General features: G+C 30.1%; 1 protein-coding gene and 1 long non-coding RNA gene across 2 annotated transcripts; one reads left to right on the top strand and one right to left on the bottom strand.

The window, feature by feature from the left end:
- Positions 1-40,860: 40,860 nt before the first annotated feature.
- On the top strand, positions 40,861-121,385 carry LOC113554348. The gene is made up of 3 exons (XR_003405253.1): positions 40,861-41,268; positions 62,273-62,343; positions 121,257-121,385. It is a non-coding gene; the product is annotated as an uncharacterized LOC113554348 (long non-coding RNA).
- On the bottom strand, positions 112,992-115,759 carry LOC113554347. Its single transcript, XM_026958152.1, has 2 exons — positions 113,140-115,759; positions 112,992-113,050 (listed from the first exon to the last, which is right to left on the bottom strand). Exon 1 carries the CDS (start codon positions 115,030-115,032, stop codon positions 113,791-113,793), a length of 1,242 nt encoding a protein of 413 aa, XP_026813953.1. The 5' UTR covers positions 115,033-115,759; the 3' UTR covers positions 112,992-113,050; positions 113,140-113,790.
- Positions 121,386-123,556: the final 2,171 nt, after the last annotated feature.

The raw sequence follows: 123,556 nt of genomic DNA on the forward strand, positions 1-123,556 counted from the left end.
CCTACTGAAACTATTATAAATAATTATATTTACTTAAAACTATAAGCAATTTTCGATGTATCATGAAGACACGGACAGACGGACAATAGTTTGCTCATCGCTCACTTTTCGAGAAATGTCTTAACTTAGACATTAGAAACTTGAGCATGGTCAATTGTATCAAAAGCTTTACTTAAATCCATGTAAATGACATCTGTTTGGCGCCCAAATTCATACGACCTATTACGATGACTAAATCAGTATAATAAACTAACAAGTTAGTATCTACAGTATTTATTAGTTCTAGGAGTTTTAAAATCAAATTGCTAACTATCAACAGACAACATTTGCTAGCATTGATATTTAATGCTTTAGATAAATTAGACTTATGGAGACGAGGCACTTAAAAAACTAAGGAGCGAGTGCTCGAATTCTAACGTCGAATTCTTCACATCTGAATATTTTGCTTTATAATTACGATTGTTTTATTTGGAATAGTATTTTAGTATTCAAATGTATGATGTTTTTCTTTATTAAATTATAAACTAAATTGTAGCGAATAAGTATCATGTTTAATTCAATGGTTTAATTATTCATTGTATGCATATTTATTTATTTATGCATTTCAGTATAACAAAATAAATTTTTAAATCTTTATGTAAATAATATTAATAGACTGTATGAAATATTGAAATAGCATACATACAAACGGATTTGCAGTGTCAATAGCGATACAATTTTACAATATAAACATAGCAATATACATTATTAGGACTAGAATTAATTTTATGTTTTAAGGATAGGTATAGATCTATAAAAACATCAAACATTTAAATATAATATTTAGATAACTATAGAAATTCAATCTGAACTATAAATACCTAACCATATAATGCATATACCTATTAAATTAAGTTATATAGACAGAGAGTAGTGTAAAAGAAATTTGAATAATTAAGGTAACTACTCAATTACTAGTTATATAAAAAATGCTTTAGATTTTTTTTAATCCAAAAAATATGAGAAAATAAGTTAATAATAACTGACTGCTGATAAAAAATTAAAGCTGGATTTCAGTTAAAGCCTTAAAGGTTTATTGTAAATATTTCTGAAAGGAAAATGTGTTTAGATTTCTATTGAAGTGTCTTAAATAAATATGTATTGAATAATATAAAAGGTTAATTTATATAAAGGTCATAAAATGGGGACTGGGAAGCTTATGTGAATATATTATCCACCGGGAAACTATAAATATACCGAATGGTGTTAAATGTTAATATTATATTGTACCCTCACGTTTTGCGTGCTCAGTTTCAGATTTTTGGGTATTATGCAAAGATACAGATGATTATGAAAAAAATACGATGAGTAGAGTTAGAGAAAATCCCATCAAGTATGTTATACTGTTATGGTAATGTAATATAAAGGGTTAAATCATAAATATCAAAGAGTTGAGGGGTAAGGGTGAACTTATTTTATATATGGATAGGTTTACAAAAAAGAAAAGTGACAATGACGTATGTGATTTCATATATTATGTATAGATGTGTGCGGAGTACCCGTGCGTTAATGGGATAAAAACGTAGAAAATGGCTAATAATTCGTCATAATATTGTTAGGATGGGGTTGGACCGGAAATATTTAATTTTGAGGAGCCAATTTATAATTTATTTTATCCCCTTATTGTAATATATTGATAATGCCCGTCATTCAAATTAATTAAACGAATAGTTTCGCGTTGGGCAGCATGCACAACTGTATTATATATTATATTATATAAATAATATATGGCAGAGATTTAATACTTTCGGTCTGACGTAAATTCTAAATCATTATATTACTATATCATTATGTAAATAAATATTTTGTATTAATTATTATTTCTACAATATTAAAACTATATCTTCAACTTGTCTATATATAATGATTTTTAATTTAAATGCGATAAATTGTATGGTTACATATTTTATCGTTCATATAAACTTATTATTGAAATATATTTATTATACAAAATAAAATATTGTATTTTAATCAACGCCATATGTACAGCGTACATAAAAACCAATATAATATTACTAACGTTTCTATTTATGAACAACATAAGGAATATTTTTTTTTTTAATATACAACTTTTTTTTACTAAATTCAATAATAAAATATATAATATTATTTAATTTTAATCCGATTAAGATAACTATAAATTAATAGTATTTTATCTAAGTATTAATAAATATAAAATACATTTCAGCAATGAATAATTTAAAACATAGCTATGGACACATTTATTACTCTTTTTATTGTATTATATTTATATGGTACATACCTATCTTTCGTACAGAAACAAAATTATTTTTACTAAAATGCATATTTAAAAAAAAAAATTAGTATCTATTAAATTATAATATCTACTAATAATATTTAAATCTTTAAAAGCCGTGAAATGTATGATAATTTGTCACAAATTGTCTCATTATTTAAATCTACATTGCCAATTATATTTACACGTTTGATTCTAAAAAAAAATCTACTGATTATATTTATTTTTACTATGATAACTTTTTTTTTAATGAAGGAAAAATGTCTTTGGTCGTAGACAATTCTGACTCATAGCCAGGTAACTAAAAAAAGTTTTTATTCAAAATAGAAACTGTTATTTTAAATATTATATTACATATGAACTTACATTTTGCATGATTTTAATTGATATAAATTATATTTTTTACAATAATTTAATATTATTATAAATATATAATATATATTATTAAAAAAAATATATACTATTTAAAACATACTATTAAAACTAAATTATGAAAAAAACTGATTTAAATTAAGTATAACTTATAGAAACTTTTAATTATTCCCGAAAACATTTCCATTAAAATCAAACATGAAAGTATACCAATACAACGTATAATAATAGATTGCATTAAATAAATGCATTATATCACAAAAAAAAAATTAGTATATCAATTCAAAGTATAAAATAAAATATATTTTTGCATATATTATAAGCTCTGTGCATTTTGTTACGTGTCCGTTTAAAAAGCAATATGAGTTACCCTGAAAATACGCAAGATCAAAATTTTGATTTGAAAATTATTTGGTATTATGTTGATTATAATGTTACAGTTTTTAACCACAATTACAGGGCCTCGGAAAACAATAATTTGAATTGGGAGTGAACCGGAGTTACATTATCTCACCAACCCCCAACATTAAGTTATTAAAATGTTGACATGAATAATTGTTTGTAATTTTATTAACATTATTAGGTTTGTTACCACAATAAAAATCTTTTAACCATAACCACTAGGTCCCAGAAAACTGAGATTTTAGTTTGGGGTGCCAGGTTAATATGATATCAGAATCCCAAAGTTAAGTATTTACAATTTTTACTTGAAAATTATTAGGTGTTATATTAATTATTATTTAACAATAAATAACCAGAAAATAAAATTTGGTACCTGACACCCTGAACTCAAATTTCAGTTTCCTCAGAGCCCTTCAGTGTGGTTACAACATATTTCTATTGATTACATATATTGTTATCTAATAATTGACATACTACCAAACAAATATAATCTTGGGGTGCTAGGGTAATGTAACTACATGTCTTACTGAAGATAAATTCTCACGAAGCAATGGCAATAAAATAACATTATACTTTCTCCGTAGGTCGTTACTCTTAAAATTGTATTATAATAGCATTGATGTTTATTCCTGAATCATTGTCACGATGAAACAAATATTTATAAACTAAACTGTACAGTAAAAGCATTAAATCTTGACAACATATTATAGTTAGACGGTAGCTGCAAAATAATACTTTTGACGACTATCAAAACATATAATACTCTGTATGAATGTAATACATTAAATATATATAAAACACGCAATTTATCATCATTATAATACATTATCATAAAGGAAACTTTATTTTCTGTTTATTTGGATTTGAATTTAAAAATTTAATTTATTTTCATTTAATTTGAATATTATATATATATATATATATAGGTACATTTTTAATAATACATAAATATTTATACGACATGAAATATAACATTGATTTAAAATTATCATTCCTGGAAGCTATAAACTTGTTTTAGAGACAAGAGTTCTTATATTATATATAATGCCTACTTGGCTACTTCCTTTATATACATAGTAAATTAAAGCAATTAAAATTATCATATTTGATTTGGTGTTAATAAAACGTATTATACAATTATTAAACATTTTCAAGTATTTTAATATTACCGTATTAATATAACAATTTTAACTATTTATTTTATATTCGACAATATATTTTTTTAATGTTTATTGTAATCTGCCCACGAAATCTATGACCATTGGAATTAACATTATATTGTTGATATTTTTATATGTATAAATATACATGTATATATATATATATATATGATAAGTAAATACACATTACATAGTTAATAATAGTAACATAAATTAAAAATAATACAGTATAGAACTAAAGAATACAAAGTAAATTTAATATTAAATAACATCATGACATTTATATGTAATAGTTGGTATAGGTACAGAGTTTGGTATTATGTTGATTTATTATGTATTTACATTATATTTGGTCGATAACATGTATTTCTGTCAGTTTCTTATAAGAATTATACGAGTTTAGACTACTTTGGAGATAAAAATTAGTACTGGCTTTAATTAGTTTCAGCTAGGTTGTATGAGATTCTAAATTTGCTCCTGTCCTATTGTCGTATATTCTGCACTCTATTCAGATTTGAGAGGAGTGAGAACACCATAGCATAGGCAGATTGGGAGTGACCTTTATTTTCGTTAAATGCACGTGAGTTAGGCGTGAATGTCCTATTCTGGGTCTGGTTGATAGAAGTTACATACGTTTATACTAAATTATACTACATACATATTATGTACGTATTTAATACTTATTTCAAAGCAACGTGGTAAATGGTAATATAGGGAAAATAATAAGACAAAATTTAAGCATGGAGAATAAAAATAAATCATATACATATTACGTACCAAATAAAATTGATAAAATAAGATTATTATGTTGATAAACGAACAAATGTATTTAATATACCGATCAAATGTATAATAATGTTAATATGAAAGTATGCAATGACAAAATAATTGGTTTTATAATATTTGTAATATTGATGATGCATCTTGTTCTCGAGGTATTTGCCTTTTTCTGTTTTCATACTGAATACTGAAAAAATTGATTAAGTATCTTTATTATTTATCTTTTTAATATGTGTAAATATATATTTGTAAATACAAGTGTTTATATAAACATTATTTGTTATTATTATATCCACACAAACTATACATCATTATTTGTATTGAATTATTAAACCAATGTCATTTTAACACAAAATGGAAAAATACAATCACTTACATTATAATTACACACCAAACAAAACGTGTTCGTCATTTAAAATGATATAATATTATTACGTATTTCACATTAACATAATATAATATTGTATTATGTTCAGCAAAGTAAATGAGGAACGAATTTATTTAAATAACACACAAAGCGCTTTTATTTGATAATTTGTGCTTATTTTTGTATACAATTCAGCGGTACCTTGCAATTGTGTTTAATTACGAATGCAAAGCAAAATAATTAAAAAATTTACTACGAGACGAGCTTAAACGATTTCGTTTAACGCGTTTTCCATTACACCGTGCACTGTGCAGCTGTACTGACTTTCAACATTAATTACCTACCGTATAAAATTTGTGACAATACGATTTAAGCTTTAGCCGTATGACTATTATAATTTATAAGACTGCAAATATTTCAAACCAGTGTCCACAGGCCACATACATAACACACGTTATAATAATATTATATGGGTACATAGGTATAATAAGCTCCGTACAGTCCCCGGCTACCAGATGCAATTTGTGTTATCAGCGTATCTGCTGTGCATGTGAAGGTGTACACTGTACACACATTATTATTGTACACCATTGTACACTGCAGTGTTACTATTATATTCTATTGTAGTGTTTTACTTTGTTTATTCGATATTTCGTATACGGGGGCATTATGTGAACTTAATACCTCGAGCAATGTACCACACAGTCGTTACTTACTACGCGGTACCAGGAGTATGATAATTAATAATGAACAAATTTAGGTTTGTTATTACTTTATGGTTTGTAGAGTCACACAGAGCCGTCAACGTCGGTTTGTACGAATTTTCAAACGTTTACCTAAAACTGATAAGCCGTTGCGCACATAAAAAAATAAATGTATGTAGGTATCTACAAAAAGCTATATAGCTATTCGTGTATTTCATATAATAAAGGTCATCATATATTTCCATTTGTATACATTTTTTGTAATTCGTTTCATTTTAATTTATTAATTTTTGTCGTTTATCAATATATGAATGAAAAATATAATAATCACATAATAATATAGAAAGTAGGTACTCCGGAAAATACTATATTTTTTATATCAATATGATATGATAATTTTTTAACTCATACATAAGAGTATATAACCAATAAAATAATGAATATAATATTACAATATAACGTTCAGATGCAGTAAAAAAATGAACGAATGAAATTATAGTAAATTTAACGAAAAAATTTGCAATACAGATGCAAGGTTATTAAAAACTAATGGATAATGATTATATATTAAAATAGAATAATTGTGTTGATTTAATGTCAGCGATGAGTAGTTTAATAATAATTTGTAAATAACTAACTAATTTTGTTATAAAATAATTATAATATGATTATATGAACCTACGTTCAAATATATTTACCAATAATGACTTATTTTTTACCTCATGTATAAATGTATAGCTGTGCAGAATTCAATAGCCTATTAACAATAGGTACCAATTATTGTAGTTCATGTTTTTAAAAACGAAAAAAAAATTGACGACCTCTTTTATGATAAATAATAATATGTAAAATTGTATAATTTTAAATCGTTATAGTTATAGTATTGTGAACGTTAAAACTATAATATTATCTGTAAACTTGTTTCTTGAAAGCGAATAATAATATATCATTCAACCGACTATGTTATATTACATAATAATATTATAACCCAAGTACACGATACGACTGGATGGCTCTTCCAAAGTATTTAAAACTCACACTATAACGGCCACAGTAGCTATATCCATTTTATATTTATTATTTGTTAAATTAACTGAAAGCCACCGGTAAGATACGGTCATATTATAGTGATTTGTAGTTTTTGTAGAAGGTACATTATACCAATTTGGCTACTTACACTATAGTTCTACGCATGTATATCTTACATATTATTGTATAATTTAATGTACCTAATAGTATTAGTATAATATATATATATATATATATATAATTAAGTAATTATATACATATATATAAATATATTTTATCCATATGGGTACTACTGTACTACTAATATGGCGTCATGGTGTAGCGTAAGCGAGTAACGACGATTTATGTTAACTACTATAGAGAGAAAAAGCAAATCTCTGCGGGCTAGCTCCTTAAAAGCATTGTGAAGTTACAGAGTTGAAAGGACAAAAGCGCAAAACCATAACCACGCGCCGTTATTAAGGGAAATATAACAAATGTGTGGTTTGTCTTTGTATATAATATATATATATACACGCCACGTTGGCGCGACGACACACATTTAAAGTATTTCCAACTGCTAGACTGGAGAACAATATGTGTGTCATAACAAAATATTATAGGACGCGGAATATCAGGCAGCGCGGTACTAAGAGCGTTTCTCGTCGTTGAATACTTTTGGAAATTGTTTCGAGTCCGCCGAAAGATTAATCTCAGACCGGTGTAATACAATTCTATATTGCACGGTATTTTAAGTTTTAACGGGACGCCGTGTTTTCCTATTTCCCAATTTCCCCATAATATAGCTTGCAGTACACCATAACTCGATGTAGTGTACACAATATTGTACGTATGTATATATAGATACACAATTGGGAATTAGGAATTAGGGTACATTTTTGCTATCATACCCAAACCCAGCCAACGTAAATTGTACTCAAATTAAATAATCGACTTTTTAATGTTTTCTAATTTGTGATATAAAAACGTTAATTTCAGATTTCAAATCCATCCTCTCTCTTAAATTTAGATTTTTAATAACAACCTTGTGCAGATTAAGTTTCTCCACTACATAGCTACTACACGCACCGGTTTAGGGTACAATATTATAAAATATTAATACCTATTGATGAGTTGGAAATATAATAATATGCGCGTGCACGTTGAGCGGGTATATAATAATAATAATAATAATAATAATAATAATAATAATAATAATAATATATATTGTATACAAAACAAACAGGAGCGACCATTGCAGTCCCCTTTGGACCTCTCCACCAGGCTATCTTCCCCTAAACCTGCATGCATCAGTGAGTGTGTGTTTGTGTGTGTTAGGGGATAGATGAGTATGCGGAAAGAACAGGATTTTCGAGCACACGGCATCATCCCACGAGTACCGCCTCCGCAGCAACGCGTCTGGCACGCCGGAGGATGCGCTTATATTTTACAATAATATACGGGATCTAATTACGGTTGTTTGCTTTTTGGCCTCGTTCGAGCTTTGGCTCCCGAGTCGGGGGATTCCCGCCGCCCACACGAATCCCACGGGACCAGCTCGCGTTTTCTGCGGGTCCCCTGCCACATCCCTGCAGCTGCAGCGCCTAAAAACCGCCGTCAAAGTCGCCGGGCACCGTTACGCCGTGTTATACAGCGCCAAAGTATTTTTGTTGAACTCGCCGACGCGCAAAGTTTATTGTCCGACTACAACACACTGTCGCGGTATACGCAATATGTTAAGTATATATAGACAAATATTGCGTGCGCTACAATTGGACCAAGTACCCGTATTGCTCAGAATGGAGGGTGTAGGTCTGGGGGTCATCGCTGTAATACTGCAGGTTTAAATGTTGACGTCGCACCGGGCCAGCTGTATGATATTTGTAACGGAAAGTATAGGGACAGCAGAATCCACGACAATGTCAATTGTCACAATAGTTTTAATGAATGATGATATAGTGCAATATTTTGACTATGAAAATAAATTTCTATATTCTGCTTAATAGTTTACCTGGTGGCCAATTAAATGCATATTCATTTTTACAACCAAGAAACTATATGATATTATAGGCCCAGAGAAGTGTTCGAGAGAATGGGTGTGGGCCGTGGGGATAGTGGATAGGTGTGGGCAAAACTTTTCACATCAACATAATATTAGTTTAGCATTTTTAAATATTTATATAATATAATTATTATATTTTAATAATAAATAATTAACTATTAAATTATATGATCCCAGTTTATATTTTTATTATAGTTTAAAAATTATTTTTACTACATATTATAGGTATATCTATTGTATGTCTTGACCGTTGAATGTATAAACATATTTCTATTTTAATTTTACTATTCTTATTAAATTGTATGATATGACAGGGGCGTATTAATGGGTGGCTGAAGGAGCTTCAAACTCCCCCCCCCCCTGAATTCCAGGAAATAATTTTTAAGTCTGCTAATTATGTCCTATAATATATGTAGATTGTAAAAATTCAATATAATTTATTAAAAATACTTAAGCCCCTCACAAAAAAAGATGTTCAAATACGCCCCTGAGATATGATTATGTATACTTATTACTGGTAGTGGTTACAGAAATTATATTTTAGTTTAAAAGACGTATGCTACATCTGAAAGGGTTCAATAGTAATACATTTGTGATTTGTAAATAAATACAAATTAAATGATAGTTTTCAAACTATGTTCACCTTTTTTAAACATTTATTATGTAATGAAATTTTATATTATACACCCTTAATCAAAATTAACATACGGTGGATACCACATCCGACTTTATCATCAAAGTTTAATTTGAATTTAACAAATCTATGTCTATATATTTTAATCATATTATTATCTATAATATAATGTTTCATATTAAATTTGTATGTTTTTATTTTTATTATTATTATTATTATTATTATTACTATTCAATACAGATATATATCATACTCGATTATTTTATTAACGTTTAACTTGGTTAAATTTTGAAAACTATATAAATAACACTAATAACAGTATAAATTCTACGATGATAAACTTTATAGTAAAACATGTGTTACAATATACAACTTACTTAAGCTACCACCCTCGTTTTGGTAAGGAAATAGTCAATGAGCTATGTGTTTTGTCGAATCATTCACCAAATCGGCATTGTAATTAATACATTTCATAAATAATAATATAACTAATTTATTGTAGGTAAGAGTTTAACGCTAGTCACTATATTTGCGAAATTAATATTAATTTTTGAATAAAAATCATTAAATTTGATATTATATGCTATAGGTACAAGGTACCGTATGTTATATATTTGGTTTATTATAGTCAAAGAATTGCAAAATTTTTCTCGGCACAAATAGTTAATTGAACGACAATTGCGTAGGTACCCAATTATGTGATAAATTTAATATCACGCGAGGTTGTGGGTTCAGTGCAATATTTTTTATTTTAGTGTTTCCGACTTGAATATAAAAAGGATGTATCAAACAAATTAAAAAAATGCACTTTAAATACAATTTGCATATAGAAACATATTATTCTAATTACTATCTATGACTATATATCTGACTACCACTATTAACTGAACTTGATATTATTATAACATAATATATTACGTATTATACTATTTACACTTCATAAAACATCTCCCTGTATAATATATTAATATTATAATTCTGACTAGTAGGTATCTAAATATTATACCTAATAGTTGTAAATTAGGTATAATTATTATTATTTCTAAAATAACTTGACTAAACCTAACTTCTTTTATAATAGATATCACTATTTGCACTCGATCGCTTTTCTTTACATCATCGTATGATTAATATTTTCTTGAATAAAATAAACAAATTAATACATAGTTTTATAAATAGTCAAGACACCCGAGTAATTTATATAGTTAATAAATTTCGTTAAAAATGGGTCATTAAAAATAAACTTAGAAATGTGTAAAACAAAGCATATTTCTTTTTACTAATTATATTATTTTTATGTTTTTATATTTTTACCAAGTTAAACGTTAATACAAAAATCGTTTAACCCACTATAAGGCCTATATTTGTATAGAATAATTAAAATAAATATAAGATATTATTATATACTATGATCGTTTTGTTTATTGTATTTATATGTTATGACGTGGAAACACAAATTTTTTAAATCCAAAAAACTGTTAAATTAATTATCATAAAAAAATTACTTAAAATGAAACAAAAAAATCACAATTAAATAGTTATAAGAAAAAAATAAATCAGAATTCATGGCTTTGTTACAAATACCGACAATCAAGACACACTATGAAATAAACATACTATTATTATGATTAATATGCGTTACTATTATAGATAACTATTTTTTTCTAATGTTTTCATCACTTTCCAGCCAATATAATATTATTATACGAACATTTATTTGTTAAATAAATGTCTTACACTTATACTTATTCTAATAATTATCATTATTATATTTATAACAATTTAGTAGTTAGGTTTAAAATATTATTCAAATAGAGTCAAAATATTATAAGCATTTAAATTGAGTATTATTGTTCTTTTACAATATTTTTTTTCTATTAGAACTAATAAACTAAATTAGAATCGAATAATTTTTTATTAAACCAAACTCAACAAAATTATGAACCCATACTCTCGTCTACAATACATTTGACCAAGGGCTATACACGATTGTTCATACTACTCGTACTACTCGACTGTAAAACCCAATAATTAATAAGAAGATGTCAGTATAGGTATACTGTTTGTTTTCTTTCTCTGATCTACAGGCAATATAAACAAAAACGCTTTTAAAAAACTGTTATTTTAAATAATATGTTTTATAGTAAAAATCACATATCATAAAAATTATAGAGAATTATATTTTTTGGGATATTATTTTGTGATTTTGTCTAAATATTGTTTGAAAAAAATGTAATATCCATTTAAATTTACCAAGAATAATATTTTTATATTACATATTTTTCAAATTAAATACAAAACTGACTAAGTATTCATATAGTCATGTATAAAACTCTATCTATAATCTATTTGGTCATTTCCTTCTAATATTATTCAAAGGCCATAACAATTTATGTGAACGCGTATTGTGCCTGTGTTGCGCGTGGATCAGAGTGAGGAGAGACGGATAACAAATAATAGTAACCCGACTATCCTCTTAAAGCTCAAACGAAACGAAATTTGAATTCATCCTCATCTAACGATATTCCACGCAGTAATTAATTAATTTTAGTTTATAAAAAAGAATACTCGTTTTCGTCTTTAGCTCTCGCGGCGCAATGACTTGTAACGAAAAAACGTCCCCCCAGCACGCTAGATTTGCCGAATGTGTCTTGCGAAATACCCGTGCGCTTGACATTTTATTATAATCATCCGCCCAACCACCAATGTGTCCTGCACAGATCGTGTTTAATACATTATATTTTAATATTATAGATATACCATACAGGTGTACGACCGTCGTCGCAGCGATTGACGTTGACCAAGGTGTGACCACAACGTACACTATTATGTTACATGTATTGTGTACGTTACTCGCGCGGAATATAAGGTTAATAACGCGTTGTTAAATACCACACGTAGGTATTATTGTATACGTGCTGCAATCGTTGTGCCCACTACGCGTGTAATAGAAAACCTACGTCGAGTTTTCTCGCCGCATTAAGACGGCGATGGCTTTACGTTCACAACAGCGCCATCGCATTATTAATATAACACAATATAAGCATTCCGGTCGCCAATTTGTGTGTTCTTTATTTGTCGATTTATTTTCATTATTATTGCGTAATACTATACGCGTGTACGCTTAGCACTTATATATTACAATATTAGCGTCCCAACATTGACCGACGTATGCGCGTCATTCTATACATTTTTTTCCGTATACTGCAGGTGGGTTACCACGGCTGCTGCGTCGTTAACAATTATGTATTACAGGACAAATATCGTGCTTTTATTGTTGGTTTATTCTGTTTCGTTTTTTTATCCATCGGTGTACGATGCCAGCCGTATAGCAGAATATCGGCAGTATTACGTTTCTACAACTGAGAATTTTTTTTTCTCAAAGACATAATATATCTGCAATTATTTACTTTATAATATACACTATAAAACTGTGGTAAATAATATGATATAATATTCACTAAAAATAATAAATACATAAACAATTTGAGTCAATAAGCATTTATATAATATATTTAATATTTATACAGGTCCGTAACGTTGCGTAATTGATTTTTTGTTGTTTCTATTTTATTATTTACACTTACAAATAAAATAAATACAATTAATCACTCATTTTTCTTTTATAAATATTATAAACCCATTAAACACGTCATTTTTCGCAGTAAAATAATATTGTTGAATCTGACAGTAACTATAATATTTGTTTTAAAACCGATTTAGAGACTATTGCATATTATTATATTTAAGACACTAATAATTATACAATACAATTAACTAAAATAACCTTACAGTAAATGTAAATATTAAAGCCATTTAAAGTGTTGGAAATACACACAAATGACATTTATTATCATCTTGATTGATTGTCATTTGTTTGTGTTTTAATATGTATGCAATAATAATACGTACTTACATGACGAAATATATTTGAAATATATATATTATATTATATTTAACAACATTTTAGTCGATATAATACAATAAAAGTTTATTTTTAGATTAAATAATCATAAAGCTATTATAACAGCGTATAATCAGAATATATAGCTATATGAATAAAAAGTTAAGAAGATTTTAGTGAAATAATTTTAATAGTTTCGTACATTTAAATGATGTTTAGTCTAACTACTTTTAATATATTAGCTCTCACAGCACCTATATTAATGGCTATATAAATTTAAAAAATATTTTGTCATAATTAAATATAATATAAAAATGTATTATAAATGTCTGATATATGAAAATGAAAGAGAATCAAGTATGCCCTGTCAATGGGCTATACCCAAGCGGTGGACTTGTAGAGTGGACCCTTCTTCTATTGAAATCCAAAAACTCATAATACCTATACTAATTATAGTAATAATTGCTTTTAAACAAATAGGTTGTTACTGTAACTAATGTAAATTACAATATTTGTAAACATTTTTTAAGTTTAAGCATGTAATTCAAAAGCCATTGACAACGTGGACTTTACTTAAACTTGGAAAGCATTATCTAAGATAACCAAAAAAAGATGCATTTTGCATTGAAATCCGGGCCCTACTTATAAGTTATCAGACAGTTATATTCTATACTTCTTAATTTCTTTGGTCGGCTATGTATCATAATTTCACAATATCAGACTCAACATTTTGTTTGGTTGAGTTTGTATTTAAATATCTTTAAAAAAAAATGAAAAAAAGTAGGTAACTACTCTGGTGTACTCCTTCCACCTTTATATATCTCAGGAAGCATACACACAGTACATACATGCAAATTATAATAGCCCCCTCCCAAATTTAAAACTCAAATTGCGCCTATGTCCTTCTGTTTTGAATGTAAGATGTCAAACAATATCTAAATCTCACTGAACAAATAATTTCAGTGAAGGGTGGAATAATTCGTTCAATAAATTAGTAAGCATACAACTAATCCAAGTTTTTTGACAGTTTTTCAAGAAATAAAATTGGACGAATATAGCAATAGAATTTATAAGAGACAAAAACCCAATGCTAGTGGCCATAATAAACTATTAAATATAATATATAAATATATAAATTTATGTAACCAGCATCGAAAAAAGAAATAATAAATTTCATATATAAATATTCCCTATATTATACATGTAGTTTTTAACGATTATTTTATTTATATTTATGTTGTTCACAATTTGAATTTACTTTTTAACATAACTTTTAATAACATAGTAGTCAATTTATAAGAAAATTATTTTAACTTGGTAATTTACTATATTTTATAACATTATTGTGATTTTATTTTTATTTTATTTTCAATATTATAATACAAAAAGACCGTGGTCTGAAATGAACATTATTACCCGATTGTACAAAGTGTCCACGTTATGCAGTTTTAACAATAGACCGTACATAGTGATTGGTTTCCCTTATAACGTAACAACAAGTAATAATATACATAATAGCTGTATTTTATTAGTGCTTTGTTTTGAAAGGTCAAATTTAAATTTTCAATCAAATCAGTAAGTAATGTTTACCTGAATTAAAACAATAATTGAAAACATTTGCGATGGAAGATTAGAATTAAACAAATTGACAATAATTTAATACTCACTAAAAAATGTGCCCAATTAAAAACATAATGTTTGTTATTGATCATTCTACTGCAGGCGTATACGATGTATGAAGTAAATGTATGAGACACCTATTATAATTACAAACATTGTAATTAACTCATCAGTATATCAGGAATATTTTTAAAGAACAAAAAAGATGATTAATTATTCATATGATTTACGAATTCAAAATACTTTCCATTAGGTTCTTGGCCCACGCACAACCTGTCTTCATGTTCTTGACATATGTATTTTACATTTTATCCACCTGTTTGTTCATGTACTACAGACGTGCCATTCATTTATTTTCTATACTATTTTACAAGCTGCTACAAAATATTTACTGACAAAACCGTTGATACAATAATATTATGTATGGAATTCAGATCAATCAGCAAGAATAATTTAGTTATTTCATAATATTATGTAAAAGACATAATCGCGGTATTATCAGTAAACAATTTCTTTTGTTTCGATAAATCATAGTTAGGTAACTTAGGTATAATTAATAAATATACATAATATTATTTAAGTTTAACCATTCAAATTTAGTTAATGTATATTTTGAACTTGAGTGATAAAAATATAAATTATATATTCATTAAAATATTTTTTGATTGTTATTGTTTAGATAGATATTTAACGCTAAAAAAAGTTTAATTTCTCTTTTAATTGCATTAAATTGCAATAAGAGAGTACTGAATTGGTTCCTTTTTAACAAATAACGATGTTCATGCAAAAGTGCAATAAAAAGTGTATTTCAATTTCCATTCTTTCAGTTTCTTATATTTATATATATACAATATATACATACATTTTTTTTCAATCAAAAACAATCAAGATATTTTTATATGCATGCGATATTATTATTATTCCGAATATAGGACTTGATATATCTAGGCCAATACCCTATTTTTATTTTAGTCCTTTACGATACGTCTAATATAAAATACAAACAAAATATGGTCAGCTACTCAGCTAATACAAAGAATTACTTGGAAATATAAAAATGTTCGTTTGCCATTTTGTGCCATTATCTAATTCGAATTTAATGTCGCTTAACTGTGGAAAAATATTGTAGCGTATGCTATTTTTCAAACGTACCCCACAACAGTAGGTATCAAGATGTATATGTGTGAGTGCACTTTTTTTTTTTACATTATTCGCCCCACATTACCAAAAAGGTAATGGAGTAAAAAAAAACTAATATATAAATAAAACTGTTGCGCCTTTCAACATAATATTTCGTTTGGTTTTTTGGTCGAATAAAGCTAAATAACACACAGTAAAACGTATATGAGCTCGTTTTACCAACGCACTTCTTTTTAAAGTCTCGTTGATCAAAAGTTGAACAACCTGCGCACAGTTAAATCGTTTGGAATGAACAAAGATTGCTTTAAGCATAGGTAGTCGGTTGCTTATAGTACATGAGCTGCAAATATGATTTTTCTAAAAAAGTCCACGAATATAATAGTGCGTGTTTAATATTACAATAATCGCGTGCGTATAATATAATAATAATATGTTCGCTTAAAACATGTATAGGTATATATTTCAATGCCTATTCAATTTATATTTCATGCAAATAAGTTTTAAACTTCCTAACAATAATTTTAGATCATTAAAAAAGGCATATTATGTTATTAGGGATTTATATTTTATACGAACATTGCTGTATTATTATATTGTTTCCACATTAATTGAATCCAATTGTTACTCACGTGTGCGCACGAGAGTTATTTTGTCATTTAAATTACTATTATTAAAAGGATAGAGAATATAATATGGGTTATAGTGTGTATGTGTGTGACTTTATATTATACTGTGTGTCTGTTAATATATAAAAGAGAGGACAGGTCGTCGGTAGTGGTCTTATAACGAGACTAACTCCTAAAACACACATGCACATTCGCGTGATTGGTGTTTAAAACAATAAACATTGAATATTATTCTAATAATAACATTTATTTTGATTAGAATAACATCTTTAAACTTTAAATAAAAGTAGAGATATCCAATACAAATACAAGTCAATGACAAATGTATTAAAAATTGATTGAAATTGAAAAATAAACTGTTTATTGTATAATGATAAATTATAATACTCGCCCGTCGTCTATATATAGTATTTAAGCAAATATTAATATTATAAAATATATTTGTGTATTTTTATTTTTTTCATCATGTATAAAATCACTGCTGCACGAGCACTGAGTACAAAACCGCAGTTTAAACAACACCATAAGGCATAAGGTATAATAATATATATGGCACATGCGGTTGTCCAATTAAATTGTGTTGACTAAAAGGACAAAAACTATACGATGACAATAACGCGTTCAAAGGATTCGTGATAGACTGATGATGATAGCAATAATTGCTCAGGAAATCGGACAAAGTATCTATATTTATAGGTATGCCTTTATCGGACTATGTCACATATTATTACCTACCTATTTATTATTATATATTGACTATAATATATACATTATACATAGATATGATTTGTTTCCGGCGCCTACATTATATTATTATTATTATTATTATTATTATATTGCTAACCGTTGTATGTACTTCAATCGCACACTGTTGCTGTAAATGCAGTCGATTGCACGGGTTGCATACTAGCTATGGGTACGACCGACTTACCGCGATGACAGAAAACACAATACAGTAAAAATATGAAACGAAAAAATGCTAACGAGTCAATTATAAAGTCTGCTGATGACGTTGGAATAATGGGAAACGCCTTCACGTCGGACTGTCGATGTGGGTCCAACTATACACTTTTCAATAATAATAATAATGTTGATAATATTAATATATTTTAAGACGACGAGAAAATACACACTGATGACCGCGGTAGGTACCGTATACCAGACCACTTATATATAGTTATGTAATATACTATTCAATTGCATTGAATAATGAATAGTACATTATAAATTACCGAAGTCGAATATCGTTTATGAATTATATTATGCTTAATGATAATGAACGTTACAATATACGTATTGTAATATTCATTATAAATGTTACGTACATAATATATTATATTATTATCACTACAGAAATATACTTTTTTACTAAACATTTTGTTCAGGTCGCGTAAATTAATTTTTTATCGTACTTTATAAAACTACTGAGAAAATTAAAAATTAAAAGTTATATAAATATTCAATCTACTGTAATAGTTCGTTTGGCACGAAATATTAGGGCTTTTATTTATATATCGCATCATATTATACAAATTTCAATTGTTATAACAAGATACGAATTATCTGAAACAAATTAAATGAAAATGTTAAAAGGTAATACACTTTTATTTTACTCATGTTATACTCAATAACGGAAGTCGTGTCAATATCGAACGTTCTTACTGTTGGGGCTACGGTTGTCAACCATCAAGACTCAAGTGACACGACACCGTGTATCATTAATACATATTTTATTACACAAATACACGCGTGCGCCTGGGCCGTCTGACTACCGTGGTGTGTAAAGGAAACGATTTGATAATTCTACACTGAAATTACATTTGAAAATGTCATATATCATCCAGATACACTCTATATATGTATGTTATATTTGATCGTTTTTAATCGACGGTAAATCCTCCTCCAACACGGATTTCTTCGGCTTTTTTTTTTTGTCATACGCGTCCGAGATAATTGCCCATGGATTTGTTCCAAAAAAATACGACGACGGTTGTTGTGAGTGCGTGCGCACGTGTGAGTGTGTATGAGTATGAGAGTAGGTAAAAAACTTCTTTTTCGAGACGAACGTGTCAAACGGCTAGCACGGGACTATTCTTGGAACCCGTTCGATCCCCCGACTATTTCCACCACACGTCTAGCACATAGGTGACAACTGCAGTGGCGGCGACGGTGATTATAAATAATAATAATAATATTTCAGACCCATCATAACACGTAACAGCCGCCGTCTCATAGTATATACACTAAATTAAATATATGTATAGCTCTGGTAGATGGTCATGCCGACTGATTTACGGCGACAAACCATAATTCACGCACCAAATAGACGCGAGTTCTAACTTTGATACACTCGCACTTGGCCTCGCAGCGGCGACGGCTTAACGCCGCGTTCAAAGGTATTATATTATTATTATTATGGTTTTATTTTTTATTTCTTAAACCGCTACTTCTACAGCCCCGTAATACATAAATCAGAAAAATTAAAATATAAACACGCGATATTTATACACACGTGGTACACCTAACCTATATTAATATAATATTATTTTGTGCACCAACGTATACCGGCCGGCGACCGTAAAATGTACGGGTCAATGTGCTTATTATTATTACGTACTACAGCGTATTACCTATATTATGTGGACAAAATGTCGTGTTCTTTATTCGTTTTTGTTTTCAAACTTCGTTTACGTGACTATCGAACGAGACCGCCTGGTACGAAATCTCACAACAAGTGTTTGGACTTGAAATGTCTTATAAAGACTTTAACAAGTGTGTAGCACTCTTCTGGGTCTAAGAATAATCCTATTTATACTATTAGGCCATAAAATAGCGGTAAAAAAGTACCAAAACCCACAATATTGTGACACTTTATATAATTTGTAAGTATGTATAGGTATTATCATTATACAAGTATAAAAGCAGCTGTATAAAAATAACGTCACTAAACTATACACATTAGAAATATGAATAATTAAGACAGCGATTTCATATTTTTAATCGTCGACATTAATTATGCGGGATTTAAATCCCAAATACCATACTTTCAGTTTCTTCTACTTTGAAATAAAACATCGTTTTTTAATACTTAAGTGACACGCCTCTAAAGATTTTTTCAATTTGTACTTATAATTAGTAAAAATACATTAAAACCGATAAAATATACACAACAAAACTGATTATAAAAACAACTAAATGGATGATGTACTATGTAAATTGAACTAACTAAAAGTTAATCTTAAAAAGTGGCAGAGCTTGTAAAATTTTAAAATAAATGTATTATTTATTCAACAAACTTTATTAGAATATATTTTAAAACACTTATTTACTTATATAAATTACTTACATCAAATTTATTTCATATGATGTCAAAACGAGCTTGTAAAATTTAAGAACATTTTTCGATAAGCGTTGTGTCTGAAACTTAAACATAATACATAATCCACATTCCACAATAATATTATTACAATGTTTACATGTATTATTACATTAAAAAAATTAAACGAATGACCCAATTCGTAATAGGATTTATTTATATGGCATTATCAGCTGCAGTATGTAGTTGTGAAGTTCCTAAAATACTGTGGTTACGTAATATTAGTTCCCAGTATATTTTAATATTATATCGTTATACCACGAGTGATAACTCGTAATAAAAACTGTGTCTACAATTTCATCACAGATAATTGCAGCATCCCTCGAATATCGATTAAATAATACAGATCTATAGCTGTATATAGATAGGTGATTTAGTTACAAGAAATTTAGCTAATCAATATTCAAATTAAAAATAAGATTTTAATTGATTTATTTTAATACTGAAATATATAATATTATCTTTTATATTATACGTGAACGTGATATTTTAATTTGTAATAAATACCCAGAAACGGTTTAAACCACGGCCTTTGCTGGTGTAGATCTAACGATATGATATGGTGATAATCATTAATATAATATTATATATTTTATATTAGTTCTATGAGCTTATTTAAATTCTTGAAAAAGTATTGGTTAAAAAAATTTCACCATATACTATGTGTGGATAGATATAGAGGTACTTATAGTTGAATAATCGATGCGGATTATGTGATTTGGAACTTGATTTCGATGTATTTAAATATTTTAAATTATGTAGTTTATAGTTAAGATTCATATCTATATTACAATAATATACAAAACATGTAAATAATATTTTTAAGTAGTCTAGTACTCTAATGTATTGTAATACACTTTAAGTCTGTCAAATAATTAATAATGATTTTTTTTTCGTGACGATTATAAAAGGAAATAAGAATATACTATGAGAGTAACTAGTCACTCAAGTATTCAGCAGTGTATAGATGCGGTAATATTAAAACGGACGTTGTTAGAATGTATAGGAAAAGCAACAGAGTGTTTAACTCGTGACTGTTGGAGTAATCAATTGTGGTAATTTTTAAATTTTAATTATTCCATGAAATTATATCGTCATTAATGTCTTACGAAATCCATTTGTGAGAAAAAAAATAGTGGGCTGGTATACTTAAATGTTTATTTTTTATTGCTCGTACATTTAAACATTCAGTTATAAAGATCACTGGAATATCTCGGATCTAATAAGTTTAATCCGTCCGTACGAAAACTTTCGTGTGTTTTGAATAAACTGAGGCACCCGACCAGAAGATGACCACATGAAGAATGTATAATATATACGGACAAAGAACGGAAACTTTGTTTGGTTATAAAACTTTTAAGATTAAAAGAAACTTTTTAATTAGAAAACTGATTGAAACAAACATTGAAGGATTAAAAAAAAGTAAGTTCAATTACTAAGTATATTTTAAGGGCCACTCATTTTATTTAGTTTTTATTATCATATTTTTATTTTTTTACAATAATCTTAATACGATTTATTTATTGAAGGTAATTTTTATAGCATTGTGTCAACCCTCGTACCACTTCTAACAATAAGAAAACATGACTCAGTGTTGGGGAGTCCCTGTTTAAAAAAAGAGGATTACTATACGTATCGACCCCAAAGCTTCCTAAGGTATTTAGACATTCACGAGGGGTAAAGCGACCAGTTTTTTTTTTTGTACACCCTACATGATTCTATGTTACATATTATACATATATACATATATATACGTGCGTGGGCTGAGCCGGCGGATTTTTAATCATAAAAGCGTCCGCCAGCTGCGACTTGCGTATATCCTATATAATCCTGTGTACTGCATTTCTGACGTCATACTTGGCTGATCGAGTTTTATCCTCTGTTAGACCATAAACAGGCATTTTTTTAAAAATAATAATAATAATATGTTTTTAGGAATTTTTATTATTTAAATGCGAACATAAGGGTCTCACTAGCCCTCTTGGTGAACAAATGGGCGGTAATATCAGTTTGACGTTTCAATAGTAAAAATATTTTTGCGGTAACGTGAGATTGTTATTAAATATATTAATAATAAAAAACGGAAGGGAGAAAGTATACATGTTTATTTATGAAAGGCATCCAATATGTTTATCAAAATAAATGAACGAAACTCGATGATAATTTTTTTTTTTAACAAATTACTGGGTATGGGGTCTCTCTGTATAGGTATAGGTTTTCTGATTTTATTGTAGCTGGCGGTTAAAAATAATATATTATATTATTGTACCGTATAAATACATTAATCTCCATTTAGTCCCTTCGATGAGTTAGATTGAGGTGTCCTTCGTCATTGGTGCACAATAGAGGGTAGAATAAAAATAAAATAAAAACTAAAAAAGAGTTCCTCTCATAAAGTCCCTCTGTATGATGGTTTACAATGACTGAGCAAATTTTTTAAATAATTTTTTCCCCACACCGGAATCGATAATTTGTATTTGACGTCGAGGGACGCCCCACATACCCTGGGAGAGAGATTAGTAACAGTCGCGTAGAAACCAGAAGTCGAAAAATTCTGAATGCGCGAGAGCAGGTGAATAGCGTACGAACGGACTGCAGACCCCTAAGCTATTAGGTAGAAAAAAGATAGGAGTATGAAAGGCACAAAGAAGTGGATACAAAAAATAAAATACGTAAGCATATATATTATGTACATATGAACATGCATGCGCGCGCGCGCACACACACACACACACACACACGTGCGTGCGTGCGTGCGTGCTTGTGCTCGCAGAATCGGTTTATTATTGTTGATAGGACCCTTTTTTCAAAACCTCTATTGTGTATGCCAATATTACAGATGAATCAAAAGAAGGGAAGTGCTAGAGGCAGGGAAAAAGTCAACGAAAAATATCTTGTGACGGTGAAACGAAGGTGAACACTATACACACATAAATTCGGTTAAACGTGCTTATATATATATATATATATATATTATATCAGTAGAGGAATGACGAATAAAAATTAATAATGTATATGCAAGAATTGTTTGTGTGTGTATATATATATATAGAGGGGGGACGTCACTTTTAGAATTGTTTGCAATTGTATATGAGAAAACGTCAAGTGAAATACAATAATATACGTATAGTTTTTTTTTTTTTTATATTTGGCATTCTCATATATACTATATCGGTGTAATATTATATAAAATATCAACATGCAGCTTTATATAGGTATAAATGTATAAATAATATTGTATTGTATTTACCAATATAATAGTATGTGTGTGCATACTGCATACTGACAAATATTATTCGTCACTAAAGCAAAGCATGATTTAAATTCAATTTAAATAATATTATATAATATGACACTATTTCATAATACACTGTCAGATTTCAGTGTACAGTAAGTGAAGAATATAAATATTATATACAGTATAATTGTAAATTAAATAAGTGTATTTAAAAACAATTATTTACATTTAAGTATCTTTCCAATAATTAATATTATATCCACAAAAAGAATTATAATAATTGTATAATAAGCATGACTTAAATGTTTTCTAAAAAGTCTGTGGTAAATTATATTCTGATAAAAGTCACTCTAACACTTTTTAATTTAATATTATTTTTTATGACCAGTGATAGTACACTTCTCTGTGACCAATTATTCAAGTTTGTAATCTGACCCACAGTTGCACTAGCACACACAAGTTAGTAAGTTAAGAATATTTTATCTAAATATTAGATGATAAAATATATTAAAAACTATATAAATAAATAGTATTATAATAAAAAAAAAATATGAATTAATACGTTTTGTCAAATTTCATATACTCATACATTCTTTATATTTCTTCATATATATTTTCGTGTAACGATAACAAGTTGTCAAAAATGTGTCGTAAACAATTGGAAAACCGTTTTAGAGTTACATAAACCATGAACTACGAGTACATTAATAATTTATACAAATAATATAATTAAACAATATTTGCTACATTGAAGTTCAATTATTGAACTAGCATAGTAGCATCATTGATTATATATGTCTAATCAATACTAGTATATTTGAGACAAAATATAATATTTAAGTATATATTATAACTATGAATGTTTTAAAAGTAAGCTAAAAAAACTATTTCAATTTGCAATAAAAATACTGAAACTTCCTACGTAAAGAGATTCACGATATGTGGCTTGGTGTTGGACGCGTATCACGTCTTATGCATTATTTACTGTATAAAAAAAGAATTATCAGCTTGGCAACAATATATAGGTAAGTAGCTAATTATATTATGACAAAGATATAGAACAGTCAACACGATTCCTCGTACCATATACATCAAAAGAGTGAAAAATAGTAATGATGCAGGTATTTTATTAATATTGCACTAATGTTCAATAATTCAATATTCATTTTCAGTAGACTACCAATCATATAATATAATAAATAATATTTTTATTTTGTATTCAAAATTACATATTCTGATCCAATCGAGATTACTTTATACTCTATAATTTATATATATAAATAAATTACTGATAAGTATAATAATATAATATAATATATAATAATAATTATATTTTACCTACTATACCTTATACCTAGAAACAAAAAATATATATATTTTTATTCATAGCCCTTTTACACTGCAGGGTATCATTATTTAGCATATTTTTCCATTATATTATTTCTTATAGAAATGTACAATTAATTCCACGATTTTGCAGGTTGATAATATCGTCTTGTGCGTGATACCCATTTTGGTCATACAAAAATATAATAAAATAAGTTTTTGTAGTCGTCGCCATACGCGAATAATATAATTTAACGATAAAAAGACATCAATAATTCTAAGCAAATATTAAAATACCTAACAATATAGCTAGGTAATATTAGTTATTGTTGATATTTCTGTTTTCACTTTCCAGTAGTTCACCAATAAAAATTGTAAGAATAAGAGTTATTGAAAAATTATACTATCCAACTTTCTGGAGATAATTTTAGACAAAATAATAGCTCTTATATCCTGATATTCTGTATTCTGTAGTACGCGTATAATGTTTTAATGTTTTCATTATATCCATCACATTAGTTGTCAAACTCAAACATAAATAATTTCTGTAATTTGTCATTCATTACATACAATATGATAAGTTCATATTTTTAGCTTTCTACTTCTCGATACATTGATGAAAGTAAGTATAGTTCTACAAAGTATGTCGGTATGTTATTATAGATACCTACGCAATAGGTATTACGTATATACTAATATGACATAACAATGATTGAAATAGTTATCAACTCTCAATCAGAATCAATAAATTCGATGATAAAGTATAAATTAAATAACATAATTTCATATTAAGTTCGACCGAAGACATACACTAGAATCAGCTAGTAAAATCACATAAAATCTAAAAAAACCCTTTAATTTTAACGAAACATATTTTTATTTTATGCAAATACGATTATATATATAGGTAGTATTTTAAAGTAAATATTCATATGGATATTTAATGTTACATAAATATTAATGTATATTTAAATTTGTTTAACGTTGCTCAATAAAATTAGAGTTTGCGTTTTGGAGCAAAAAAAATATTAGATTTAACGTTGAAAGTATGTAGATCTGTATATATAGGTATAGATAACCTACACATTTCGTAAAAATGTCCCCTTTGTGAAATTTTCCTATCTTGAGTATTCATTATTACAATGAAACATATTTTATCAGTCGTAAAATAATTTTAAGATATAATGTATAGAAACGAGTCTATTTGAAAAAAAGTTTCCATACTATATGCACTTAACGAATTCATTAAACACGCGCTTATAGTTTAAGGCATTAAAGAAAATAGAAAATTCTAAGAATACAGCGCAGTTTAATATTGATCGGTTCAATTTTTTTTTTGTTCATATATTTATTATATATATTATTATTATTTAATACAGACTATACTTCATAGTATAATAGTTTAAACAATAAACTTGTTTCACTCTCTGCGGTAGAGTCTGTCTAAATAATTATTATTATGGCCATATCCCGCCATTCAGCCATTGTGTTATAATAAGTATGAGCGAGTATTTATCGGCTGGTGGTCGTATTATATTAAAAAAATAATATATTATATATTATTATTTATATAGTCGCCGGGGACTCGTGGTCTTTAGGAATCATTGCCGCCCCGTCGCCTTGTATGAACGGAAATTTAAAAATAAACAGATGCGCAAACCGTTGTTAAACAATGTTTCAGTCATTAGTTCCATTAATGCGTGTAATACGGGCAAAGTGTGTATGGTGATACAATAATATTATAATATAATACCCATTTAATAATATTGTTGTTTTGATTACATGAGAATAATATTTTATTGTTATTTTGATATACAGTACAATAATAGTAATAATAATATAATGCACAAAAAGGCATCTGTTTATTTTTCAATCATTTTATTGTATGATATACTGATTTTTATTTTTATTTTGAATTTTAACAAGTGCGTTTTGTGAAACTTTAAACGGAAACGGATTCGAACTTCGAAGTCGTTGTAGTCGTTACTACTCCTCCGGTAGGACCCGTAGGCGTAAATAATAGGACAAAAAGGCTCAACAACTCGAGAGCTGAAGGAAACCCAGCTGCGTATAAATTTATAATTGCATATATTTGACATAATATCCGTATGTATTTATGATCAGTGATAAACTGATAACTATAGTTCTATGAAATAATATACAAACGGATACCTAGTTGTAATTAATACATAACTTGAAAATTGCTTATAAATTTATATAACTTAATATCTAGTTCGTTGAGAAACGGTTTTCTATTTCTGTTTGTGTATAATAATAATGATATAATATTTTTATAAAGGGTAAATTCGGTGTGCTTTTTGTACGTCAGAATTCCTAATAAGTTATTCACGGGATACCTGCGCACGGTGCGACGTCGAATGAATTTAGCCCCGCGTGAGGTAGCGAAATATTCGTCTGGTAGTGAAACGAATCGCTCAGAAATTCGATATTCCCGAGTTTGGGTATGAAAAATTAATGTATCCAAGTGCCTCGGAGACCAAAAACACGGTTTGAAATTATTTTATAAATGTTTAATAAGACGTATTTTTGGACGGGCGTTACACAGGCGCGTATAGGTACCTACAATTCTACAGCGGCTGTAGCAGCAGCGACCGGTGAGAAACGATGACAGGGCGCCGCGCCGTGCAGTATTAAATATATATTATGTATATACTATATACACCGTCGGAACCGAAATTGCGTATGTATAATATTATATAATAATAATATATATCATAGAAGGTATATGTGGGACGTGGGTAGTACGTTTTACGGGCGAGTGTACTACTGTAATAGTAATACCATAACCATACATTTTATATTGTATGTATAATAATATATTTACGTCTATACCCGAATATATAGCACGGACAATTGTCTGTTTTCGTCGGAATAGTTTTGACGTAGATATATATATTACTAAATACTGTGTAGATGTACAGTATAAACGAGATAATTCAACCCAAATCTACCTTTGTGCAATAGAAACAATAGTATATAATTATTATATTATTAGCTAATGCCTAATACCCATATTGTATACAACTATAGTCTATACCGCCTATACCTAGTTATACCATTCAACATTGTTCGCAAACGTCTGCGAATAATTAATAAACGCCAGATAGAGTTTTTCCTGTATTTTATACGTTAATTTTTATTTTGTGTATAATATTTAATATTTTGATTATTGCAATGAGCCAGGTTACTACATTAGTGATTTTGATTATAGACATTGTTGATTTAATAATAGTATAGGTATGACGTATGAATATATTTATTTTAAGAAATAATAATAATAATAATATTTATAATATATTATTATTATTTATGACTATTTATACTAAATTTGTATTAGTTTTTGACTAGGCGAAAATCTTTTATTTCGACATTCATAGAAAATAAGATTGAATATGCCAGATGTCTAAGTTGATAAATTATTTTCAGTGATCATAAAAAAACGTGCCAATATAGACATTTTTGAAAATTTCAAATATTCGGTTGTCTACGGTTATTTTTTTTTACACATAAAAAATAATAATCGATTGATGAGAAACCATTAAATTATACACAATTAAAACAAATTCCAATGGAGAAGGATGGTATCTTTGCCGCAGGTGCTCTTGTAGTTCTGATTGCTAAAAAGTTATGCCTTTCCTCGATAACGTACATAATGTTATGCCATTTGTATCCTGGCAATTATTAAAAAATAATAAACAGACATTATGTGAATCGTTCTACGAAAACGGAAAAAAATGAACATGATTTATATTCCAATCGCTCTTCCGTTAAACCGGTGACGTGTTTAATGGTCATATCTTTGCGCGTACACACTACACATTGTAATAATAATATGACTTGATTGTCAGAGCACATGTATTATATTATTTTTATACTTTGTGTTCGTTTGATTCCGGTTGTAATAATATATGGATCCTCGAATGTTGCCGTCATCTTATACGAAAGCATATTATATTAATGCGTATAATAAGTATAAGCACTTTCGTACTAATAATAATAATAATAATAATTAATAATAGGTACTTATATATTTTCACATAATTATATATTATTTTGCTATGTGGCACATCCATTACAAGGAAATTGCAATCATTCGCCGGCCGTCCTGATACAATATATTAATATAATAAATCCATATAATACAATATAATTAATTACATATTGACCGGTATGGTACTAGACTCTCAAAAATTTTATAAGTGGTTCTTATTACGTTTCAACGATCACTTTTTAATTTTTTATTTTATCACATGGTCAGACAATTTTGATAAATAAAATTATCGATCAATGAAAATATTTATTATTTATGAGAATTTTGGACATCTATCTAGTATAGTTTAGAATGTTTAGATGATAAATAAAATACACTATCTGTCTATACTATAATTCGTCATCTGTATTTTGTTGTCAAATACTTTTTATATTCTTATTATTATCATTTATAATTTATATATTAAGTAATCAAATTACAAACATTAAAACGTTATATTTTCAACACTTCATTTTTTTGCGGTTTGCAGTAAAGATATTATTCAATTAATTTTATTCACTCAGTATAATTTTATTTCAAATTATCATGTTTAAAATTTTAACAAATTTTTTCCTGATTTTAGTTAAAAAGCAATTAATTGACAGTACATAATATTGTGTCAATTGAAAAATATCCATATTAACTTGTCTATATAATTATAGAAAAACAATATGTTTCTATATATATGTATGCTTTTGGATAAAAAAAAAACAGTGTTATAATATTAATATATTATTAAATAATATCGTATTCAATGTTACAGCACATAAATAATTTAAAAAGTAAATTGCTTTTACAAATAATTTTGTTCACAAAAGAAAAAATGCATTATTTAAGAAGTATTTAAGTTATCGTAAACCAGTGTATTAACGATAAATTAGTTATCTTCTTAAACTAAATACACAGTATGCACAAACCTTCAAAAATAAAATTCAGTAAAACAACAACTTTAATGCAGTCTTAACATAACTGTGCGTCTGTGCACATACCTATAGTTGTACTTAGATATTTTTTTTTATTTTTTGACAAAATATTGTATCAGCTTTGAATTTGACTTATAGTATTATACTACTATATTATTATAAACTATAAGATTTCTAAACAAAAAAAAAGTTGAATGAAATAAATTTATCTCACGTGGCCAATTTTTTTTTATATGTACCAGTTTCATCAACAGAACAACCACAACAGTCGTTCAAAGACATATTACGAGTATTACTATACGATATATCGACGAAATGTGCGTAGGCCGAGACCGGTCGTGGCACCGTTCCTTGCATCGTTATCGCCGTCGTATGTCACATTGTCACAAGTCACAACATCACGGTCACTGGCGTCGTCGATTTGATCGTTTCGTAGTTCGCTTACTACTAACAACTAGTTAGTTTTTAAGACTTTGAAGTTTAATAAACCATACTGTTCCAATAAAAATCTGACGAAATGATTAAGTACGGTAATAATGTATAGTAATATAGTATAATACAATTGCATGACCATTGACACTAGGCAGAACGTATGTGGTTCCAAGCCTGCAACTCCTGAATGCAAAAATAATTACTATTTAATGTCAAATAATAATTATCAAACCAATAACAAATATGTCCATGACCACCAAAAAGTTTTAAACGCCATTAATGTTTAGGGCTTTTAAATATATAATAAAAGACCACATTTTTAAATTTTTTATATTGTTTGTTGTACTAAAGCCTTAGAGAGTCTTGTAGAGGTACAATCTTTTTTTATGTAATGATGATTCCCTTCTTATTGTCAAGCGGATAAATATACTGAAAATGTTAACGGACCAAAATCAAAATTCCAATGAGTAGTTTTAAGTTTAACTTTGTATATTAAGGATAATTGGTCCGTGATAATGGATTTTAAAGATACGACTATGGTGGTTTATATATTTTAGTAATTAAAATATTAATCTATCAAAATGTATTATTTCTAAAAATGGTCCAAGTACAATAAATACTAAATGTTTTATTACATCTATTATTTATTTTTGTAAATCTACATTTTTAAGCACTATATTATTCTTAATATCAAAATTTCAAATTTTGATAATTATAAATCTATGATGTTCGTACTATAGTTTTGAATGAGGTACATCAACATTTTTAAAAACATTATCCATTAAATAACTTAAGATATAAAATATTGATTTTTATTTGAAATTCACAAGTTTTTATCACCACGGAAAACTTCTGTACAAAAAATATCAAAAATATGCAAATATGGCCTTTAAGTATTATTCGATTAATCAAAAAATTTAAATTAATTTATTACTAAAGGCAAAAAGGTACACGAGTGGGCTCTGCTATACATTAGGTGTCGAGTCATTATGGGTGTGTTAAATTGTAATTCAATGATATATCATTGTATATAAGAAACGATTCTAAGCGGAAACGATTTGTCGGTTAATATTATCGTATATTTTATTATTTCGTGGTGTTTTTTTATTTGATATAGCTATTAAAGTCATTTATTTTACTTTTAGCACTATTTTGGGTTGTTTAATTCTCGGATAATATAGTATTTAATTATTATGATAATAGACATACCATATTATAAAAATGTAAATGACACTGTATAACTCGAAATTTAATTTTATCTTTCTATAAATACCGTAAAAAAGCAAAAATAGATTCATAATATACGTAGATATTATCTTAAAATAAATCAAAAATATCATACTGTTTATTGAAATTCATATTAATTATATGATAAACGTAAAAATTTCAAGTGTCCACGAATAATGTTTTTAAATTACAACAAAATAATAATAATAATAATAATTAACATCGTTTTCATAGTTTAAAATAAGTAATTTCGTCAAAATTCTCTTCAAATAGATGTAAAAAAGAATTGTATCTTTATATTTTTAATTTATTATTATAAACCTCTTAAAATGTACAGTTTCAAAAAGATCATTATTTAATTAAAAATAATAATATCAATAAAAAGCGGCCCCACATAGTATTTTATTGATATATTTATTTTTAAGTTATGATATTTTTGAAACTGTACATTTTAAGATAATCATAAAATATTAAAAATATTTAGATACAATTGTTTTTACTCTAGATAATAATCTTACCTATACATTTTATACAAGGTCACGTCAATTTGCTTTAATATCAAAAGTAACAGCACACTATTGAAACTGATGAACGAAAATTTGCTATGTCGTATGTGTGTAAGACGGAGACAACACATGCGAGTACTGCGTCCTCTTATTTTTAGTTTTTTTTCTGATTATAAAATAAAATACTGGGAATATTTTTTACCTCAAGTATAAATTAGATCCAATTTTCTATCCAAAACCACCCTCAAAGTTGAAAATTAGAGCATTTTATTGACAACTCATCGTATACTTATACAAAAAAAAACATACACACACACACACACACACACATTGTAAAATTAATATATTCATTACTCCGCTCAGAATCTAAAATGGGATTGAGCATGCTTGTTAAATCACTATTATATCAGCAACTGGTTTTGGGGTCTAAGAGAGGCAATTTGAATATTTATTGGTTGTAATATGATATGTTTTTAATAAAAAGTTTAAAATTATGTATAAATATACTTCTCAAATACGAGAAATAGTATAGTATAATATTAACTTTACTATTTTAGAATAATAAATTTAAGATCTACTCATGACTTGTTCAAAATCTTCGTGTCCCTTTGGAGTGTAGGATGTGTTTTTGTTCCTGGTTTTTTGTTAATCCTAGATGTCATATAAACATTATCAATATTTGCAATGTTTTTTTGACATTTTCTTCATAAAAAATAAAGGAGTTTAGTTTTAACGACTTATAAATTATAATGGTGTATAATAATTAATAATATATTATATTTTGATTAATTGAATGTACTATATTCTATACCTTACAACATTGTAAACTTTTTTCTTGTCAACTCAGAGAAAAATATAAATTTATTAAAAATTTAACTTGATTGGTATTAAATTATTGATCATATAACTTAAATATATTATAAAAATACGATTGAGTGTGAATGTAGCGACAGTTTTGTTAAGACTAATAAAAGCTAATTTTATTTTTCACTGAACATAATAGACGGTTGTACTAGTATTTAAGGGAACTTAAGTGGAATATAAAAGGTTGAATTAATCATATATATACTCGAATTGTGTTAATGTTCAATAATTATATGTATCAAAGCATTTCGGAGGGGTTAATATAGTATAGGTCTCCTCTGTCGGGGTTATTCGGTTACCGGATTGTACGCTAAACCATAGCGTGCTAGCACATTCAATTTTCCAGCTAACTCCTTAAAATTTTAACATTGAGCTTGAAATAATAAAACGTGCCTATTGTAAATGTTGGTCCACAGGATATCTCTGTATCTGCACACCACGAACAAGATTACAGGATTATATATTATTTGTTTTCATTTATATAATATATAGGCCATGAAAAAACAATATGATAGTATCATTATTGTATTAGTTTTAGAAAGAAAAAAGCTAATAATATTCTGTATACATAATAGACGCTGTCCAGAGAGAACCACTGGATTAAAGTAAAATTAGATCGGATCAGTGGACCGATTTATAATACGCGAGTTAGAAATACCGGCGGGGTTAGGTCAAATCGGCGACAGTCTGGTAACGCTAAGTCACTATATAGTATACATGCATTTTACATACACAATATACACTACAAAATGTGTATTATATAGTATACATTATATGCGTACATGGGAGCCGGCAAATATGCACGCACGTTTACATTCGCATAAAACATTTTATTTTCTGTCACAACCCTATAGTTAGTTCGGTCGACGAACGAGGTGTGCCGTCGAAATTTTTAAGTGTACGAGCGTGTTTGTGTGTGTAAAATGCGTAAAAACACGTCCACCGTCGCCGTTTTAATGGCGTCGCGGCGTCCTTGTTCGGGCCGATCGTGTGTTTTTTCCGACAAATCTTAAGCGAGCTTTTGTACACTCCAATACTCAAAAATATCGTTAAAACCCATATTATTCTGCACACGCCTTATACTTACTGAGTATATTACTGTTACTTATACTAGAAGGTAAAAATAAATCACTATATAGTCACTATACCACAGATATAATTATATTTAAGATAGCAATCGTGTACGATAATGGTCAATTAAAAAAATGTTTACATTATATAATAATACGATAAAAACGATCGCCAGTTATGAATTGGTTTAAGCGAATGTCTAGAAAAATTATTTGTATCTAATCGCATACAGTGATTAAGGATTCGCATGCTATAACATATGTACACATCATAGCCACATAGGCACACGCGTCATATACATATTATATTGTAAGTTATAGCCCGAGTGTCTGGAATGTAGCAGTGGGAGTAGTTATATAGGTTGATAACATATGTATGACACATTTGTGAATCGTAACTAATATTATATGTTTTCTAAAGAAATCATTTTATTTTGCATAATAATATAATGCATGTGATAGTCGCATACTAAATAAACTACTTGTTGATGTTAATTTTTAAATAGTCAAGTGGTTAGGCAGTGACTTAAAATATGTGAATTCGTGTATTCATATATAAGCATATATAATTTATAACAACAATACGTTTGTATAACTTGTTGATTGCAGATGAAATATTTTGTTCTTTTGTATCAACTTTTTTTTTAGTCACACTCATATTTGTTTATACACTTTTAACTGTAAACACAAGTAGCGTATACGATATAATTTTAGTAATAATATTATATAGAACACAAACCGGTTAGCGGTTGACATTATTTATTTTGTGCATATACTTACCTACCTTTTTTATTGTATATACGTGAACAATATAAATTTGTTTTTAAGCAGTCATAAAGAATTGGTATTATTGCAAAATTTTATTTTCTAGTGTAATTGTCCATTGTACATATATTATGTAATATGCATTTATACCATATTATTATATATTATACTATTTATAATATACCTATAATTTCATAAAAATATTACTATTGCATAAATATACCTATAGTGTTTTAAAATATTAATTATGTTTATAAAACACTAGCTCGGTCTCGAAAGATGTATAATAAAGTCACATTCATTTACTGTTCAAATATGTTTCCTTCACGTTGTCTCTACATATACGTACACAATATAATACATACGTGGTACATACGAATATGTTTGTATAAGCGGAAACATAATATTTATTTCTATTTGTAGAAAAGATCAACTTTTTCACGTACATACGTATGATATATACTGGTCCATAACCATATAATACCATGTGTATACATAAAGTAATATTTTTGCATTCACCCGATTCGCCAATTATTAATTCATGTACGGCGTTGTTCACGACGGTCTCATTTCTTGTAGTCATTGCCACCGGTAATACTACATTATAGCTGTATACATATTTTTTTTGTGATTTCATATTTTATTTATTCGCGCGCGTTTCTTGCTAATATAATACTGTAGAGTGTAGGGTGTCCTTTACGCCAGTATAATATATGATATAATCATAATATTATATTATATATAACAATACTGTATACGTTGTTATTAATAATAACGACAAAAAAACCCGTAATTTAGAGTAATTATAACTTATATAAATACGCCGAAGAATGCGATATTGTTCACATATATTATTACTATTTATTACATAAACATCTAATGTCTTCGCGATCGGTTCACGGAATATAAAATTCACATGATATTTATTTTTTGTGCCATTCAAAAATACCCAGAACTGCAGTCGTCTTCTTTTTGATGATGACGGGGTGTGATAGAGATTTCGTTACGTTTGCGAAACCGGTAGATATTATATTGTTATATAGGTAGGTAAGTCGGGGACAACACACACGCATAAATACACTGACACATAATATTCCGTAATATTTCGACTCAAGAGGGCACAAATAGGGGACCGAGTCCGGCGTGTCTGTATGTATAGGTTCGTTAAATATAGTTGCGAAATGTTTCCATTTCAATGGGAATTATGCGGTCCACCGGGCAGCCGTATCGTGCGTCGATAACAATATTGTACTTTGCAGGCTATAACGACAGCAGCACATACAGTTTTATTTTTTCTGTATATTATAATATAACGCATGTGCAGTTTGTATGGGCGAGACGGTTTTTACAGTTTTGATGTGTTGTATCTTATATACTATGTACGATTTAGTCATAATAGGACCCGGAATTTGATTATTATCCATGAAAACGGGCGTTCTAAAAAATTAGGTTATGTACCTTTGCAATGTTTGTGATTTTAATATAAAAAATAATATAAGTATGTATAAATATATATGTGCGTTTAATTTTCTTTCAACAGGAAGCAGTTCTTAAAGGGTGGGGTTGACTTGTAAATATATACGTATATTTTACTATTTTGGATGCAACGATATTTCTTTCAAGCATTTTGGGATCCCTTGTACACTTCTAAGTAGGCTTACACCCTAGAGACACATAAAACTAATAAGTAATGTAATAAGTAAATCGAATTTTGTTCTATAATTCCAGACAAAGATTTTATTGAGATTACAATGCAGCTGCCTAATATGTAGTATATGAAAGTGGTCGTATAATAACACATGTATACACATATAATATGTGTTCGTAATGACTAATAAGATTATTATTCGATTGTCAAAACCATCACACAACACCAATAACGATAATAAAATCAAACGACCGTCGTGTCATCGTGCAGAATGAATGTAGAGAATATAAAATAATATTAAATTACGAATTAGGTGCCTGCGAACCGAGTCACGCGGAGGGACGATGACCGTCGGATTTATGAGCAAACCTATATTATATATTATTATTATGATCGTTGGTGCGTTGTGCTACGTATGCATTTCCGTGGCATTGGACTTAGAGTGTAACCTTACCATATAATATATAATGCTGTGGTTTCGGTTTTTTTCTTTACACGCAGACCAATAACGTCCAACTTTACTCGTTATCATTATTATATTATTATTGCGCGTAGTTATTTTTGTACACACACAAAGTTTAATCACAATAAAACTTGTGTTCGAACTGCGGCCCTGCAATTCATTTCTGCATGTCGCATTCGGCTAATCGACCGTTAAGAACCGAGTAACGGACTGCACCGTGCTTATATATATAATTTACAGTATACACCGATCGTGAGTGTGCGTGTGAGCGCAACTGCCAGTGCCAGGAACCGCTGTCAAATGCCGGTTTTAAAGGCAGCCTTTGATACATTTTTATCGCAAAAACCTCTCTTACACCCTCTTTCTCACTCACTCTCTCTCTCTTTCCAACCGCACGTTCTGGTCCACCACCATCACTGTGCGTAATCCCATTGCAGCTACTTTTGGGCTGTTTTATTACGACACCCCCGCTGTCTCAGAAACCGCCTCCTCGCAATATCAAAATATATAAATATAGGTAGACACACGCATATAAACCTAGTGAGCTTTTTACGGGTGTACACTTTTTAGCGCACAAATCGCTCTGCCCTTAGAAACATGGCAAAATGGTTGGATTTCCACTACACAGAACCATTGCGACTACATTTTTTTCAACGTTTACACGGTTTTGTGTATAATATATATTACTTCAAAGCCGGAGTTATTCATTTTTTTTTATATTCCTACACCAAAATGCGTTCATATGTATCATATGCGTGTATTTTATTTATGTATAGGTATATACTATATACCTGTATATTGTATAATATGTGATGAGATGTAATATTAAATATATATAGATACTATACCTTCAAAGGATCTTATGCATTTGTCTACTTGTAAAATATTTATGTGAATTGTGCACAATACTGCTTCGTTTCGTTTTTATGTTTCTATTTAATATATAAATATTTCAAGTAAATTACTACTAGATGATGAGATACTATAATTATGTGTCTTTTTATACTTACTATAATAAGTTAGATTGATGATTCATTTAATTTATAAAGTTTTAATTTTGCAAACTTTCAAAATCATTTAATAGTATGAACTTTTAATTATGTATTTATATATTAATATTGATTTTTTTTATCTAATTTACATAAATTCAGATTAATAAATCATCTAAATGTCTATTATATCAGATGCATTATAGATAATAATTGTTATTTCTAATGTTAGATTTCTTTGATGTACGTACCGACTACAGCTTAATAATAACATCTTTGTATGTGGTCAGTATTTAAATTTTAATTATATGTTTATTTTTATCACAGTTTATGACTTTATTGATCCGTTAATATGTTTATTACAAATTACAATAATTTACCTACATTTAATATTGGATATCTCTCAGTAAATTTTTTTAACACCATGAATAGTGTATACCACTATAGTGTAAACTATTAAATAAGCACAATAAATAATATTTGAACTTGTTGATTATCGAATACTAAAATCTATAAATATAAATAAAATAAAAATAGGCGTATATGAAAAACACATTTTTTCTTAAATTATAGATACTTTAGTCTTTGGTGTATTATTGTCACTTCAAAAATGGAAAATTCAGGCCAAAATATATACAAATCTAAAATAATTAAAAAGTAATAAAATAAAATTTTAGCCTCTCTAAATACATGTAAAACGATTAAAAATGGTACTCATGTATAGAAGTAATATAATATATATTATAAGTACAAAATATTTTAATCAATGAATTGTTTATATAAAATAATGATAATAAAAATAATAAATGGGTGTAATTAATAAAATAGCTATTCATATAAAATATAATAGTTAATTTAAACGCATTTAAATAATTACTTCTTCTCATAAGATTTTTCTAGAATATTACCATCAACTTAATTTCTTTTATTGGCGGGTCAACAGGTCAACAATGATGATGTTAGTATTTTTGTGTTTATTATCAGTGAAATTAATTTTGCTCGTTATTCAAAAACTAATAAAAATGCTATAGCTCAATAGCTGACGCAGATAGGTCATATTTGTGGAAGATTGAATTCTACTATTTTAACGTAGATTAATACATTATTTACTAATATACTGGTTTTAGGTAGACACTAAACCTTACATTTTAATGTGACACTCATCTTCTTAGTAATAGTATCTATGAAATCCAATCGATCTATTGTGATCTAATTTACTATGTTAATAAATGTATACTTAAATAATATATATATATATAGTATATAACCAATGTGTGATTTAAGGAGTGGTCAAGTGAAATATTGACCGTAAATCCATAAGTACGAAGTACCGATGACCAATATTACTGGTTCAAACCGGTCACAGGTCTTTCCATCATTTAAAAATGTCAAAATATAAAATAAATAATAATATATAATTTTTATAAACATAATTTGTACATAAATTCTGTACAGTTGTACCTAGTGTACTTGCAATAATTTGATTTCAAAATTTGAAGTGTTATCACTTATCAGTGATTCAAATTATTATATTAATCAAACAAAATTGTTCTATACAATTTTATATAAATTATAGTACAATTAACCGTAACAAATAGATTTGTGAAAAGTCAACATGCTGGTATCATAATGTATGATATATGAATATACGATATACCACAAATTTTTAGTTGTAATTATATATTTATACTTCATAATGGTAATTTAAAAAAAAATTGTTCCGAAATAAATGTATGTATAATGTATATTGTGTATACTGTATAGTTTGAAATGTTTGAATGATTTCAGCATAGCAACGATTAGACAATGATTAGAGAATGCTTATGCTTGTAGCATATTACTATAATACCTAAATGTTATAAATACAAAAGTAATTACGATAATTTTTTAACCGATCATTATATTTTTCATTGAGGATTAGGGGTAATTATAAAAAATGTTGATAATAAACTAATTATTTTATATCATTGTTGGCTTTTACTGTATAACATACAGTGTAAATACCTATGTCCTATTATACTATATATAGTATATACGTATAATAATAAATTATAATAATATAGTAGGTAGCATGCTTTTTCCACCAATTCAGTTTAGGAAAATATAATATTAAAATAACATTTCACAAATATTTGTATTGGTTGATAAAGAGTAGTTTGATAATTCAATAATTGTATAATATCATTGTGTTATAATTGTGTAACATGGTTGATAGTTAATTAACATAATCGTGTATTAGTTTATTGGTTCTTAGGACCAATTTTTTGTTTCTTATGTTTTATTTTAGAATCAACAAGTTCCATTTGGAGAGAGTGAAAAAAAACATTTATATAATTTCGGTAGATTTAAGAACCTTTTATAGTTCTCTGTATTTTTTTTTTTTTAATAGTGCACAGACAGTTTTTTTAGTGACTTACATAATATCATAATTATAGATCATATAAAATTAAACTTGAATGTATAAAGTTCTATTTTCAAAAAAATGACAAAACCTATGACTGTATTAGATTTGAGCCTGCGAGTTGATTAGTATAGATAATAATATTATAATATATAGCATGCAGAACTGCAGAAGTATATTTATTATCAATAATTATTATTATCGTATCGATCTACCTATATATTTTTTTTATTATTTACATTCTATAATATGAAAAATATATAATAGTTAGTGTCACAATATTTTGAGTGTAGTTTTTCTCGTCCATCGAGTAGATTATTGCATTGCATATTAAAATAATATAATATACATTTGATTATTTAACGTGATATTCGCCGCCGTAATCCACTGAGGCCGACCGGCAACGCCCCCAAGTGTCGACCGTACAAGCGGCGCGCCGTCGGAGCATATGGTACCGGTGTACGGTCGGGGCGCGCGCGTACAGACCATTAGTCCGTGTTCGACGTCGTTTGAGCGATCGTGTCTGAATGCGTGTTTTCGGTTTGATTATAATTATTTTCGTTTTCGTTTCGCGTAAATAATCGTAACATAATATTTTAATCGACTCGTCGCGTAACTGCGTATTTTTTTTTTTAAATTATTTAATTGTTTTTAGAACGATTGATTGAAATTTGTAATAATATACTCTTACTTCTTAGTTTTGTTTTTATTAATTTTCCGACGTTTTTATTTTTTCACTCGACGTGTGTTCATTATTTTAATTATTTTAATTGATTTTTGTTCGTACCTAAACACACTGCAAAACTATTTTACTTATATGAGTGCAAACACGAGCATAATGAAAGGTCGTCGACAATAATAGTTATTCTCGAGAAGACTTCTATTTTAGCCGAAAAAGTTGCAGCGAAACGTAGGTAAGTGAATGAACTCAAAATTAATACACCCCTTGCGGTACATCTTAATTTATATTTATATAATATGCATTTGATAGTATATTACTATATTAGTGTACCTATGGTTTTAAGTCTTCCGGCGATACCGAGATGTCATTATTAACATTGTTATTATTATTACCGCTGTTGTAGTACCTCGTTAGGAACGTCTTTGGCGAAAAAAATTGTTAACGATACCCACGTACCTACACAATAAGGATCATCGCAACTGGAAGTAATAAATTAATATTTAATGCTGCCGCCGGTGTTCCTATCCGCAGGCTTCATGAATTTTTATAGTTATCAAAAAGACGTTTCGTACAGTTTTAACGATTCTATTATTAATGTCCGGCCGCGTGCGTTTCAATCCATTATTTTTTTTTAGCTTCCCCGACCGTCCGTCATTACTTCATTCGGCAATCGTTGCGTGCGCGCAATTCCAAATGAATTCGTCCAGTTCGGACGGACAGCGGCGGAACACACATTAATATTATTACTATTAGACGCCAGTATTACACGTACCTATACATGGACTAACCGACTACCTGACTGCTTGTTGTGGCGCGTGTGTGTAATGGCACAACCACACGTTGGGTAGTAACTAGTTAATATATGTGGTACAATGAGAGAAAAAGAAACGTGAGTAAAAAAAATAAAAATTGATTAACCCGGTAATAGAATATCAGCCGAAGCCGTACAATTTTTTATTATTTTACTGATATGTGCATCCTGTGCTGCAATTTATTCCGATAATGGAAGACAGACAAAAAATCAATACCTATGCCTATCTCGAAGCACCTCAACTCTATGTTTACGGTGGTTTTTTTTTTTAATTTTACTTATCGGCGCGTCATAAACGGCCGTGTAAACTTCCGTCACTCTAATCCCCTCACGTTGATATCGGCTAGTAATCGATTATTTGAAAACATCCACGTGCGAGATCGCGACGATACATTACCCATTTAATAATTAATAAAAATAACAGTATTTCATGTTTCCACGACTAGCTCAACATAATATCACAATATTATTATTTCGGTAAGTATGGAGTAAACGGTTTTCGCGTACCCGCTCCCACGACATAGGTGTAATGAATTATAATTAATAATATTCTGTTCTTCGAAAAATGCGGTATCGCTATTAATTTTACTACTCCTATTACTTATTATTGCTCATTTTCCAAAAATTAATTTCTCTCATGGTTATCCATCACGAATGCTTCCTGTAAAGCTGTTATAAATTTAAACAAAAAAAGTAACCCTTGATAGTCCGGTACAAAATCGTACATAGATAATAATGATAGGTACTAGGTATTACCTAGGAATATGTTTAGGTAACATAATGTTATTTAAGAACATAAGTGATAGAATATACCTATAATTTAATATTATTATTTTAGTAGTGTCTTTATTTTAGTATTTTTGTTACTTATCGAATTTATAATACTGTATAAAATAACATTGGAAACCCACCCAATATCTGTCTCGGTGTATAAATGTTTATTTAAGCAACAAATTGGGTACCTACATAAACACATATTGTGTCACGACGTTCGTATTTGGATCGTGTTAGTAATTTATTGGGTTTTCTATCATTTGTTTCATCTTGGTTCTGTTCATAATTCTCTAATTTACATATTTACATAGGTACAAATAATGCTATTATACTTATCTAAGTACCTATATATTTTGTTTATAGTTAATCGTTGATATAGTTAGAACAATATTATATTCATTATATTATTTTTAATTTTATTAATTTTATTTTTTATAAGCCTGTTGTTATTTTTAGTGGTTTAAAAAAAATATTTAAGATTTGTGTATGCGTACTATACATATACAACCGAAATTTTTGTAACTGAACATTAATATTTCGTACATATTAATCCTTGACATTTTAATTTATAATAAAATAATTATCATATAATGGATATTTATTATATTTATATATTATTTACAATTTAATATGTATAGATATGTATAACTATAAATTGTTAAACAGCAGTTATTAAAATGTTTATCTGAGGCTAGTTAAAAATATAAAGTAATAACCAGTACAAAAAAAATCGTTAAACATTATGTAGACTAACTATGATATACATTAGTTTTTTTTTTATAAAACATTGATGATGCTCAATATTTTTAAATAATAATGCTTTAGACCCAAAATTATTAATAGATATTGTTACTTAATATATAATTACTAAATAATCTGCTTAGTATTATTCTAATTATAATAATAATAATAATATAATTAAAAATAATATCATACATTAATTTAATGATAAATATATTTGTAACCAATGAAACCATTGTTGCTTCTACGCGTTATGTTGGTGATGAATTTGAAATCCACGTGATCGATTGTTTATTATATTTTCAAAAACTTATAGATAAAAATTAAACAGGCAATTTAAAAACTGACAATGGACTAAAATCTTGCGGATATACGAATGAATGATAATATCTGGACGTGACAATATACCTAGTGCCACGTGACGTATAAATTATGATGCTATAAATTAATGTAACTAGTAACTACTGTCTACTATAAATGGTATCCTATTTCTTGAAACATTCAAATAATAATATTTGTTTTTCAACTGATTTGAATTTGCAATAATATAAACCGCTAGGTACCCTTTCTCGTTCACAGCGAGTACATTATTACTCTATAGTCAAAGGATTTAACTTTTTTTTCAACTAAAGCATAAAAAAAACTCACCAAAAGCTTCCGATATTGCAAAGCTTTCTTTCTAGATATTAAAATCTGAGCAGACGAAGCTTTGAATATGAATAGAGGTAGAAGAGTTTTGTTAGATGGGAGACGTAATCAAGAGATAGGTATATAATATAGTCATAATTATAATGGCCGATAAAAAAAGTCAAATTGAAAAATGTGATTCTTTTGAAGCATAAAAATTAATATATCATGTTATACAACATATTTTACATATTACTATGCAAAAACCAAACAATAAGATGATAAAGAAATACATTATTTAATATTATGTTATTATATTTATGTATGCCGTCATAATTCCCATGAGTTTATCGTTGTCTAATTTTTGGTGATTAACGATTGTATAATACTATATTATAGTATGATATTAGTATGTATACAATTATACAATACGATATGTATAATTGATATTATATTATCTATCCAGTAAAGGAAAATTTAAATAACATAACAATTAATTTATAATTAATATTTCTTTATTAAAATATATACATATATACGCTTATTTATGTTTACAATATGTTGTACACATATAAGTAAGTATATATTATGTATTATTTATAATATATAGTATTTACCCAAGTATTATTAATTATGTATTCAATATCGTTTTATACTAAATAATAAATACAATTATAATGAACATATTTCAGAAGCAATAGATATATTTTTTTTACAGCAATCAATACACTTGGTTTAGATTACACTTATTTAGATTGTAACCCTTAGCAAATAATGTTTCGGCTAGCTAACGTTTGGGAAACTGAGATAAGTGACCGAAGTGTCAACGAGATGGCCGTTATCAAACTTCACACCCCATGTAAATTTATTATTATTCTCATAGCTCAACAAAGACAAACAAAATTTGTATATGTTGCTTATGATAGGCGTGGTCAGTCAAAATATGAATACACAAAATAATATGCATGCAATACTTCTAAATTACAATACAAATAGTAGCTAAAAAATTATTCTCATTTCTTTCCCAAGAATAATTATTTAACATTTCTAATAACTAAAATAAAACTATCGAAACATGTTAATCGAGGTTTGTATTAATTTTTAATTCAAAATTGTTTTTCGAATGTAATGGTTGATCATTGCAATAAGCATGATTTAAAATGTTACATTACAATCAGTCTATACAACTCTATGAAAAGTTATTATACCTGATTTTGTATAAATATAAAAAACCGTGTTCCTATTATATTGAATAATATTATTACAAGTTATACAACATGTTATGTTTAAAATTAAAACGTTTTTTCAACAATTTAGTATATTATTACATATTTTATGTATTATTTAATTTCAACTGAATAGCTCATTATCATTTATGAATGAAAGCTGTTCCAAACATATTTCTATTATTTTAAAATTAAACTTAGAATTTAATACTGGTAATGTCCTGTTAACTAGTATAAAATTAAGTATTTTTGAAATATCTGTTTTACAGTAAACAAATAATATCCATCGTTATTTCTAGGTGTAGTTCGAGTTCAACAAATATATTATGTTGTTTAAGTTATATTTATATTAATTAGGTAGTATTTTTTTGTTTGTTATTCTGGGTTTAAAAAAAAAGTACCTTTAATTTTATAAATATTTTAAAATTTTTATTAAGCGGGTATCGGGTATCGGTATATACCTATTATAAATTATAATAGTATGTGTCAATTGATAATTTATTATAAAAATCTACACAATGAAACATTTAATAAACTAATATTCACAAATAACTAATAAGTTTATAATTTTATTATTATTATATCAATGATAGTTGTTACATGTTAGTAGTTATTATTTAATATGAAACAAATGAAACCGATTTATTCACAATGTTTATCTTAAATTATAATTATTTTACATTCTATTAAGTAATATACATTTTTTTTCTATAATTTATTATTTTTTTTATTAAATAATATTAAAGATTATGAGAATTAACAGAATACAAATAAAAATTTGATTCTTTAATGTCGAAATTACTTTTTAAAATTATAATTTTGAATCATTGTACATGGTAAAAATAAACCTGTTCATATTCCTTTTTGAGTAACATGATTGACTATAGTCTATAAGCAAATAACTTAAGTGATTAGAAACATTAAAGTCTACTTGTAGATAAACCCACAATAAATCTACCTGTATTTATTTTCTAAAAAATTGTTTTATTTTAATTTCTCAATTGTGATAATAACTGTTCTTAAGTATAGTGTTCATTTAATTCTTTTTCCGTCCACTTTATTGTTTTGTTTTTTTAGATGTCTCTATAGAACTATTTAAAAGTATTATTTGTAATGTTTAATTATAGTTTATACTATTGTTTAAATTCGAAGATCCGGTGGATATTTTTCATTGACGTACATAAATTATGTATGTCGCGTACGCTTCTCTTTTAAAATTAGACCATCTCAATTGAACAATTACATAAGTACCATACTGTAATGTTTATAATATTATATGTTTTTGTGTGGGTCGCTGTATGTGTATTATAGTGTTCATAATATTACACCTTATCTGCGTACAAGTATGCGTATGTGAAGAAAAACTTAATGTTTACCGTCTGACGCCTTTGTCGAGGGGGACTCGAACCTTGGGCCAATATTTGAGTTCTTAAGATGACACGTCCAAGCTTATATGAACTCCAATACGATAATAAAAGTTGGTACACATAGAAAAATTTATTGGAATAGAAATGTTAGTTGATTTTATTAGTATTTTATTAGTTTCTCGCCGAGGTCTGGTTTTACAACTTTATAGTACATATAATAATAATAATAATATAAACTAAATTCCAAACGCAATAAATAATGTTGACAGCATTGCATAATGCAAGAAAGCAGAAAATTTTTTTTTTCTTAATATATTTACTATTATTATTATCCTACTCGGTCAGGGATTTAACAAACAATAATATTCACGGATTATCAACTAGTTCAGATGTCGATAAAACAATAGACGATTTTTCTTTTTTTTTTCATATCATAGTAAGCATATTTTTTTTCCACTCTGAATTATTTATGTAATCATTTGTTTTACATTGCGAGTATACATTTGTATAATGTTATGTAGGTTCTACTTCTACATATTGTCATATGCAATATGCATTATACGCGCTCATATTGTTGTGAGATTTTAGCGTGTGTTCGTCTGACCCAAGATCGCGACTATATATGAATTTCGATACTGCTAAGTCAAGAGGCCACACGGAAGCCAACGGAGCGGCAAATCCGTGATTGCAGTACCGAGTTGCCGCGAGACGCTTAATTCTAGTAAACCCAATCGTTCCCTAAAATCAGCGCGTTTCTTTTATTTACTGTACGCTGCGGTTTTCTGCCACTAGTTCTGGTTCACTGATGTCTCCCTGCGTGTTTAATATTACGATCGCCTATCGTGTGTCGGCGAACAATTTGTCCGCTGGATATTTTGTCTCGCCAAAGCGGATGGCATATAGTATGACGTGCTATTTCGGGCGGTCTGGCGCGCATGTCTGAAACAAATCACTACGTGCTGGGCGTGACTTGCCGTTGCGTGGTAGTATGGTACACTCTTAATTAGCCCGAATGATTGATGAGTTCCTTAGCAATCGTACAGAGAAAACACTGGAAACGTACCAAAAATATGGGAAAACATAAAACATGCGCTTCGAATGACGTTTGTATGTGTTGTATGTTCATATATATATTTATATTAAGTATTTGTTGCACCGCTATTGTTTTATACCTTTTATTATATACCTTGCCCCGTGCAGTGCATCTCGCGTTGTTGTTTTACGATCATCGTAAAACTGTTTACTGGCTGGCGTATACATAATATTTTGTCGGAAGTATACACCGGGCGTTACTAAAAAATCCTATGTAAAAAAGTATATGAGCCTATATATTATAATATATTGTTTCACAATAAATATATTTTTAACGCAGTTATTTACAAAACTTATTATTTATTTTGACCATATTTGGGTTTGGGTTTTCGTAAACGTATGACAAACAATAAACTATATAACGTTTATTTTATTTTTAACTTTTACGAATTACCTTATTGCTATAGGTAACTATAACCTACCTATTACAATTCCGTTAAATATACCTATTTCTTATTGTATTATACTAACTGTAATATACAAAATAGAATTATCGGCTAACCGTTGTTTTAATTATTGGGAAATAGTCAAAATTAAATAATAATTGTTAAGATAAAAATAATTTGTTTCATTTGTTTGTTTTAATTTTCCGTTTACATTCTTATTGTGTGATTGTAAATTGTAATTGTTGATATGACTTTGATTCTGGTTAAATAAATAATATATTACATAGTAAAATATTAATGAAAACCCGCATACAGAATATCACATAGTGAAATAACTTGCAGATTAAGTATTTGCTGTCGAACTATATGACTTTCTTTGAAGTAACACTGTTTGACTAAACTTAATCTATGATTAGTAGTTAGTAATTACTAACTATGTATAAATGAGGCGTTGTATACTTATACAGAAATAATCCTTATATTGCCAATCAAGTTCCATAATATTTCTAACGTAATTCTTCAGTGATTGATAGCGTTGAATTTGAATATCGTATATTATGTTTATATAATGGGCAAACTCCCGACATAAGTCAGCTAACTTCGCACAAGTAAAAACTGTTTGTTAGATGTAGGTACCTGGGTAAATACACACGTCGTTATTATTATTATTAAATTAAATATGATATGTCGCTAGGGACACGCCTACACAATTAGTGAATGCGAATTATAAAACGTAAAAAAAATCTGTACAATAATATACTGCTTATACTAGCCTATAGATATTTGAACAAAAACTTAAGAGGAAAAAATCGACAAGGTTTTGCCGAAACGTGTAGTCTCATCAATTTGATCAAATGTAAAATGCAAACCAGGAATAAATCAATATTTATCTGATTATACTTTGTCTGTGTCGGACCATTTGTGGAACACTGGAAGCCATGTATGCAATATTTCGAAAACGATTATTATGACTTGAAGGCATAAGCAATAAAATTATAATCTACACATACGTAGGAATACAAAAACAAGTAAATATTGGACATTATAATCGGTTGTATAAAAAAAAGCTATTAAACGTTCGTACACCTTATTTTATGTTACCGCAACTATTATCCCAATTTTTTTTACACTTTTACGATCACCGCGTTTCTGAGCACCATACTTTGAGCGATTCCCAATATAAATTTACGACTGAAATCCGTTCGTAATGTGCACAGGTTGCAAGTCTCGTAAATTCATCAGCGGTAAACAAAGGATTGGTTGTGTAATTCATGTTCAGGAGGCGATGGTATCAATATTATTTATGTATACACACACACACACACACACATATATATATATATATATATATATATATATATGTATATATATATACTTTTACTTAAATGAACGAAAAAAATATTTAAAATATTAACCGAGAAATTTACTAGATTACGACTGAACCCCTCATTAAACATTTATCAGTTATCGTTCAGAACTATCCTCCTATAGCAGATAACGTGTAGTGTTACTAGCACGTATGTATAATCTATATTGAATAGAAACAGAATATACTCCATGTCCCAAAGGGGGCTGATGTTTACATTTCACTAAAAAATGTTATTTCCACTTTAAACTGTAAGATAACTGTTGTAGTCTGTTACAATTTTTCCTCCCTACATATATTACATATTATATATCATTATTATGTTTATGCTCGTTTGGGTATATGTTGAACGCATATCATCGCCGGTGTTTGTTGTGTAACGAGAGGAACCGGCCGAGGATTGACGAGATGCACACGCCCAGACACCACCACCATTCTAATAATAATATAGCGTATGTAAAACACGGAGACAAAAAAAACACGTTATAGTTTTATATAATATTAATTATTATTTTATTGACATGTATTGTAGTTAGTTGTAATTATCCCTTATCTGTGCCGTTTGTAATTTCTAATCAAATTATGAAAATTATAATAAGCATTAGAAACAATTGACCGGTCATAAAGTCTGCGCAGCGTAGGCCACGTATAGTTTAGTGATAGTTCTTAACGATGGTATTACATCATTGTGACACAATATCGTTTCATTGAAATTACTTCATATTATAACGCCTTTTATTCTATATATTATATATAATTCATGAATTTGAAGTGTACACAAAATTAATATAAAAATATTGAAGCTTATTATATATATATATTTAAATCATAGCAGATAATGAGATATAACTAACGTGATGATGCGTGGATAAAAGGGGTAAAGTCAAAATCACCAGTTTTCAGGAAAAAAAAACTTTTCATTCTGTATTGAGTATTGACTGCGATGAATTTTTATTGTTCACAAATATTTTGATGAGGAAAACTACGTAGAACGTATTTTCTACTAAATAATGTATTATATAATTATAAATTGGGTGAAAATTGACTTATTTTCTTTAATAAATACCAACATAATAAATTAATAATACCTATATTGTTATTGGTACCATTTTAGGTATAGTCTTATCCTAAAATATTCAATAGCGAGCTTATATTTTATACCCGTTAAGACTATGTAAATATAAATATTATATTTCATTTTTTTACCGCATTTTACTATGTGAAAAAAATTAATACATTATCATTAATTTGCCGATTAATAACGTCCATTCAGCCACACTAACCATCATGTAATGAGTAACGGACCGAGTAAAACTAAATAATTTAACGCACTGCTACCTCTGTACACGGAAATTGGTATAATTTCCCACAATGTTTTAAGCGCTGCGCAGTTGGTATCGATAATAGTAATTAGCAAGTATTGTGCACCACGGCCAGATTCGGCAAGTCATCTAGACAGTGTGGGAATTATATGCAGGGCAGATGAAATTAAAGTTCACTGAAGTTGGGGTGTAGGTAATGTTTTATTCTACTTATACGGTTATGCATATATATATACATATACATTTCGGGCACATATTATTTCTATCGACCGGATATAAGCTTATCGTCCGAAACCTATTGTAGACGCGGGGGAGCAGAAATCATACAATCATTGTACCCAGCTGCGATATTAATTTATTTGTGAGTGGTATATATTATAGACGATATATCGTATTATAAATTATTGCATGAGGGTTGAGAATTTTTTGTTGTCGATAGAGGGTTCATGACGTATTAAGTTTTATTTGAAAATTACTATTGAAGAATACCTTACTAATTATAGAGATTTCATAGGAGTGTATGCTATACAGTTAACACCATTTTAGTAGTTTTTATATTTATGTTTACAATATTATATATTTAAATGATTTACTTAAATTATCTTTACGCTTATACATTTTTATAAAATATTAATTTCCTAAACCACTATACGTATTTTTTTTTAAAATTAATATTATGTTATTTTAAACATCAAATGTATTTTAATAATCGTAATAAAGTTGTAAGTATTATTTTTTTAATTAAAAAAAAAATCACTTAGTCATGTGATGAGGAGGTGTCAGTATCTAACATAATAGTTTTCGATATTGTACTTGATTCTTATATGTATATTATTTTAGTACCCGGTTATATTATCATTATTTTTTATTACTTTATTCTTATGAACAAATTTTTAATCACCAACCGGAAACATTTTGACGTTTAAAAATATTTTATACCTACTTTAATAAAGTTTATTGTTGAGATTATTTCAATAACAATTTTACAGAGTTTACTTAATAATTTAAAGGCTTCTTTTAATGATAATTTTTTTTTATTGCCTAAATTCAAATTCATTGGAATACATTATACGTCTTGATTTTAATAATACGCTGTCCAATATAATTATTCTATTATTCAGAATCAAATACATATATATTATTATGTCTTATGAGATAAACATAAATGTCACATAAATAATGAACTGTTTAAATAGTTTTTAAAAATAATGATTACTATACATATGTGAATGCATTGATAAAACATAAAATTTATCAAATTATATGAGTTTATTGCTTGGACTAGTTAAAGATAAACATGGTTGAGTCACTGAGATATTGAAATAATGGCTTTTGTAGTTGGGCAAGTATTAATCATTCAGCGTTCTAGACAGCCGATGTCTTCATGTAGAAATATGCATATTTATCAATTTTGATATTGTTATTAAGCGAGATCACTGAAGCCGGTGTAACGTTGAGGTACCCGCCCAGATGTCAAAATATGTATACTAGTCATTAATCGACGTATACCACGGTAAACGAACAAACAACCTACTCCTTTCGGAATCCTGTCGTCGTGCGTAGACGAGTGTTCGATTGGATTATTGTAAATCGAATTTGGGTTTCTGGTAAATCCTCAAAACTTTTTGTTAAAAAAAAAAATCAATATTAGCTTCAAAATGCCTCAAAGAAAATATAGAATTAATTTCAAATAAAAATTCTAACAATAGGATTACAATTTAAAATATTTTATAATATTATATACCGTTTATTTCCGTTAATATTTTAGACAATTAGTTACTCAATCGATAAGACTATGCATTAGTTTAAATTACTTTTTGTGACTCATAGATTATATTTTTATGTTAAGTCATATTAACTGTTGCTCACGAAATATGAGTAATGGCTGTTTGAACATGTTGAATATAATATATGAATTGTTTGTATGTAAACATATCCATCACAATTCATAAGTGATTCTTTAACAAAGACTATAGTTATATTTTGAAGTGTAAAAAAAATAATTATTAAGTTTCTAAAATGCATTTTAATGACTCATAAAATAACATCATAAAAATTCTTTAAGATCTTAAAATGTATTAAAATCTTAAAATTGCTCTCTATATTATATCCTTAAAGTGTACACTTTTATTACACGACGATGTGGGTTAATCTGCTTTGTTTATACAACTATTGTACAAAAGAAACTTATCACAGTTTTTAATTCACCCAACTTATTATTATCATGTGCGTTTATTGCTTAATGCTTGCGTACTTTTTACGTATTGATTTTTTACTCTAATGTGTACTTACGGTGTTTTTATTTGTTCAATTCTATATAATTGTTTACTAACTAATTTTGAAACAAATGCGTTAATATGTTATAATCAATTTCCATACCATTTAACCGTATTGTATAACATGCATTCGGTTCTGAAAATATTATTATAGCTGTAGTTTTTAAATTATTTTTCATTATTTTATTGTTAATTAACATATATTTGTATCATTATATCATAATGATGTAATAATATAATTGTGGTGATATTGATTTTGTTAATCTTATAAGTAACATGTGTTCAATAAGTTTGTTTAACTACACCCAATTAAAAAATAAAAATAACGGAAAAATATTAATGTTACGAAAATCGAATCGGTATAATATCTAATGTAAACGGATTCGAAACGAATATTTACATAATACTCGACGGCTCTACGCTGCCGCGCCGTCAGATCGACGGTATTAGCTGAAAGTAACATGTGTTCGTGGTTTTACAATAATGAGTTTATCGGTACACGTCCCAATGACAGATTAGATCGAAAAACATGGGTTTAACGGGTACCCTCGATGGTTATGTGGTATAATATTATATTATAAATTATAATAATATATGGCTTTTATGTAATATACCAAGTAAGCTTCTTAAAAAAAAATGAAATTTATTTTACCGTTACATTATTAAACGAAAAGCTAATAACACATTTACGCGAACTAGCCATTATTTACGGACTCGTGAGATATTATTGTGGTTCCACAATTTTACGCATGTTATTCCGAGTAAAATTGAATTAATACAGTATTAGCTATATTATAGCGGGTGGTATCGATCTTGCGATTTTTATTTAATACAATTTTTTTTTAACATATTACGCGTTTCAAACCCCTAAATATTTTGGTATACACATAACAATGTACAGCGTGAGCCCACGACTGGTGCGTGTGCGCAAAAACAGCGGGTGGCCCACGAAAAGCGCGTCATGTAGTCAAATTAGCTTGTGCCGAGCGTGAAAGGTGGTGGTGGTGGTATACAACGGTGTGTCCAAAGACCCTTTCCGGCGGCGGTATCAGAGGTGATGGGAGGGGTGGCACGAGAGAAGGGTCGTGTCTGGGGTCACGTGGCCGCCGTCGCCACACAATGGGCATCGCGCTCTATATGTACGTATATTATATTATACGTCGTGCTTCTCGTGTGTGCACGACACAAGAAGGGTCTTTGTGGGGCGTGGAGTCCATCGGTGGCGGCGGCAGTGGCTGCCAAGTATAATCAAACAAATGTACAATGTTATTACGAATAGTATATACCTATTGGTATAGTAGCAATATATGTATCGTTAAAGTAAATTTTCCTTAAGTATATTTTGAACGGCATTTTTGGTCTACAACGCCATACGCAGTATAGGTATCTAGTTATAATGCAGGTATCTATTATAATATTTTGGTGAATTATATATTATATTGTTATAACGTGTTGTAGTAATCGTGATTTAAATAAATAACCGATATGACTCGGGATATAATATACATATTGCATTGACGAAAAAAAATCAAAATAAATCTACAGCCATTGTGCTATTAATGTTTATTGTTGGCATCCAATTAAAATACATCACCAATAGTGATATTATATCAAATTTCTTTATAGCTCTGTCTGCTAAAACAATTTATACAAGTTGTGTAGATACCTCAAAGAGCCAAGGAGTTTAGAAATAATATACAATACATAATTATTTCAATAGTTATTCCACTGTATCATATGCATGTTTCTAAATCGAACGGTCTCATGTTTGAATTTGCAACAAAGGCAACGGCTTCGAATATTTATGTATATATATATATATATATATATATGTATTTGTTGTCTTTTTGTTTGGTTAATTTGCTCCCAAGTGACCTATAGTGATGACGATGTTGCATAGTTTATATTTTGGGTTTAAACAAATAACTGTTTTATTGTTCGTTATAACGTTACATAATATATATATTTAAAAACAATAAATATTTACCACATATAAATAAAATCAGTTCAATTTGTTTACACTTTTTCTGGTATAAATGTAACATTAAACATCTTATTAAAAATTGTTATTATTCGTCTAATATTTTATGTATTTCAATTAATATTTAACTTAAATATTCTATATTTTGATCATTTACAAATTAAACTATATAATGCACATCATATAAGTCTGATGGTAAATCATATATATATATATTTGTTTATAACTAGTATTATTATTTTGTTTCCTTCAAAAAAATACATCATATGAATCTAAGTATATTTAACATACGATCATTGAGTATCAGTTAAATAATTTTATAGGTGCGTATATCGATATATCAATAACCTCTATATATCAATAATGTTCTCGATCGCAATGTGTACATTATAAAATAAAATGTATTATTTGTATAGATTACAAACACGTGCGTTTAAAAACAACTGGTCAGAATAATGTGCATTAGTATGTCAATCAGATGGTCGGACAAAACGTATTTTACCCCAATGGAACACACAAAAGCTTATATTATTCGACCAATAATGTTGCTTTCACAGCATTGGCAAACAATTGGCAAACACGCGCTGACCGTTCGATAAACAAACAGCAACAGCGCACTCGGGTCTACACGAACCCTATATTTTATATTGTCGGTAAATTGATTTGCTCCTGACGTATTCGAATACGGCTACAATAAAAGATTCAAAAGAGCGGACGTAATGTTTAAATATTTTCTATTTATTTATTTTTTAATTAACTAATGATCGTAACCGAGACGTTTCAAGTGTATTAGCCATAATGTGCGTATTATAATATAGGTCCGAGAATAATAACGCTGTTCAAATATTACAACATTTCACGTAACAGTTGGGGGCACATGTGTGCCGATGTATTCACTTGGGAATCTTGCTGCAGCACACCCACACGCGCGCGGCTTATAAAACGTATTCGGGGTGGGCCGGTGGAGCTTTTGCATTAGGAAAATAAAAATGAGATATTACACGGTCTAAATAGAGAACGATGGTAACAACTTACGGTTTGTGTAGCGCGCGCGTTTGTTATGTGGAACTCTTCTATATATTATATTTTCAAAATTACATATAAATACGGTCAAGGGGGGAAAAAATTGCAATAAAATCTCGAAACAGCCGATTGGCTGGTAACGAACGCATGACGTATCGTATGTATATATATTTACACAGGCGATTGGAATAATGTTTACAAAAGTCTATTGTATTTATATCCATGTATTTCAAGAGGCAGTAAAAGTAGCTATACAAACACGCCTCTTCGATTGGCCGTCCATGTGTAGTTTTGGACGTTATCCAAAGGAAACAATTTGCGGGTTAGAGCATGATTTCTTTTCGTTTATTTTTATTATCATTTTTTTTTTCATTCTAAGGGAAAAAATAACGGCTTTTGAACTTATATAAACTTTCGAGGACTCATGACTGTTGTCGATCCTGAATGACATACGGCTTGTGTCGTTCAAGATGTGCAATAAATCTGTTCCCCTCAGAATCTGCGATAAATGTATAATAGTGGGAACATTATTGGTAAAGAATATTGTATGAGCGTGTTATTTTTATATTTAGTGAAGAAACTGGTTATCTGTATGATACGTTGAAAACAGATCTATAAAAAATATGTACCTAAACGTAATATCTCGTGGAAAAAATTTCTCGAAAGGTCCTCTTACATAACGTAGACATTTGAATAAAGGATTTCAATCACTACTGGTCCCGAGGCAAAGTGAAATCTACATTTTATTAACTTTTTTCTTATTATTTTTGTTTCGTATACAGAAGATAGAAGCGATAGCGGTAATTTATAACGGATTACTTATACGGATGTTGAGGAGAAAGGGGTATAGTAAAGTTGGAATAATATATCGCTTTGTCCCCCGAGTATTCAGGTATAAAATAACTACTGTTGGGGAGAACAAACATTTTCCCGAAGGCCAGCATTTTTCTCATTTTCAACTGTTTATTTACGAGGCTTTTTAAAAACAAAAGCGCTTGCTTTACTTCACGGGATTTTTTTATTTTTAATAGGATAGGTATTTATTTCCACCAAAAATTCCTAAAAACGAGTCATATATAAACAATATAATAATTTACAGTATACTGTTATAACAATAGTATAGGTACTTCATTGAATATTAAATACAATTTATATGTTTCTTTATAATTAATATGATGCTATAAAGTATTTATATAGGACATAGGTATATGAATATAATATATTATAGGTAACTATTATGATGATAGGTATATAGTTGACTTACTGTTCACGCTTTTACAGTCGAATTGAAAAAGTAACTTTTGAATTCACGTAAATATTATTTTATAATACCTTTGTATTATTATATAGCTTGTTTTTAAATTGATATTTAATATTGAATTGTATTGGTGAATATGGTTCTATTGTATTTATTGCACTGGCCAAGAGTACAAATTGATTATGTTGGGTTCTTCAATAATCGTGTCTTTTTTGGTTAAACGGTTTTCTATATTATGTGCTGAAAAACTTTATTTTATTAGTAAGTTAGTAAGTATCTACCATTTTTTGTTTCGGGACATTTGTTTTTCAATCTAATAAAACGATGTCCTTTGTACAAATAATAAAGGTATACCTACGTCTGAAATATCTAAAATGTATTTTCTCAGTTAAATGTTCAGTTCATAAAAATAAAATGGATTATCCAAGTACTCAATTGACCTTGTTAAAGAATTAAAAAACAAAATTGTTAGGCTTATTTCTTTATAAATATAAATTTTAAATGTATACGTTAAAAATAATTGGTTTTTTATTTTTTTACAATCAAAGATTGGGAACCTATTTAAAATTTAACATTGGCCATTGGTTTCTGGAATGTAGAGCAACCACCAACAGCTATTTCGTCAGTGAATTATATAATGTATATGTATCTTGGAAATCGGTATGTGTTTGGGCAACAGGTCAGAGGGATTCAAAACTAATGGATTTATTCGCAAAACGGGATCCAATCGTTATTTAAAGGTCCCGACGTCTTGCACGAGCCAGATTTTCCTTTACCTTTTATCCGGTCACAGTAATTCTCTTGAGAGATGGGCCTATTTCGAAAGCTCATCTGTTTTAGCTTTCTTTCCTCGTTTTATATCTTGATTTTAAACTGAAAATAATAGCACAGTAGTTCTATAAATGTTTTATTTTTTTTTTTAACTTTTGAATAAACAATCGTCTTAAAAAAATGGGTAACTACTTTGTTCTACTTGAGATTTTTAATATTTTACGAGTATAGTTTTAAAATATAAATAATGTATTAAAGATATAGTATTATTTTTTAAATGTACTACTAAAAGTAGAACAATGAATAATCATGAATATAATATATTATATTTTACATTATAAGATGAAATTCGTTAATGTTTGAAGTATTTGAAAACATTTTTACTTAAGTTAAGTACTATAATACGTATGTTTTATATTTAACATAATACAAATAAACGGTATAGGTAATTGTGATTTGGTACTTTTGTTGTGGAACAGTATGTTAGATAAAATCCAATAATTACTAAGTAGCCATATTATTACAGTTTATATGTAAAATCATCCATGCTATGAAAGTTTTAATAGTCTGCTCCTATATAGGTACGCGTCGATTCACGTTTCGTTAAACATGTAGAAATACGTTTCTGAAATCATTGAACTGTTTTAAATTAACCATATTTGTAAATTATTATTTTATTATAATTGTTTTGTTGTTGTTGTATTGTATGTTTGAAAGTCGTCAGTGTCGTTTTAATAAGTATAATGTAATGTAATTATACTACTAATTATATTTCTATCGGTTAGGTGTCGCCCGTGACGCGACGCATTATACCAAGAGGTAGCCTATAATAATATTATATTGTGCGTGTGTACGATCGTATAAATTATATTATATTATAATAGTATCGTATTCAGCGGGGTCATAAACATAATGCTGTTTAAAAACATAATAATATTGTACACATTTCGAAGGCATTTCTCGTCCTGAAACAATATTTAGATTCAATTACCTCGTAAATTGTTGCGAGTCATCGGGGCGTGCATTGTTATTGCTACACGGACACGATCAAGAATCGTCTCTATTTAGGGAGGATGGCTTCTGTGTGCGTGTACTACGATGATGTACAACAGTCGTAATAGGTAGCCATTACATATACATAATATATTATTATAATCAAGGGTAGTATGTAGTGGTTAATCGACATGGGCACAGGCGCTCAGTAGTTTTATAACGTATGTGTCACAGTTTCTTTGTGTATAATACTATAATATGAGATGGCCGACAGAACGCGTATGCGACATACGGACAATGACGACGATAGAAGACCATATAATAATATTATGTATACATATAGTATACAGTGAACGGTGAATGTTATAATATTATTTATTTTTGTAGCGACAATGTGACGAACTAGAAATCCGGAATAGATCGAATGTCTTGTGCGTTCACGGATCGGCATGACCATTTATCCTTAAATTAGTAGACATAATTGTTTCGTGAAAATTGAAAAAAAAAAGAAACCTTCTAATTTGTCCGGTAGTTTTTTCAATTTCAATTGATCTGCGAAAAGAAGTGTATTTTATAGTTTTAAGACTAATCGACTAATCAATTTGTTAAAATAGTGTAATTCAATTAAATCCAACATGACCATATAGGTATGTATGTATGGCTTAAAGACACTTTATCTTGATGGTGAGCCATAAAATTGCAATATTGTATACTAGACACATATGTACATATTTTACATGTATATATAATTTAATAATTATATAATATATATATATACATAAACGGTGTGAATATTATATATTATAGATAATACGATGTGTCGATCTTCATTAATCAAGAAACTTTTAATACAAGAGATCAATTGATATGCGAGATGATAATGATAATGAAACATGCATTAGAAGTCTTTCATTACTTTCCACTGTGTCTCACGTATATTATAGTAGTTCGTAAAATAATAATTACATGAATTACATGATTTTATTGATTAATAAAATATTATCGTGTCTGCAGGTTACTGCTGAATTAATAATGGACATTATCCTTGTAATATACCTACTATGAGCGCGCCGTATCAGTTGATTAAATCTTTCTTTAATATAATATAAAATTTAAATTGGATTCAATTACAAATTGTATATCCCGAGCCTTCAGGCGCACAGATGAGAATCGATCTTTGTGTTCGATTCGGTGGAAGAAAAAGCGATTGTATAGGCCCACGCATCATTGTGCGTTACCTATTAGATAAACGCTGATAGTGTAATTATTATCAAAATAATCTTATATTATAAAATATTAACATAATATTTGTAACAAATACAAATTTCTAACCGTTTCCTGCTTGTTACACATAATAATATGTAGGTATAAAAAAAAAATCGAGAGTTATTCTTGAGATATACATAATACATTACGCATATATACGCAGTTCTTGTGCATCATAAAATTAGGTATATCCATAGTCTATATGTATCTACGTTATGGGCGTTGAAAATTTTATAAGCTATTACTGTTGCAGCAACTCACCGTCATTGAACTAGGTATATTATATTATACTTAGTTATCGCACATTGTCGATCACATTGGTAATTACCGTATCAGCGAATTCGCCCGCTGTAGGATTATATTTTATCGGTTTTTTCGTTTTACTTCGCACCGCCCATTTAAGGATTGTAAAAATATTGTCGGCTGCAATACTAAAGGTATACAAAATTATATCTCGATCGTCGACGCATCAGGATGAAACCAGTTATTCGCTACATTATAATTCATTTATCGTGTGTGCCGAGAGAACACGTGTTTTCCGAAACTTCAGGGAAAACGAGACGAAATACATCGCGTGCAGAGTGAAACGGACCGACCGTGTGTTTTAATAGCAATTACGTGTAATAAAAGAATTATTATGTAGGTACGTTTGTCGAACGCGCGCGCGGCACTACACACTACTTATCGATACGGTCTGCACAATATTATACACATATGTAAGGACCATATTATTATAGTGTACACGTATGGGTGCTATACCTAATATGTAATACTCCAGTATCCGGTTACCACCTCTCGACTTGCCACCACCTTCGCTACAAATGCGTCCTATCTTTGCACGCTCGGTGAAAACAGTCGGCGTTGAGATATAGGGAACAATTAGTGGTCTCGTGGGAGAGATTTATGTCCGCCTGTCAATGAACATGGACGTCGTGTATAATATTCGTTTTGCTGAAACAATAGTTTCAGGTCGTTCGATCTGATGTTTTGCTAGTGATTCGTTATTACAATAACCGTGCGTTGCTTTTTTTTTTATTTCCATAAACTGTGACCGACGCGAGTTTTTATATCTTTGTATTTAATATGATGATGACATATTATCACAAACGCAATAATTATTATCTTATTTGTATGTTTTCGATTAAAAACGAAAGAAATAAAAAACATTCCACTGGTTATTGGATGCTAAAAATTCAGTGTTTCATATCACTTTACTATAAGTATCAGTTGTTTATATGGAATATTTCGTAGTACTAAAAGTATTGTTTTGTTCCACCGTTATAATATACGCAATATAGGTATCATTATATTAAATAAAATAGATTTTTACGGTCTATTTGATTAATAGATGAATCATGTTCAAATTGTTTAGCGTATTTATCAGATTTAACTTTCGTATTCATTATCAGTTATGATTTTGTTCACAGTTTTCTTTTCTATAATCAATAATATTGTCAAAATAAGTAAAATTACACTGTGGTGGTTTTATTTTTCTCGCGATTGACCAGGAGATTGATCTATATAATACAACATTTCAGTTTTTTCCCCCTTCTGTTTTCTCCCGTGACACGTACAGTGAAGTGTCAATACCAATACACTGCACTCGACTTGGTTTAATGAAAGCTCGTCTTCGCCTCAGGGGAAATTTTTCGAAAAGCTCTGTCGATGTTTTTTCTTCGTTTTTCCTCTCCTGGACGCGATGACAAAAGCCTAAGTATTAATTGCCTTCAGGGCGTGCGAAACCCCATCAACCGCACAAAATATGATACGTGTCGAAAATAGCAATAAGCTCATCTCTACAAAATGCCGAAAATACAACTAATTTTAAACCTCTGCGTATATTAACTCTGCCGCTTCTACTTTAATAAGTAATAACCATCTCTGTTTAGTTGTGTATTCGCACGTGTTCATTATTAGCTGTTACAAATAATAATACTTATTGTTTTATTTTCATAGATTACTATCGTGTTTACGGTCCGCAGCATCGCGAAATCATTGACGCCATTCTCCTAAATTCTTCTAATCAGGTAATAAAACAGAATAAACTTAATTTTATTGGTTGTAATTAGTTTTTTGTCATGTATAATAATTTTTTATGTGTGCGTATTATAATTATGCGTTAATGAAAATTCGCAATTTTCTATGGCATCGTCTTATTTTATGCTTGTGGCGCGGCGTACGCTTAGCGGTTGATAATAATATATGCATAGCACATTATGAATGTCATGTTCGCAATAAACGTCAAGGCACGGGTCTACGACGAAATATTTCGTCCAAAAGGGGGGTAACCGGAATCCCTTTGTGTAGGATAATAATAATGCGGCCTGAGCTAGTATAAAAAAAAAAAAAAACATCTGCGATTAAATTGTCAACGAGGGCAGCTGCGATTTAGAGACCATTGACGAATAAAACCAAAGCCTTTTGTTTCTCTGAGGGATCCTTTTTTTCGGTCACGGACCCACGTGGGTTACGTTCGTCCGTGTACGTATTATAGTAGTATAGATTTTTTATATCGGAAAACTGCCCTTTAGTTTTTGTCCGTAGATTTTAGTTATTTTTTTTTTTACAATAGTGGTGGTTGATGCATTACCGTAATAGTTGTTCAAATATTACTTCAAGTAACTAACCTTTTCAATTTCAAATAAAATATGAATGTATATTAATTATTTATGCTAGATATATGGTACTAGCTTATTTATTGAAGAAGTAAAGGGTTCTGACTGTTTATTTAAAGTGGCTGCGTAAGAAGCAATTGTTAAGTAATTCAAATCACTTATTTTATCATATTTATATTTATTATTCGATAAATAATTCTTCTCAGAAATGAGGGTAAATTCTTCATTTAATAGTTTTAAGTCATCTATATTTCCGTATGATACTTTTCAAAGTCAATTTCCGTTTTAGGAAATGTATTTATATAAATAAATATTTGTATTTCTGTTAAGGAAGGTAGATTAGGCACAGAAATAACATCTGAATGATGGATAGATTATGAATTGACTTTCCATATATATTTATTAATTTAAAAATATGATTAAAATTCATCAATATACCTAGTTTTGTTTATTTTTCAACTTTTAACGTATAATTATACATTTTTAATGTAAACGAGTATATTTGCTATAATACTAACTGTTTCTAATTGTTGTAAAGTACTTGATAATTTTAGATTTGCTTTATTTTTGTTGATTGTTATTTTGTAAACAAAGTAGTTAATTATTTTTACTTTGTGTGTTGGAATTATAAAAAACATGTTTCAAAGTAAAATAATTGTCTCAAAATTATAGTAAACATTACATGTTTAGTAGAAATATTTTTATTAAATTTGCTTGTGATTTGAGTAGTATTTTTAAAGTTTAAATTTTTTAAATAAATAAGAAAAAAATCAAATTATCGGTTTGTCTTGATAATTTTCTAGATAAATTCATTTTATTTATCTTATTATTTTTTATTTATTTGTCAAATTATAATCATTGATAAGTAATTTATTATATTTTGTGAAACTTCATTCGTTTTTCGACAATGATAACATTATTCATAACAGTTGATTAAAATTAATTATGGAAAGCTTTTCCAGAAAAAAATAAAAATAAGTGCATAAATTACTTAATTCCAGCTATGTAAATTTGCTGACTCAGTTGAATAAAACATTTGTGTATTTTCGTCCGGGGCGGTAACTAAAATATTTTTGGCTAATTTTCTAATGCTATATTATATTATATACCAGATATATACTCTATACACAGTCGTACAATCGTATACATTAGGGTTGTTATTTTTCTTTTCTTTCTCCTTTTTTTTCGAAGTAATGAATGACGCATAGAATAATAGTACCAATGTATGCGAAAACATTCTACCGGGAGGGCACAAACACAATAAATGTAGAACTCGAAGCAGGACATGCATAGTCAAATCCATCCCATTGTTGGGGCTTGTGTAATAATTTATGTCTGGTTGTACGTGTGAGCGTTATGGTGGAAATTTACGGCATTTAGCCCGTGTTTTGGCGGTTCAAACGTTACCCTGGGGCGTCACTAAGCCCGATGTACTGAAAGGTGTTGATATCGTACAGGGAAAAAACAGCAACATCACTACGGCATAATAAATTAGACATAATCCAATGGAATCGCAAAAACGGACACATCATGGTAAATTAAAACCACTAGCAAATTCGTTCAGTTTAGTACCGGAAAATTAAAAATTACTATGCTGTCCGATTATCATTGATGCTTGTGATTAATTTTAGTCGGTTATAAGTTATAACGTATAAGGAAAGAACATATTGCATTTAATTTATGCCGAATAATAAGTATTATTATATTGACACTACAACTTCCTAGAATTTAAATATTTATTAAAAATAAAATCAAAGTTTAATGTACTTACTATTTATTGAAACCGTGCATCATAGTACCTGTTATTAATATAACTGTTTTAAAATCTAAACATTTTACAAGTACTATTGTTAAAATATTGACCCGGTCACTTGCAGTATGCACATCAAAACGATATCGGGTCTTCTACAGAAATGTATAAATCATTAGTATTTAATATATTAATATTGAACATTTATACCAAACGTTATATTACATCGTTCGTGATTATTATACCGGACACAATGGGAAAAAAAAATCAATTTATCAATGTCGTAGGAAAGGATTATCCAGCATAGGAGGAGGTCTTGGACATATTGTGAATCCCTTTGACTTGTATGATGTCGCTAGAATGCTATCGTGTTGAACGATGTAAACGCACTATGACCCTCGGTGGGCCTATACTAGTGGCCCCTACGCTTCGGCCAATATTCCGACCGGTGGACCGGTGGTCAAGCCACATTTAATCTAATAAAACAGTTTCATTGTAAACATCGAGCAGCTGACACCCAAACTAGGTGGCCAGCCGCCAATAATAATAATAATTCTTTGGGACCTTTTGAATCGATTTAACAAACGAACGTGAGATGTGTTTTTAGGAAAATAAAAGAACCCCGGGACGAATCGAATGTGAAATGTGTAAAATATATATTACGGTGATAAATATATCAATTACATGTATACAATGATTTGTGTGTCTGGTTGTCACAATGTACACGAGTTCGGAGCACACGTTCAATGTAACTCGATGCAACTATGATTTTATTGGGGTTATTGATGATTTAGTTAATGATGATCCACATCATCCCAATAGCCGTTGGAACCACCGAATACCGATAACAATAATTTGATTCTAGAATATATGTGTAATAATTTTTCAAGTTGAAAATTCGATTATATATATATATATATAAACGTACCCCTGTATTTTAAATTATATTTAATTAATAATCATTAAATGTTATATGGTAATCGATATTTTTGTGTAATGATTTTATGAGTATATTTCGTTCTTATAGTAAACGGAGTTGAAGTCGAGTATTTTAAACAATATTATTATTTAACAATATTACGTGCCTGACTATATTGTGTTAAATAAAATACATTTATATAATATTATTATGAGTTTTTATTGAGTGCAGATGTTATTATAGTTCTCAGATGTTCTGTTAAATACTCCATATATTTTCATTAATGACTACCTGTCGTTCCTTTTGTTGTTTAAAGCCTTAGAATCTGCGGCAAATCAAATTTTGTGTATAGATATATAATATATCTTAAATGCTGGTTCGTCGTAATCCGGTTTTTAAACTAGTTTATTAAAAATAAATCTTCCAAACCCGGATAATGCATAAATAATATATTTGAACATTTTAGACAGCATTTAAGTATAATCTGATGGAACTAACATTTTTTTTATAAATATATTAGGTTGTGTCTCTACTAGAAAGCAATTATGAGTTAAAACTGCAGTATTGTTTTTTAATTTTTACATGCATATTCTGCTGATGTATAATAATATGTGTAATACTTCATTATTAAATGATCAAAATTCAGTTTCAATTTGAATAAATTGTTTTACACAAAAGAAAAACGCTACAATAAAATAATCGATTGATTGATCCATTTATAAATATATAATAATAATAATAATAATAAATACTAGTAGAAAAACGTATAGAAATTCATCGTGTCTGATCATTTGATTATGTTATTCATTTATACTGTCGGGGTGTAGGACTCGGGGTCAATTCGAGGTTAAAATAATATTATTAGGACAGTTTTTTGTTACGCGTACATTATGAACTATCACAAATCGTAATATTGTGCGTCGCGACGTTATATTATTACGGTTTAATTTGCATAAAATATCATTGCTATTATTGTTAAACGATTGTATCTCGGTTCGTGCTCATGAGCACATGCTGCAACAAGGAAATCGCGTGTAACGAAATCCTCCAACGCAAAAGTGGTGTGTATACGGAAAACGTATGTAATATTTAACTGAGATGTGATAAAAACGCAACGTTGAATTATTATTATTATCGATACACACGAGATTATTTTATTATTTTTATCCCGCGTTAAAAAATTTATATTATAATATCACAATATTATATAAATTATTATTAAAACTCCCACGCGGACACCACATGCGCGCACCTTCGGCGACGATTAAGCCCGTTTTATAATGCGCCCGACGACAACGGTTAAGTACAATATAATGCGTCTAACATGAATGTCTTAGACGATGGGACCAAGTCGTATCGGGCGTTAGGTTTATAATATACTAATGATAATAATAATACCCACCTACTATTAAGTATCACTCGTTTGTTTTCTTTCATCGGTCCACCATTTTTGGAATTAAATAACCATTAAAATAGTACATCGTGCTTTTTTACGCTCGGCTTATCGCGTTCACCTATCGAAAGTTATGTTTATATTCAAATCTAAAAAGAATTATATTTTATTTTATTAAGACGTGTAAACTGTTGTTATCCCTCCTGCCTATTTTGCGGCGGCCACCCGGTTTGTTTAAATCCCGTAAATAATGTTCTTTAATAAAATTGTCTTGCAAATTTTATTCATGAATAAACTAGAATTCTCATTTTTTATTCACTACTTTTCTTTTTTTTCTCTTGTTACGTACACAAATTCCATGATTTGCTATAATTCAGCCACGCATATATTTTGTAGTGGATATATTATATAATAATAATACTAATAATACGCTCGTTCGCTGCGTTTGACGACTAAACGCGTTGTAATAGTATGTTATTATATCTATCACAAATTAAATCAAAAAAAAAAGATTTTCGTCTTATCTGAAAAAATTTTGTAGTAGTTTAAAAAGTATATATATTATTATAATAGCAATGTCCGAACATGTTACCGAGTCACTTATGCTTATAAGTCTACAATGTGTGTTTATGAATGTAGGTGTTCCACTGATGGTCTGATGCAGATGATGTACTGTTTTCGGGGTTCGATAACACTGTTGTTTATAGTATTACTTATCAACACGTACGTTATTTTATGTGTTCGTAGTATCATAAATAAAAATTTATAGAGCGCATTTTTTCTACTATACCACCGGATATGTGGTACAAAACCTATTATATTTTATCTTGACATATTTTTTATAAGTATTTAAAATGTATTTAAACTCATGTAATGCATAAATTACATATATATTTATATATATATAATATATACTACAACTATGTATAATATTATTTTGTTATATTCGTTTATCATTAATCATGCTTAATTGTATTATTTTATTATATACATTTTCAAAATATATATTTTATTTTTTCATTACGATATAGATATATTAATATTGGCGGTATTTATTTATTCCTATAGTAATAATGGTATTTGAAACTATTACTAAAAAAACTGAATGTAATATTATATAGTAATCTACTGTATAATATCAGATACCGGTAATTACCTACTGTTAAAAACGTTTTTTTATGCCTTTATGTGCTCATACAATGTATAATAATTTATAGGTGGATATACATTTTTATAATAATCCAACAAAATTATTTAATTTATGTTGATGGATATAACTGTTTCAAATACTTTAACAATGGTTTTATTTTTGTTCATGAGTCGTGAGTATTTTTGTAGATTAAACTATTTTACAGTCTTAAATTAATTAAATTTCACTTTGTGATAGCACTTATGAACACTGTTTGATAGAAAAGTATCTTTCGTATTCGTTTCGAGTGTTTCTTTTTAAAAACAAAGGCCAAAGTGGATTAATACCATTAACTAGATGGCCGATGGACAATAGAAGGTGTGTGTAGCGGAATCGACATAAAAGTTGCTGCCGTTACATTTGTAAAGTTCCCGAGGAAAAGTGCACCCTTGGGGTCGGCCAACAATGGACGAACCGCTAAATAATTTGGTGTAGGGGTGAAGGTAAATGACTGCTATGTACAACTGCTCCACATCAACATTGCCAATGTATACATTTACACACACACTCGCCTATACATACACACATACGCACGCACACAAACGAACGTTTACACGAAGCTTTTTCTTTTGGGTAATGCGTTTCGATCGTTCTGAACGGTATGGGAAAAGTAACCCCCCCACGATGAGAATTTGGTCATATGTCCGCAGTGGTATTGTTCTGCCCCACATATATATGTATGGCATATTATGTACCAAATTCATTTTAATTCTCCACTATTTTCCCCTTTCATATAATCGTAATGGGTTTTGGTTATGTAACCTCCTCGAAAATTGTATTGAATATGTTTTAGGAATTTAAAAAAATATATATTATAATAATATTTATGTGGTGTTTCATAAATTCCACGTACACAAGATAATAATTCAAGTAATGGAAAATATTGGCAATTATTTGAAATTTGTTTTTCCTTCGTGTTTTAAAAATGTTTTTTCGTTCTTAGGAAGTCAATCGAGCACCTTTTTCCATTATACAAACCGTATATATAGTCTTATGAAAGTTTAATGGCGGCTATCCTGGAGTTGTTTTTACCTGCGGACGAGCGTGAGGGCCGCATAGTTATATATATATATACTCAAGTGTGTGTTGGTAATAAAATATTCCAAGTTTGAAAGTGTGTAGGAAAAAAGTCGGGGAACCGTAACGTTTTAATGGGCTCTGGAAAGATGTGCATACAGGGGCGAGAAGAAGCAATCAAACGTGTCGGAGCGGCTGTTATACCCTCGAGGGAGAAAGCCGCTGGCGCCAACGCCGCTACAAAAGGACGGCGACAGAAATGAAATTTCCTTCATAGCCGCGTGTGGCCGCATATAGCCAATATCGCCGAATTTCCACTGTACACAGCAGTGGTGTGAAAATCAACCCCACAACTAGAATCCTAATGAACCGCTGCTTGCTCGTCCCCTACAAAAATCGCTTGTAAGACATTTTTTTTTCTTTCTTTTCGTGTTCTTTGATGGTGTAATCGTTGACGGCGTTTTGAATCTCCGTGCTTTCGGTTTGTTTCTTACGATGATTTTGTCACCGTCGCGTGGCTATATTACACTATAATACTCGTTAAGTTAATAAATTGTCTTTAAAATGGCGATAGAAAATTAAAACGCTCAGATTAATAACAAAATAAAAATAAATAAATAAAAAATATGCTTATGTAATACGATGTATAATGTGACTTATTTTTCATCAAAATCGACCGTTCGTTCGTTTCTTAGGCTCCCCTGTTTATTTAACATATTTAACTGATTCTCAGATATTTTTAATTCATTAAAAACGTCTATAGGTTATATTATACAGTCGGGTTATTAGTTATTTGCTCTTTCGTTTTAAAATTGTATATTTAAAGTTTGGTGAACAATATCGATTGTTTGTTTCATCTCTAGGTATCTACAGTTGTCGAGATTAAAATCAACTTTTGATTGAAACCATCTGTTGAAAATAATAACATGTCCAAACACCCGACTTGCATCACTAACTATATTATTATAACCATCAACGACACACAACACGCTTTTGCTTTTGACGTTCAGCAACGGTTGTTTATTACCTAGTTAATGCTTTACTAAGACTCGTTGATGGAGGTACACATGAGTTGCTTGAAAATATTATTTGCTCTTGTAAAACAAGAATTTGTCTTTTTATTTTTATTAAACTTTTTTTTTTTTTTATGAAACTTTATTTCAAACAAAAATATGCTCACTTGGTTTCACGGAATTGCATTCAATCAAATCAAAAACTTCTCTTTGCTTTTATCTAGACGAATAAAGCTGTCGAAAAAATATCTAAAATAGGTATGCATATTATGTGACAAGTGCCAATAATAATGTTAAACTATATTAATGAATACCTACGTGTTTATTATTATTTATATTTTTCTACTGAGTTTCAGTAAAATAAAATAGTATTCAATTATTACAAACATTTAATTTAATCTTGCAACATCTTATGTAAATATTGTTTTAGTTGATATGTAAATCATCGTTCCTGTAAAAATATAGCTATTATAGTTTTTAAATATATCATTATGTGCAACAGTTTATTAATTTTGGACTATTCATCAAATACATCAATTGAATGTAAATGTACAATTTTATTTTAATGCCTTTATTAAAATAAATATGAATATTTAAATAAAAAAAGTGTTTAACTAATAATTATTTTATGACTATATGGTTAGTACCTTTAATATTTGTTGTGTGTACCCGTTTAAATGATTTTATGCAAATGTAGAGCGTATCTTTGTTTCTATTTATCCTTATGGGATGTAACTTATTTAAATAAGTAAATTATATAACCTACCATAGAAACCTATGTATTTGTAAGAGTGTACGGCTATAAGGACTTGTTGATAGAAACAACTGTAGGTCCAGCCATAGATAATACTCGATAACTGTTAAGCAATATGCATAATCATGTATATAGTCAATAGACAATATATCTGTATGTCTTTCTCACAAGGGGGTATTCATCATATTAATTTAAAACGTACAACCAACAGACGAGTGTAATAATTGTCAGAATTTATCAATTGTTTCTTGAATACATTTTTCCGTAACAAACAGCATTGGTTTTACAATGACTAACGTACAAATATGCATTGTAATAATTTAGTTTAAAACGCAACACAAACCGTTCCCATAAGATTTTATATACAATTTAAAATCTTATTCTAATTTCGACCTGCATGTTTCATATTTTATAGGATGATCTGTTGCGGTGATAAACCTCGAACACATAGTGATATCAAATTGGACCCCTGGAGAGCTTGGCGTGGGTGCTTGATCTCTTGTAATCTGATACTTCTCGGCTACTTATTAATATGAAATAAACAGCTTTGAGTATAACTTTGATATAAATATAAATATAAGTAATGCGTATTTGATATCTAAACCCGTGTCCACTAATAAAAATATGCTTAATATCAACAGTGAGCCCAACATGATAATTTATATTAACGTTTATGCGTGTTATTTAAAAAAATAAAACTAATATTCGTTGGAAGTTAGTAATAGTTACGCGACGTGAGATAGGGCATTGGTCCATAGGAATCGTTTTCAAGCTGACTATATAGTACTGCAGTGCGGTCTATTTTGACATTCATATAACACGAAGTTTTGTAATTAGTTCTGGTTTATGTGCTACGGTTACCAAATAAGATCTTTGAAGGATAAAGTATTGCATTTTCTTTTTATCAACTATCAACGTTAATAATTATTATAAAAACATATCATTTAACAATATCGATACAATACACCGAGTTGTGAATAAACCTTTTTGTAATCAAGCAAGCTACAATGTACTCGAATAGAAAAAAATGTGAATTTATTATATTACTAAGTTTAAGTGAGGTTAGGCATATAGTAAAATTTACTAGGCCAGTCCAATACTGTAACTTTGTAACTTACAATTAATAATAATAAAGTATTATGTATGTTTTTATTTTTGTCAACCAATATTAGATTTAGATTTAAACTGTTGTTTTATTTTAAACGGTTGATCTAATCGTAATATATATATATATACACTTTGATTTCCATGAATAATTTTATGTGTATAGAAACTCGTACCTATGTAGCCTAAAATAGTTGAATTGTATTAATGATTTATTATAATAAAAGTTAAACGATTAATTATTAGCAAATCTATGGGCTGTACAGAAGTAGTAAGTATAGTAAGTACTGGATGTAATAATGTGTCACGTTTGTCTTTGTGCACTGTAGTACTTGTTGGACTATTATAACATATATAAGTATAAAGTATTTAATATACATCATGATTCATTTAACATAAAACATTTTTAATGAATGTCTTAAATTAAATATGAAGCACTCTGTATAGTAAAGTGTGTATACACTTCTATTTAAATGTAAAATTTGGCCATCTTTCGGTGACAAGACATGTCTTGTAGTATAATTATATTTTCCCCTGTAACATCAATGTATAACACGTAAGGTTTATCTAACACATACATATATACATTGATCGGAAATAACCACTAGCAAAAGTTAACGGACACTGCAATGATTTTTAAAATAAAAACTTACGGGTTTTTTTTTATATAAACGTGTCAAACGTGTTAGTGCAGTAAATATTAAAATGTTGGCTGAGGCCCACCATCATCACACACAGCCGGAATGCCTTGCCGATTAACAACGACATATTATGTGTGTATATGTTGGGTGGGTATTGAGTTTCCATCGGTGTACAAATATGAAATAGTGTTGTAGCATTGGGGTTCTGACAGCGACTACAATATGTATCGACTAAGGCGACTCGTGTCTGCATGTAAATAAGAGGAGAAAAAATACCTTCTTTAAATTCATTATTGTGAGATGGCGACACATAGTTCGAGGATGACATTATAATATACTATAATAATATTGTGTACTATATAGTAGTATCATAAACAGAACAGAAACAATTGTTTCGACTAATGAGTAAATTCATTTTTTTTTTATTCATCCAAGGCGGTGCCCGGTGCGGTCTGCTGACTAAAAAGAACCCTTTTTTTGTGTTACGCTACGTGGAAATGACACAAATTAAAAAGAATCTCCACAGAAATGCTTCATGGGAGAGGATATTATCTCGTCTACATATGTCAGATTGACAAGAGGGTAAAAATCTCGGAGAAAGAGATCGTGTTTCACGTCATGATGGTTTTTGATTTTTAAACATGGCGTGAAAATGTGTCTTTATATGTGTGTATGATAAGTCGCAACTGTGAAAACAAGAGGGTAGGTAGTAATTTTGCAATATTGTTGTGTAAACAAAAACAATATGTCTCTTTAAATCAAAACTCGAACATCTAAACTGTAACAAAAGTGTATTAGACGGTTAAATATAATATTTTGAGACGAGAAGAGAATTACACTTAACACACATTACATTATATATGTATACAAACATATTATTTTTCATAACCGGTCGTTTTAAGATTTGATCAATCCTATTCGAGTGTCTGGATGATATTTTTTTTCAGTTAAAAATACCGTCGATTATTATCGTGAATATTATTAATAATAATTTTTTAATAGCAGTGTAAACGGAGGGCTGTTAAGAGTTAAAAAAAATGAAAAAAAATCCCGACAAAGTTTTTTAAACGACGACGTCGACGTGTGGGCCAGAACCGAAGCTAGTAGGGCATTAACAGATAACGTGCAACCCATTAACGTACAACTACGACTACAACACTGTGTCCTCATGTCTGGCGATACAATCTTTACTCCTGTGCGTACCGAATGCGTTCTCCTTAATTAGATTCACAATGTTTCGTTGCTCTTATCTGGCGGACGTTAGCTATGAGCACCGTTCGCCATATCACATCGGCGGAAATACAAAACGCGCATGCAGGTATCGCCCACGTGGTGAATTCCGATCGTGATAACCGTTTGACTTGACTACATAATAATAATAATATTACACAATATAATAATATATATTATATTATGTAATATACTACAGATGTTCGCTGTATTTACGCGCATACAGTAATAATGTACCTATATATTATAATATAATACATTTCAGCAATATCGGCTGTTGATGATAAATTGATAACCTATAGTACAGTATTATAAGTTATATTTATATATGTATATAAGGTCATATATTTAGGTACATGTCGTGTGTTCAGACAAAACGGATAGCGGTCCAGTTAATTTCCGCTGAAGAGACACAAGTATATATAATATACTAAATACATATATGTAATATATTTAATATGCGGTTGCGATGTTTCAATCCGACGGGTTGTCACGTACGTTTTGTTTAACGTAGTACAATCGTTATTTCAATGTAAAATAGATTCGTGTGCTGCAGCCATCAGATCGGTATGATGTATAACAAAAGTTTTTAAAAGTTTTTTTTATTTTGTTAGCTGGAGGAGGAAGAGGAGGTTACGCAAATGTTACTTTTTCGATTGTTTGTTTCGAAACGCTAATTTAACGTCCGTAATCCTACAAAACAAACAGTGGTTAGTCACGGTTTGTTAACAGCCAAAAAATATTTTGGAAAAAAGCTCGGGAAAAATTATCCCAACTTCGTATTCATTTACGGGCCGTTTTATTACTAGGTTTATATTTAATAGCAGACGTTTATATATGGTGTATATACTATATAATACAATATATATATTTATACATATATATATTACACCTAATCTTACGGTATTTTTCGACTAAATTTGGTTAAATAATAAACAGCGTTTAGCGAATATGCTTTTTTCAAATAAATGTATAAGTAATTATTATAAATTATCAAGGAAATAATTTAGTTCGTATTTAATGTAATATAACAATAGAATCTATAGATATTATATCAAAAAACTATATTATGTGGATGAATCAAATTAATTTTCCATAGTGGGCCATAGATACAACTTCAGAGTAGTTATGAATTCTTTCAGGTTTTGGAATCGTGTCAGACCAGTGATTTTGAAACATTCCTTAGGGTTATAACTTATAACACTACTTTGTATGTATGTGTGTGTTCGGTCGGCCCTTTTTGGTAAAATTATTTCCCACCATCACGCAATACTTGCGCCTCGAATTTCCCAAAGTTTCTATGTACTTTCGGGGGTCCTAATATGCACTATGTAACCCGCTTTGGCGACATTCCCGGAGTGCCTTTAGCCCTCCCCATTTCTATGACAAGAATCTCTGAGAATCTGGATACACACGCTCGCATTATGTATGTATGAATACAATTAAAATATTCTCCCCGCTGAATCCTTTACTAGAACGTACCGTCGCGAACTTCAGTCGGGACAAACAGAGTGAAAAAGAGAGGGGGTGAGGAAATTACCCTCGTTTTCGCAGCCAATTCCTACCACCACACACACACGTGCGCGTGCGTGCGTGCGCGCACACGATTATGCTAATGAAAGTATGAAAATGTCCGGGTCGAACACGGTCGTGTGTCATAAATATTTTATTTCGAGTGAAATTTCAGTCTAACAAAACTTGGTCGCTTTAAATATTATCATATGAATTTATTTTTCCCTCTGTGCATTAATAAGAAAAAAAAACCTACATTAACATCATAAATATCGTAGGCCGTGTACCGTAAGCCCGGCGGCTGCATTATTTTTCTTATTTTTTTTTATTTCTTAGTTCATATCGAAACTGTGAGAGAGAGAGAGAGGAGTAGTGGACAATAAACTAGTGCTATTTCAATATTGTTGTCTGGAGCCCATAAATATTACGGTTATATTTTCTGTGTATAGTCGGAAGGTATAAGAAGAGTCTACATACACAGTTTGTATATTTTTTAACGAATCGTTTCTACTAAGTATATAATTTTATCATTTACATATAGAAATTGTTGAAATAAATAATTGTATTATTGACAGTGTATAACGATTAAAACGAGACAAATATTGGACTGTGTAAATATGTTTATGAGGTTTGTCTTATTATGATATATAGTATTATATTTTTAATAAATAATTGTCATGCATAAAAAAAAATATTAATATAACAAAGTTTATATATTTGAACATGCGTTTAGCTTTAAGTCAAAGCCTTTGAAGTACATTACGTATATTATATCGTTAAATAATTATTTCTAAATTTCTTGATCGCATGTACATTCTGGAAGAGCGACTTTGAAATTTAACTTCAGTGTGTTTTATATTATTTTTAACACCAGCGTGTGAGATTTTTACTACTCTCTTCCGTAAGTCGACATCTGTGCATACCGTCGTTGGTCCGTTACTTTGTCTATGGTATTGAATTGTTATTGTGTATGGTGGGTTTATGTGATTATAACATTTTCGACGTCCTTATAACTAACATAGATTTAAATTTAAGTTACAGTGTGGATATCATTTCACAACAAGTTGTTTGGTAAGGTGTGACCAACAAGTGTTAGATTTCCTACGAGGCGTCCGGAAGAACCATTAAAGCCGAAACACGACGCTGTGTGTTGTTGATGGGGTTTTGAATGCATAATGTGCGGTGGCGGATGGCGGTTTTTGAGGTCTTCTCCCTTCGGTTCCCCGTGCGCCACCACCGCCGTGTATATATAATATGTATATGGACGCATCGGCGGCACTATACTGCTGCATAATGGAAACAGTCGTAAATATGTAAAAGGATAGATTGAACTTTGTGGAACACCCGAAATTCAAATTTTCTTTTCCCTTAATGGAATATTAATACCTCTCAGAGGTTTTCAGCATTAAAAAGGTGCCGCTATCGAGTGACTAACGAAAATAAATGGGGGAAATACATTATTATTCGCGATACGGCAGAAAACTTCGACGCTGTTGAGTATAGCACGTCCTATTACGGGAAACTAAATATTTTTCTTTATAATTCTTTTCATTTTTATCTCTCTGTTCTTTGTTTTTTTTTCTTATTTTACTCTTTCTATCATATCTCCGTGTCCGTTTTAATTATAATCCATGCTACTATGCAAACACTCTCAACGGCGTGGCGTACCACGTTATGCTGGTTATACTTCCGTATTGATTCTTTTATTTATATCTATTATAATATTGAAGTTATTGAACTTTTGAAAACTTAATTGAAAACTTCTTTAGTTTGGTTTGAATGTATATACTGACCTCGATGAATGGTTTTATAAACAACCTGCAGACTAATATAAGACGCGAATAGATCAAATTGTATACATGTATTATATTAACTATAAACTACTAGAACATAAATATAAATCATAATAATTATACGCATTTTATAGTTGTAAAGTAAAAATATTACAACTTAAATTTTGTAGATATATAATAAGTGTATAATATTTTATATTTAGTTCATTATTTCCGTATTTAACATATGAATGTTCGGTATTTTTCTTTTTTAACTCGCAGTATCACGAATATAAAATAATAACAATGATTGGTTGTGTGGCTTCATACATAAACATTTGACGAAAATTAAAAATCATTCAAGTGAAAAACTATACATATAACTTCAGATTTTATGGCTGTAAAACGAATTAGCTTAACGCATCTAACTCTATAAAAGTACATAATATTTCATGGAAGGTTTATAGAATAGTTTGGTAACATCAGTATTAGGTCTGAAGTCAATGTGATAATACAATATAAACGTGTTTTTATGACGTTTGTATTTGATATTGATTTTTGGAAAATACATAAGTATACTAGTAATATTATTAACTCTTAAATATTGTATATATTGATATTATGCAATAATTATTATTCAATTATAATATCAATAACATAATAAGTATAGATTTTCAGTAAAATTAATTTTCTTTAGCTCCTATTAATTTAAAATAAATGTATAATGTAAGTTTTCCGCAAGTACTCGTAACGTTAAGATCAAAATCAAATCTCAATTAATATTTAAAAATACAAAACATAATTTTTATACGAGCGTTTGGAATATATTATTTATATCTCATATTAGATGTACAATGTACGATAATAGTATGCGTTGCATTGCTAAAAACCGTTAAACTATGTTAATACAATTTGTATTGTCTTGTAGATTATTTTTAATATACTGTATTATTTCGATTTGTATAATATATTACATAGTATTATATATTTTGAAATAAGCGTATTTTGTATTCTGAATATTTGGTTTTAAAAATTTAATTTGATTTATATTCCATGTACATAAAATATTTGTGAAATATTAAAAATGATATTAATATAATAGTGGTACGAACTAGTTTATTTTCTATTATTTGGAGATGTATTATGAGCCCTCTCCCTTTATTATGTATTATATCAGTTGTACTTATTGAAATTTTTAGGGTTTCACGATATAAATGTGTGATGAACGCTGGCTCTTGAATCTTGACCCTTATTCGATTGTATTTCTGATGGTTATCACCGTTTCTTCCCCCCCAAAAAAAATGTATATAAAGTCGATTCACTCTTGTTCATCATTATGTATACTCAGTTCATTGTAGCAGAGTGTCATCGATCTCCCCCTCGGTAGTTTTTAGTTCATAAATTTAAATCACGCGTCACCAGATCCGCAAAATAAATGCAAAACTGGGTACAAGACACGTTTTTAGATGATTCGGCTGAGCGATGGTGGTGCTGGTGGTTTCGTTACACAAGGCGGCCCTAACGCCAGGTAGGTAATAAATGCAAATCCGACCAAGTTGATAGCAGTAGACCTCTATCTCTCTTCCCCCATATATAGGTATATATATACACTCCCCTTTTTCAATATATAATGCCACTGGATGCGAACACACCTCGGTAGTTGAACGGAGGGAGTTATTCAAATGCCCTCGTCCTATATGTATATCGTGTTCGTAATTTAAGCTCTCTTCCCCGTTGCATCAACACAACGCATATAATATAGTATATTCGATTTCGAACGTCATCCACAAAACGAACTTATTCCAATGAATTTACTGGGGTTCAAATGTTCAGTCAGTCCGCAGTAAATTCAGCTCTTATTATTCCAAATGCCACACAGTCATTAAATAGAAAATTACAAACGTCGTACCTATAATGAATTTAAAACGCGAAATACTGCAAAGTTATTATTTTTCTATATATTATACGAAATTATATGTTTGCAACTGACTTATAAATACAGATGCTGTCCACTTTCAAACTTCCATAGGGCTCTTTGTATTGGTGGTTCTCGAGTATCAGTTGTCAATTAAAATATATTAAGATTATCGATATAATTATTGAATTATTAAAAAAAATAACGTAAGGAATGTCAAGCTAGCCAAGATCATCAACAAACTTGAAAAATGGATTTTTTTATTTTTTGATTACTGTGAACATCATTTGGTATTATTAAATGACGTACTCGACGTCGTAAGCCATGTAAACGATTAAACTTTAAAATAGAATATTTGACACGCACTATTTAAAAATGTTGCGTTCTGACAGTTTCAAGTACATCTTGTCCTTCGTCAAACGATTCATCTCCTTCTCTTTTTATAGTTACTATATATAATTTAATATTCAGGTTGTTTATTCAATAATCTTTATGTTTATATTATTTATACATTTCAATACATATATCAAATATCTCAGGACGATAAAACAAACTTATCGGGTTTTCTTGTATAATTTAACACAAGGTTTAATTTGACGTTTAAGTAGCCCTAAATATCTGAGCCAATCTTAGTCTATATTTCGATAATACAGATGATTAACAGTTAATACTGATTAGATGTGTGTTTGATTTTTAAAACAAATATATTTATAATAATCTATTATATTTATAAAGTATTTTTGAATTAATAAAAATTATTTTTTTTTTGTTTACAGGTAAGAATTTGACTGAAATTGAAAATATTTAACGTTATTCCATTAACCCAGGTAAGACTTATAAATATACATTTACACTAAATATGTAAATGTGTTTTAGAAATGTAATAATAATTTAAGGTTTTTATAAAAACAAAAAATTTAAATTTATTAGCTCATAGTATATAACCTGCTCTGCTTGGAATTCGGTTTTGAAATATACTTTGTCGTGGTGGTTAGCAGTGTACGGTCATGATGGACAATAGTCTTATCATTATTAAATGCACAATCTATGCATTGTCGTATCATGGTGTCGGACAATGCCCGCCGAATAGGTCCGTGATGATTAGATAGGAACTCAACGGCTATAAATCGGAGATCGTTTATTGTGCATATTAACTACTGTCGTGATTTAAACGCACGGCACGGTCTAATACAATAGGTGTATGCGTATTGTTGTGTGTATATATATATATATAATAGTTATTATAATATATTTAGACGCCGCTAGTGGTGTACTGTATATACACATATAATATAACGGCGCGAGATGACGACGACGACGATTGCAGGCGGGACAGAAGTTAACGCTACGCTGTTTTAGTGTTAAGGCGGTCTGGTTTATTGTAATTGGAATTTAAATTAATTAACATCCGTGTATAATATATTATATGTTCATGTACGTTATATGTGTCCATTTAAAATACCTCACGATGAATTGATCGCGTTACGTTTATAGCCTGTTAACGCGATGAGTATTTATTTAATAATGAATAATTATAATATTATATATTATATACGATTGGTTTGACTCCCGCCGCAAATTCAAAATAAGACTAGTTCGTTTAAATGACTCTTTTGGAAGGTGTACGTGACACAATCGAACAGAAATAAAAACCAGAAATCCCAAATTCTTAACACAACCAATTGTACCGGCGCACAATCTGTGGGTTTTCGGTTGTGACGAGTCTTAGGGAAAATATGATGATTATAATTATATGTCCAGGAATTCATCGAACGTCACAAGCCCATATTATATATATATATATATAAATGTATATACTTGCAGTATATCTTTAAGGTTTCGTTCGTGCTTTGTCGGTCACTTGTGGGTATATTTATTCGGACTGCTATATTTTTTTTTGCTTCTCAAAGATGATTATCTTAAATCAAACAATTTCTTTCTGTTCCTAATTCGCCGTTCTTCAATTAAAATAATATTAGACCTAGCTAGAAGAGACTTGATAATCCAAATTTTGAGCTATTGCCATTATTAATATATAAATTCCGGAGATGGTTATCACGGTAGACATCGTTGGCTTGAGAAATTAAATCGGGAGCATTCTTCGCCGATGCTGATGAAGCCGATAGGATGGTCCATTAAAAAAAAAAGTAATAATAAATCTGGTAGGTCTTTGACCACGTTTTGATGCAAAACTACGATTAAATACCGACCGTTTTAAAACAGACTTCCGAATAAATTAATGGGAAAAATTATTACCCCGATAAAATGAAACAATAGAGGTTGCGACAGTTGTCGAGAAAAACGTTTCGCAGTTTACATTCAAATCAATCAAGTAAAAAATAAAATAGTCACATAAATAATAGTAAGTCTGGGTCTTAAGAACAATAATATATCAAGGACGATAAAAAAATATATATATCGTTATAGAATTGGTTAAATTTTATATTATCCCACATTCTCACGAAATGAATCGGTCAATTATATTATGTACCTTCACGTCCCACATATAATATAGTATTGTATAATATTATGTGTTCTGGTTTAAGAAAACGAAAGAAATAATAATATCTCAAAAACCATTAGTTATTCCTTATTATACAAACATGCGATTTCACATAAAGTCACTTATTAATCGATTGCAAAAATATAAATCGTAATTTATAAATTATATTAATAACTTCGTTTGAATGCATACATAATGTTTTTTATAATAACATTTGTAATGTCTGTTAAATGTTACTTTTGGATACCAATTTATTTCTTATTTATATTCTAATTAGTAATTACATTGACATATTGTTTTCGATGATAAGGTCATTTGAGAGTCGTATTAATATTAATCGACATTTAGATTTAAATTAATTTTGTACTTACAATTCATTACCAATACTCTACTTAATAATGCCCTCGAATAATACTACTTTAAATTACTACTCTCACCCTTCTTCAGTCGCTAAACTCATCATTAAACAGGTAGAGGAATAAACCGAAATGGTTGAAGTTTTTTCCCCTTTACAAGATTGTATCTTCCGATCCACGGCACATCTGTTCGGACAAAGAGGCTTTCTAAACAAGAATTCTTTGTCCCCGCGGAGATGATCATCTGTGAGGAAACCCCATTTATTTTCAACTCGGAGGGTTCGTACTTTTTCGTATTCCGTATTTCTTGTTTTTTTTTTTTTTTTTTTTTTTTTTTTTTTTTATTATTCTTTCGCCCTAGACCACCTCGTTTGTTTACATTAAGTTGAGCGATATAACGCCAAAATCTCTCTAAGTACTCGTTACTTGTGATTTTTCCTCTTACACACGTTAAAAGAAATAAGACCTGTAATTTAAAATACATTTTCATGTATAGGTGGTATATACTGAAAAAAAAAATAATAAAAGGTAAAATATTTTAAAATCAGTACAGACAACTCCCTTTGGACCTATTTGTTTGGTTTTTTTTAAAAAATAGATATTTATCGGATTAACTCTATGACGTCTCTAAGACATCGAGGCTAAATACGAGTATGTGTGCGTGCGCTTTTTAATTTTATTATTATTATTTTTTATATATATTTAATACGTACTCGCTGCTCAGAAGCCAAAAGAACGGAAGCACGTGGTTTCAATTTGGGATGTATGGTGTCACGTATAATCGTAGATACCAAACGGTGACACGCGTCATATTACTCACATAGAGGCCAACAACCCTATACTGCTCGTAGAAGACTAAGGGATACGCGCACACACTCATGTATATATATATATATATATATGTATGTGTTGTTGCACGGTAAGCATTTTCTCATTTCTGACAATACGGAAATATTATATGTTTTATGGCTCTAGAGTCGATCGGAATCTATTTACGAGGGTATTATATCGTATAATATATATATATATGTTTATTTATGCGTGTTCTCTTTGAGGATTGTCGGAACACTAGTAGCTTATTCAAATTTCGGACCACGGTTGTATTACTTACTGGTATAATACATATTGTGTTTACACTATACAATCTCGATAGTATAGTTACTGTTTCTGTGGAGTATTAAATCGTCGATCTATGCGACTATTATGACCGATACTATAAATAATTTAGCGCGAATATTATAAATAATTCATGGGTACGTACTCTTTGAGGCTATTAAGCTTTCAGATCAATTCTATATAGATACATAAAAATATCAACAACGTCGTCCAGCACATTTTAAAAGTCATCGAAATGTGTGTATACAAATTTATATTGTTCCTATGTGATTAATATTTTTCAATTTACCATTTTTACTTTGTTTTAAAGTTTTAACTAGTCTTTTTTTTAACGTTTTTTACGTTTGTTTTATATTTCTCAGTTAAAAATATACTGCAAGTTACCTACATTGTTCGTGAATTGTTTGTTTTTACGTATTAATATATTATAATGGCTTAAATTATTCACATATACATGTTTTAAGTAATAATTTTTATACCTGTGAACTTACGTTATTTATTAATGTAAATACAACAGTTTTGTTTCCTTATTGAAACGAATATCTATTGAAATAAATTATTTCAAAACGTATAATGTTATTAAATATGAACAGTAGAACTCAAAACCATTTTGAATCCTAATTTTTTTGTTAATGTGTGATGTCTAATTTTTATACTAATTTATAAAAAGTAAATATAGTAATTATTATACTAATTACGAATTAAGCTATACAATTGATGGATATTATAATAGCATTTTTTTTTATCATTTGTGCTTATTAAAACTGTCACATACCTATAAATATAACTAGAGATTTAAAATAATAAATTTAAGTATAATAATAGAAAATATACACAAAATACAATTTATTTTTTAGTCTTAAATAATATTAAAGTTACAAATAAAATGATTTGTAGGTAACTAAAAAAATAAAATAACTTATTTATTATTGATGAAAAATGTAAAGTCGGTATGCAAAAAAAAAATGTATTACATTAATACTCAGTATCGTTTGTGATAAGATTTACCAAACCCCAGTATATATATTGTAACTAATATTTTCCATTCGATTTACCATTTTTTTTTTTTAAGATAACAAGAGTTGAAAAAAGTACTACAATGTTTTATGTTTTAAGTTAGTATTTTTATCTTAAAACTCTGCTGCGTCGACTACTTGTTTGATGATCGGCTATTACCGATTCCTTATCTTACCAAGAAATAGCCTGTATGTTTGTTACTGTCTGACGATATTTCATGCGAATCGTTTCCTGGTTTGGAAGTCGCGTGTTACGGAACGGGCGGGTGGTCAGTCAGACATTAACGTCCGTCTTGGCATTTCCGGGCCACCGGGCAAAAGACGACTTTCGGTTTTCCTGACGCCACAGATGTCAGGACCGCAAACGTTGATGAATGGTGTTCCATCGAACGTTCGCCACTTGTTCATAGCTACCACTATATAATAAAGACCTTTTTCCATGACTCCTTCATATACACTCGAAACAAAAGTCTCCGAATAATACGTATCAATGAAAAAAATCCCCCAAAAAAAAAGATATTTTTTTGTTTTTTGTTTCAGTAGATTAGTATCGTCGGTAGCTATCGTAGTTTAGAATTATATCGATTTTTGTTGTCGTTTACCCTCTACTACTACGCGTTTCTCATCCCTCCTTTACCGTGGTAGAGTAGCAAAATGTCATGTGTGTATATTATTATAATCTATATAGGTACTACGCACAACAGCGCATGTGTGTCCCCATTTATTCACGTGCACTTTGTACTAGTATGTGTGTATGCGTATTGCCGAGCACTTTGTGTCTCTCGCCCGCTAACGGACAGAGAGTGGCAAAACACACTCGTAAATTTCGTCTCGAGCATAACGTTTGTAAAGCACGTACGTAGCGGGGTACCGAGCCGAGAAGGAGGTCGGCAGTGGTGGCGTAAAAACGCGCGTTCCAGACGCTGGGCGGGAGAGAAGAGCAGTGAGAGGCAGAGATATTATGTGCCCACGCAAGTAGATTTGTCAAACTCCTTTAAGGTTCATTAAAAACATGTTTTTCAAAAAGAAAACCGGCAGTGGCGTGCCCGGGTGTATATTAATAATATCAGTTGGTATCAAAACACAGTTTCATAACGACAATAATAATAAAATACAATATTGTCCCGGCCTACCTGTGTGTGTGTATATTGTAATATAGGTGTATAATAATATATCGGGCTCGGGACAATCAACTTGTCGGCTTATCGGGATTAAATATAGTAAAAATTTATCGCCAGCCTCATTCAATTAAACCCATCTGGCGGCGCGTACCTGCATTATAATATAATATTATTATAATCTCTGTGTGTTGTTATACGTATTATACGCATTCAATTCTGGTGCTGCAAAGATCGTATAGGTATATAATTATGTATTTATATACTACCATCTATCGCTATAGTATAATAGTGACTAAATGTCTTATCAAATTGCGTTTAAAATAAATATCAGATTTATTTTTTTAATGCATTATACATATATAAAAACATGTTTTATACTTTTATAATGGACTAATTGATTTCTTATAAATTTATTGTAATTACCATCTGCTATTAGATACAATCGTATCATATATTCATAAATAGTATGTTCAATATTGTACATGGAAATGTCGCCTTATCAACTGTTTATTATGGTTTTTATCGACAACACGTAATTATTACCTGTATTATCACTCTGATCACGAACATATTCTCACACTACCATTAAACATAATTTCTATGTGTTTTTTATGCCAGTTAAAAACGATAAAAATGTAAATTTTAAAATCGGAAACGCGTCGAAACGCATACAATTTATTAATGTATTTATTGTATACACGTTAAGAAGTGTTTTCGTGTAAGACGTCCACGTGGCGATAACCATTGACCGGAATAGGTCGCGGGGTAAAAAATAAAATAAAATCCCTCCTTTCATACCGATACCGCTGACCTATTATACATTTACAGAACCACAAGTTGCAGGTTACAATATTTGATATTCTAACAGAAGTAGAGTTGTAAATATGTCAGTCGTTCAAGTCGTTCAACAGAATATTATAGAAACTTCGCTTCAACAACGATTCAAAGGAAATTTGTATAGTTGCATAGTCGCTCACAATGCCACCGCAGCCGCTGTGTACCTACATCAAAACTGCGTGCATTTTAGTCAAACGGGTATAATATTATATACATTATATAATTATTACATATAATAATATACATACATGATATAAATCGGATGCATTCCTAAAACACTGCAGCTTACATACTACTTTAATCTACTCTACTTGCGTAACACGCGTATATCGCCGACGGTCATGACTTCAAAGGAGAGACGCGATGAGGTATACCTATTATTGTTTATAGACTCAGTCGCGCGATAGGTATATCCGTATATCATTTAAATGCATACTATTTACTATCCAATCAGTCGATTTCTGTTGTGAATATAATAATAACAATATAGAGTAGCGCATATACCTACGTCGAAAATGCAACGTATGCGTGAATAATTGAAACTAAATGATAAAGTAAATCATGAGTATTTCGCAACATAAGTTAATCTGATACCAAACAAATATACGCTATTAATATTGACCTGTGCTTATATTTTTCTCTAATATAAATGCAGGTGCAAGTCATCGTATCACTTATTTTATAACGATGATGATTGTCAACAAACAATATACCTAATCATGTGTACATGTTTTCTGCCTAATTATACAGTCAATTCATGAAGTACTAATTACGCAAATATACATAGGTATATTTTTTTTTGGTTTTTAGAAGATTTTAATTTTAATCATTATCTTAATTAAGTACTATATAGTATAATATATTACTATACAAGATATTGATACAATCTACAGGTAATACTAATATTTCACATTATATCCACATAAGTTAACCATTAATATTATATAAGCACGACGATACATATACAGTCAATACGGTGTCCTCGTGCCTCGTATCCCCCACCCAACAAAAGCTACAATTGCTGGAAGTTGCAGGATGATGACGCGTCCGTGGTAGAGTCGACGGTACACATGTACGTACTTGTACGCGTTACTCCGTCGTTATAATAATAAATAAATAAAATATAATAAAGCGTCTACAGCCCGATCGTTCAGTGTGAGCACGTATCCATTTTCGCCATGTGCGTCAGTACTTGCACAGCTACGAAGACGGTTTGGCGAGGAGGAGCGTTTCAGCGACGGCAATCGGCGTGGCATTGTGTGTCAGTCAACGAGCGCAATACAAGTTGCACGCGCGCGGGCGGTGGCGGGCGCGTAATACGCGTAATACCTACACGAACACTGCTGCGGAGAGCCGGCTTTGTCCTCCGTATACGGTACAGACCGTATTATAATATACATGTATCGTCGTGTGTACATTATAATATCGGGAATTATTCATGCCGGCAACGAGGTGTTTTGCAACACGCGGCGGCGGCGGTGACGATCGACGTCGGTCGTATAGGTACCTATATATCTGGTATCTGGTATATACCTATGCGGATTTATGGGCTCTAGTCGTCCCGTCGTCTCTTTCGCGGTTAATTGAATACACGTGTACGTGTTCCCGCTGTACGACGACTACAACTCGAGAACAAACTGCGGTGGGATCTTTTTTTCCCATCACCTCCTCCACCGAGCTCAGCCACTCGAGCAGCGCGGCGGCGGCGGTCCATACGCGTATGTGCCCCTGACGGCCCGCTGGCAGTGACACCACGCACACGTCGTATGATAATAATAATAATATACGGAGACCAGGACGGAATATTATTATAGAGGTTTATTATAATAAAAAGTTATAGTAGCCTGCAGCAGCTGCACGAATGCATGGTCTAGTCGTCATTTCACGATGAGGGCCGTTTACGAGAAGTGTATATGGGGAATTTTTCGCAGCAAAACCAATTTTTCACTACTTCAGAGCAATGTGCGTTTTTTTAACATGTTATCTATAAGTAGTTTTAACGGAATCTTAGGAAGAACGAAAATTTTAAAAATATGACTCTAATTAAAAGTAATACTTAAAGTTGGGTCCATAAACTACATAACACGTGTAACTGTGGTTTTAAATCATCGACATTTTCTAATATTATATGATAAATGCGCCAATAAACATTCGAAGTTGAATGTGTGATTTATTCCCAATCATAATGTAAATGTGATAACAATGTTGCTTTAACAACATTAAATTATTATAGTTAATGTATTCCTAATATTTTTATATAATATTGAGCATTTGAACAGTCATTTGAAATTTAATATTTAAATTCCAATGAAAATCAATGTATATGTGCAATATTTGTCAAACTTGTCAAACAAGACCATTGAAATTATATTACAGACTCAACAATATATAAGTATTAAATATTGAATTAAGAATATTACAATGTATCGAATATTAAAATAATCAATATAAAGAAAAAATTACTAAAACATTTCAAATTTCAATTAAATCAACAATAACCATTAAATCTGAGATTGGCAACTTAATTTTTATCAATAGACGTTTAATATCCATTAAAATAAATAGTGACATAAGGCACATAACAGCATATGAGATTTCTGACTGGGTATATGTCATTACTCATTAATCATTGTATTCCGATGTCGTTATTGGTTATTACGTAATTACGAAATTACATGGAAAATTTATTAAAATTCGTCGACACAGATTACTACCTCGGTTGCAATTTTTAAAATAAAATACTTATTACTAAAACAATCTATTATGGGATTTCTACTATTTTAAGTACGTATAGTGTACATAATTGTCTTGTGATTCGCATATTTTCTAGTAATTTTTTTAACTACTGTAACTAATTTAATACAGAATTTAAAAACAAAAAATTTATAGTGTGACATGCAATGCGATAGTCGTTATCCTTAATTTTCATGATGGGTGTCTTATATTCGTATAATTATAGCTCAAATAGTAGTTATTGTCAATTGCGTTGACGTGTTCATGACTTCATGTACCTACTGAATATTTTGATGGCGAAAAATTATATGCGTCCGCACCGTCCTGTAACTAATTATATGGGCACTGGCTTACATAGTAGCGAGTGACAATAATAATATTATATAGATACGAATATTTACTCTTGTCGGAATGTCTGTCGCGTCCTTGTGTGCTGCGACACATAATATACAGTTCATATAATATCGCATTAAATCGTCCGAATGTATACGATTACCGTGTCGTGTTGCTGCTGTATCAGACGCATTTCGTATGTGTTCGATATCGCAGCCGCAATAATAATTCGTGTTGTTTACGGTCGTTTCGGCTTCTAAATAAACCCATTTGACTTTTACAACTCAGCCACTTTGGGTCTGTGTATGCTGCAACGTTAATTGTCCGAGTTTCTCGCATTTACTTCGTTTTGAATGGCTCTTTAATCCTGCCCACACAAACCGTTGTACTGCACTGTGTTGGTGTCGTTAAGACATTTATTAGTCGTAAATCTGGATACGTCCCTTAAACCGTAATTCACGTCTGGAGTCTGCATGAAGACATTTTGTATTTTATCTATCCAAGCAAGCGTATCGCGAAAAGATTTAATTTCGCGCACTTAAATATGTATATCACTCATTATAATGATAAAAAAAAAAAATAGTTATAATAAAATAAAATCCAAATTACGCATATTTAATTCATCTCACCGGCGAACCGTAGTATTATTTACTTTAGTTAAAGCTATAAAAACAGTAAACATAACTCTAACAGTAACTATTATCACTTATCAATTAATCTTTTGTATTAATTTTATTTTAACTATTATAAGTTAGAACAACATCATACAACGTATTGTATTTTATTTAGCGTAAACTATTTATTGATAAAAACTAAACAATGTTGATTGTTTAATGAACACAAATTAACTAAATATTTATAATATATATATAATACACACATAAATATATATATAATCTGTTTTTTTATTTTAGGGCAATTATACTGCGGATTTCTCGATCATTTAAATTTGTGTGTATATGACGTATCAAAATTTACGGTTCATTAAAAATGTTTTAAGACATTTTTACACAACTAAACCACAGCAGTAAAAAAAAATATATAATATACGACTGTTGATTTTTATAGTGGGAATGTTTAAGTGTATTTATTATTTACTGTACAGTGTACAACTAATTTTGATTTTATTCATTAATAGCGATGTATTTGTAGTTTGCCGTGGGGGCATGTGTTAATGTAAACGAGATTGTTATAATGTGGACATGTTCCAATGCGCATTACACATGTTAAAAGGTTTTTCTACTTTCCATTTAACGGAACTGTAACTTGATCACGAAACGGTTTTGCATTCAATGGCGATTTAATGCAAATGTTTTCGTTTTTCGAATACATCACATGAAAAGAATTGATGAACACAGTGTAACTACAACTCTAACGCCGTATAAGTTATTTAAAATGTTTATTTCATTGGTAAAGACAAGGACGTCGTTTGTGCATTCCGCATCGGTACATTGTTAACATTAGCCGACGAAAAGGGATTGAAAGCAAATAATGTATACTCTGCGATGAACGATTATTTGAAGAACAATATATAAGTACGTATACACAAAGTGCAAGTGGTCTGTAAGGAGATTTATCGGTAAAAGTGTGTGTATGTATGTGCATGCATGCGCGCATGTATGTGAATGTATCAGTACGTACGTTTGTTATTATTTAATATTTTTTCATGGACCATTTAGAAAAGAGGTGTAAATTAAAAACAGTGGCCGACCCATAAAATGCGGTCAATTAGTCATTTCTATACTGGTATATACGTGCAATGGACGGTATACAGTAATTTTTATTTATTTATTTTATTTTTTTTATTATACGCCCCAAAATTAGTATACACGCTCACACACACATTAAATGTATATACCTACATAAATGATAATATATTCAAGGATTGCTTCCGAGAGAACCCCCAGCGAATTTATTACAATTTACAAGCACTTCTCGTTGCCACTTGCCACTGTACGATAACAATAAAATATATACAAATTATATAGTATACGAGGCGAGTTTGTGAATCAGCTGTCCTGTAATTAATAATGATGGTGGCCTATAATATACGAGTTAAGTGTTTTCAGCGTGTGTGTAATTACATATACAGTCAAACCACGTTGGTCAGAAATCAATTATTCTATAAATTCTGAGCGTATATAACTATTATTACATATATATCCGCTGTGTGTACCATATTAAATGCTACATAGTTTAGGTACGTAATAATATCAAACCTATAAAGTCTTTCGAACAGACTTGCATTAATCTTATTTTTATGACATTTCAGTGGGGTCATTTATACTCATATAATAATAATAATAATAAAATATTTGGTCGGATATGATATGCGTTCTACTATTGGACACCACACACATCGCCATAAATCTCTTCTGTTAAGAATATATATATATATACGAGCAATAACCCCGTCCCACACTTAATACGCGTCGTTGCCGATAATCGTTTCGAACGATATAATATGTGTACACATATGCGCAGTCGTTGTTATAATATGTAATGCCATCATCTTATGTACCGCACGCACGTGTGTGATTTTTTACGAAGAAAAAATCACTGCATACTCGCCGTGTAATAATCCGAAAGTCTTCTGCGTACCGTTCAATCAAACAGGATCTATACAGTTCACCCCCCCCCTCCTAGCTAGAGAAAAGAAAACCTTTTGGAAGGATGTAACCACACACAAAGAAATCATTTATACGATTATATGAAAACATTAAATAATTTGCGTATACATATAGGCAGGTATACCTATATATATTGCCACCGTATCGACAACGGTCATTTCTTTAATATGTTACGAGTATAATAATTTGTGTAATTGCGTCGGACTCACACGATAGTACCAATACCGTGGTCGATTTTTCGAACGTTTCCCACCGTGAAACCAATATGTACCTACACACGTGCACGCGATACCAATAACTCCTCCACTATGTCGGAACCTGTTTCTCCTCCCAGCGGTAACCCTTTACAATATTAATCGTCTATCCACATACACACACACATGCGAGCGCGCACACACAGGGTCGATGAAATATGACGTGCGTATATCGTATACAATATAATATATGGATGTATAATACCGTCCGCCGCAACGACCGTTTGTCTTCCGCGATTGCCAGTTACGTCGTTAAGTTTGTTTTTTACCAACCTTATAACGCCGCTGCCGCCGCAGACGAGACATACGCTGGCGCCTACAGTTTGGGTAAACACCCCGTAAATACGGCCGAATCATAAATATATACTTCTATACACCACATAATAATATATTGTATCCGCTGCTGTAGCGTTGGAGTGGAGGGGAATAAAAAAAAAAATATTGTAATAAAACACACTACATAGCAATGCTGTATGTATAGTATGTATATTATAAATATATATATATATATTTACAATGCTATAATCTGCTGTTAATGATTTAAAATAAATTTTTATACGTGTACTGCGGGACCCATATTATAATATTTATATTTCTCTCGGTCTCGCTCGGTACAGACCTTTTTAACTTTTGAAACCACAAAATGAAAAATATAAACTGACTGTTTTTTAATGAGCGACGGAGAGTGCGTCTGATGATAGCTGTAGGTATATTATATGATGGATTTAATACCAAGTGGGTACTATAGGTAGTAGGTACCTACATACACGTACATGTATAATATTATATTAACAACTAAATGGGTATAGGTAATTATAGGTAACTAATATATTTTAAATGATTAAGTATGGTGGGCACTGCATGTTTTAATAATATTAAAGTCTGTTGGTCCGGGCTATTAAAATAATACGATAGTTATAACTTGTGCATGGCCAGGGATTAATCGACCGATTATTGTGTATGGGGTAGTAATATCAACTGTGCCAGTGTAATGACGTTATTATTGTATTATATAGTTTCACCGCATCTGCTCTATCGCTATGTAGCCGTGTAATACGAAACGCGTAATTAGATCAATGTATACGTGACTATGCGTATGTTGTCCTAATTATACTTAATATTATAACAGTATAATAATTTCACGTGTTTTGTATACAAAGGCAATTTTTCTGCGAGCATATATTTTTTATTATAGTAATAATATCATGGTGATGTGCAGATATATATACCTACGCACATTTTTCTTCTTAAATATTTATAGTTAATACTCCTTGGTCGTAAAAAAGCACGACTGTATAATATACTACACCATTATTTGTTTTAGATTTCATGTTTTATTTGTACCTTCATATTAGGTATGTATAATGTGTATTATAACATATTAGGCTTATAAATCTGTAAGTACCTATATCTATATGTTCTCACATAACATATTACCTATATATTATTAATATACAATTAGATTAAAATCATTTCAATTTCCTTCTCGGCTAACATATTCCACGGACATAACTCATAATGCCTAATTAAAGCTTTCCAAAATAATATTGCTTAAGCAATAAGATGTTATCTACAATCCACTAATGATGGTTTAAAATATTATAGTTTTTTTTGTTTTATATAGATTGATTTTAACGATGGAAATGTCACACCTAATATTATTTAGTGTAAACTTTTAGTCCCCGAAATATTTTATCTATTTAGATTGTATACATCCTAATTGGGTTGAACGGTTTCTCCCACACATACGATAATTCTATAAAAAAAAAATATTTATACTCAAATTCGACTTTTTTCTTTAATTGGAATTGATATTTTTAGTATAATTCATATTATTGTCTAAAAATATATGATACCTATTATATTTTATAGAATAGATTTTCCGTTTTTTTTCTTAATATTTTTACTACAATTTTCATATTTCTCTTCACCGGAGTTATAATTGTATTAGTATTTATTAACTAAATTTTCAGAGGCCTATGTTTACTGTTGTTATATTATAATATTACAATAATTATCTAATGGTTCAACGTGTGGAACTTGTGTGTGTCAGTTTTGTCCTCGTTATTGTAGGTATATTTCTCATTTTTGTTTTCATTACATCACATCGATTTTCACACGTTAACCGTTTGAAAACACATGTTCAATAACAATAATTATAATAATAATATGTATTATATATATATTGTATAATGTATATATATACAATTGGTGCATACTTCGACTCTTTGGTTCGAACCAGGTATATAATAAAACATTGATCGTCCCCGTTAAGCCACCGTTTTCGAATATATAGGTAGACTAACATCATTCTATATAATTAACGGCTTGTAAATCAACCGGTAGACAGTTATATATTTTATATACACACTCTTATTATAGTAGATACATCTGTACATAAATGCCTCTAAACTGACGTCCGTTTGGTTTTCTCACCCGTTACCGTGCATTGTTTTTGGATTTTGTAATATTGTATTATTGTGAACTGAATAGAATTCTAATAATATGTTCATGCATTCTAGGTATTTAAATTAAATAGTATTACACGAATCATATATGTCTAACATAAATAAATATTTATGTTAAATGATACGCATATAAATTAATATAATTGTGTGTTACCATATAATATACCTAGTACCTAATGGAATAGATTGTTTATCGATTGGAAAACAAAATATAATGTAATACATGCATCCCTGAAGAACTCTCGTTTTTAATATTAAATATGATTTCCCAATAAAGTATTATTGAAATTTTTAATACCGGCGAGGCTGGTGTGATGAACATATATATATACGTTTTAAATTTAAAACAACTCTCTGTTATTCAGCTGTCGTCGTCGTCTCTTTTAAAATTGGATTACGGTTATTGGATCAATTCAAACGTCAGGTCTAAGCGTTAAATTTAAAGTGATGGGATGTGTTTGGCCCGTCGACGCTGAAGTTTGGTAAAAAATAAAAAAAAATAATTTCCTTTTATTATAACCAATTACACCCCCTTCCCCACTCGAAGGGCCGTCGGGTGTTCTAGACAAACAATTTCGAATTTCGAAATGCACATCGACACAAACTTATGTAGACCGGGATCTAGAAACTATAATAGCATTGTGTTTCCTGGCAGTGGCCCGAACACTTTAGGGTCGAAATAAATCTCAAAAGCATACAAACACGCGCGCGCGCGAGCGCTCGCAGAATAGAGTATAATAATAATAATAATAATAATAATAGTAATATGGCATTGTAGTGTGCGAGCGACTCGAGTGGTGGACTATATTATATTGTTAGGTATAATACCTACTGCATGAGTGAGTGATCCTCTCTGTCCTGATCCCCATCGGTACTTGGTCGTATATTTACACTATACCAATACACACACACACACACACATATATATATATATATTATAAGCATATACATTTTAGGCTACGTTTTGCCCAATTAGGTTCATTATACGAGTACACACATACACACACACATAATATATAATATGTATAGCACTATACACAATATATTACGCAGGATGGGCTCCACTCTTTCCGTCCGTCTGTCTGTATATATGTCCGTCCGATTCCACTACAGCAGCAGCCAGGCAGCTGTGTGGATATTCGGCATTATTGTATAATATTTGAAATACCCTTTCAAGTGGGCGCGCGGATATTATATTATGTCAAAAATCTTGGAACCAACGACGAGCTCTTGATGCATATAGTTTTTTGAGTACCTCCAACCGCACGCATGCGGTATTTGTATACTGCTAGTATTTTTTGGCATCCATCGAACAGCCGTCATCATCTTTTGTCCCCCGAATAATTATACAATTTTCCACCCCATCTAGTAGTTATATATATATATTTTTTTCCATTGCTCTACATTTATACATGATATATTTTAATATATACGTATTTATCGTAAGTCTTATACCTTTAATTTACACACAAAATGATTCATCCATAAAATATTGCAACTGCATTTATATCCCACGACAAATTTAAATATGCAATTATTAAACGATAACGATGAAGGTACTTATAGTAGGTATAATAATATATTATATTATTATGTACAAGTTACAAAATTGAATATAAATATATATATACTATACGTATATTATAATATAGCGACGACTATTCGGCGGTCGATGTCTGAACTTTATCGCCGATACTTGTCCAAGAAAAGTAGCTTTATAATTTTCATTTTTATTATCATAATATTATATATAGTATTATAATATGCCGTGCCGTTCCGTTCCGTTATGTGACTGTTAATAAATCGCAATACGCGTGTCCCCGTCAAATTTATATGTATATAATATATTTGTATATTTATACGTGCGTCACGGTGAATCGCCTGTAAAATAATTGTATGTTTGCGCTGAGAGTGTTTTATTTCAGATTTATGTACCGAGAAATCGTATACTCAATAAAGTAGTAGCCCGTATCCAATGAAATATATATTATTATTTATAAATTTATAATATGTACTCGAGTTCCTTACAGACACGCCGCCGTCGTCATTGTCGAGACGTCATTCGTAATATTACGTATGTCGGTAAAATATGTGTATAATGATAATATGTATTTGTATCCCTTAGTTTGTGTAATTAATAATATCTGGCCGACGGAGGTCGACGCATCGGCAACCGCTTTCTTTTGGAAACCGTTGCTATATTATATGGATGCTACGTTTTATTAGAAACAAATACGAATAACATAATATTTATTATTATGAGTCATTAATATTAGCTATAGAAAGACGATATTCGCTCTAGTGACATATACTATAGGAGTGCAGGTTACAGATCTCATCACTTTATACTTTACTAACTCTATACTTTACGTCGCACGAGCATTTAGTTTTTATTGAATTGTTTTATTATTATTCGTTCCTACTTAGTAGTTACCTATACAATTTCGATTACGATAGCGGGAAAACTACAAAAGTATCGTTTTACTCACTCTTTCGAAACACGTTAGAATAACAAAATTGTACATTATTACGTCTTTGGAATTGTTAATTACCTGAAATAAAAAATAAGTATTTACAATGTTATCGTGTAGTAATCGAGAATAAAATACATTAAATATTCGAGAATTTGGTGTTACGAAAAATCATATTGAAAATTTATTTTTTTTTCAAGAACAATATGCGCATACATATAGCTGGTAAAATACATAAGCACATATATAATATAAATAATTTATTGTTTATTAAATAATAAGATTTGCACTCAGTGGCAATGACGATGACGACACACTGTAAAACAATATGCAGTTACTTATATAACCATCGATGATTTGAAAATTTCTTGAATCCACGGAAAATTTTTAAATGTGTTAAATGTGTATTATAATATGTGATATATTACGACTACAGCTCAAAGTTAATTACACGCAGAATCAAGGGCGGATCCAGACCAAGATAACAGGGGGTGGAGCAATTTTTAAAGGGCACACATTAATTTTGATTAAGTATTTATTTAGGTACATACATATGTTACTTTCCACAGTCTCGTACAGAACAAAAAAATTATTTTTTACAGTAGATAATAGAAATAAAAAAATATATCACTTTAATTTTGTTACCCTTAAAGTATAATTACGTCAAAAACTAAAATCAGACTTAAACTATTTTTTTTGAGACAACGGGGAGAGGGGGTGCGATCGCCTCAATCGCCCCCCTCTGGATCCGCCACTGCGCAGAATCTTCGCGAGGAAAAAACACTGAAATCATTATATCGTCATTCTTCACGCTAATCAAGCAACCCTATGGATAGCATTTAAGACGAAAAAGTATAACTATTCTCTTATTCATATTTTAGTCGTGTTGATGATATTATTATGTGGTCAAAGGTTTCTCTCGAAAAACGCCACCACCAGTACGTACCTATAAACCAAACACGCGGTATAAATTATATTATATTATTATATCGGTTTTTAGACGGCGACGGTTATCGCGTGACGGGCGCACGTCATACGTCGTGCAGCTTGTATTAATAATACATAACAGTGTACAACAAATATACACATATAATACGTGTACCATTATAGCGTATGTATCGCGTGACGAAACCCGTTCGAGCACGATCGATATAAATCCGCTTTAACGCCACCGCCGCCCTCACGCGGGTGTATATTATTATTATTATTATGTGCATGCGTATACGAATATCGCACCGTCAACTTTGAAGGAAGTTTTTTACTATCATCATATCCTCTAGTTGTAATCATATATATACACATACATACATACAAAGTGTATCGTGCGGGCACACACACAACACTAGTGACGAATTAATTACGTGTGTTGTTCGTATAATATTCTGTTTGTCACTCGACCGTGACATCACACCGCGGTATATATAACAATATTATATCTACTGTAATTTCAAACGATTTTCACATACGGTTAATATATATGGAATAATATCGTTGTTTAGATGTTATTATTGATCCTTTGAACTGTACTTGGCGGTGATGTGTGTGTGTGTGTACTGTGGATAAAGTTTTCGTCGGATATCCCGCAGTGATTACCGAGCGTCGTTCAAACGTTGCCCGTGTTTTTGCGTTTCGAAAATACGATTATCAGATCGTATGCGCCTGCAGGAGACTGCGATTTCATATCTACTGTTTTTTTTTTATATATATAAGGCCGGATGTCGTGTCGGTACGTATTACGTTTTTGTATTTCCGGACTGATTTGTACGCGTGTCGTCGTATTTCGTTGGATCGGCCTATGGAATTATTTTTACAAGCGACGAAAACAAAAGGACGTCGTAGTACAACAATCGAAAGCCGATCGGCTGCCCTTCGCATCGCAACGTACTCATACAACATATACTCCTATAACGCTACATATTTATACGTCGTACGCGCATATACGTTGTGAAGCGTTTAATTATTGACCCCTAGCTGCACCAGCCAGAGTGTGCGTGTGACTGCGGTCATTCGTTTTATTGTTGCTGTAGCGTCCAACATCTGGCCATAGACGGGCAAAACATAGAATGGAGGAGTAGTCGAGTAGGTGGTAGAAATACGGACCGTATTTTTCTGGAAACGTTTAATGATAATTTTAGTGCCGAGCAGACGTAAAACAACGCTAAAACAGGCGTTCGACACGTCCAATATATGTGCGATACAATACGGAATCGATTTGTCGCAGCGATTAAAATTCACGATTTCGAAAACGCCTTAAAAATGTATCCCGTAAAACCGCGGACAATAAAAATTGAAAGTATAGGGTACGTGTATAGCCACTTAAATTCGTGTTTAAATTCTGCGTTGAAAACACGATTTCAATGCATTTTCGATGAACGTAAAAGTTTTATTAGGTATTATTATTACTATTATTATTTTGGCCTGAGCTCTAGCACACTAACCACAACGTATAAAAGTTAATCGTTAAAACCAATTTATTTTGCGAACATGTGGCAAATAAAGTGGATCACGGTTAATGCGGATAGGGTATCTTAAAACGAACTTGATAAATTGTGGTATTTTACACTAAAACAAACCACTACTTAATATTTTAAATAACAAACGAGCATATAATAGAAAGATTCTGAATCTTTTTTTTAAATTATCCGTTATATGATATTAGCACTATTTTTTAAAAATTAAACCATAATAAAGTTTTATAGACCTCTGAGCTATTTAATTATAATTATATAGTTTAAAAATGATAACATTTGCTACAAAAACCCAAATTCCCACGAAATAATTCTCCCTTGGGTTATTTAACAAACAATATATTATTATTATTTTTGTTTTTTACTGTGGGTTACAATAAAAATTACTTTAACGAACTAAACATTGGTATTCGGTTTAAAAGAATACTCAACAACTATTCGCTGAATTAAATATTAAATTTCTTATGCCTTATAATCATAACTTCAAATTTTAAAGATTGTATAATAAAATTAATTTCCTTATTAGTTATTATCAGTATTTAGAAATATATCAAATTTACTTTTTTAATATGCCATGTCACTGTACATGACATAGTCATTTGGGGTTAGTTTTCAATAATATTTTATTTATTAACTATATTTACAATTTATTGTGATTACCTGCGTTTTGTATATAAATACTATTAAAGAAAATTTGATGGTTACATTCTGTAGTAATATCAGTATTAAATGTTATACATTCGTTGTAGGTTATAGAATATAGATAAATGATAAAAATTTGACATTTGTGGTTTAATTTTGAGAAAAAGCCGGACTCTGGAGCCTTTAACGAGGGGGCGCCAGATGCATTGGGGGAAAGAAAACCGATTAAATTGGTATATGACTAGAAATAGTTATAGGGTTGTGCGCGTGCGTGTAATATAGCTATAGATATATTATATAGTGTACGACCCAAAAACGATCAATCATATATAACGTAACCTCCGGAACCAGTATTACTGTCTCTCTTTCGCTCGTTCGTTCAATAAAATAATAATATATAACTGTCCCACCAATTTTTACGTCCAAAACGCAAACCTCTGTGCGATTATTTCGCGCGTATGCACATAAATGGTACCTTAAAATATACGTTCATTATAGAATGATATTGAAGAAAATCGAACTATCACGCGACGCGCGTGCCACGGAAATATTGCGTTTTAGTTTATCAAAAAAAAAAAAAAAAGATACTACCGCATAAATGCAAATAGACGGTCTGAAAATAAATTTCGAGCACAGAGTATGTATGTACTTATAATATATGTACGTACGTTGATACTATATATTTATATACTACCCGGCACGGCACGTAACGGTGTTACGCTGCTGTGTCTGATCGTTTCCCAAAAGCAACGGTAACGTATACCTACTACACGCGTATATATTATTATTATTGTGCACTGTAAACAGTCATAGGACATAAATCCTTCCGAGCTGAAACAGCGATCTTATCCGTAAAACCGGGGATTCCATGCCCCGGACACGTTGGTATTCGGTATATAATACGCAGAGACGGCGCGGGGCTACGTTTTGTTTTGCATTTTTTCTTCCCCCGTTTTCCTTTCTCGTTACGGACTCCTCCGGATTTTGAAAGACAACGTCGTACGATAATAATGATCATATCGTATTAGAGACTCGACTTGTTCTCAACAAATCTCGCCGTCGTTATTTGAAATAAATAATACTACGTATTAAAATTTATAATTAGGTATTTATATAATAGAACGCGTGTATAGGATAAATCAATATATACACCACAATACTACGTGTAGTATAAAAATCTTTAATTTATTACATATCATAATAATTATATTCAAATGACAACACATAATTATTATTGTACACTTTATGGCTATACCTATATTTTTGAAATTTTTGTTTTCGGTTTTTATTTGTCAGTTTTATATTGTGGTAATAATATTGTTTCATACGTTATTCACGTATAACACAATCGTTATTATATTAATATATCTACGTGACCATAATATGAAATATATTTTATCGAAAGTCATACCGTTGTCGCAGTGCTTTGTGGTATGTACAAATCATTGCATTCATTAAATATATTATAATGTATTAATATTAATACATTATATTAATACCTATATACATTTTGTACTTTTGTAGACTTGTAGTATTGCTCAAGTGCACAAATATTGTTACTATAGATACTATACCTAGTTGTAATCGTTAATAACAATAAATTACAAAAATATTGTAATTGATATAGAGTATGACATTTACATCTTACATGCACTTTAATATTTATCAGTACATCACTGATTATACCACTGTGGGAAGTTTTCTTCTCTACCTACGTTATTTTTTCATACTTTGTTTTTATAAATTAAATATAAAACTTTGTGATATGCATATATTTTAGTATCTATTTGATCGAATCCCAACGTCTGTGATCACGTTATACATGTATACGTGGTATAAAATTAACTGCACATTCGGTCGACAATGATCCGCGCACAACACAACACCGGGGAATTCGACTGAAAACATTCCACCAGCTCGTCGAACCGAATCCGCCGCGCGTTTAAGGGCGTTTAAGATCGAGGGCAGCGTGAATGCCTAAACGTTGTTGTACAGCCAGATTCTTGATTTGGGTTCAAGTATTTTCCGGTGGCGGTGCAATGCGCCAGTTGTCTTACATACATCATGCACGCACGCATGATCTTATGCACATTATACCATCAAGTCGACAGTCCTTGCAAGTATTATGATACTCAAAAACTAGCTAGTGCACTCTGCAGTACTATAGTAACTGAATAAGTTGCTGCTAATATATTTTTAGGTAGATTACGAGTTTTTTGTTTTAGTTTCTAGCGCGAATTGTACATTGTCGTTATATTATGGATCCGATGATGACGAAAATATTGGCGGTTTGAATCGTAAAATACTCAACTCCTTCAATAGAATTTAAGCTCATATTATAATAAATTATATTGTATTTGTACTTACAGTTCGATAAACCATCACCTGTGATGAGTATCAAGTATACTGCACACATGCGCGCAATGGCAGTCAACTAAATATTTACTAAATATATATATACATATGTAAAGTGTATGTTTCTTGTGGTCTCATCCCTAGTTCTAAGTATAGACTCTAGGGTGCAAAGTAGTTGCTGTGCTGTGTGGCGGAACGATTAACCGCATTGGAGAAGCTGCAGCAGGCAGGCGCCGGTTGGTGGCGACCCGATGCGCACCTCATTAATACTATGTTATATCATATAAAATAGTGTGTCTATTATTATTATTACAAGAAATACGACTACGTCTGTCTCTCAAAGTCGCTAGGATTTATACACTCAAATGCAGTAGTTTCCATGACTATGCCACATAACACATACCTACGATTTATGGACGGCACGTGCAGCTGTACGCAATATCATCACATTCCATAATATTAATGCGGCATCTATTGAATGCAGAATCGATTTTATCCAATTTAATTGATATTTCAGTGAACCGTAACTGAAAAAAATTGACAGTTAGTGTGCACTATGGTAATTTTTTGGTCTCACTAATCTCTAAAACAAACAATAATAATTATATTATAACACGCGTTTTCCAGACTGTATGGTATAGTGATTGAAGAACGTATTTATTATTTGTCGGATATGGTGGATTAACTATTATTATTATTGTAACAGATGATTTTTTTTACTCCTAGGTATATAATATTTTATGTATAATAATCATGCATGAATTAAAAAAGTATATATATATATATATATATATATAGGTACTCGAATGCATTTATGAGTAGCTAGTCGCGAAATATATATATATTTCACATATTTGTTGAAGTACGGTAGGAATGAGAATAACGAACCCAGAGTAGTTTTAATTGAAATAGTGTTAAAGAAATAAAATTATCTTTGCGTGCCAACAAAACGTGTAAACGACAAGGTTAAAAAAACCCCTAGGGATTTTTTTTTCGATGAGTTTAGATTATCATTTAGAAGCGATTTAACATAGAATTAACGTTTCCGGTTATAAAACGTTTGTCATGCTGGCGGCAATGACGGTTACTCAAATTCGTCCAATTTGTCTGTAATTTACTGACCGAAGATATATGCGTCGATACCATCTGGTTCATGTTTCTTTTGTATAATTACTTCGCCTTGTGTTTATAGTAATAATTGTACGATAGCTTTCGCACGACAACTGTAATCCGCCCACATTTATCGCGACCGGTCCGAAATTTATTATTCATACCAGTGCGAATGAATTATGAATTTTACAATTTCAATAAACACCTCGCTTAAAATATTTAACTCAATAATAAATGTAATCTTTCTAATTTAAGTTAATTTAGATAAAATATACCTAAATAAGTTTTTAACATTAATAATAAAATAACAATTATTTTTTTCGTACTTCCAAGTTATATTTTTATACGCTTGTTTGTTCGTTTAATATTATGATTTCACGCTCATAACAAACATAAATATAATCTAATTAATTCATTTTATTTTTAATTTTAGAATACTATTATAATCCAAAAACTTTAAACGGTCTCTTTTAAAATCAGTTAGAACAACATATCATTTTAGACTTGATTAGTTACTGAGATTACTGAAAATTGGATCAATTCCAAAAACACTGGCAACTTCTACTATTTCTATCATTTGCTCAAAAATAACGATCTGTTTGGATAAAATCGGTTTGTAGAAAAAAAAAACAATATTATTATTGTGTATTCGGATGGACACACTAGTCGTCTTAATAACGCGTGTGTGGGAATACGCGACCGATTATAAGAAATCCTTTACCGTTCGGCCGACAGGATATGACGTGTTACGCAAACAATTGAGATCCTAGATTGTCGACCTCCACCCATTGTGGACGTTGTTCGAAAATTGAATGGAAGGCTAAACATCAATCACTGATTACGTCTTGGGGGTTTCATGCAGGAGGGGATGGGGGCAAATAAATTTTACCGCTGAATTCATATTATTACTGCCCAATGCCCAGCGTACTATAAAAAATAATAAATAAATAAAAATATTCTGTTAATAATAATGTATTTGATCGCAGCTCCTCATTTTTGCTCTGATCGTACGGTGATTCGATACTGCGTTTTTATAAGTGAGATATATACTTGACGAACCGTAAAAGGATGGCAGAGAATGATACATTATTCATTAGGGCTGCCACCAGGTAGGTAAATTGGCTCTTTCGTTCACCCTCGTCGTTTATTTTCACTCCGATCTAAAAGTTTCCGAATAGCCGCCATTCCTCTAGTGTGATCCAAAGACGACGAACTTTCTGGAATGTTAAATGAAACTATTATTACCGTGGTTCTCGACTGTAGTAAAAATGTTCTAATCGGTGTTCGTTGTATTATATCCCTATATAATATGTTATATTATACGAGTATTATATATTTAAGAAATAATTATATTATGTAACAGTATTATAATATAATGTTATAAACATTTTTATTTGCTTCCACTTAAATTGTTCTAATTCGTAACAGTTACTGCAGAAATAGTAACTCGATAGGCGTTCATATATGTTTACATTACGAGTACACGTGATGACTTTACGTAATTTATATTTTATACTTTTTATCGCTTGTTGGTCATGCTTTTAATATTATGTTAAAGAGTAAGTACAAACAGTTTTTATTAAATTTAGTAAATGTGTATATACTTACAATTATTAATAGAATTTATACGTATAACTTCACATACAGTGGCAATATATACTATAATATATTTTATTTAATTACTATCTGCAGTCCCTATTATATAGGATAAAAACGTATATCTATAATGTAGACATTATTAAAACATAATATTATTATTCATAAAAATAACATGCGTAAATCAATGTATGCACACATTATATATACTCATTAACATATTAATTTTTGTGTTACATTATCATTGACACAACAAATCTTTATTTAAATTTAACTTGCTAATTTATTTTTAAAAATCGTATTAATATTTTTAGTCAAGGATTTGAGTAAAATTCGACATTATTCTTCTCGTCTTACTATAAGTATCATATTTTAGTGATCTAGTTTTTAGTAACTTGTGTTCGAGATTACATTATTATTGTCTACCTACCTTTGTATGGTATCCGTCCCACGCGTAAGTATTATGGTTTAGTATTTATGGCCTTATGGAGCATAAATTGTGTGCTTATTGAAAACGTACAACTCTTTGTGCCAAAGGGGCCGGATATTTTGAGTATATCACACGAAGTGTTGAGATGATCGATCTACGGTGGGTGGGTTATTACGATAAATCAATAAACACAAATACTTGTTGAACACTCCAGGAGAGCCCATGGGGCGGTTTCATACCGTATACTTTTCTCTCTTTCAGAACCGCTTTCTTTCGGTGCACCGCGTCGATGGTAATCTCCTTGTGCCTCAGGCTTTATCGGATGTAGTTAGATATCCCAAAACATGGATAATTTATGCTTTTTAATTCAAAATACAATGTGTACTGCATTTAAATACCTACACTGTAGCGATATGGTTGTTCGAATTGTACAATTTTCTTTATAGTCTCTTATATTTTTGACTAGTTTTTCAATTTATCTAATTTTCTCCTTCTTGGTCAAACTTAAAAATAAAGTGATTTAAAATTTTTATGAATCTTGTAAATTACTGAATAGTGTTGTGTAGATACAAAAAATGTATTTATTATAACTTTTAATACAATATTTAATTGTTAAATCAAAACGTTGTAATAATATGAAATATATTGTTAGTTTAGAATTATTAATCTGATTATATTGATGTCAATTTAATTTATATAGTGAATACATATTAACTAATTATACTCCAGATTTTTTTTTAAATTAAATGTTATTGAATGTTAGTCTGATAAATAATATTCTGTTTTGCAAAGAATATTTCGTACCAAACATTAATATTTATAAATTTTATTAAACAATGTTGTTATCATTGAAACAATTTCATAAATTATCGAAACATAATTATTTTTTAAATGTTGATTGATTGTTAAAATAAAATTTTTGCAAGGTCTAATTCTGCATATTAAAATGTTGTTAGTAAATAAACACGTTCAAAAAGCGTACACATGCATGATGCGTAAACATATTGTTCTGAACATAGTTTGAACATTTGTTTTGTTCGAACATTATGTATTCCATATGGCGACGAGCCTTTAAATACACAATAATCTAAATTATTAAGGCTTATTTTGATACGAAAGAACAAATTGTAGAATTACATTCAAGAATTTTTTCAATTTTATTCGATACAACATTTTGAATTTTTTAACGGAATTTGCACTATAAAATTTCTCCAGTGACAATATATGTTTCAAATATACTCAACTTAATAAACTTGTTTTTAATGTAGAATTTGTTCAAAATAATCTGTTATACAATATTTGGAATGTTATTTACATAGAAACAAGATTATATGTTTAATTATTAGCATCTTATTTTTCATTTTATGTTTTCATCTGGTTCAGCATTGAGAAAAATATACGATTACATTTCAATTTCAAAGCTGTACGTCGAGCGATATAATTTGTGTAATGCACGTGGACGTCGTCTTGAGTCCTAGCCGCCGTGCTGTTACTTTTATCGTCGAGCTCAAGTTTTAACGGCGTCGTAAAATTAAAAAAAATATATTTACAAAAACACATAGTTCGTTCAATCTCATACATAAAACTTAACCCTTTCTGTGTGATAATTAATATAAGTAATTCATTTTTAGTTTATCTTTAGTGAATATATAGCGGCATTTTTTATATCTCAATGTCATATTGTAATTTTATAATATGCATACCTAATATTGAATAAACATGTGAATTTATAAAATACTTCTACAATATAGTATAGTGTGTGTAACGCTTTTGCACAAATTTAGTTACTAATTAGTAAATATAATATAATACAAGTGATAATTACGTATCTAAATACAATTAATTTCTATCATTTACTACATGTCCTAATCAAACATTCAATATGATAATTAATAAATATATTAATATACATTTTGCATAATTACATACAGGAATACGTAGGTATTCGTAGTTGTTGAATTTTTACCCATCAATGCTTTGATCGTATACATCATGCGTATATAAAGATTTCCCAACGGACCCTAGTGGGATCGAAAACCGCGTTAAGCCATAAATATATATATATATATATATTTATATATGTATTTTACGATTCTATCCGATATTTTTTTATGAGCAATGAGAGGGTCGCAAGGCCTATCGTTTTCACTTTTTACGTTTTGCCTTTTCGTTTTTTTATTGCTTCGTTACTGTTCAATTTATTTATACTCGCCACGAAAACAAAATGACGAAAACCTTCGGCTACCGTTGATTTTTGGTTTACTCAGTTCGGGCGACAGATGGACGGGGAAACTCTAAACTGAATCCATCACCACCAACTGTTCCCATACAGCACATGTCAATCTGTGCCTGTGTTCTTGGATCGTTTGATTTCGAATTAATTGCATACGCGTTCGTTGTTCGTTATACTATACGCAATACAAGGGATGTGGACAAATCGTCAATTAATCAACTCTAGTGTTCAATACTTAAGTACAATAATATGTATTATAGTCGCTTCACATGGTATGTGCGTCAACAAAGTCAAACTTTTATTTGATTGAAATAAAATTGGTTGTTCGGTTGAAATGTCAAATTATATAGTAAGTTAATTGATACATGCAGCTACACAGTTTTATTGAATTGGGTATAGATTATGCTATCAATATTCTTAGAAAGTCGTTGATTAAAAAATAATTCCATGAACATTTTAGCTCATTCAGGCCTGTATATATGTTATATGTTCATAGTTAGTTTTCTAGGAAATTGATAATTTCTAAAAATGGTTATTTGATATTTTTAATGTAATGAACCGGAAAACTCTAAACTGAATCCATGGATTCAGTTGCAACTGTCCCCACACAGCAGCCGATATAAATCTGTACCCGTGTTCTTGGACTATTATGCTAGGTTAGTTTACAATGTAACACAGTTATAATTTTTAATACATTTTTATTCATTTTTATTTCTAATACGTTATTACGTGTAATAACTATTAACTATACACAAAATCGAGAATGTAATTCATAATATATATTTATATATATATGTATATTAGAGCCAGTATTAAAATACTAAAAACTTACCTCGCTCGTAATTGTATGATGTATATTATTATTATTATTATTATTATTATTCTTAGTAGTAGTAGTAGTAGTAGTAGTAGTTGTAGTATAGGTACCGGTGTGGTGTGGGTGCCTATCCTATATGTCTCACGCGTATACACATATGAAAATAGTAAATAATATAATATGTGCTCCCCAGAGGCTATAGTCAGTGGCGGCAGCTAACCAAACGTCCTACTCGGAACGGCAACAGACGAGTGTATAAGCGTGTGCGTATATACTTTGTATAACGATAATAATACTTCAGCATATATAATGTTATATTATCTGAGTGTAGAGGATAGGGAACGCCCGTACTGTGCGTTCCTGTGCGCTCGTCTTCGTATTATACCGCGTCGTCGGTAACATAAACAACAATCTGCCGCCGAACTGCGTAGTCATATAATATTATATGTTTCTTGGTAGGTTTATATAACTATGTGTCCGGTATACGAGTAAATGTATTATATTACTGTATGTATATATATAGGTGTACTGCTGTACGAGTTTTTTGTCCAACGACAAGTCCCGAACCACGCGTGAGGCGTTTAGGTAAACACGTAATGTTATTATTATTAGGTATTGTTATTTTTTTTTTCACAAAATATTATAATATCATATCGCCGACGAGACACCCACCAACCAATGCCTATATACACGTTTAGTATACGTATGTGTAGGTCCATGCCATATTTTTATCACATTACACCGGTTACATACTACGCATATGCGATCTTATCTCAACCCCCCGGATAGAGTCGATATATACTATTATATATTACAATATAATATACGAGGTATTTACACGTGTTTTCAAACTCGATATGGCGAAGAGAGGGAGGTACGCCGCGTGTTCGATGATCATAATATACTGTATAGGTATGCGCGATTATTATCATCACTACGCAGCAGCACACCCTTTCGAATCGTAAACACTGGTCGTTGTTTTTCTTTTTTCGTATTTCGTTGAAAAACCCAGCAGTTATTTTTGCCTTTTAACGAGCAAACGCTTCGATCTATATATATATTTTTTTTGTAGTACGTCGTGTGATTGCCACATAGGTAGTAAACGCTCAGCGTAGTATTGTGCAGCACATGAAAGTATTATTTCAGTATAGTCGTTCAACAGCTTATTTTATTTATCAGTTAACATCAATACAAAGTCAGGCTTATATTATATTTAGTATATGAATCTAGTATTTGTGTTTGGTGGATGCAATACAAAATGATTGTTTCCCGAACGACCTAATATAAACGACACGTACGATTTTACAAATCAATTTCGTTGTAGGTGCATACCTAGCTATTATATATTATGTATCACCGACCGCCGTATTGTATTATACAATATTATGAACGTGATGCGTATGCGCATCAATAAAATATTATATATACATAGATTGGGTTATGCGTGTATGCGTTTTCTTATTTTGGGAAAGCGCAGAAAAGGGTTTCGCTGATGTAATTGAAAAGTTCGGAAAAACAGAAAGAAATTCGATTTCGTTATGTATTCAAAGCGTGCATGAGCTCATTTTACATTCAGCTCGCATGCCAGACATCTTCGGTTGTCGAATGTGCTCACGCACGTGTTATAAGCTGATTTCTATACCGCTTTCGAGTAAATAACTTTTCTATTTTAAACGTTTGCTTGGTATTTTTCACGAAAATTGCTTACATTTTAATTATTTTAAAATGTGTAATATAAATTGTTTCGAATTGTCGCAAAATATAAAAACAATACTAACAATCGAATTCACACAATATATTATAGTCCAGATTGCTTTTCAGGTATTAGCTGTTATTGTGCATGTGAATGTCAATATAATAAAAAAAGTATACCGGCGCAGAGAAACTGTATAAATATTTTAAAAAATGAGGATGGGCATTGATAAAATCGTTGTATGTACGAATGTCACTGTAATTGAATAAATAATGGTCAAATTACAAGATGTTCAAATAATACAATCGATCAAGAAAGTAAACGACACGGCAATCCCAGCAGGGCGATTCGGGCGTAAAAGTCGTCTTTTATAATATCCATACATCTCTAAATATTACCAATGGTGTGTATGTTTGTAAATATGTATTTATCTATATATAACATTAACATTCAATGTGACGTTTAAAGGGGAGATGAAAAATAATAAAGATATACGCGCGATAGTGTACAATATTATTTTTATAGATCTTTATATATAGTTCCAAAGTTTACTGAAGTGTTTTTAATACGCTGCGATTCAGGAACAGTAGTGGGTGTGGGTTTGTATAAGGATATAGTAGAAGTTATGCTAACGGTCATCGATGTATGGTAAAGTCGTCTCGGGAAGTAATCCTGGAAAAACAAAAGCTGCCCAACTGAAGTGTTTCGGGTGGTTGTCGGCGTATCGGTGACAGATGGGCGGTAGAAGGGTGCGTGATGTCGTTGTGTGATGGAAAAATAACAAGCAGTCGTCGAGTCGAAAACATTTTTTCGGTAATGGAAAAGTAATCCAATATGTATATGCTCGGGCAGCAGAGAGGGTTAACGTTATGGGCTGCAGACGAGACGAGGAGGAGCTAGCGGTGAATATACCAAGTTGGTGTACGGTAGTAGAGTAGTAGTAGTAGGACGAAGAGGATGTGGTATTGGAGACAGTTGGTCGGGGTCAGAGCGCGGTGGTAGACACGAGCGTGACGTTAACGAAAGACAAATCATGCGACAAACGGGTGACAGGTGAAGGTGACAAATTACCGCCGCCACCGACTGCAGACGTCTCGTCGACGCGGTGGCGGAGCGCTCTCTACGGTAGTCGCCGTTAATTAATATTATTTTCGGACAGACCTCTTGAAGCGAGTGTATAGTAATATATTATTCTATATAAGTACTGCATATATACCACTTGCGATACTGGCTATATTATTATTGGCAGATTTGTTTTACAGTCATACATATTACATATTATATTATAATATATACAGACGTAGATAGAACACGTCGGAAAAGGTTTGATGGAGTGACACGAGCGCTCGGGTTTAGTTCAAACTGCTAAAAGTTATTTCGTTTTAAACAGAAAACTTCATTATAAGTTCCTATATAGAGTAATGTATACGATCACAACTGTGTGATTTATATATATTTCCACGAGATGACGAGTGTGTTATATCAACTGAACAAAAATAAAACAATTCTACGCGTGGCATGACTTTTTATTCTTCACTTTTCTTAAAATATTACTTACACGGGGTTTTATTTATAACAAACCACATAATCATGGTCCACCACGTAACCGCCTCCTCGCCTCGCCTCGAATGACATAGAATGGCTTCGGAAGGCAGTCAACTTTAAGAAATACGTTCTTCGCCACGCCACTGTAAAATATAATAATGCTATATAATATGTGCCGTGTAAATATTTACGTTTGCTTTTGTTTACCTTTCTAAATATTATTTTATAGCCCAGTCAAATTAGGAAAAAGTTCGGAACTAATTCCACGAAAGCTGGAGTTTAATTTTTTTTTTAGATCATACCTTACTTATAAACATACTAAAAGTCCTGACACCTACCCCTTGTGCGTAGCCCCCCACCCCTCTTCAAAGGGTGGCGCACCCCTTTCACTTGTTTCGCTTATAACTCGTTAGATTTTTAACTTACGATAAAAATACCCATGACCAAAATTAAAGACCATACAATTTACCATAGACTTGTGCTACTTTTAATATATATATGTTGCGATAAGTGTTATTTTTTTAAAAAATATAAAAAATAATTTTTTTTTATCTTTTTTTTTATTGTGTTTTAGCCAAAACCGTCAATGATACGCTGAAATGACCTATGACAAAAGTTAACGAGCATATTATTTTACATAAGATAACGTTAAATTATTTTAACAATTTTAATTAGCATAAGTAAAAATGTTTTTTATATAAAAAGTGACGATGTAATTGAACAATTTGTTGACAATTACAAAATATAAGAATCAGAAATCTAATTACAATATACTAAAAAAAAAATGTCGAAAGCTGAATTTCGGTATATGAGCAGTTTATACCTTATTTATGAACATACTAAAAGTCTTGACACCTACCCCTTGTGCGTAGCCCTCCACCCCTCTTCAAAGGGTGGCGCGCCCCTTTCACTGTTTTCGCTTATAACTAGTTAGCTTTTCAACTTACGATAAAAATACCTATGACTAAAATTAAAGACCATAAAATTTACAATGAAAATACATTATTTTATTTTACATACATATTTATAAAATTGAAATAAAAAAAAAGTTAATTATGAAACTATTAATTACATACAGTAATTTATAAAATATTTACAAAAATTGGAAATTATACATTTATTTTTATTTTTTCAGACTATAAGCTATGAAGTTAAATATAAAAATAGTGTTGGGTTTTGGGTCCTGAAACAAAATTAATTAATATACTTAATATTTTCATATTTAATTATTTAAATTATATTATGTATTGAATTATTAAAATCATACAGTACCTTATTAATTATATTATGTGGGTCTAATTTTTTTTATTGTCGGTGTGTTGGTTTCTTCTTTTTGATTTCCAATTAAAAATATTTCATCGATATTGTCCTCAAAGTTGTCATCAATATGGTCCTCTTCTACATCATCTATGATCGGTTGCTGATTTAAACATGAACCTCCGTGACAATGCTTGCATATAACCGAGCATAGCAATCCTGCTTTTCGACAGCTACAATTTTGTTCACATGTTTTTGCGCAGGCACAACTGATCACTTTTAAAAGAGTATCCGGCGCTGGTGGCTTTTTCGTGAAAACTGGATTTAGTTTGCCATTATCTTCTTTCCATCCCCAATTCTGTGGATTTAATCTATTACCACGCCACAACTGTATTTGCAAATACACTCTATGTAAATGTTCTCGTGCCGCATCGATAGTAGGCGGAAGTCTAGCTAGTTGTACTTGTTTTTTGTTGGAAGCTGCGGTTTTGTGAAAAATATGATGTCTTAAATTATTTAAAGATGTAATATGGGCTGGAGCTTTATATAATGCTAAAAGATATTTTTCTCCAGCACATTCAATTTCTTCGGGCGATGACGATTCATTATTAAATATTAATAATGAATCGTGTAATTCCGGGTGTTTTTGAACTGTTTTCAGGTGTTTTATTTTGATGAAATGAACGAGCGAGGCCTACAACAATTTATTATGGCATGCGCCAAAGCCACAAATTTATTATCATATTTTTGAGATTTTGTTTTTTTATTTTTACCACAAACTTCAGACAAAAAAAATAATAAGCTCTTTGGTACGTCTTGTTTTACATTATCCATGAATTGATTTGGTGGAGGAAATGAATCGATCTCATAAACAAATGACCTTATATCCTCTCGTATAATAGTAGCTGCTGCTTCGACTATTCTTAACCGTTCTTCTTCTTCATTTGCTTTTTTTGAATTATACCACGCATTTGTTAATACTTTAAATCCTGTATTTTTAAAACACACTACTGCCTTTTTTCCACGGCTCGTTGTAATAATTATATCGTCGCCATACTTATCAATCAATTTATTTTTTAAAGTTTTTTCATCGCACGTTCCTTCCATTTTTTCATGCAAAAAATTTAGACCAAATTGACATTCATTTTCAGATTCTAAAAAATCACATAAATTGGAAAAAGCGTTTGCTAGATCTTCATCTTGTGGTCTCCCTCTTTTCTTATTTTCATCGACTGGATTTGTCGAGCAAAATCTACGTTCACACGATTTATGATACTTCGATTCTTCAGATACCAAACACATCACACTATTCAACCGTTTGAGCACCTCTTTACCCCATTCATCATTTCTTTTGTTCGCTACGTCCATAATTGAGGTTTTAAAATGAAGGGTAGATACTTGTACTATACTATCTCGACGTTCCTTACTCAATTTTTTTTCCAATTCTTTTGAACATTCTTTGTCGCAGAATAAACAATTTTCTTTAAATTTAAATATATAATTTGAACGTAGCTTACCTTTGACAGGTGATATGTTACTCGTACCTTCTTTTTCATTAACATATTTCCTTATGGTGTCTGGTCTTGTGTAATTCTTTCGGCAATCTTTGTGAACAAGTACATTTTCTAAATTCACTAAAGACTTCCATTTATTATCGAATCGCGCTTTACTCGAATTTATAAGATTTGCTATGCCCTTAGCCTTTACAGATACACATTCACTTTCAACACTTAGTTCTTCATCACATATAAAACATAAATTGGCCATTTTTATAAACACTTTCTGAACTGAGAACGTTAATTTAAAAATAATATTTACTCGCATAAATATATCGACTGTAATGTAACAGTTACAGTGTTCACTATTGACTACACAAACATCGACTGTCGACCGTCTACGTATATGCATCAGACACCACCTGGCGAAATACCAGACGCCCTTCGGAACGCCACTACAATCCGAACAATACAACAATAGATCCCCTCAAGATTCAACGTTCACTGAAACCCTGTTTGTGTACACGTGTACTATGGCCGGCTCACCATCCACAACAATTCCGATTCTACGAATTATATCTTTTACAACCATTGCGATAATATAAATAATATAATATACACGTTAATATAATCCAATGACATTATTCATACTGTAAATTTTATAAAATTATACGACTATTTCAAATGTACGACTTACAATAATTAAAATTATTAATATAATTTAACATTACATTATGTAAAATAATATGCTCGTTAACTTTTGTCATAGGTCATTTCAGCGTATCATTGACGGTTTTGGCTAAAACACAATAAAAAAAAGATAAAAAAAAATTATTTTTTATATTTTTTAAAAAAATAACACTTATCGCAACATATATATATTAAAAGTAGCACAAGTCTATGGTAAATTGTATGGTCTTTAATTTTGGTCATGGGTATTTTTATCGTAAGTTAAAAATCTAACGAGTTATAAGCGAAACAAGTGAAAGGGGTGCGCCACCCTTTGAAGAGGGGTGGGGGGCTACGCACAAGGGGTAGGTGTCAGGACTTTTAGTATGTTTATAAGTAAGGTATGATCTAAAAAAAAAATTAAACTCCAGCTTTCGTGGAATTAGTTCCAAACTTTGTCGATTTTTGGTCTAATTTGACTGGGCTATTAATTATTACTACGTTGTGTTGTTATTGTGGTCTTAGCTCGTATACCCGACACGTATTGAATGTCAATGATTAAATGCAAAAACGATTGGGACTATAAGAAAAACTAAAAAATATATCCAATTATCTAGTGGATCTAAATAGAAATACATATACCGTGGCGGATTTTCGCTAAACATTATACAATAGACCAGTTATCCGACTGAAGGAAATATAATAACTTATTATACTACGTATTATAGTCACGTCACTGTAATTGTGATCGAATCGTGTCAATACCTGCAGAAACGCGACTTGCAGGCTGCGTAAGACGAACACTCAATGTATCCCATCATATAAATAAATGTATAAAAAAAACATTGCGTTTCAGGTTCATTAAAATTTGACGTCTGTCCAGTAATCTATGTATGCACCTCCATATACGAGTTTTACCGCTTCATGCCATATGATATTATTATTATTATTATATGATGTAGACCGCGCTCGTATATATGCTTATCCACGCGATTTAGTTTATTCAACGTGCTTTATATTATATTATTATATTATATCGACACGATATCCGAATGTGGACGCGGGGCCAGACGGATAAATCATTAAAACCGTCCGGTCATGCGAAGGAACGAGCTCCCCGTCGAGATTACACCATGGTTATATAATGTTTTCCAGCCCTTCGAAAAACCGTGTAATATTTTTTTCTTCTTCTTCTTCGTCTTTTTTTTTTTTTTTTATCTAAAAGACAAACCGCCGAGTATATACGCGCCGCACGCATCACGACGTCCACTAAAAACAAGTCGTTAAAATAATCGATAGGATACGAAGGCGTAGATTTACGGCGGCATCGGTCTTCATCGCCGTAACGCCCGTCCCCCGCCTTCTCGTTGTTGACCCTAACACTGCGTGTTTGCCGTCTGGCTAAAATGAAACATGTTTGATAAGTAGTCTTACTTGAAAATGGGAAAAAAAACTAAACGTTTAGGACGCTACGTCGTGCATGGTTGTTATCACATCGCTCGCGTAAAACAATGTACACGCGACAGCCGCAAGCGCCGACGCAAAAACTGGGCGTTTGAATATACGAAACGTTCAAGTTGGCCGCGTGCGAGAAAATGTTTTTATTTTTTCCCCCTCATCAAATCGGACGGCCGTTTCTTCGATCGGCCTAATCAATAGTCGTCTTGTGCACACGTAACATTTTATTTTATTATTACGTTCAGACGATGTAAAAGCATCTATTAGACCGGAAATTGTGAAATAAGGAAGTAAAGAAGCTAAGTAAAGTATACAAAAGGTTATTTTTCCGCTTTTCGGTAGTGTAGGTACTTGGTTTTATATTATTACTATGTATGTATGTCCATCGAAAATAGATAGTAATTTTATTTTTTATCGAATATGTACTAAACAAATGGCAGTCGATGTAGTCGCATGCAGTTAAGTATGTTTATAAGAGGTACCCACTATAATATACATATTATTATATAGTATATTGTGGTTCGTGGTTAGGATTTATGAATATTCCCGACGATGCGATGGAGTTTCGAAGAATAACATCATATCGTGACCTAAAAACCCTCAAGGATTATAATTTTTTGTAATATACCTATATATTATTCATTTATATATATATTTATGTATATATTTTTCAGCGTATGTAAAAAACCTGTACAAAAATAATGCGCATAGAAATATTATAGGTACATAGGTATATATTAATATCGAGCGATATTTCAGAGCTAGGTACTTATTTATACACTGTTTTAGAAAACTTGCCAGATACCACCAATGTGTAGGTACCTATCTACAGTCTACACCTATACGGTTATACCTATATTATATTATCATCCGTAGGCTTACACGCACCGTGTCTTTTACAGAAGGCGTTCTTTAAATACGCGCGTGTTATCTAAACTTTATTTTCGTACACCCCGAGCGTGTTTCGTCAACATCGTTCTGACTTTATGGCGCGTATCGCGTACCTATGTAATAAACGTACGCGCGCGCCCACGACATTATAATCTGATTATATATTATCACCGCGCCGCTCTAATTATAGAGCTAGTAAAAGATTAGTACGATAATAATATCGTACGGAGGTGCAATTAGAGTTAGTCTATACGTGTGTAATTTTTAGAGGGGTTTTATCCGCGCCGCATGTGCTGCACAGCGTGCCACGTTGACGTATCGCGTCGTCGCCGTTGCTCTACTTACTTATCAGATCATCCGGGTACAAACACGCGGCCGTGTCTTGTCGACAGCAGCGAGATGAACCGAATATTAATAGGGGTGAAACAAACAAAAAAAAAAATAATAATAATATATAATAAAAAAATACACGTATTTCATAACTCCTGTGTGATGCGTGCGGGGGTCGAATGTCGAGACGAGAAACCACGACGAAAATATCGTCATCTCCTTGTGCTCTATCTCTCTCCTCCCCTCTTCTCTCTAGATACACGTTTGACGATCGGAAACGGGTCGTATATGTATAATGTTATATATACATATGGGTGTGTGCCATCGCAGCACACAACACTCGTGTGTTTCTTAATGAGGTGATCTTTTTTTTTTTTTTACGTAATATAGCACTCGTTTCCATAGATAAATTTTGTTTTTCCAAAAAAAAAAAAAAAAAACACTGAGTTATAAAATTGCAATATTTTTAATTAATTTTTAGAAAAATTTTGTTTTTCATGTTTGACTAGATAATAGTGTATAATTCTTCAAAAAACAAGTTATTTTAAAATGTACAATATTTCGTGTTTAAAGTAAATAAATAACACCTCTAAATACTTTTTTATTATGTATTAATTATTAAAAAAACAATATGATACATATTTTAATTGTTGCTTATGTATCGGTTATATGAATACTGAAATCTGTACCCTTAATAGACGCATCCTCATCATACAGAGTATTCGAGTGCCATCATGCACCCGCATCGAATGACAGTCGAATAAACGTGGGAAAATGTAAAGCAACCAACATATCATATCATATTGTCTTTCGGGAGACCGATGAATTATGATGCGATAATTCAAAGTTCTCGTGAAATATATTTTCTGCTTGAGATCTTTAAGCGTGTTAATCGAGACAGTGGTATTTTTGTATAATGTATATTTTAGTTTGACTTATAAATAAGAGATAAGAATTAAACTAAATGCAAAAAACTTCAGATAAAATTGTATGCCATTCTACAGCCCAATCTTTAATAGTTATGTCTTGCATTTTAATTTCTCAGAATTTTCAATGTTCATGTGTCATAAATATATATATAACATAACATAACATACTGACCCCGGGCGTACATCGTTACACACGCGACACCGTGCGTTAGAGGTGTTTTCCAATTATCTCGAAAATTATCCAACGCGACCTGTCTATGTCTGTCGGCGGCGGCATCCAAATGGTTCACGTCTATAAAGGATAATTACAACAAAGAAATTTAATTACCGCAGGTGGTAAACACGGTAACTCCTTCGTATTATAATCACGATTATGATTATTTTTTTTTATAAACGGAAAACGTCCGAATTTCGTTTACCCCTTTCGGATGAACTGGTGTAAACCGTCAATTAGACCGGGCGGTATCCTTTTTCATTGAAATTGGGAAACACCTCGTCAATATAGCGTATAACCCTGGTTTACCACTCTCTCTGTGTCCGTATAATTACGACCCGTCGCTGTCAGGTATCGTACACACCCGATAATAACAACATTGACGTCATATCGTCGGTATCACAATATAATAATATAATATGATCGAGCAACCGTTTTTAAAATCTCAACAATGACCGGCGAGGCCAAAGGTGATATTTCGTGCGCATTGTGATCGATTTAATTCGACTGTTAAATATATGTATATTATACGTGTACTTATGTTAAATATGTATAATATTATATTAAATATCGTGCTCCACACCGGTGAAAGTTCTCATCTATGTAACTTATATATATATATAATAAATAGGTACTGCACTATACCTGCAATGTTCTATGTTTAAACATGATGTTCATTCGAGTAGGCTGGATTTAATCTCAAAATCGAAATTGTTTTTCGGAACAGAGCGTAATATTGTCGATTCTTGATTTGCTGCACGTACTGTTATATTATTACTATTTTGTAATAATAAACGGAATATTTCGTACACTAACGTACTATGTACTCCATATAGGTACCTACTATATCTATAATATCACTTCGTATCTACCTACCACATCGCCAATGTCTTTCATCTTTATTCGCATCATCCGAGTACGAGTACCTGCTAGTCGACTGATCGTATATTGAAGTAATTTTGATTCGGTTCACACAGTAGTTTTGTATTACAGTAAAATATATACATATGTGTGTGTAAATTCGTGGATATGTATAAGTACACTCGTCCCAACCGTGTTATTAGGAGACGTGTTCGGAGTAGGTACCTTCCCACCAATATACATGTTTATAGTTATACTCTATGTAGGACATTTTATTATATTATAATGCTCGCACCCATTCCATTCCATCTGTGAACAATCGTATAGTGCGTACTCATAGGCGCCGCACAGTGGTACGCCGTCTCGTTTTCGATAAATTAAAATATTTCAACCAGTTCGTCAGAATGACGATGGCTGTTTCCTATATGCACATTTATGTGTAGGTACGTTATACGCACAATAGGGACCACACTAAATCTTTCAAACATCCCCCTAGATGCTACAATAATAACAATAATACCCGGTCAAGAAGGTTTAAAGCTGGATTAAATCACAAAATAAACAAAAGGGTATTTAAAAGCTGAGTTTTATTAAAATTTAAACCGCGTTTCATTTGCATATCACTGAGGTATATGGTATATGTTGTGGAACAGCGCTTAGAAACTTGTTATTGTTTTAACAATACACTCGAAACATGAAAAAATATATATTAACGTATACGGAGCGAGAGAGTGTGGTGTAGCGCACGGCACAAAAAAAGTACTTTTGTATTGTGTATATATTTTTTTTCCTAGAGTGTAATTGACCTTATTTTCCATATATAGAACGTTTGTTTTCCTTTTTTTTCCTTTTCCGTGTCGTAATAACACAATGAGAACGCACATTATTAATACCTGTTGGTCAACACACATAGAGAATTTTACTATACATATAACATAATATATTATCTACTGCAGACACACACCACATACACCAGTGTGCGTGCGTATAATATTATTATTAATAATACAATGAACGAGTGCGCGTATAAAGGGCGCTCAGCAGAGACGTATATGCAAATGTCATCGGCACTTATATATATATAATATATATAAGGATAATCAATATATAGAAAACCGATTTACGGTAGAGCAGCAATGGTGTAGTGTAGATAATTATAATGAGCGAAAAAAACAATGACGAAAACACAATCCTTATTGTCGGCTTGTGTACCTTTATACCTTTAATACTTTAAGAAGGCGACGATTAGAATCTCATTGATCTTTACTTTTGTTATTGTTTTAGATCGTATTATATGAATTGGTAGTTGTGAAGAGTCTGATGGCAAAGCAGCAATGATGTCGATCAATTTGGTTTGGCTGTGTTCCCTACTGGTGTTGTTGGGTTACAAATGGACCGATGCTACAGATCTATGTAAGTACAAGTGAAAAAATAACATTCTTACGTGATAATATGTAATATAAACAATTAATTTTGAGTTTCTTTACGATGACGGTTAATATATATAATATATATATATTTATAGTTGATAATTGGTTATAATCATATAGTCACACATACAATATAATATTAATAAACTAACAAAAAGAACAATAATTTTTAATATACTATATTTATGATTTTAATAAAAAGTAATGATTAATAATATTATTGTATATTTGGTATATTCGATATATGATATTATAATGTATTATAAATACTTTATTTCGAACCACAACGTGTATTCTTGTCTGGCTGCATGATGGCATTATAGTAAAAGAATCTTGTTAACGTACACGCTGATGAAATGCGTGCTATGCGAGAATGAACATTCACTGACGACATTTTAATGTCACATTAAAAAGGCGAAAAAAAATCAATGTATATATTTAAACGACTGAAATGCAAAATTATTTTCCTCTTCAATAAACATTTTATTAGCGATTGTTATATCTGAGTGATTCGATCAGCACGGGGTGGTATGGAAAACGCAATCCATTAGTTAATAACTTTTCGGGTAGGGGTTATAATATATATATTAACATTGCAATATATTAATGGCTGCAGCTATACGTCATATAATAATTGCAACTTACACTTAACCGTGCTCCGTAAATGTAAAAATAAAAGTAAAATATTTCACCTTACCGAATGCACTTTACTTTATTTTTCCATGACATATTTTTGTTTTATATAATCGTGTTATGTGTATATCAAATGTATTTAATTAAAATTTCGGCTTTTGTAATATCAGTAGGTGCATAAAAAATATTATGTGTTTATTTATTTCTATAAAATAGTGTTTAACTATTGCATTAATAATTTATACTAAATTAACTGATACTGCTTGTTTCGAAAACTTAACGGATTTATCGCAGTTGTATAGATAAAATATAGTCGAATTAAATTTATTAATTAATATTAAATATGATACATTTATATAAAAATTATATTATAAAATTAAAAATGTACAAATATTCAAAATGAAAAAAATAAATTAGTTAGGACACAGAATAAAGATGAAGTGTTTGGGTATAGCTTATATTGTGTGTGTAGCATGTGATAAGTAAGGCAAATATTGCCGCAATAAAACAAATTATTTTTTTCCTAGGTTTATTTATAATTTAAAATATAGTTAACAATGAGTTTTAATCAAAATAATGTTTTTGATATAAAATAGGCGTTCTTGATAAACTTAAGATTTTTATAATTTGTTAAAAATACTTACACAACATAATTAAAAAAAAAAATTGAATCATGGTCTGAATTTTTAATATAATATTTGCATTTATATTAACATATAATACTACTTTAAAATTACTCTAGATTGTAGATATAAAAACACACAACTTGGCCAGGAAAAATCGATCTCATATAACATAATACAAATGTCTTCGTAGAACTTACCATCTCAATAAATATATAACGTCTGAATAATGCGTCTCTGATACTATGAAATAAATTATTAAGCATGCCTACTTATTTAGCATATTTCCTATTTTAAACACAAAATACGAGATAAAAAAAAATACCATGTCAATTCCGGTATTAAATGATTCAATGGCTCAAATTTGAAACCGAATTGACAACAAGAAGCGATTGAAATGAATAATACGTCACGTTTTTGTCACGCATATTTATGTTTATATAATAATCAATCGTATTATTTTGTATATAAGCGTATACTCGTCCATTTCATATTGGCACTCGGTAACCGTTATGATTTAAAAAAAAAAAAATAGTGGTCTAAAAACTATATTATATCGATATTTAAATAAAATCTCATACTCCTACTCTTTATATTAGTTTACGGGATTTATGATACTTTTTCAATATATTTATTTTTCAAAACGTTAAAGAAAAATAATAAAATATTTTTCGTACCTAATTCCAAGATGAACTGAACGGGTTATGATATGTATTTAATATGTATGACATGTGTATCGTTTTTCTAAAACCTTGTTTGGTAGCATGCAACAAATAGACATTTTATAAATACCATGTTATTTTTATTATTATAGTATATTTAGTATCTGTTTTTTTAGTGTTAGTTATTATCATTGTAGTAGTAATAATTATCATATTCAAATCTGTAGTATTATGTT

The sequence above is a fragment of the Rhopalosiphum maidis genome, chromosome 2, assembly GCF_003676215.2.
Source record: "Rhopalosiphum maidis isolate BTI-1 chromosome 2, ASM367621v3, whole genome shotgun sequence".
Taxonomy (NCBI): domain Eukaryota; kingdom Metazoa; phylum Arthropoda; class Insecta; order Hemiptera; family Aphididae; genus Rhopalosiphum; species Rhopalosiphum maidis.

What these genes read in the sequence shown, in the direction of transcription:
- LOC113554347 (XM_026958152.1), bottom strand. Translation starts at nt 115,032, where the DNA reads ATGCATATACGTAGACGGTCGACAGTCGATGTTTGTGTAGTCAATAGT.